The following is a 144,179-nucleotide window of genomic DNA, read 5'->3' as shown; positions in this document are numbered from 1 at the left end:
GAAATGCATTATAAGTTAATGCAATAACAAGTCCACTTGAGACGACTATAAGACTACGGGATAAAATTGAAGTAGATCCGCGATTAAATGTTTAGAAATATAGGGACTTCATTCACTGGCGGTTTAAAGGGAATGGCTGGGTGCTAGGGCGGGGAGAGGCGGTTTCCAAGTTAACTCGTTATGTCAATTTGATGGAAGGTTTATGTATAAATTCCACGTACCTTAATCCACCGGTGAATACTTATTACATATCTTATTGCCTTTATTTATTTAAACACATTCCATATATACAACAGAGATTGGTAAAACACACCCATGTACAACATTAGTATTGTCTTTCCACTGATATTAGCCACATTGTCTTGTACGGGGTCATCCGAACCCCATACCATCTTTAAGTCTGTACTATACGGTTGATGAGGAGAACGCTTTTTGGGTGCAAGTAACACCAATTCGGAATCGATTACTCGTTGTTGCCTTTTTTCTTAACACATAACGATAATCAAAGTATTGTTATACAATCTCAGACCATTGGCTACTTTCCATCTTTATGGGTAATGAAGCTCAATGGCATTTGGAAGGAGAGATAAGCAAATACAAGACGCTTTTATTTTAATAATGTTTTTCTTTATTTGTTCCCAGTTTTTAGTACAATGGTGCTATGAATTGTTTCCATCCGTCTGCTCTAATCATAGAAGTTCTTGGGGTTTATTTTTACGTTAATTATTATTTTTTGTATTGATAAGTTTCCTCAAGTTAGTGCATACTTTGATAAGATTTACCTTTTGCGTTTTATCTTTATTAATGATTGTTGGGAGAAGAGTGAGGTTTGTGCACATAAACTTGTTTAAACCCCCAGTAAATTTACATGTTACTGACCGTTCCAAGGCGGTACCTAACAATTCTTGATAAACATACCAATTATTTTATATATATATAAATATATATATATATATATATATATATATATATATATATATATATAAATATATATATATATATATATATATATATATATAGTATGTATGCACTGTGATGTTTGTAGAGTTTTGTGCTGTTCTATGTTTCTTGTTCGTGATTTTGTGTTCTATGTCTTTGGCGTTTGTCCAGTGCCACTAAATCGGGTTTATGTTTAATTTGTTTGCTACTGAGCTTGTTTCTGTAGCTTTTATCATAGATATTGTGATTTCAAAAACAGGCTGAACATGCTGGGTCCACTTTCTTTAGTTTACATTTTCTCCGTATTGTTTGTACGCGTTCAACCAGTTTTATTTTTCTTAAAAGAAACATTTACTTTTTTTCTAACGTTGTTTAATGTTTAGTACACAAGTGGAACTTTCTCTCTATGTATTTTGTTGGAGTCCGTGAAGAACCAGCTTTTACATCGCATGCGAATTGATCAATTGGCTTTAGAATATATAGGACATTTATAACGTGGCATCTGACCTTTAAAGATGCGTTCCATCTAACGCCAACATTTTAAACCGCCTCTGATACTTAACTATTCTAAAGACGTTTGTGAGATAACATACAAGATAACTATTGCCAGAACGGATTTATATAATACACTACTTCCATGTGATCCATTGGCTGTATTATGGTTTAGCTCAGACGTGAGTCCTATCACGACTTGAAGTGTATCTTAGTGCCATTTATTATTTCATTTTTCTTTTAAAACGTTCAATAATTACAAACAATGGTTAAAGTATTCAACAAGAAAATGGCTCAGACACAACTTCTGTACACCATTAGTATCGTCTGTATATTGATATTAGCCTCATTGTCCTGGGGATGGTCTTCCAAACCCCATAAAACCTCTCAGCTTATACTTTGCGGTTGTTGAGAAGAGATCGGTCGTCCTACGTTGGTCCCTAAAATTGCGATCAATCTGATGCAAAATGTTGGAACCGCCTATAATATTTTACTATTCTAAACATATTTGATATTAAGAGCTGCGCACGATAACCATGGCCAGAACGGATGAATATAATACAAGTAGACCATTGATGCAAAACATCAAAGGGTGCCGTTAAATAGCTTGTAGAACAGCATGCTATTAATAATATGTATATTGTATGGTAAGGGACATAGATAGACGAAAACATCATTATTTAGCCAATGTATGATTTAATACCACGTAAAAGCTCAATTGCCTACATTTTCTATTTTCTTTTCACTGCAAAATTTTGCTTAATGAAATAAAGCACTGAAGGTTGAATTACGCCTAAGAAATTTCGACAAATTAGGAATTGACCGGGTTTTTAAGTATCTATCATGTGTTTCCGGTACGGATAGAAAAATCCGACCCGAGGGCACGCGCGTATGCCGGTAACGAGGCTTGCCGAGTTACCGGTCACGCAGCGTGCCCAAGGGTCGGATTTTTCGATCCGGACCGGAAACACATGATTGATATTTTTTCTTGCATACCTAAAATAATAAATTTGTGGGAAAATTGACGTAGTAAACGAACTTTTGTACAATTACACCAAAAAGCGCGTGCGACGTTGTTTACCGACGTCATAGAGCGCAGTAATTTTGAATAACTAAAAATAGCGTTTTTTAACGGTTATTTATGTTCAATTTTAATTAAAAGTATTGCAAACATATATATTTGATTGCGCTTTATTGAAATGGCATAAAATATTCTCCATAAACCATACAATAAATGAATTGTTGTTGCGCGTGACTCATCTTACATGGGGTATGTAAGATGGGGTTTTCCAGCACTGGTCACATGACCGGAAACACACGTCCGGTATGCAAGAATATAAGTCTCTATCATGCGTTTCCTGTAAGGATAGAAAAATCCGTCCCGAGGGCAAGTGCGTAAGCCGGTAACTAGGCTTGCCGAGTTACCGTTCACGCAGCGTGCCCGAGGGTCGGATTTTTCGATCCGGAACGGAAAAACATGATTGATATTTTTTCTTGCATACCTAAAATTATGAATTTGTGGAAAAATTACGTAGAAAAAACGAACTTTTGTACAATTACACCAAAAAGCGCGTGCGACGTTGTTTACCGACGTCATAGAGCGCAGTAATTTTAAATAACTAAAAATAGCGTTTTTTACGATGAATTATTTTTTATTTTAATTTAAAGTCTTGCAAACATATATATTTGATTGCGCTTTATTGAAATCGCATACTATATCTTTCATAAACCATACTGAAATAAATGAAATAAGAAGTGGCGCGTTGTTGCGCGTGACTCATCTTACATGGGGTATGTAAGATGGGTTTACATGACCGGAAACACACGTCCGGTAGGCAAGAATGTATGATCCAGGAAGCACGTTTTAAACATGTGCGTCTGATGTTGGTAATTTTTACATTCATATTATCCTTGACAGATATTTTTGATGCGGTTGTTTATTCTTTTGTTCTGTCAATGATGGATGTATCTGCTACCGCTATAATAATGAACTAGCTTATACCGTATGTTCTTAAGAGGCTTTCATTTCAATTATTTGTATTGGATTAGGTTAAATTGTACTATTGATAACTAACATGCAGTTAGTGTAAAATAAGAAGCGCTAGAGTTTTCACTAATGTGCTCTTATTTTTACTCAGGAAAGCATATATACCTTTTATGATTTCCCTTATCCATCTATATATTTATTTTCTATTTAATATGTCCTTTTCATCTCTTTACACAAATCTTGAAAAACGGATTTTCGTCGCTTTGAGGAGTTTCTATTGTAACACTGAACAACGAAACCGAAATATATAATAATTAATAGTTTGCAATATAAAAACATATGATAGGTCCCTACTGTTTGGATGCAAACAAGTTGAAACCACAGGTATTTGACTCCATATTCGGAAAGAAATTTTCTGTTTTATCCCCACGTGTTAAGTCAAACTTACAACATTTATCATGTATTTGATTAATGGCAACGATTTTTATGTATTGTCCACAAATAGCATCTCAAACTCATTTTGACCAGAAACAGAGCCAAATTTTTGTGTTCAACAACTGCTGCATTATTCCTGAAGACGAATTGAAAACAAGCCATACAATTATGGCTTTTAGGAAAATACAGCACAAAAACTATTCAGGATAATATGTGAGTTAAAGTAAACTAATACTACAATTATCCATTGTCCTCATATTGGTAACATTCATCCATGTACACACGTCATCATATAAACGTCATTTATACTTATAGGTTCTTGACAACAGCATGAATTGGTGACATACGAGAGATGATCAATTAATACGTAGACTGTCTCTATATCATTACTAGTATAAGACTTGCATTAATAAAAGTACATAGACAAACACGTCGTTCTATCCTCAACTGCGTCTGTAAATATCAGAAATGTCTGACTCCTACACCAAATCACGGCTACTTGAAGACGCACACTATCGCGCTGTCGGTTCGCGTCGCGATCAGTTCGAGATCATCAACGACGTCGCCTATCCTGAAGTTGTTCAAGATACGTCTGGTGTGATCTTACTTCTTCTCAAAGACCATTGTAAGCAGCGTTCGTGTCTCTTTGGCCATTTGTTGAAGATAATATCCCGATAGTAAGCTGCTGGTTACTGGTGTATCAATGCGTTTGCAGCCGAATGTAGCTCCCGTAAACTTTCAAATCGGCGACCTTTGAGGTGAGACTTCAACTCCAGGAAAATAGCAAAGTCAAACGGGGCCATGTCAGGTGTGTACGGCGGATGTGGAAGAACCTCTATACCTTGGACGCTAATATCAATCTGAGTGGTGGCCGCAGTATGAGGTGGGGCATTATCCTGATGGAGGATGAAATGATCAACAGGGATGTCTCTCCTCATCTTTCTAAGCGCCCGGATGAGATCACGGCCGAGCACCTGTTCACAATGTTAAAAAAGTTTTAAGAGTCATAATGCCACATTATAGTTAGGAGTGTGCTAATTACTTTGCGTTTATATTCATGACAGGTGTTTGACAACTAAAAGATAAATATAAGTATCTGTATTATGATTCAACAATTTGCGCGAATGGATTTACACCAATGTTGATATATTGAACAGGTTTTACAATATGTAATATGCAAATTAAAAATAACTGAACTTCATCTGATGGAAAATTGTTGTTATTTACTTTAAATTAATATTACCTTCGAATAATACTCCGCGTTTTCCGTTCTCCCAACAGACACCGCGTGACACAGGATCATTCCCCGACAATCCGCAAACATCATGTACATCTGTTAACCGGCGGTACGTGAAACTCGGGCTTTCTCAGGTGGCGGTGACCCACCTCTCTTCAATACAGCCGACTGTGCCTTGGTCTCTGGATCTCTGAGTCTCTCAGATATAGCCAGGTCTCATTAGTCGTGACTCCTTCATGCACCTGTCTCTCTCGATGTCGGTCAGGATGCGTGGCACCAAGCGCGCGTGAACCTACAAATGCATACACATCGGCAATCAAAATAACAAAATGTGATTTTGAACAATTGATAACATTTTAGTGTTCATCACAATAATTTGCAACAATTTGAATATTCCCCAATCGATCCAATATTAAAGTGTTATTATGCTATTGTAAATTGAAAATCATTGTACAAGAGAAATAAATACTGCTAAATACTTTCCGCATGTTTAATTCGGTGGTTAGAATGCTGTGTGCGGTTCCATAGCTGACATTGGCAGCCTCTGACAACTCCCGTACATTCATTCTGCAGTCCGCCATCAGTTTCTCTCCATGTGACGTCACGGCTGACGGTCCGATTGTTGACTTCCGTCCACGACCTGCATCTTCTTCAAGGGACTGTCGGCCATCGGAAAAGCGTCGATGCCACTTGAAAACCAGCGCACGGCAAACGCAGATTTCTCCACGTGTCATCTTTAGTAACTTGTACGTTTCGGATGGTTTTTTCCCTATTTCTTTGCAAAATTTAATGTTTGCGCGAATTTCCAAACGTTCTTGTGAAGTCAATTTGAAACTCATAGCACGCGTGATTGTCATAGAGCAGATGTTGTTTATTTAAATATGTAACGGCCGAATGACGTCATATTTTCAGATGACGTCACGGAAACCTCGTCAAACAGAAACGCGGATTTCTGCAGCTGATATTTATTTCATGATGTTTTTAATTCAGCATACGTACGACAAAACTTCACCTGGGCCAGTAGCGCGTTACTATGGATGCATTATATCATTTTTTTCGCACTAGGATATTCATGCTATTCTAATTAAGGCAGTCAAAGAAAAATGTTTCCTCTTTTAAATGGTACAAATTCTAATATGTTGCAAGTAGTATGAAAAAAATTATGGGACCAGTCTACGTAATTATTGATCATCCCTCGTATAACTAAATATATGCATTGATATTTAAGAATATTTTAGAAGGTAACCAAGCATGTTTTGTTTGCATAGCAAAGATAACAATATTACAATTATTTTATCTGTTCCACATTGATTAGGATTAAAGAAAAGGTCCTTAGATTATAATACAATTTATGCCGAATTAACTCTTTTTATTAACACTGAAAAACATATGCCTTTTCATAAAGACACATAACATATTTTTAAACTGACATCAATTTATGTTAAAGTTAATGCAATTGTTACGCAACTTTGAAGACTTTCACGAAATTCTCCAATTTAGGTCTACCTGATGGACTGCAGGTGACAAACATCATCTTCTTCTGTGAACAGTAAGCCACACTGTATGGGTTCTTTATCTCCTCTTTTATCCCCAACAGTTGGGTTTTCTCGCCTGTGAGCGTGTCCAGTAACACGATGTTGTCACTGATACTCCCACACACGAGCAGCTGGTTGTCCCCCACGGGTGCCAGACCACGTGGGTATTTCAGTAACGGATCTTGGTACGACTGGAGCACCTCTAGTGACATGCTCAGCTTGGTTATGGTGTGGGTGTCCAAGTCTGAGACATAAAGGACCGAAGGAGTCTGGCTCTCTCTGGTCACTGTCAGATTCAACGAATGCTGAAACAAAGGTTTTCCACTGCTGTCATTGTCCACACTCTTCTTCACCTTTCCCGTCATGTCCATCATCACAACCTTACCTGGTTGGTGGAAGGACACTATCAAGTTGTCATCACAGAAATCTATTCCACGACATGCTCCATCTACTTTAACAACATCCTGTAGTGTGACAATTCTCTGAGTAGATACGAACTGTATCTTTTCCACCAAAGGTAGAGTGACGGCTGCCCTGTTCCCGGGCAGGAGACACAGGCCCCACGGGCCACTGGGAAGTTTCACCTGGGACACCATCTTGTTGGTAGTGGTGTCCACAAGCTTTATTGAGTTATTTTTGAAGTCAGCCAGTAGGAGCCTGTCTCTGGACAGAAAGGCCACACCGGTCAGGAAGCAGTTACTAGTGTCTGCTGCCGTCTTCACTGGAATGCCAGACAGCTTGCTAAACTGGTACTGTCTTAGGTCTGCACGGCCTTGGTTTAAGGCTGAAATATCGAAATAAAACTTTTCATGAACAACAACTTGAAAAAAGGTTTATTTATGTCTACTTCGCAGGTATTTAACATTAAGCAAACTTAGATATGTTCATAGTGAACAGATGTATCTAAAGATGTGTTCATGACCTTGATGGAACGTTCATGTATGAAACAATATAAAAATGGGCATGTACACAAAGAGATACTTGAAGCTTTAAAATAAATTATCTGGGATTGTTTGCAAATCTAAACAATTAGTAAATTGTATGGACATAATTCATATAATTAACTACACTTGCCGCGTTTTGTGCATTTCATATTTTTGAAACTTATAACTCAGTTTTGGTGATAAAAATTATGTTATCTCAAATGATATTAGAACAATCATACTTAAAAGTGTGTTTGGATTAATCCTTTATTTTGAATAACAATATGTATTTAAACACCTTTAAATTTGAATGAAATCAAAGGATTATTACAGTAAATACTTAGCAAAATATTGGTGTCATAGTTTGTGAAACACCCAATAAAATGTAAAACACCCAGTTTGTTTCCGGTTACCCGCCCTTCTTATTTTCGCCCGTTATTTTTAATGATTATCAGCTGCTTTGTCATAACACTCAAGTAGTGATCACACTGACAATAAACTACTTTATGCCTCCCTTGTTTCGATACTAATCACAAATAAGTCCGAAAGTTATTGTTATAAAGAAACATCCAGCATAGGGGGCAGTATCAGCCAGGGAGTGTACGGTGTAACAATATGAGACAGTGACAATCAGTGAAGTACACGGTGTAACCATAGGGGGCAGTACCAGTCAGAAAAGTAACCGGTGTGACCATAGGGGGTTGTATCACCCAGAGAGTATAAAATGTTACCACTGGGGCAGAATCAGTCTGAGAAGAATACGGTGTAACAATTGGCGGCAGTATCAGTCAGAGAAAAAATCGGGGTAACCATGGGGGTTGGTATCAGTCAGGGAAGTATACGGTATTAACCACAGGAGATAGTGTCAGTCAGAGAAGTATACGGTGTAACCACAGGATATAGTGTCAGTCAGGGAACTAAACGGTGTAACCACAGGAGATAGTATCAGTCAGAGAAGAATACGGTGTAACCACAGGATATAGTATCAATCAGAGTAGTATACGGTGTAACCACATGAGATAGTATCAGTCAGAGAAGTATAAAGTGTAACTACAGGGGATAGTATCAGTCAGAGAAGTATAAGGTGTAACCACATGAGATAGTATCAGTCAGAGAAGTATAAGGTGTAACCACTGTGGATAGTTTCTATCAGATAAGAAAATGGTGTAGCCACAGGATTTAGTATCAGTCAGAGAAGTATTCGGTGTAATCACAGGAGAAATTATCAATCAGAAAACAATAAGTATCAGTCGGAGAAGTATACGGTGTAATCACAGGAGAAATTATCAATCAGAAAACTATAAGTATCAGTCAGAGAAGTATACGGTGTAATCACAGGAGAAATTATCAATCAGAAAACTATAAGTATCAGTCAGAGAAGTATACGGTGTAATTACAGGAGAAATTATCAATCAGAAAACTATAAGTATCAGTCAGAGAAGTATACGGTGTAATCACAGGAGAAATTATCAATCGGAAAACTATAAGTATCAGTCAGAGAAGTATACGGTGTAACCACTTGGGAAAGATTTTATAATAGAAGAATATGGTGTGACCACAGGGAATAGTATCTGTCAGAGAAGTAAAAGGTGTATGAGGCAGTATCAACCAAAGAAGAATACTGTGTAACCAGAGGGGACAATGCAAGTCCAAACAGTAAACAGTGTTACAATAGTGTAACCATTGAGGGCGGTATCAACATCAGAAGTAAACGATGTAAACAAAGTGGGCAGTATCAATAAGAAGAGAAGTGTACAGTGATTGAAGTTGTAAGGCATACATATATAATTAATTTATTAGGGTCAATTGTATACACAGTGGGGTTTAGAGGTAACGTAAATTATCGTCTTGGAAACGCGTCAGATCTTAAACTTAAGTCTGTAAATCGTGTATTTGGTGAGTTTTATTAAAAACAATAACATTTTTTTCGAGTACTCGAGCAGAGATTTGGTACTCGGTTACTCTGATGATTGATCTAGTACTCGAGTACTCGGGTACTCGTTGCAATCACTAATATATATATATAACAAATATAATAAATATGTGACTGGAACTGCCGCCTATGCAAGCTATAATATAATACAGATATCTTTTAATAAAAGATATAAATATATGAAATAATCTTTTACCGATACTGCTACCTATGATGACAACGCTGTACCATTAATAAATGTTAATGCCGTCTTAAAATAGTCTGAAAAAGTGAAATAAAGTGAATTGATGCAATGTCTGAAAACAACGTATTTTGAGGTCATACCAAGACATACGCTGTGTACTTTACACTGCAGATAATTAATTCAATACTAAACCGAACACATAGAACACTCACAGGCACAACACACATGAACACACACACACACGTTCAAGCACACGCTTCCGATTCTGGATTAACTTGTGTTTTAAAGGAAATTATACGAATCCCAATTGACATGGAGAATGGAGGGCAATAAAGTCACATGGCGTAAAACAAAAGATTTAAATAAAACATGAAACCTAATTGTAATATAACTGCTTTGGTTGCTTACCTGACACCTGAGGTTTTGTCTGCTGGTCTGCCAAATTTAACGCCAACTGGTCTGCCAAATCTGACGCCACTTGGTCTGCCAAATCTGATGCCACATGGTCTGCCAAATCTGACGCCACCTGATCCACTCTGCCAATTGCTGTGCATGAAGCCAGCAGCTGTTTTGTGGTGGGGTCCCTTGTGAACTTGAAGTATGACACACTTTTTTTACCTCTGATGTCTTTAAGGGCTGACTGAAAACCGACTAACTCCTTAATTGCCCTTGTTCCAGATATGAACAACTGGTTACTGTTGACCTCCTTGGCTTGTAGCTCGACCTTGAGCTTCTCAGTGGCAGCTTGTATGTCTTGGCAATTTGATTTTAGTTCACTCAACAGGCTTTGTAATTTTTGTTTCTTCTGCTCAATTTCTTCCAGTAACTCTTGTTCCCTCTTATCCAGGTATTGGTTGATTTCATTCCTGAACTTTCGAAGCGCATTGATATTTGTAAAGCTCTCTTCATCAATATATTTCATGCTCGCTTGTATGTTGTCTGAAAGGTTGCCGATGTCATTGACCACCTGGACAAGTCCTGCCTTCAGACCGTTGTATTTTGAGCCCTCCTTGTACCGCGTTGCCACTTGAGAAATCCTTTCAATAGTGCATGAGCTGTGTTCTTTCTCAGCCAAGCAGTCTCCACACAGAAGTGTCTCGTGATTGGGACAAAAGTATTTTATGAACTCTTCGGCATGGCGTTGACATGTTTCCGTAAAATCCTTATTCTCACTCTCTGGTTGGAGTGAAGAAGGCATGGTACTCTTGTCCTGAAGAGGGTGGCTTTTGGTTAACGTCATGTTCTTGTGTACTCTGGCACAGTTGGAACACAGGAACTCCTTGCAGACGGTACAGAAGGCATCAGGAGGGATGTCCTTGCCATCGTTCGCACATGTCTGGCAGAATGTGTGGTCAGACACCGATCCAGTTCCCTCGGGTGCCTTTTTCCCTGAGACTGCATCCATCTTGAGTCTAAAATCATAATGTGATTGTCAAATATACACTCGGTTTACGAAGTTCTAAACGATTTACAGGAGCGGACCCAGGAGTTGATAATCGAGGGGGAAAACAAAGGAACGTAATATTTTGACATGCGCGACTCCCTCAGAACCGAAAATTATTTAAATTAAATTGTTGACAGGGGAGGTGGGGGTAGTCCCCACAGAAAGTTTTTAAATTTGAAAGCCGCAATGATGCATTTTTTGCCTATTTAATTACCTCCTTCTGCTATATTGAAATAAAAGAGAAAACAAATTAAGTGAGCATGCGCCCGGTGCTACCCTACCCATAATGTGCTGGTGAATTTTGCCGTCAACCTGGCACCACCCCCCACAATTATTTTCTACAAATAACCATAGTTGAAATCTAGTGAAGAAACTGTGCGAACATCACACAAGAATGCACCATTTCAAATTGAAGGTAGCTAAAAGTTTGGTTTGAGACCTCCTGGAAACACTAAAAAGAGCTGTCGTAAGACAGCGCGCTCAACAACGCCGCTTTAACTTAGAAGTGAATACAATAACGATGTAATATGTAAACAAGAATCGCGATGTGACAAAACCAGGTTTTTAATGATTGGCAGAAGAGGTTCAGTTTCAACTGCTTTCTTCTATTTCTTTGTAACAGTGACCTTGATTCTAAGGGCCCAAACACAATCTCATAAAAATCCTCCATACACTCTTCCTACATATCATGTTTGGTCACATAACTGAAACTGTAATCTATTTTTAGTAACAGTGACCTTGACTCTAGGGTCCCAAAAGGCAAACCATGAAAGCTCTGCATAAACCTGTCCTATATACCAAGTTTGGTCACACGTTGTCAACCCTTACTTGAGTTATTCAGTACTTACCATGTTTCTTTTTTAACAACAGTGACCTTGACCTAGACCAGAGATCTCGGGGCTCAAAACACAATCTCAGAAAAGGTCTCTATAAACTCTTCCTATACACCATGTTTGGTCACAATATGTAGACCCTTACTTAAGTAATTCAATACCAACCCTTTTTCTATTAAAAGTTACATTGACCTTAATCGTAGGGGCCTCAAAAGCATTCTCATAAAAGGTATCTTCGTATATACCAAGTTTCGTCTTTTTATGTCAACCCTATCTAAAATTGTTCGATACATAAGATGCCTTTGATGCTACCCTCCCACCAGCCCGCCCGAACAATGACGCAAGACATTCAAATACCTCGTTTTCACTTAATGTAACTGTGGTTAAGAATATAAACATGTGTTCTTAGAAGGAAATTACAATAAAATTAAAAAAAAAAAAAAAAAAAATTCAAGGGCCATAATTTGTATTTAGAGTTAAAATGGAGTTATGTTTCTTGTTGTAAGATGGTCGTCAATAATTTTGAATTTTATTAAGTGCATTGAATGAAAGGTGTAGAAGTTTTTTTATTAAAATCCCAACTTGCCCTAAACTTTAACTTGACCTAAAACTTTAACCGAAGTCAAGCAGGGGCTATTACTTGTATTAAGGATAATATGGTATAATGTAACCTCATTGTTTGATGGTCCTGAACAATTGTGTGAAGTATTAAGTCAATTGAATTAAGGTATAGATGTTATAAATAGATATCCCAACCTGCTTTAACCTAAGTTCCATAGTCAATCAGGGGCCATAATTTGAATAAAAGATAATATGGAGTTATCTAACCTCATTATGTGATGGCTCTGAGCCTCTGTGTGAAGTATTAAGTTAATTCAATAAGCATCTTAGTTGATATTTTCAACTTAGTGAGAAATTCGTAACTTTTGACAAAGATTATTTTAAATACCCGCTACTTTTCATCAGATTTATTCATATGCATATATTGTTGAGACCATTTTCTTGCTTATTTTCATATTTTTGTTGTACAAACATTGTTCGTTTTCTTAAAATTCAAATTAGAAAAAGTGGCAAATTTTCACTTAGTTGAAAAATATTATTAAGATGCTTATTGAATACGGCCCATGGAGTTATCTTACCTCCTTATGTAATGGCACTGAACAACTGTGTGTAGTATTAAGTCAATTGAATGAATGGTATTGGACTTATAAGTGAAAATCCCAACTTGGACTAAAACTTAAACCTGCCCTAAAACTTAGTCCATACAAAGGCCAGGATTCCTTGTAAGATTTTTTGGTACGGCAAACTGTTGGCAACATGGAAACATAAAAATGTCGGAATAAATGAAAGTCTTTCTAAGTCCAGTGACATTGATACCGGGCCTATACCGGGATTGATACCGGGATTTCTGAAGGGAGTATTATATATTACCCGGTACCGACTGTGACGTTAAACCTGGTACCAACATAATCCGGAATCATAAATTGTGCTAATAAACATAAACTAATGGTGATATGAAGCCCCTTTATGACACGTGTCACACGTGTTGCCAATTAATGAATGTGTGAGCGCCAGTGTCGGGATGTTCATTCCATTTTTTAATTGCATCAAACAATAAAATGTTTATAGCAATATTTATTTTGCATATATACCACTTTATAATAGAAAGTTCTGATTTCTTTTTAAATCTGAAGAAAATGTTTTAATAAAATATTATGCTACACCGAATTGTTTTAAACATTATAGCAGTTAGCACTTAAATAATGCTATTAATATTATAAAGAATGTTATATGATTAAAGTGTCTTTTTTATTCAGTACAAAATATGTTGCTTTGAGTTTTTCTTAGTTCTATGTATTTTGGAAATACTAAACGAGAAAGCGTTCTGTTACAATTATGCACAGTCACACGATTTACACAATATTTCATTTCTTGATGTATTCGTATATTTCTATAGGGAGAAATTTGTGCATCGAAAACAAGGCATGTTGTGAAGTAGTTTTCGGAACAGCATTTTTGAATGAGACCACAAATGACATAGGGTTTAAGGCAGCAATAAGAAACACCAATTAGCCCTTTGATTAGTCTTTTATGACACGTTCTTTCATGGGTCAGTATAACTGATTACTTCAGAGCCCGTAAACGTCAGATCATAATTGTGTATTTATTAATATTAAAACACTTACGAGTGTTAAAATATTTACTCGTATTTGTTTATAACTCTGATTAATTCATTTAGTTATGTATATTGTTTATACAATAATTTGAGAAGTCGGACAATGAGATTATCTACTCTGAAAGTGTCAACTTTAAAAGGCCATGTACCAATTAACAGATACACAGGAAAATGACCCAATGCTGTGAGACAAGTGCAATAAACAAGGGATGCACAGCGGGGAGTTATCATGCCGCATATACCTGAAGTTAAAATATTATAAGATGTATACATTCTCAACCGTTTCACTGTACTTGTAATTTCCTCATGTTTGGAATGAACAGAACCTTTCTCAGATAGGCATGTTTGTAGATGTTATATTTGAAATCAGACCAGAACAGACTATTTATTTTGATCTAAGCATTACAAGCTCATTGCCATAATAACACATACACCAGCAAAGACATGTTTTAAGGCATGTAGACAACAGAATTGTATACGATTTTGCATACATATAAGACCTATTACACTTTAACTTTTAAAGATCAACACACACTGGGTGTTCATTAAAATGAATTACTTCTTTCCAAATCTATTCCCCAAACAGGGTTTTTTTACCTTCTTTGCTAGAGGCCGAAATTAGGCTACTTCACAATTGGGAAAAATGGCATATTTTCCCAATTTCCAGATATTTTTTTCACAATTCCAAGGTATTTTTCCCGAAAAGGAAGATCATACTTCAAAAATTTACAATACTAATTTATTCTGTTTGAGCAAATTCTTTTTATCTTTTTAGTTAACATAAGAAGAATGATGTATAATTTAAACGTTATTTGAGAACCAATTAGTCCGTATATTGTTATCAATTCTTTAACTCGATTTAGAATCAACTCTATGAAGATTAAAACTAATCTCTCTCCCTCTCTTGTCATTGCGTCATGTTAAAAAAGTGAAGTCAAAGACATGATTTCTCCCCAATCAGATCTACATGTGTATCAATTGGAAGTCCATACATTTTAGACGTTTCAAACATGACCCTGTGGAGTGTTTTTACACATTTCATATTAAAAAGGTATTACATTTTATGAAAACAAAAGCGGTCACAGACAGCTTATCCCCCGTCTCATGGGGACATTTTTTTGTAACGAAAGCCAATCAATGGTAAGGGTAGTTCCTCAGGAACATAAGAAATGCGTGAAATTAAGAAAGCGCAATAACTCTTTCAAAAATGGTCAAATTGCAAAAGCCTGACAAAATGCGCTGCTTCACTATATAGTCATAAACGTAAGAGGAGTTGCGAAGAAACCAATTTTAAATGTAAAATAAAGAAAGGGCAATAACTTTTTCAAAAATGGTCGAATTGCGAAAAACTGACAATATGCGCTGTGGGACTATATAGTCATCAATCTGTGAAACTTTGGTAGAAATTGCATGGAAATTGTAAGAGAAGTTGTGAAGAAACCAATTTTAATTGTAAAAAAGGGCAATAACTCTTTCAAAAACGGCCGAATCGCAAAAAAACGACACTATGCGCTGCGTCACTATATAGTTATCAATCTGTGAAAGTTTGGTAGAAATCACATGAAAAATGTAAGAGGATTTGCGAAGAAACCAGTTTTAAATGTAAAATAAGCAAAGGGCAATAACTCTTTCAAAAATGGTCAAATCACAAAAGCCAGACAATATGCACTGCTTCACTGTATGATCATCAATCTGTGAAAGTTTGGTAGAAATCGCATGAAAAACGTTAGAGGAGTTGCGCAGAAACCAATCTTAAATGTAAAATAAGCAAAGGGCAAGAACTCTTTCAAAAATGGTCGAATCGGGAAAATGGTCAAACCAGGAAAGTCCGACAATATGCACTGCTTCACTTTATGATCATCAATCTGTGAAAGTTTGGTAGGAATTGCATAAAAAACGTAAGAGGAGTTGCGAAGAAACCAATTTTAAATGTAAAATAAGCAAAGGGCAATTACTCTTTCAAAAATGGTCAAATTGCAAAAGCCTTACAATATGCGCTGCTGCACTTTATGGTTATCAATCTGTGAAAGTTTGGTAAAAATCGCATGAAAAACGTAGGAGGAGTTGCGAAGAAACCAATTTAAAATGTAAAATAAGCAAAGGGCAATAACTCTTTCAAAAATGGTCGAATCGGGAAAACCCTTCCTATGTGCTGCTTCACTTTATGATCATCAATCTGTGAAAGTTTGGTAGAAATGAATGTGGGACGGACGGCCGCACACACGCACGCACGAACGCACACACGCACGAACGCACACACGCACGCACACACGCACGGAATCGCGCCTACCATTACTATATCCCCTCGCCTTTTCAAGGCGGGGGATAAAAATCAGCTTGAAGAAGACTCACATGTATGATATGAGCCTTTTTTTAACACGAGTTCCAAGTTTCATATGGATACCTTGACCCGTGTTTAAAAGGTGTCTTCAATCCTCATATGTTGAATTTCCCATTTTGAGACGTTTACGCATTTAAATATCCCAATTTGCAGAATTTCACGCGTTTAAAATTCACAAAATGAAAAGGCTAGGCCTCTTCACAATATTTGGTGAAAAAACCCTGCCAAATATCACACTAGAATTAAAAGACAATTACTATTGAAATAAAATATATTGTATTTAAGATTTACAGCTTGATAAAAGTGTGTAATTTTAAGGTGACTGTCAACCTACTAATACATGTTAATTATACTATTTTTCGTTCTTGAAATCAAACTCTCTTTTCTGTTGTTTTTTTTTTTTTTTTTTTTTTTAAGATATTCAAAGTCATAGTTGATTATTGTGGACATTGATACCGGGCCTATCGATAAACGGGATTTCTTTAGAGAATATTATATTTACCAGTATCGACTGTGACGAAACACCCGATATCGACATAATCAGGTATCATAAACTGAGATACCGGATTTTCCCAATATCGATACCGGGTACCGAGTTTAATCACCACCCGAAATAATACTATTTTATACTTACTCTTGTTGACTGTTGAATAAAGTCCTTTCCGATAGTTACTCGAATATCTTAAGAACACAACTCATTACTTTCAGATGTGGTTGTATGATTTAAATAGTTGCAGTTTGGATAGTCAACGAATTTCAGGCGTCTTCAAAAACGAAAGTAGTAACTTCCTTGATAAGAAATAAGGGAGGTTATCATGGTTGATGCTAAAACCCGGTATCCGGTACCCAGCTTATGTTGATACCGGTCTGCGTGATCAATAAGATTAGATGATAAATCCCGGTATATCATGGTCCTCTATCTATTGCCGATTGAAGTAATGATTATTCGATAACAAAATCTGGTTTTAAAGGCATATATGTTAAAGTTTTAGCACCTCTGTTAATCCTTATGAATCCTATGGTACATTTAAGTGTATATTCCCCTTATGCTTGTTCTATAGAAAATTATATTATTTAGAAGACATATTTAGCCTACCAAATAAGACCGACCCCTGCGCAACTTTTTGCAGACGGAACTTAATACATTAGGAAGGATGTTCTTCCAATCGCAAGGCATGCAGAAAGTGATGCCAGAAGCTGATCCTTAAGCCTGGGGTGCCTTCTTTCCGGGTATCTGCATCCATCCCGAATATCCCGCGACAATTACAGTTACAAATCTACATTTGCATACGCTTTACCATCTTAAGTAGGACAAGATATGGATCTCACTCATGACTTTTATCCGTCCGACCCGCTTTCGTCTCCCGTTCAAAACTTTGTCATTCGCTTAAGACAAGTATGCGATTTTAATTTAACTTTCAATTAGTGACCCCCGTAAGACAACACTTGAGTTCTTTTACTTCAAGGTGAAGGTCAATATCAATCGCATTGCTGGGTCAAGGCCTCTGCGCGAGTTTTGTTCTTTGATCTTTATCAATTTCTGAATTAAGAGCTTATCAGTAGATCTCAGTATAGCATATCGGCGGAATTGAAATCCCTCTTATGTTGAAAATTTGAGGTTGATCATGTGTCAAATAAAATTTAATAGCTTTCTTATTATCTTCAAACTGATAATTAAATTATGAATTTGATATCAAATATTTATCTTAGTCAAGTATATGTGCTATCATACTGTGTAAAGGCCGCGTGAGTATTTATCACTTCTGTGGTAGCTCTTGTTTATTTATTTCATAATATAGACTTAATTTTATTTGAATGTCAATAAGATAATTCAATCAGAACCACTAGCGGATCCGGATTGCCAGTTGAATCAGTTTACCCGCCCTCTACCCAGTCGAATACGGGTCGACGCAAACTTAACAAGAAACAGTATGCTCAAACTTAAGTACAAGTCCCATGTTTGAAGACTATTTCTGGCTCCTTTAGGGATGTTTGGACTCGTAATGGGCCTTCGCGAATGTCAAATCCTGGTCCGCCCCTTAGGAAACTTACATTGTACCTTAGCTTACCCTTCTATCGAATGGTCACACGAATGTCTTAAGTGAACAAAATTAATACTTTAACTGTGAGTATATCTTAATTAAAATGTTTGCTATCAATAATTGGAGACAACATATTTCAGAAGTTCTAAAAACGGAAATAATGACTTCCAGGTCAAGAAATAAGAAAATTAATCAGTTTAAACTCAATTTATTCAGCGTTTTTATTTCCAAAGTATGTTTGTAGAATCATATTCTTAGAAAAGATCGACGTGTGAAACTGGTTTGCACCTCCAGTTAACTCATGTTCCAGTAAACTCGTATTTACTGATTGTTCCAGTGCGATATTCACCGATCATTTATTGATGCATTAGTCGTACATACCTTATTCCCCTTTTATTGTTTATATTCGAAATTTTGACCACGGGGCATGGCCCTGTATAAATCATTGTATTGTTTCATTTCTGTTATGTTCATGTTATTGTGTTTTTAACTCGCGTATGAAAAAGAATTTTAATATTAAGGGTTTATGTAACATGGGTTTACATGGGGATTACAACAGAAGTTATATGTATCATTGTTCTCATTTGGTTGTGTGCTCGTTACCGCCCGAGTTGCACGGGTACTCCCTGATCGCGCTCATGGTTGATTGGTGTAGCACGTGCCCTCGAGCAACCATGTTGTGATGCGTTCATTATTTTATAAAAAGTTTTAAGGAATGATATGCTTAATGGAAAACACTGAAATAGTTTAGAAAGACACAGTCAGCTAATGTATTGTTTTGCAATAAAATATGTTTAAACATGTTAGAGTCCTAAACATTTAACGTTTTTTGTGCGTGTTTTGCTGATCCAGATGTACATAAATTGCTGAAAGGTTGACAAATTGCTTCTACATGTATCTTAGATTTTACATATTTGATTCAGAGCAAGTTGTTATGATCATCTGTAACACTGTTACATATATGCAACTTTTTTATTGGCCATATTTATGATGATTTTCTGAAAAGTGTGGCTAGTGAAGTAAAATATTGCATGTACAGTTTATAATATGTATGTTGTTTAAGACTTCTTTTTCCTACTTTCGAAAAAGCCGTGTTCCCTTTTCTATATGTTAAAACCTAATAATTCTGTATTGTTTTGTCTTTTACGACTTGTTGGGAAGAAACCAGCAAACGATGTAGAGTATTGAACTGGAATATGGTAAACAACTTATGTAAGTCATTTTCTACTTGTTAAATCCTATTTTTCCTGCTTTTTTGTACATGCTGATTTTGTGTATATTTAGTGTTTAATTACTCCTTTGTTTCTGATTGTTTTACTGTTAAATTTTTCCCTTTGTCGATGAATGTGATAATGTCGAAGTACACCTTTGTCTCTGAGTGTGATACTATTAAATGTTTCCCTTTGTACCTAAATTTGTTCAGTTTAAAGATACCCCTATGACCGTGAGTGTAATAACGTAAAAATGTCCCTCTGTCTCTGAATGTGATAATGTTAATGTGTCCTCTGAGGTTCATCATGTTGAACTGTAAATTATGTCTCTGACTGTGATAACTGTAATTTGTCCCTTTGTGCGATACGGGTGTTGTTGTTTTTTTTTCTTTTTGTGATAATGTTAAGTTGTCCCCTATGTCTCTAATTGTGACCATGTTGAATTTTCCGTTTTGTCTCCGAGTGTAATGTGGAAATGTACCCTATATTTCTGAGTGAGATCGTGTTGAATAGTTCCTTCTGTATCTGATTGTAATCATGTTGAATTGTTCTATTTGTTGCTAAGTGTATAAATATATACTTCTTCCTTTTGTCTCTGAATGTGATCATGTAATTTAGCTGCCATTATTCATGAATGTGATGATTGTTTAATATATTGAAGATAGAGCTGTTGTATCATTTTGAAGTTGAATAGTTTCCTTTGTTTCTGAAAGTGGCTGTTGTTGAATTGATTTCATTGTTTCTGTGTGTTATACTATATAATTCTCTCCCTTGTGCCTGGGTGTGAGCATCGTTATTTATTTTTCAATTTTCTCTTGGTATGACTGTCATGTTGATATGTTCTATTTGTTTGATTGTTAATGTTGATGTATTACATGTGTCTGATCGTTAATGTTGATATTACATGTGTCTGATTGTTAATGTTGATGTGTTCCATTTGTCTTGATCTCATGTGATATTTGTTCTGGCATTAGTTTGTTATGATATAGTCCACTGTTTGTTAAAAGGTATATGATTTATTAGGAGTTGTTCAAGATTATCAGAATTTCATTAGTTAAGTCTTTGGCACCGAAACGTTTCAAATATGCCAAAAACATGTGGAGCATGTCTTAAGACATAGGTTTATTAAAAAGTAGAGCAGAGTACCGTTAATATAGATAAGCACCATGTTTAATAAAATAAATTTACAGGAGTTTTGTCCCCAAAACTATATTTTAAATAAATAATATAAATGTATTTGCACTAATGAGATGAATTGTGTTTGTAAGTGTGTGATTATTGTAAAATCTTCAAAAAGTTGATCAACCATTGTTGTGCTATTTTTGGAATAAAATGTTGTGAAATTTGATCATATCATTTGTGTATTGGAATTTAGCTCAGCTTAATGGGGTAACTTCCTAAACAAAATTTTGCCGTCAAAAATGAAATATGTTCTATATGTACTGATAATTGATCAGAGGTAGGCTTGCTTTGATCATTTATGTGAAAAAAATACCTTTCCGATGAAGTTTAGCGGAATACCCCGCTATAATAAAAGGCACCATAATTTCTTTAATTTTATCCTGAATGGCGTCATAAAGTATTAAAATTTCATTGAAAAAATACTTAATTAATAAAAGATAAGACTTGAGAAAAGCATAATTATCACAATTTTATTTTAGAATTTGCACACAGAAGTACGATAAATTTGAAACGTCAGAATAACATTTTTTTTTCACATTTTATTTTTGTTCAACGTTGTTCAAGTGTTCAGTGTTTCAGACGACGTCGCTCTCTATAACTATATTTTAGTATGATATAGCTAAATGATTAAACTTTCTACGTGTAAAACCAATAGGGATTTCCGGGCTAAATTTTGCGTCATTAAAACTCAATACAAAAACAAAGCGTCACTTTAAATGTAAATGACTTTGCGTTCCGTTGAACTTTGTCGTTATTTTTTATGAACTAAATGGAATACTTAATCACTTTCAACGTGTGTATTATAATAATAATAATAATAATAATAATAATAATAATAATAATAATAATAATAATAATAATAACAATAATAATAATAATAATAATAATAATAATAATAATAGATAAAACAAACGTTTGTGTTCCAATGATTATTGTAAAGAAATAAAACAGTAATATTACGATCGTAAATCGTATAACGATTTGCTGAAAATATATTCTGTACATGTGAAGCAGTTGAACAAGCTAAAGTAAATATTCGACTCAAAAAATTAAATAGGGAAGCTTCGATTGGTGTTGCCGATTTTCCTATAATTTGACACTGTTTTGCAAAGAAATGATAGTTTCCAGTGTGAATATTGGAAACCTCATTGCCTGTGAAACTGTGTAAATTGGTTGTATGAAGCCTTTTCCCGTCTTGACCTGAGGGTCATGTATTTCTACTCAATTTTGTGAGACACGGCAATAGTCAACCATATGTTTTCTTGTGATTAAATTTCGTGTATTTGATTTTTTTATAGCAGCCAGTTACTTGTTCATTTGGGGCTGGTTTAAAGTGAAAAGTGAAAAGCTAGTTTAGTGTCTATATGAAACATATAGTAAAAATAACTGTGGTCTCAGGCCTTCTAACAGTCCATCTCACTCAGAACGATGGTACGCTACTTGGAGCCACTTCCCGTGCAGCCCAGTACCGGCCTATACCTTTGCTTTGGCTTTTTTCAATACTTTTGTAGTTATATACATATCATATGTCCGCAGGTAGTTCTCTCATTCTCTATTCCTTTTACGTTTTTAAGAGCTTCTGCGGTAGAGCGTTGACTGTCTGTAGCAGGACTCCAAGGACGGCAACATCAGCGTACCTGCACTGTGAGCATTAAGTATATATATGTTCAATATATTTTAGACGATTGCAGATAATTTGCAGCTTGTACATCCAGGAAAGATTACGATGCATAGCTTTATACTTTTCCGCAAAACCATGAATGTGCGAATCGCTTACACTAGAGAGCAGACATGTATTTATTATTACTCTTGTGTTAAATGATACATTTTGAGCAATGGGAACGTGGTGTTTATTTTCTTCACGAACTCGGGAGACGATGACAGGCCAGAAAACACGTCCGTAGACTCAATCAGTGTTTGGTAATAAAACATTTGCTCTCTATGTATCGCTTTTCCGGTTAGCGAGGTGATGGAGGTCAGAATACGGCCACTTATCGGATTTTGCATTAGTTAACGGAGTTACATTCTTAGTCAGTAGTAAAATATAAAGTAAAATCTAAATTATTGACAATGGCTCTATTGCTAACGTTCGCTCCGCCCATTCCTTATCATTATGATTTAACTTAAGGCCATCTAACTATAATATAGAAGAATGCTTAGTGATAAGTCTTGTTTTAAACCTGAAATGTAAAACGTTTCCTTATCCACAGTTACTTATATTTCAGACAAAAACTTACACCATTTTCTCGGAATAGTCCGTTAACTACTTTCTGTTATATAACGTTTTAGAGCAAAATAAGTTTAAGTCGAGGGATTGAACGTGATAGTGCGTGCATATCGGCGCGGGATAAAGCGAGTTAGCGTGCATGCGTGCACGTGTTTGTGGGGATGGCCCGGCAGTGTTTTCGACCAACATCGAAATTTTGCATTGACTGCAAAAACAATGTTTTTACAAAGCCATATTCATCAATCTATAAAACGGCAGAAAAATATTGGAAAGATTCCGTTATGTGATGAAACTACAATCAATAAATACTTCAAAATGAATATGTTTTATTTTCAGTTAGCACCGGAACATTAAAGTATTAAATCGGTTGCGAAGGCCGAGTGGTAAGCGTATCGAACTCTTGATCAGAGGGTCCCGTGTTTCGTCCCCGCTCGGAACATCATTATCATTCAGGAATGATAACTGGTTCTTAATCACATGTATATAAAATATCTTTAAGCTACTATGAAACGTTTTCATCTTTAGGTGATCATCGCAAGGTGAAATAAAACATAATTTTACCATTACGTATGTACGAGTACATCACGTGTTCATTCAACCGATACATATATCAATCATTTATGCAACTTTGGACACCGTTTGATTTAAAAAAAATCATCTTTCCGTTGCATTTGCTTAACGTTACTACAACATTTCGGTTTTGTTCCAAGAATACATGCCGTTCTCTTGGCATTCAATTCCTCAAAATATCACAATTTAACGCCAACATTACGACTACGTACACGCAAAACAACGTTGACGTCAGCAAAGTTAAAATACATTGTTGAACGCATTGTTTTAAATTGGTTGCTAAATTAAATATTACTTAGCCCGAATCCCAATCTATTTTATTACATTACTCGAATGGCTGAAAATCAGGCTCGAAAATAGCGTACAAACATATAGAAAGTTCCAGGCATTTAACGAAGCTATTTTTACCTCAATGCCAGTCGGTGAGCGTAAAGAAACGTGCACAATTAGCCAAAGACACACAGCTTATCTTCCGGAAACTAAATAATTTACACACTTTTTTAAGAATTGGTAATTTTATAGTTCTATAACGGTATTCTTTAAAGCATTTTTCATAATTTGATGATGAAAAATGGTATTAGATTGGCGCCAAATGTATCACTTGGTGTGAAAAGAAATTGTATTGAGTAGGATAGCGTCTTTTTGCACTAATATTCAAGGAAAAAATGAGGAAAAAATGAGAGAAAAAATATATTTTATTTTGAACGTCAATTGGACATAGGTGATGCCTTTAATGCCGGACAATTGCCCGTTATGATACGCAGGACACACAACAAAAGGACTTGTTCATGGTTTGTAGAATGCACTGTTTCGTTGTTTTTTTCAGACGAATTAAAGTTTGTCAAACCATCAAGAGTCTTAAAACTATGACAGTTGTTATCAACAAATGTTGATATAAGCTTAACAAATTGTCTTTGAATTCCACGATTTCAACACCCATTACAATCAGCTAAAGGCTGTTGCGAGATTGGTTGATTGATATTGTCACGCAAAGCTTTCGAGTGGCGGAATTGCCGATTTTCTAAAACTATTTGGGCTGTGCCACGGGAGGTTTTCACATTAATAATGCTGCCAAATTAGACCAGATTGCTTTCCTTCAGTATAATGAAATCGGTCCTTTACATCATTTCAAGCCAACAGGGAGTTCGAGCCAAGCGAGTTCGAGCCAACGGGATTCGACTGTACTTTAATTGTTTTTATTGCTGCAATTTAGGTAACATTTTTTAATTAGGTAAATTAATAATACGATAAGTCAGTTCATATGCATTACTTGGGAAATATGTTTTGGTCCTAAAACATGAGCGAGTCCCTTTAAAACCTTTTATGACATTATTTACATCTAGTACACCAATGTTTGTACAATTTATTCGAAATATATAGGAGGAAACAAGTTGCATATTGGTCAATGTCTGTTTAATTATTCAACTAATATAGGAGGAAACTATTTTAATTATGGTCAATGTCTGTTCAAACAATTCAATCCATCTTTTTGGAAACAATCTCACTAAGGTCAATGTCTATAGAATTATTCATTCAATATATATGTATAAAGATACGTACATGTATGTTTAATTTCAATATAAACACATTATAAACATCAAATTTACTAAATACAAACTGCATGAAAAAATGACACACCGTGTCTATAACTCTATATTCTTGATCATTCAATTACACAATAACAATGTTTGACTTAACATTCACACATTTGACATAAACTTCGTTTATGTGTGGTAAGAAGCCATCTTGTAAGTATAATTCATACACAATCAGCTACTACCATTTCAACTTATAATACACATTCTCATACTCGTATATTCACATCTACTAACAAATTACTACTTGTCACTTATGAAAACCGTTCAACATAATTTAAAAGTCAATTTTCCGCCAAATACTCTCACAGTAATTGAATCGCGCGATATGTGAAATTAAGCATTGTATAAGCGTATTATCAGTATCATCCTTTACATTAGAATTATTCTTAAACATAACAATGACTTCACACCTGATACAGATTTCACTCATATTAATTGACAGACTTGATCTATACTAAGTTGAATACTTTCACGAAATTCTCCGAATCAGGTCTGCCATTCAGACCGCAGGTGACAAACAACATCTTCTTCAGTGAACAGTAAGCCACACTGTGTGGCCTCTCTATCCCCACCTCCTTCCCCAGCAGTTGGGTTATCTCGCCGGTGAGCGTGTCTAGTAACAGGATGTTGTGACTGTCCCTCCCACACACGAGCAGCTGATTGTCCCCCATAGCTGTTAGACCACACGGTGATCTCAGTATCGGGTCTTAATAGGACTGGAGCATCTCCAGTGATATGCTCAGCTTGGTTATGGTGTTGGTGTTCCTGTCTGAGACATATATGGCGGGAGTACTCTGGTTCTCTCTTGTCACTGTCAGATACGACGGAAACTGAAACAAAGGTTTTCCAATGCTCTCTTTGTTCACACTCTTCTTCACCTTTCCCGTCATGTCCATCATCACAACCTTGCCTGGGAGGATGAAGGACACTATCAAGTTGTCATCACAGAAATCTATTCCACAACATTGTCCATCTACTTTAACAACATCCTGTAGTGTGGCATTTCCCTTAGTAGATACGAACTGTATCTTCTTCTCCCGAGGCAGAGTGACGGCTGCCTTTTCCCCGGGCAGGAGACACAGGCCCCACGGCTTATCCGGAAGTTTCACCTGGGACACTATCTTGTTGGTAGTGGTGTCCACAAGCTTTACTGAGCAATTGCTAAAGTCAGCCAGTAGAAGCCTGTCTCCGGACAGAAAGGCCACACCGGTCAGGAAGCAGTAACTGGCGTCTGCTGCCGTCTTCACTGGAATGCCAGGCAGCTTGCTAAACTGGTACTGTCTTAAGTCTGCACGGCCTTGGTTTAAGGCTGAAATATCGAAATAAAACTTTCCATGAACAACAACTTGAAAAAAAATGTTTATTTATGTCTACTTCGCAGGTATTTAACATTTAGCAAACTTAGATATGTTCATAGTGAACAGATGTATCAAAAGATGTGTTAATGACCTGGATGGAACGTGCATGTATGAAACAATATATACAAATGGGCATGTACACAAAGAGATACTTGAAGCTTTAAAATAAATTTTCTTGGATTGTTTGCAAATCTGAACAATTAGTAAATTGTATGGACATAATTCATATAATTAACTACACTTGCCGCGTTTTGTGTATTTCATATTTTTGAAACTTATAACTCAGTTTTGGTGATAAAAAATGATGTTATCTCAAATGATATTAGAACAATCATACTTAAAAGTGTGTTTGGATTAATCCTTTATTTTGAAGAACAATATGTATTTAAACACCTTTAAATTTGAATGAAATCAAAGGATTATTACAGTAAATACTTAGCAAAATATTGGTGTCATAGTTTGTGAAACACCCAATAAAATGTAAAACACCCAGTTTGTTTCCGGTTACCCGCCCTTATTTTCGCCCGTTTTTTCTTAATGATTATCAGCTGCTTTGTCATAACACTCAAATAGTGATCACACTGACAATAAACTACTTTATGCCTCTCTTGTTTCGATACTAATCACAAACAAGTCCTAAAGTTATTTTTATGAAGAAACATCCAGCAAAGGGGGCAGTATCAGCCAGGGAGTGTACGGTGTAACAATATGAGACAGTGACAATCAGTGAAGTACACGGTGTAACCATAGGGGGCAGTATCAGTCAGAGAAGTATACGGTGTAACCATAGGGGCAGTATCAGTCAGAGAAGTATACGGTGTAACCATAGGGGAAGTGTCAGTCAAAGGAAGTATATGGTGTGACCATAGGGGGTAGTATCTATCAGATAAGTATAAAGTGTTACCACAGGGACAGTATCAGTCCGCGAAGAGTACGGTGTAACCATATGGGGCAGTACCAGTCAGAAAAGTATACGGTGTGACCATAGGGGGTTGTATCACCCAGAGAGTATAAAATGTTACCACTGGGGCAGAATCAGTCTGAGAAGAATACGGTGTAACCATCGGCGGCAGTATCAGTCAGAGAAAAATTCGGGGTAACCATGCGGGAAGGTATCAGTCAGGGAAGTATACGGTATTAACCACAGGAGATAGTGTCAGTCAGAGAAGTATACGGTGTAACCACAGGATATAGTGTCAGTCAGGAAAGTAAACGGTGTAACCACAGGAGATAGTATCAGTCAGAGAAGTATACGGTGTAACCACAGGATATAGTATCAGTCAGAGTAGTAAACGGTGTAACCACATGAGATAGTATCAGTCAGAGAAGTATACGGTGTAACCACAGGGGATAGTATCAGTCAGAGAAGTATAAGGTGTAACCACATGAGATAGTATAAGTCAGAAAAGTATAAGGCGTAACCACTGTGGATAGTTTTTATCAGATAAGAAAATGGTGTAGCCACAGGATTTAGTATCAGTCAGAGAAGTATATGGTGTAATCACAGGATAAATTATCAATCAGAAAACTATAAGTATCAGTCAGAGAAGTATACGGTATAATCACAGGAGAAATTATCAATCAGAAAACTATAAGTATCAGTCAGAGAAGTATACGGTGTAACCACTTGGGAAAGATTTTATCATAGAAGAATATGGTGTGACCACAGGGAATAGTATCTGTCAGAGAAGTATAAGGTGTTACATTACTCAGAAAAATATTTGGTGAAACCATAGCCTAGCATAGGGGTCAGAATCAGTCAGAGAAGTAGTATATAAAATCTCTGACTGAAACTGCCTCTTATGAATACATTTACAGTTTAACCATAGGGGGAAGTACCCATCAGTCAAAAAAGTATACTGTGTAAGCAGAAACCGTAGGGGGCATTGTCAGATAAGGAAGTTTACGGTGTAAGAATTGTGGGCAGTATTAGCTACATAAATTAACATTGAAGTGATAGGGCGCAGTATCAGTCAGAGACGAGTACTGTTTAAGCATAGGAGGCAGTATCAACCAGAGAAAAACACAGTGTAACCGGAGGGGACAATGCAAGTCCAGATAGTAAACGGTGTTACAATAGTGTAACCATAGAGGGCGGTATCAACATCAGAAGTAAACGATGTTAACAAAGTGGGCAGTATCAGTAAGAAGAGAAGTGTACAGTGATTGAAGTTTTAAGGCATTAATATATAATTAATTTATTAGGGTCAATTGTATACACAGTGGGGTTTAGAGGTACCGTAAATTATCGTCTTGGAAACGCGTCAGATCTTATACTTACGTCTGTAAATCGCTTATTTGGTGAGTTTTATAAAAACAATATTTTATTTCGAGTACTCGAGTAGTGATTTGGTACTCGGGTACTCTGATGATTGATCTAGTACTCGAGTACTCGGGTACTCGTTGCCATCCCTAATATATATAACAAATATAATAAATCTGTGACTGAAACTGCCGCCTATGCAAGCTATAATATAATACAGATATCTTTTAATAAAAGATATAAATATATGAAATAATCTCTGACCGATACTGCTACCTATGATGACAACGCTGTACCATTAATAAATGTTAATGCCGTCTTAAAATAGTCTGAACAGTGAAATAAAGTGAATTGATGCAATGTTTGAAAACAACGCATTTTGAGGTCAAACCTAGAACACTCACCGGCACAACACACATTCACACGCAAGTTCACACGCACGCACACATGAACACACACACACACACGCACGCACGCACGCACGCACGCACGCACGCACGCACGCACGCACGCACGCACACACACACACGTTCAAGCACACGCATCCGATTGTGCATTAACTTCTGTTTTAAAAGGAAATTATACAAATCTCAAATGACGTGGAGAATGGAGGGCAATAAAGTCACATGGCGTAAAATAAAAGATTTAAATAAAACATGAAACCTTATTGTGATATAACTGCTTTGTGTTGCTTACCTGGCTCCTGAAGTTTTGTCTGCTGGTCTGCCAAATCTGATGCCACCTGGTCTGCCAAATCTGACGCCACCTTATCTGCCAAATCTGACGCCACCTGGTCTGCCAAATCTGACGCCACCTGGTCAACTCTGCCAATTGCTGTGCATGAAGCCAGCAGCTGTTCTGTGGTGGGGTCCCTTGTGAACTTGAAGTATGACACACTTTTTTTACCTCTGATGTCTTTAAGGGCTGACTGAAAACCGACTAACTCCTTAATTGCACTTGTTCCAGATATGAACAACTGGTTACTGTTGACTTCCTTGGCTTGTAGCTCAGCCTTGAGCTTCTCAGTGGCAGCTTGTATGTCTTGGCAATTTGATTTTAGTTCACTCAACAGGCTTTGTGAGTTTTTTTTCTTCTGCTCAATTTCTTCCAGTAACTTTTGTTCCCTCTTATCCAGGTACTGGTTGATTTCATTCCTGAACTTTCGAAGCGCATTGATATTTGTAAAGCTCTCTTCATCAATATAGTTCATGCTCGCTTGTATGTTGTCTGAAAGGTTGCCGATATCATTGACCACCTGGACAAGTGCTGCCTTCAGACCGTTGTATTTTGGGCCCTCCTTGTACCGCTTTGCCACTTGAGAAATCCTTTCAATAGTGCATGAGCTGTGTTCTTTCTCAGCCAAGCAGTCTCCACACAGAAGTGTCTCGTGATTGGGACAAAAGTATTTTATGAACTCTTCGGCATGGCGTTGACATGTTTCCGTAAAATGCTTATTCTCACTCTCTGGTTGGAGTGAAGAAGGCATGGTACTCTTGTCCTGAAGAGGGTGGCTTTTGGTAAGCTTCATGTTCCTGTGTACTCGGGCACAGTTGGAACACAGGAACTCCTTGCAGACGGTACAGAAGGCATCAGGAGGGATGTCCTTGCCATCGTTCGCACATGTCTGGCAGAATGTGTGGTCAGACACCGATCCTGTTCCCTCGGGTGCCTTTTTCCCTGAGACTGCATCCATCTTAAGTCTAAAATCATAATTTGATTGTCAAATATATACTTGGTTTACCAAATTCTAAACAATTTACAAGAGCTATTAAATCCAGAAGTTGACTTTCGAGTGGCGCTACAAAGGGGCGTAGCATTTTGGCATGCGCACCCCCTTTAGAACCGAATTAATTTTAATCAAATAGTTGACAGGGGAGGTGGGGGTACTCTCCCAAGAAAGGTTTATAAATTTCTAGGCCGAAAAAGTGCATTTCAGGCATATCATTTTATATTATTCTCCTATATATTGAAATAAAAGACATGGCCAAATTTACCGGGAATGCGCCCTGTGCAACCTCACCTAGGATTTGCTTGTGATTTTTGCTGTCAACCACCACCCGCATTTAAATTTTACAACTGACCATGATTAAAATACAATGGAGAAAATGTGCAAACATCACACAAGAATGCAACATTTCACACGGGTCGGTGTAAAACCGAAAGCCGAAAACAACGGAAAACCCGGAGACTCCTTAATTGTTTTTTTTATTATATACAATAGAGTATTCGAGGTGGTTTGTACGCCGGGATTTAAAACATCATTGTGTTCGAGGGTTGTATGCCGTAGTTGTTGGTGGCTGGAGAGGGGTGGAGAAGTCGGAGGAGGGGGTGGGGTGGCTTAAACCGGAAAACCCTTTAATCTTCATAGTGCATACAGTAGAGTTTGCGAGGTGGTTTGTACGCCGCGGTTTAATACTGCATTGTGTGTTCATGGATTGTAAGTTCTGGTTGTATGTGGTTGGAGAGGCGTGGGAGGTCAGGGAAGGGTGGGGGTTAGGGCTAAAACCTACCTTTAACTTTCATCAGTATATGCTTAGGGCATGCGAGGTGGCTTGTACGCCGGGGTTTAATACTTCATTGTCTTTGTGGTTTGTATGTCGTGGTAGTAGGTGGTTTGAGAGGTAGGGAGAAAGGAGAAGGAATGGAGGGCTATAAAGATGTCTAAAATACTACTTTCAGATAATTTATTTCAAAGTTTAGAGGTGTGGTAGACTAGGGCTCATACTATATTCTCTGTGAGGTGAGAAAGCTGTGAGTGTTGTGTATGTGTAGGAGGGGGTGGGGCGGAAGGGGCGGGGAAGTCGGAGGTGATGGATTTCGGCGAGAAAAAAGCCTCTAATGCTATTTTTTGTGCTTATAAATATCGTTTTCTTGTGCGCGAGGGGATGGTAGTGGGTTGTGTCTGGGGCTACTGTACTATACACTTTATGCGAGGGTGGGGCTGTTTTAGGGGGAAGCCGTTTGTAAAGAAGGAGCAATTAAAAGAGTTCAAAATGCTACAGATAATTACCGAGAAGAAAACTTTTATTACTGCGTGAATGGGGGTGCGCTCTGTCTCAAGCTTCATTGTATTGGAGGGCGTATAGGGTGTGTAGCGAATGGAAAGAAATATTGATGAGGAGAGGCCATAAGAATGCATATCATACTTCAGTTAACTACAGCAAAACACTCGCTTTCCCCATCATAGTGCGTGAGCTGTTGCTGAAGGCTGATGTTTACACTATAATTTCTAGCCCACGCCCCCCTCCTCCGACTTCTCCACCCCCCCCCCATCACCCAAAACCATGACATACAACCCACGAAAACACAATGCAGTATTAAACCCCGGTGAACAAACCACCTAACATGCTCTATTTTATGTAATTATGCAAATTAAAGCGGTTTCCGTGTTTAAGCCCCCCCCCCCACACACACCACCTCTTCCGACTTCCCAACCATCTCCAGCCACCAACAACTACGGCATACAACCTTCGAACACAATGAAGTATAAAAGTAAGGGGGGGGGGTCCGGGTTTTAGCCACCATCTCCCCCTCCTCCGACTCCCCCACCCCTCTCCAACTATCCACAACCCCGAAATATAACCCACGAAAACACAAAGCAGTATTAAACCCCGGCTTACAAACCACCTAGCATACTCTACTGCATGTACTTTGAAGTTTAAAGGGGTTTCCGGGTTTTAGCCACCCCACCCCCTTCTTCGACTTCCCCAACCCTCGCCAACCACCAACAACTACAGCATACAACCCACAAACACTATAAAGTTTTAAACCCCGCCGTATAAGCCACATTGTATACTCTTTTGTATATACTTATGAAAATTTATAATTCCGGCAATTCAACCAACCGATTTCAAATTGAAACATTTCGTTTGAAACCTCCATTTATAATTTTCTTATTCGTTCTAATTTGTGCCCCCCAGTTACTAGTCCGTACAAAGGCCAGGATTCTTTATTTTGTTATGGCAAACTAGTGGCAACATGGGAACATAAAAATGTCGCAATAACATAAAAGTCTTTCTGAACGCCACCTATTGTGACTACCTCAAGGCAAACATTTGGTTAAGAACGATGTTACATGGATATTGTGGCTGCCTCAAGTGTGCACTCACTATCTTTAAATCCTGGCACCGCCCCCTATAAAAATACTATTTTAAACTAACCTTTGTAAATTGTTAACGCTTGAAAGCAAGTCCTTTCCGATAGTCGCTCGAATATCTAAAGTACACAAATCACTAAATTCATAAGTGGTTGTCGTCTATGATTTTAATATTTAGTGTTTGGAGAGAGAGAGAGAGAGAGAGAGAGAGTCAACGAATTTTAGGCGTCTTCAAAAACGAAAGTAGTAATCTCTTGATAAGAAATGTTATCATAGGTGCTGCTAGAACCCGGTATCCGGTACCCGGATTGAGTTGATACCGGGCTGCGTGATAGATGAGATTAAATAATCAATTGAAACATGATCCGGTATTTATTGCCTATTGAAGGTATGACCACCCGTTAACCAGTAAGTGTTTATTTCCCTTACGCTTATTCTCTAGAGAAGTATAATCATAAGAGAAAATATTAAGCAAACTGAATAAGACCAACCCAGCGAAAACCGATATAAACAATCAGTTAGGTGTGCTGTTGTAGTTTTTTAAGTCACGTTCGAACTAAATAAAAGCAACATGCCGATGATATTTGCTGTAAGCGTTTTGCTGAATGTGAGGCCAGAAGCTGATCTGGAAGCCTGGGGTGCCTTCTTTCCGGGGACTGCATCCATCCCGAATATGCATTTTCAATTGTTAGATCTACATTAGCTTACACTTAACCAGGTAAAGTAGGACAATATATTAATCGCACTCGTCGCAACTTTTATCCGTCCGGCCCGCTTTCATGTCCATTTCATAACTGTGTCATTAACTTAATATTCACGTGATTTAGAAGAAATTTGTCATTGGTAATCTTTATCAATTGTTTAAGTTAGAGCTTATCAGTTAATCTAATTCTAGCATATTTGCAGAATTAAAATTCCTCCTATGTTGAATATTTAGGATTGATCGCGTTGAAAATAAGAATTGATACCTATGCTTCATATTATATTTAAGGATATATCACTATTGTTACATTCAATATTTGCCTGATTCAAGTATATGTAATACCATCCTGTGTGTAGGCGTCGTGCGGTATTCATCACTTCTGTGATTGGTCTTTCGTACTTAATTTATTTTCTTGCATACCGGATGTGTGTTTCCGGTCATGTGACCGGTGCGGGAAGAACTCATCTAACACCCCCATGTAAGATGAGTCACGCGCAACAACGCGCCACTTCTTATTTCTTTTATTGTATGGTTTATGAAAAGTATATTATGCAACTTCAATGAAGCGTAATCAAAAATATAGGTATACAATACTTAAAATTAAAATTGAAAATAAATAATCGTAAAAGCGCGATTTTAAAGGAACTATTTGAGGTCGATAGCACTTGATTTAAAATTACTGCGCTTTGTGACGTCAGTACACAATGTCGCACGCGCTTTTTTGAAATGAAATGTACAAAAGTGCGTTTTCTACGTCAATTTTTCAACAAATTCATTATTTTAGGTATGCAAGAACAAATATTAATCGTGTCTCCGGTCCGGATCGAAAAATCCGACCCTCGGGCACGCTGCGTAACTCGGTACGCCTCATTACCGGCTTATGCGCGTGTCCTCGTGTCGGATTGTTCAATCCGTACCGGAAACACATGATATATACTTATAATCTTGACCTAATTGTTTCAATATCAATAACGATCATTCTATCATAACCGCCAGCGGATCAGAATTGCCCGTTGATTAGTTCCAGATCAAGAAATAAGGAAATGAATCAGTTTTCACTCAATTCGTTCAGCGTTTATTTCCAAAGTATGTTTGAAGAATAATATACTTTGAAAAGATCTACCAATGCAACTGCCCCAGTTAACTTGTGTTCCAGTTAACTTGTGTTTTACTGACCGTTCAAAGGCGAAATTTGTTCCATCATTTATTTATGCATGTGTCGTCTCTTTGTTTTTTTAACGACTGTGCCGTTTCGGCCATTACCTTATTCCCCTTTTCTAGCACACCGGATAGGCATTTCCGGTGACGTCAGCCGTGCTGAAAAATCCCATCTGGCATCCCCCCATGCCAGATGAGACACGCGCTGTGACGTAATACTTTCTATTTCTATTATTAAACACTAACTGTAACCATAGTTATGCGATTTCAATAATTAAGTCCCATTAACATTAACTTTACAAAATATTCCTTAAAAACAAAACAAAATAACCCTTAAAAGACGTGATAGCGAAGGAACTTATTGACGTATTCAGTGAATACAAATTACTGCGCGTCATGACGTCAGTAAACATCATCGCACACGCTTTTTGGTGAAATGTACAAAAACGCGCATTCTTATGTATTTCCTTCACAAAAAAATGTTATTTAAGGTATACTAGAAAAAATATCTATCATGTGTGTCCGTTCCGGATAGAAAAATCCGACCCTCAGCAAGCCTCGTTACCTGGCAACGCAGGTGCCCTCGTGTCGGATTTTTCTATCCGGAACTGGAACACATGACAGATATAATCAATATTGTCTATACTTTAATACTTGACCACTGGCTTGTCCCAGTAGTTTTCAGAGTTTGGTAAGATTTAAAAGTACCTAAGTACTATTATCGTCAGACACTGCATTTTTGCAAACTTTTTATTTAGATCACAAACTATTCTATCAAAATATGTATATTAAGTAAAAAAAGTAAAAAAAAAACACTCCCTGTCTCTGGTCCATATTCAAGTTTGAATAAGGAATAAATTAAGGATCGAACTAGTTCTTTATTCCTTATTCAACTTATAGCGTGTTACAAAGAAGTCGAAGCGCTAAATCCTATTAGAATAGACAATGCATGTAGGCAAACTTTTGGTTGAGAACAATGTTGCATGGATATTTTGTTAAAAGATTGAAGAAATGGGAGACCTTAAAATTGAGATATTTTTTAAAGAATTTTGTTCTTTATTCGGACTTTGGTGCCATATTAAAGCACTTTTAGCAATATTCCTCACTTGAATAGATAAGTAAACGTTTTGTGTAAACTACTTATGCATTTTTTCCATAAAGGTGATCAAACGAGTTAGTTGGTTCTTGGACCATTTCACGATTTCTGTTCCTTATTTTGTCTTTTGTGCATTTCTAAAGCGCTTTAAGTACTTAAACCCTCTCGAATAGACAATGCGTTTCTGCAAACTCTTTATAAAGAGCCTTTTTATATTTTTTAAAAAAAATGTATAAGTAAAGATGTTGAGAATTCATTTTTTCCGTTCGTATTTCGAGTTCAGTTTAAAACATTATTTATTTTACAACGATTGTGAAGAATGTTATGCTAACTTATACTTAGTAACTCTCGTTTGCACGATGTTGTGAGAGAGTGTGGTCTCACATGCGCCAAGGCCGGGAGTTTGAGTTTGAATAAGGAATAAGTTCCTTACTCCTTATTCGCAGTATTATACTTCACTTTTAGCCTTTTAGCTAGAGACTTAGTTCTCTGTATTTGGCTACCGAAAACCCAGGGAAAAGTCTTGAGGTTGTCGAAGGTCTTTTTGCCCAGCCTTAGTGCGGCACTGTTAATGGCGCGGACTACAATACCAAGACGATACAATATGTACACATCCGGGGACTCAATAGAGACGGCCGAGAGTCGCCAGAACATGTCTTGCCAGATTGACATGTCCATCCATAGTGTGGCGCGGTGAAAGTCATTGGTTAAAACACCAAAATAATACAGTATGAATTCGGAAACTTAAAAGAGACACTTGGAAGTCGGAATTCAACTCACACAAGGGTGAGTTGAAGGAAATATAGAAATGTATAAAAACGTTAAAACGATCTGTAAAACGACTAGGATTTTCCACTGAAAGGTTTCATCTTAATGAAAAGGGTTTTATTTAGTTTTTATTATTCATATGATACGAGACACAAACAAATTCCCAATGTGTGTATGATATTTTAAATGTTGACATAATGAATGTGGATACATAGCTATGACCCAGTTAATTCGAATATGTAGAAGATTTTTATTGATTTAAGTGTAAGATCGTATGTTATTGCATAAGTGATATAAAATGACGATCTTATACTAAAATCAACAATTTGTTGTTTCTTACAGCTTTTTCCGGAGTTTTATTAATATTATTATTAATTTTCTAAATACCACTTTTTGAAAAGAGTGTTTTTTTCACGCAAAAGTATTGCTAATGACGTAGCTGTCAAAACAAAATTCAAACGGTTATTTTTTTTTTCAAAGTATATATTTATTTTAATTTATGCTGCCTTTTTTGAATAAACACAATTTCAAAGGAGTTCTTCAAGTTAATATTTTAACTCCTTAAATTGCAGTGAGATTGTTGTTATATCAGATGATTAAATGTAAAAATATGTTATTGTTAATTGAAATTTATTATTGTTTCATTGCAAAAAATGTTATTTTATGCTACAAATGATGTTACGCCTTTATGATGATTTTCAGATATATGTGGCTAGTGAAGGAAAATATTGCATGTACAGTTTATAATATGTCTGTTGATTAAGACTTCTTTTCCCTACTTTTCGAAAAAGCCGTGTTCCCTTTTCTATATGTGAAAGCCTAATATTGTTGTATTGTTTTGTCTTTAACGACTTGTTGGAAAGAAACCAGCAAACAATTCATATTATGAACTGAAAGATGGTAAACAACATATATAAGTCATTCTCTACTTGTTAAATGCTATTTTTCCTGTTGTTTTTTTTAAATGTTGATTTTGTAGACCTCTTTATCTCTATTCATGATCTCTGGTTACTGATTGCCTATTTAGATTAAGAGCTGCATATCTATAGTCAATTTAATCCTTGCCAACAATTTCATTTGGCCTGATGGCTATGAACATTTCAACTAAAATGTCGTTCAAGGCTTAGTTAATCACAGGTTTTATGGAACAGGAAGACGCCATTACAAAAGATTGTTAAGAAAGATTTTATTTTGTAAAATGATCTAAAACTGATGTTCAGAAGTGTTTGTTTGTTTAACTTTATGTTGCCAGCACTCCTACGTTTCCCTACTATTTTGCCATAAAAGCTGATATATATTTTCCTACTTTTCCATGGGATAATAAAGGAGAGCTAATAAGTGTATCTTATGTTATGGGATATGTTCCATAGAACCAGAATGTTATAATATACTAAATTTGATTTAAGGTAAAGTACCACATTGACCTGAAATGATTTTTTTTCTTGATGTGATAACAATGTGTTATTTCTGATTATAAGGAAAAAATGTTCCTTGTCTCTTATTGTTACAATGTTGAGATGTTCCCTTTCACGATGAAATACACAAGTAGGCGTGTCTCTTTTATCTTTGAATGCTAACATGTTGAGATGCTCCCTTCAACGATGAGCTAAAACATGTTAAGGTTTCTCTTTTGTCACTAAATCTCACTTTGTTTTGATGTCCCCTTAGTTGGAAATATCAGATTTGAGGTGTTTTCTCTCTCTTGATTAGAAAGTAATTTTCACTACTTAATGTTTAATGTTTTTCTTTTCAATGTTATTATATTGAAATTTGCCCTTTGTCTCTAAGTTTGTTAATGTTGAAAGGATCCCTCTCTCTGAGAGTGATGAGTTAAATTGACTCTGAGTACGGTATTAAAAATTGACCTTTTGTTTGTCTCTGATTGTGATCATTTTAAAATGTCCTGTTTGTCTCTGCATGTCCCCCTTTGTCTCTAAACATGTTCAGTGTTTAATTGCTCCTTTGTCTCTGATTGTGTTACTGTAAATATTTTCCTTTGTCGATGAATGTGATAATGTTGAAGTACACCTTTGTCTCTGAATGTGATAATATTAAATGTTTCCCTTTGTACCTAAATATGTTCAGTTTTAAGATACCCTTATGACTCTGAGTGTACTAACGTAACAAATGTCCCTCTGTCTCTGAATGTGATAATTTTAATGTGTCCTCTTTGTCTCTGAGGTTCATCGTGTTGAAAAAAAAACTTTTTCTCTAATTATAATAATTGCAATTTGTTCCTTTATTGGATACCAATGTATTTTTCTTAGTGTGATAATGTTAAATTGTCCTCTATGTCTCTAATTGTGACCATGTTGAATTTTCCGCTTTGTCTCCGAGTGTGATGATGTGGAAATGTACCCTACATTTCTTAGTGAGATCGTGTCGAATAGCTGGTTCTGTTTCTGATCGTGATCATGTTGAATTGGTCTCTTTGTTGCTGAGTGTATGTCTGTATACTTCTTCCTCTTGTCTCTGAATGTGATCATGTAATTTAGCTGCCTTTTTTTGTTTCTGAATGTGACGATTGTTGAATTGTTCCCATTGAAAATAGAGTTCTCCCTCTTGTCTCCTCATGTGATAATGTTAAAATTGAATAGCTTTCTTTGTTTCTTAAAGTGGCTCTTGTTGAATTGTTTAATAATATATAATTCTCTCCCTTGTGCCTAAGTGTGATCATGGTGATTTATTTTCCAATTGGTATGACTGTCATGTTGATGTGTTTTATTTGTTTGATTGTTAGTGGTAATATGTTCCATTTGTCTTGATCTCATGTGATATTTGTTTTGGCATTAGTTTGTTATGATATAGTCTATTGTGTGTTAAAATATATATGATTTATTAGGAGCTGTTCAAGACTATCAGAATTTCATTAGTTGTGTCATTGGCACAGAAACGTATCAATTATGCCAAAACATGTTGAGCATGTCTTAAGACATACGTTTATAATAAAGTATAGCAGAGTACGGTTGATATTGGTAAGCACCATGTTTAATAGAATAAATGTACTGAAGTATCCTCCCAAACTATAATTTAAATGAAAAATGTAAATGTGATTTATCTAATGAGATGAATTGTGTTTGTTAGTGTATGATTATTGTCAAATCTTCAAAAAGTTGATCAACCATTGTTGTGCTATTTTTGGAATAAAATGTTGTGAATTTCGACCATTATTTGATTTGTGTGTTCGAGTTTAGCTAAGCTTAATGGGGCACGTTGCTCAACAAAATTTTGCCGTCAAAAATCAAATATTTTATTAATGTATTAGCAATTGATCAGCATAAAGTGGTAGGCTTGCTTTAATCATTTATGTGAAAAAAATACCTTTCCGATAAAGGTTAGCGAAATACCCCGCTATAATAAAAGGCACCATAATTTCTTCAACTTTATACTGAATTGCGTCATAAAGTATTAAAATTTCATTGAAAAAATACATGTTAATTAATAAAAGATAAGACTTGAGAAAAGCATAACACAATTTTATTTTAGAATTTGCACACAGAAGTAAGATAAATTTGAAACGTCAGAATAACAATTTTTTTTCACATTTTATTTTTGTTCAACGTTGTTCAAGTGTTCAGTGTTTCAGACGACGTCGCTCTCTATGACTATATTTTAGTATGATATAGCCAAATGATTAAACTTTCTATGTGTAAAAACAATAGGGATTTCCGGGCTAAATTTTGCGTCATTAAAACTCAATACTTAAACAAAGCGTAACTTTTAATGTAAATGACTTTACATTCCGTTGAACTTCTTTGGGTTTTTTTATGAACTAAATGGAATACTTAATCACTTTCAACGTGTGTATTATAATAATAATTAATAATAATAATAATAATAATAATAATAATAATAATAATAATAGCTAAAACACACGTTTGTGTTCCAATGATTATTGTAAAGAAATAAAACAGTAATATTACGATCGTAAATCGTATAACGATTTGCTGAAAATATATTCTGTACATGTGAAGCAGATGAACAAGCTAAAGTAAATATTCGACTCAGAAAATTAAATAGGGAAGCTTCGATTGGTTTTGCCGATTTTACCTATAATTTGACACTGTTTTGCAAAGAAATGATAGTTTCCAGTGTGAATATTGGAAACCTCATTGCCTGTGAAACTGTGTAGCCTTTTCCCGTCTTGACCTGAGGGTCATGTATTTCTACTCAATTTTGTGAGACACGGCAATAGTCAACCATATGTTTTGTTGTGATTAAATTTTGTGTATTTGATTTTTTTATAGGAGCCAGTTACTTGTTCATTTGGGGCTGGTTTAAAGTGAAAAGCTAGGTTAGTGGCTATATGAAACATATAGTAAAAATAACTGTGGTCTCAGGCCTTCTAACAGTCCATCTCACTCAGAACGGTGGCTACTTGGAGCCACTTCCCGTGCAGCCCAGTACCGGCCTATACCTTTGCTTTGGCTTTTGTCAATACCTTTGTAGTTATATACATATCATATGTCCGCAGGTAGTTCTCTCATTCTCTATTCCTTTTACGTTTTTAAGAGCTTCTGCGGTAGAGCGTCGACTGTTTGTAGCAGGACCTGCACTGTGAGCATTAAGTATATGTTCAATATATTTTGGACGATTGCAGATAATTTGCAGCTTGTACATCCAGGAAAGATTACGATGCATAGCTTTATACTTTCCGCAAAACCATGAATGTGCGAATCGCTTACACTACATTGCAGAAATTTATTTATTATTACTCTTGTGTCAAAAGATACATTTTGTGCAATGGGAACGGGGTGGTTTATTTTCTTCAAGCACTCGGGAGACGATGACAAGCCAGTAAACACGTCCGTAGACTCAATCAGTGTTTAGTAATAAAACATTTGCTCTCTATGTATCGCGTTTCCGGTAAGAGAGGTGATGGATGTCAGAATATGGCCACCTGCGAGTATGAAGCTGTTTCTGGTTTTATTTAGCAAGTGCACGGTTTCGACAAATACTCAGATTGCACGTTGAATTTGCGTAAGCTAATCGAGTTACATTCTTAGTCAGTAGGAAAAGATAAAGTTTAATCTAGATTATTGACAATGGCTCTATTGCTAACGCTCACTCCGCCCATTCCTTATCATTATGATTTAACTGAAGGCCATCTTACTATAACGTAGAAGAATGCTTAGTGATAAGATCGTCATGTTATAAACCTGAAATGTAAAACCATATTCACAGTTTCTTACATTTCAGACAAAAACTTGCACCATTTTCTCGGAATAGTTTGTTAACTACTTCCTCTTATAAAACGTTTTAGAGCAAAATAAGTTTAAGTCGAGGGACTGAACGTGATAGTGCTTGCATAGTTAGCGAGTTAACTACTATGAAACGTTATCATCTTTAGATGATCATCGCAAGGTGAAATCAAACAACATTACGACTACGTACACGCAAAACAATGTTGACGTCAGCAAAGTTAAAATACATTGTTGAACGCATTGTTTTAAATTGGTTGCTAAATTAAATATTACTTAGCCCGAATCCCAATCTATTTTATTACATTACTCGAATGGCTGAAAATCAGGCTCGAAAATAGCGTACAAACATATAGAAAGTGCCAGGCATTTAACGAAGCTATTTTTACCCCAATGCCAGTCGGTGAGCGTAAAGAAACGTGCACAATTAGCCAAAGACACACAGCTTATCTTCCGGAAACTAAATAATTTACACAATTTTTTAAGAATTGGTAATTTTATAGTTCTATAACGGTATTTTTAAAGCAATTTTCATAATTTGATGATGAAAAATGGTATTATATTGGCGCCAAATGTATCACTTGGTGTGAAAAGAAATTGTATTGTGTAGGATAGCGTCTTTTTGCACTAACTGAGGACAAATATTCAAGGAAAAAATGAGGACAAATTATCTCTCACTTCATTATGGCAAATTTACAAAGAATTTGAAATATATTTTATTTTGAACGCATTAAGTGAGCACGCGCCCGGTGCTACCTTACCCAGGATGTGCTGGTGATCCCTAAATATTTAACCTGCCCTAAAACTTAGTCCATACAAAGGCCAGGATTTCTTGTTAGCTTTTTTCGTACGGCAAACTGTTGGCAACATGGAAACATAAAAATGTCGGAATGAAATGAAAGTCTTTCTGAGTCCTGTGACATTGATACCGGCCCTATCGATACCGGGATTTCTAAAGAGAGTATTATATTACCTGATACCGACTGTGACGTAAAACCCGGTACCAACATAATCCGGAATCATAAACTGTGCCATTTTCAAGTTACTTTAACCTAAATAAATGAGATATGAAGCCCCTTTATGACACGTTTCACACGTGTTGCCAATTAATGGATGTGTGAGCGCCAGTGTCGGGGTGTTCATTACATTCTTTAATTGCATCAAACAATAAAATGTTTTTTTTAGATTTATTTATTTTACATAATTATATACCACTTTATAATAGAAAGTTCTGATTTCTTTTTGAATCTGAAGAAAATGTTTTAAAAAAATATTATGCTACACCGAGTTGTTTTTAACATTATAACAGTAAGCACTTAGCTAATGCTAAATAATATGCTAATATTATGAAGAATGTTATATGATTTAAGTGTCTTTTTTATTCATTACTAAATATGTTGTTTTGAGTTTTTCTTAGTTCTATGTATTTTGGAAATACTTAAAGAGATACATGTTCTGTTACAATTATGCACAATCACATGATTTACACAATATTTCATTTCTTGATGTATTTGAATATTTCTGTTAAGGGAGTAATTTGTGGATCGAAGACAAGGTATGTTGTGAAGTAAGTTTTCAGAACATATTTTTTGAATGAGTCAACAAATGACATAAGGTTTAAGGCAGCAAAAAGATACACCAATAAGCCCCTTGATTAGTCTTTTATGAGATGGTCTTTCATGGGTCAGTATAACTGATTACTTCAGAGCCCGTAAACGTCAGATGATCATAATTGTGTATTTATTAAAACACTTATTTGTTTATAACTCTGATTAAGGTGAAACGCGACTATGAATTTTTTTCGAGTTACTGTCTGAAAATTGGTATACGAATAGAAGAGCATATTCCCAATTAGGGACTGATTTTATATTTTCAATATTCGGAACAGTTTTGACACTATGACTCCTCAAAATATACCACTAACGTCAATCTCGAGACGTCTCTCATATTTTTTCGTTCCAGCTACAATAACCAATAGTTTCACCAATTCTTCGTTTACCGCTAAAAAAAAATAAACCTCAGGTGCGTCTTGTTAAAACGTTCACGCACATATATTTTTCGTTCTCTTGTTTTACGTTATTTATTTAAAATTCGTCTTTAACGTCATTTCTCGCGGGAAAAACGGCGTCGTGTTTCGTTGAAAAAAGTGCTCTTTTCTTTAATTCTTGAAAAAACTGCTCGTTTAATTTTTGATTTTTTTAAACACATGTATTCAATGTTTTATTACAAATCGCCTGATATCAAAAAAGGGTACCTTACCGAGTTCGTTTTTGCGCAGTATCAAATAATCTAACCCCTATACCTGTTCTTTTTCATTACGTATTGTTATAAAACGTTTAGCATGACGTAAATCGAACTATTATTTACGCTAATAAGATCTTAGTTTTGAATAAACCACTGATCAATAACATATAACAGTTATTGTTAATTTTAGTTAAATTGATAATTCAACATTGTTTTCTTCTGTTGAATTCCGTATAGTTAACATTATTAAATAATTGAAGCACTGATTATAAATGAACTATGGTTAAAGTGACATGCTTATCCAAAATCCATGCATAAACATGTATAACAAGATCAATTTTGTCTAATAAAACTTATTACTCAATTATGCATTTATGGAAAATATTAATTACTGGTTACAAGATTTTAACCGCGTGTTTAATAACAGAATGCACAAAAACATTAAATTATTGGTGAATGCTAAGATATTTACTGTGGTCTACTCTCATAATGTAAAAATACCATGTTTTATGCTCATTTCTTTCAAACCAACTCGATTTTCTCATAAGAACCTTTGTTTTCGACAAAATTTCTGCATCCAAGCGTCAGATCACATATTACGACCTTACTATCATGGAAGTCAAATAGACTTATTTTATTTGCATATAGAATGTAAGCTTTTTATTTATACTTATATATAGCTATATCCTACCTATATAAATATTTTGACAACAATATGCTATAATTTTAAACTGTAATATTATTGTATATAATATTATTTATGTTCTATGTCTATCAATGTTAGGATATATTATGAATATGTCCAGCCATGGGGAAAATTAAGATATTGAGTTGAGTTGAGATGGGAGAGTAAGTGTGCATCTTTAAATAGTTACTATAAGCTCATTTTGTTAAGGGTTGTTATAGCTTACATACAAACACACGCACAAAACGTACAATAAAGTCACGTACGCACGCGTAAAAACGCACCCCACACACCATCCCACACTCAAGAACGCGTGCACACGCATGCATATATGCGCACGCGCTCGCGCTCTCGCACACACACACACACACACACACACACACACACACACACACACACACACAATCTTACGCACGCCCATACACACGCACACACACGCACGCGCACACGCACACACACGCTCTCACACACATGTACGCTCTCACACGCAGGCATGTATGTTTATACGCACGCCCGCACGCACGCACGCACGCGTGTACAATACACACGGCAGGGACATTGAGTGCGGGATAAGGTACCTATGTTGGCTTCTGTATCATAGGCATTGAATGCATCGCCGAAAGTTGTCTCATGAATTTTCTTGAGCGCACGAGAAGCTTTGATTGCGTGGTAAAGTCAGGAAAACAAAATAACTCGTTATGGATTAAAACAAACAATGCATTGATTAACAAAATTAAACCTTTTACTGCACTAAAAACATTAACTTTAAAATCATCATTTGAGCCCTTTGGAACATATATTTTATCATAGTGTGTGTGTGTGTGTGTGTGTGTGTGTGTGCGTGTGCGTGTGCGTGTTCGTGTGTATGGGCGTGCGTGCATGTACGAGTATTTGGGCGTATACGTGCGTTCATGTGAGTGCATTTGTGTGAACTACAACAACCCTTAATAAGATGAGATAATAGAAATAATTCAATGTAATCATTTACAATCAGTGCAAACACAAGTATTAAACACAAATACGATTTACCACAACTAATACTATTGTTTTAATATGCCTTTAAGAATAAAAACATATCGAAAACAATGGTTCTTATGAAGTATACCGAGTTTAATTTGAAAGAAATATGAGACCGTAGTAAATCCTTTAGCATTCACCAAAAAAATGAATCATTTTTGTGCTTTCTACTATTAAATAAACAGTTACAATCTTTAATCAGTGAATAATATTTGTATGAGTTTATTATCTAATAAGAAGTAAGGGTTTATCAGTCAAAATAAATGATTGTTATACATGTGGAATATTGATTTGAATAAGAGTTTCACTTTAAAATTTTAGTGTGTTTTAAATTAACGCCGATTGAACCCGTTATGTATTGACCACATGAGTCATTTTCTTTCTGTTCAAAGAATGACCGATCATTTTTTAACGTCAAGGACTGACCATCCCCCACCCCTCCCCAAACCGTTGCGTAACAAATGACCCTCGTTGAAATGTTCAAGAGTTATATTCACTACCAAACTCAATAATAAGTCAATAATATGGTTACCAATATTAGTGGAATTTATTAATTGTATATGATTTTATTCAACGATAACCGATTGACTACATCAAACTTAGATTCAAAACACTAAACTCTATAGTCGCGTATTTTATAGATCTGTATACTATTACATTTTTCTCCGATAGTGACATACAGAAGAAAATTTGGATAATTTTAAGGGGGGGGGGGGGCTGCACCCCCTCTACTGCCGGGATCCGTTTGTGCTTATTACAATGCAGATTTCTGTCGATTAACATTTTTTAGTTTGTTAGTTATATTTTGTGTATGAATTGTGTGTCACATACTGGATTTACTATGCTTTTGCTTAGTTTAGAGCCTTATAACTGCAGATCTCTACTGATACTTATTAAAGAAATTAGTAACTAATAAAGTAGTAGAACCGTTTATTGTTGTGTTATTACTGTAGATGTATTATATAAAAAACAAAACACTAATCAGCATAGTAACAGCTCACAGCATAGTGACTGGAACGATTATTGATGTGTATTATCAAAATATTATAATTCGGCAAATGAGATTGCTTAATAATTAAGAAAGCCTCTCATTAAAATAGCCGCCAGATTTAAGTCATTGATTTATAAAGCTGGTTATTCAGCGCCCGTCTTGTGTGGAATTAGATATTTTGTACAATAACAATAACATATATCCATAACATAAAATTGATAAGACACTCTAAGATTTCTAATCTTTCCATTTAATAAACAAAAGCAATTCGATTAATGTCATGATAAACGTTTAAATACACTTCGTATTGAAAAAGAAACAGGTATAGGGGTTAGATTATTTGATACTGCGCAAAAACGAAGTCGGTGAGGTACCCTTTTCTTGATATCAAGCGATTTGTAATAAAACATTGAATACATGTATTTAAAAAAATCAAAAATTAAACGAGCAGTTTTTTCAAGAATTAAAGAAAGGCGCACTTTTTTCAGCGAAACACGACGCCGTTTTTCCCGCGAAAAATGACGTTATGGACGAATTTAGAAACAATGACGTTCAACAAGAGAAAGAAAAATATATGAGCGTGAACGTTTTCACAACACGTACTTGAAGTTGAAATTTCATAGCTGTAAACGAAGAATTGATGAAAATATCGGTTATTGTAGCTGGAACGAAAAAATATGACAGACGTCTAAAAATTGATGTCAGTGGCATATTTTGAAAACTCGTATATTCAAAACTGTTCCAAATATTGAAAAAGTAAAAACAGTCCCTGACTGGGCATGTGCTCTTCTATTCGTATACCAATTTTCAGACAGTTACTCGAAAAAAAATCATAGTCGCGTTCCACCTTAATTCATTTAGTTATGTTTATTGTTTATACAATAATTTGATGTATATAAGTCGGACAATGAGATTATCTACTCTGAAAGTGTCAACTTTAAAAGGCCATGTACCAATTAACAGATACACAGGAAAATGACCCAATGCTGTGAGACAAGTGGAATAAACAAGGGATGCACAGCGGGGAGTTATCATGCCGCATATACCTGAAGTTAAAATATTATAAGATGTATACATTCTCAACCGTTTCACTGTACTTGTAATTTCCTCATGTTTGGAATGAACAGAACCTTTCTCAGATAGGCATGTTTGTAGCTGTTATATTTGAAATCAGACCAGAACAGACTATTTATTTTGATCTAAGCACTACAAGCTCATTGCCATAATACCACATACACCAGCAAAAACATGTTTTTAAGGCATGTAGACAACTAAATTGCAAATTATTAAACGATTTTGCATACATATAAGACCTATTACACTTTAACTTTTAAAGATCAGCACACACTGGGTGTTCATTAAAACGAATTATTTCTTTCCAAATATATTCCCCAAATAACACACTAGAATTAAAAGACAATTACTATTGAAATAAAATATATTGTATATAAGATTTACAGCTTGATAAAAGTGTGTAATTTTAAGGTGACTGTAAACCTACTAAAACATGTAATTATAATATTTTTCATTCTTGAAATCTAACTCTCTTTTTTGTTGTTTTTTAAGATATTCAAAGTCATAGCTGGTTATTGTGGACATTGATACCGGGCCTATCGATACCGGGATTTCTTTAGAGAATATTATATTTACCAGTATCGACTGTGACGAAACACGCGATATCGACATAATCAGCTATCATAAACTGAGATACCTGATTTTCCCAATATCGATACCGGGTACCGTATTAATCAACACCCGAAATAATAATTATGCCCCCCTTCGAAGAAGAGGGGTATATTACAGGCATGTCGGTATGTCGGTCGGTCGGTCGGTCGGTCGGTCGGTCCGTCGGTGGACCAAAGCTTGTCCGAGTGATAACTCAACAAATCCTGGACGTAAGGTCATCAAACTTCACATGAAGGTTGGGCCTGACCAGTAGATGACCCCTATTGATTTTGGGGGTCATCGGGTCAAAGGTCAAGGTCACAGTGACCTTTAATGGTAAAATAATTTTAAAGCTTGTCCGAGTGATAACTCAACAATGCCTGCACCCATGGCCCTCAAACTTGACATGGAGGTTGGGCCTGACCAGTAGATGACCCCTATTATTTTGGGGGATCATCAGGCCAAAGATCAAGGTCACAGTGACCTTGAATGGTAAAAGGTCGTCCGAGTGATAACTTGACAATGCCTGCACCCATGGCCCTCAAACTTGACTTGGAGGTTGGGACTGACCAGTAGCTGACCGCTATTGTTTTGGGGGCTCATCGGGTCAAAGGTCAAGTTCACAGTGACCTTTAATGGTAAAAGGTTGTCCGAGTGATAACTCAACAATGCCGGCACCCATGGCCCTCATAATTGAATTAGAGGTTGGGCCTGACCAGTAGATGACCCCTATTGTTTTTGGGGGTCATCGGGCCAAAAGTCAAGGTCACAGTGACCTTGAATGGTAAAAGGTTGTCTGAGTGATAATTTGACAATGCCTGAACCCATGGCCCTCATAACTGAATTGGAGGTTGGGCCTGACCAGTAGAAGACCCCTATTGTTTTTGGGGGTCGTCGGGCCAAAGGTCAAGGTCACATTCACCTTGAATGGTTAAAGGTTTTCCGTGTGATAACTTGACAATGCCTGCACCCATGGCCCTTAAACTTGACTTGGAATTGGGCCTGACCAGTACATGACCCCTTTTGTTTTTGGGGGTCATCTGGCCAAAGGTCAAGGTCACAGTCACCTTGAATGGTAAAAGGTTGTCAGAGTGATAACTCGACAATGCCTGCACCCATGGCCCTCAAACTTGACTTGGAGAATTGGCCTGACCAGGAGATGACCCCTATGGTTTTTGGGGGTCATCTGGCCAAAGGTCAAGGTCACAGTGACCTGGAATGGTAAAAGGTTGTCCGAGTGATAACTCGACAATGCCTGCACCCATGGCCCTCAAGCTTGACTTGGAGGTTGGGCCTGGCCAGAAGATGGTCCCTATTGACTTTAGGGGTCATTGGGCTAAAGGTCAAGGTCACAGTGACCTTGAATGTTAAAAGGTTATCCGAGTGATAACTCGACAATGCCTGCACCCATGGCCCTCAAACTTGACTTGGAGGTTGGGCCTGGCCAGAAGATGGTCCCTATTGATTTTAGGGGTCATTGGCTAAAGGTCAAGGTCACAGTGACCTTGAATGATAAAAGGTTGTCCGAGTGATAACTCGACAATGCCTGCACCCATGGCCCTCAAACTGGACATGGAGGTTGGGCCTGACCAGTAGATGACCCCTATTGATTTTAGGGGTCAATGGTCAAGGTCACAGTGACCTTGAAAGCGACCTCGACAATTCCTGGACCTATGGTCATCAAACTTGACATGAAGGTTGGGCCTGCCCAGTAGATGACCCCTATCGACTTTGGGGGTCATCAGGCCAAGGTCAATGTCACAGTAACCTTTAACGCAAAAAAGTTAACAAATCTTCTCCCACTGATATTTCAACAATGCCTGAACCTATGATCATTAAACTTGACATGGATGTTAAGCCTGACCAGTAGATCACCCTTATTGATTCATAGCTCCAAAGGTCAAGGTCACAGTGATCTTGAATGGTAAAAGGTTGTCCGAGTGATAACTCAACAATGCCTGAACCCATGGCCTTCAAACTTGACTTGGAGTTGCAACTGACTTGTAGATGACCCCTTATGATTTAAGGGGTCATTGGGTCAAAGGTCAAGGTCACAGTGACCTTGAACGAAAAAAACTTGTCTGTGTGATAACTTGACAATGCCTGCGCCCATGGCCCTTGAACTTGACATTAAGGTTTCTGGTGACCAGCTGATGACTCTGGATTTTGAGTTCATAGTGTCAAAGGTCATGGTCATAACACACTCTATCCTCACACTTTAATGGTCATAATCTTAAAACTGACTTAACGGCAACAAATCAGCTGTCATTTCAGTCCATGCATATTTCATTCAATTGTCCATCTAATCCTGACAACATGGCGCTCAGGGGGGGCATAATGTTTGACAAACATCTCTTGTTTATACTTACTTTTGTTGACTGTTGAATAAAGTCCTTTCCGATAGTTACTCGAATATCTTAAGTACACAACTCATTACTTTCACATGTGGTTGTATGATTTAAATAGTTGCAGTTTGGATAGTCAACGTATTTCAGGCGTCTTCAAAAACGAAAGTACTAACTTCCTTGATAAGAAATAAGGGAGGTTATCATGGTTGGTGCTAAAACCCGGTACCCGGGTTATGTTGATGCCGGGCAGCGTGATCAGTAAGATCAGATGATAAATCCCGGTATACCATGGTCCGCTATTTAATGCCGATTTTAGTAATGATTATTCGATAACAAAATCTGGTTTAAAAGGCATATATGTTAAAGTTTTAGCATCTCCGTTAATCCTTATGAATTCTATGATACATTTAATTGTCTATTTCCCTTATGCTTGTTCTATAGAAAATTATATTAGTTAGAAGGCATATTTAGCCTACCAAATAAGACCGACCCCTGCGCAATTCTTTGCAAACGGGACTTAATACATTAGGAAGAATGTTCTTCCAATCGTCTGTCAAGGCATGCAGAACGTGATGCCAGAAGCTGATCCTTAAGCCTGGGGTGCCTTCTTTCCGGGGATCTGCATCCATCCCGAATATCCCGCGACAATTACAATTGTAAAATCTACATTTGCATATGCCTTACCATCTTAAGTAGGACAAGATATGACTCTCACTCATGACCTTTATCCGTCCGACCCGCTTTCGTCTCCCGTCCAAAACTTTGTCATTCGCTTAATACTACTATGCGATTTGAACTAAACTTTCAATTAGTGACCACCGTAAGACGACACTTCAGTTATTTTACTTCAAGGTGAAGGTCAATGTCAATCGCATTGCTGGGTCAAGGTCTCTGTGCGAGTTTTGTTTTTAGATCTTTATCAATTAGCTTATCAGTAGATCTAAGTATAGCATATCGGCGAAATTAAAATCCCTCTTATGTTGAAAATTTGAGGTTGATCATGTGTCAAATAAAAATTAACAGTTTTCTTATTATCTTTAAACTTATAATTACATTATGAAATTAATATCAAATTTGTCTTAGTCAAGTATATGTACTATCATACTGTGTAAAGGCGGCGTGAGTATTTATCACTTATGTGGAAGCTCTTGTTTATTTATTTTATTATATGGACTTAATTTAATTTGAATGTCAATAAGATCATTCAATCAGAACCACTAGCGGATCCGGATTACCCGTTGAATCAGATCACGCGAACCCGCCCCCTACCCAGTTGAAGACGGGTCGACGCAAACTTAAAAGGAAACAGTATGCTCAACTTATATACAAATCCCATGTTTGGAGCCTATTTCTGGCTACTTTGGGGCTGTTTTTTTCCTTCTTTCAGGCTCTTAGTGCGCCTTCGCTAACTTTAAATCCCGGTTCGCTTCTAAGTAAACTATTCACTTTTACGGAACCTTATTTACTTCCTTTCCAATGGTCACTCGAATATCTTTAGTGAACAAAACTTTACTTTAACAGTGGATATATTCTGATCTAAATATGTGTTATAATGAATTGGAGAAAACATTTTTCAGAATTTCTAAAATAAGGTGAAAATAATCACTTCCGGGTCAAGAAATAAGGAATTTAATCGGTTTGAAGTCATTTCATTCATCATCTATTTCCAAAGTAGAATTATATACTAAGACAAGATCGACGTGTGCAACTTGTTGACACCTCCAGTTCCAGTCAACTCGTGTTTTTACTGATGGTTCCAATTCGATAATCTTCCATCATTTAATGATGCATGTGCCGCCTCTTTGTGATATTTTTACGACTGTGTCGTTTCGGCCCTTACCTTGTTCCCCTTTTATTGTTTATATTCGAATTTTGACCACGTGCATGTCCCTGAATTTTCCATTGTATCATTAGCATGAAACAGTATTGTGTGTAGTGTTACCTCATATTAAGTGTCAAATTCTGTGATTATTATTATAACATCTTCCACACAAAACCATTATAGCTTAAAGTGGACACTCGAATGGCTACATTTTGTGTTTTATTCGTTAAATCTTTTTGTTATAAGACCTTGAATGTTTGAAACAGCAATGCGGATGATTTTAATATTGTTTACATGGGGATTGATACCAAAGTCTGACTTATTATTGTTTTATTGATCTCATTTGAATGTGTGCTCGTTTTCTTCAATGAGTGGTACTCCCTGATCGCGCTGTCGGTCGATTGGTTTAGCACGCGACCTCGTCAAACAATGTTGTAATACGTTCGTCACTGTTCATTAAGTTATAGATTGTTTTAAAGATTGATATACTTAAGTGAAAACACGGAAATAGTTTTGAAAGACATAGTGAGCTATTGTTTTGTTTTGCAATGAAATATGTAACATACACATTAAGAGTCCAACTTATGTTAAGTGTTTTGTGTGTTTTTAGCCCATCCAGTTTTAAAAAAATATATGCGAGCACATACATCAAAACTGTTTCTTCTTGTATCCTAGATTTTACATATTTGTTTCAGAGTAAATTATTATGATCATCTGTTATACTGTTATATAATTATATGCAACTTTTTTTGGTTCGGGTCAAGCCATATTTGAATGATGCAGTGCAAATTATTATGACCCTATGTGCAACTTGTTTATTGGTTTAAGTCAGGCCAAATTGATTCAATGTTAAGCATCATAGGACGGGAAGGTCATCAACTTTAAGAATGAGTTGAGCAACATTTATCAAAATCCAAATTAAGCAAACAATTATGCTGGAGGTTGAAAACATGAACTAGCATAAAAAAATCTTGGTAAACAATACGATTCACTGGGAGTCTCAGGTCTTTGAAATTTTTGAAATCTCAATCAGTCCGGGCTGAATAAAAATTCAGTACAACGGTATCAAATTTCAATTTACTGACCAACATTTTAAGCCGTTATCTGTTGCTGAAATCGGTCCGTCAAAGTCAAATCGGTCCAGGCCAGCAAATTGTCGGTTTTTAGAAACCCTGCTTGGATGTTTACTTGTTTAACTGTATAAACCTGCAAATGTATATGATGACTTTCATTGGTGAAATCTGCAATCAGGTCAAAATATACAGTTTACACTGGGAGATGTTAACTTGGTTAAATGTATGAACCTGCAGATGTATATCATAAATGATGACTTTCATTGGTGTCGTCTGCTACCAGGGTCATCTGTTGTAAAGATATGAGATCTTATATATTTATTTGACCACTTTGTTTTTCCTGCATGTTGGAAGGTTTTGAAAATGGAGCTTGACCCTAAGCATTGAATCTGTTTGGCATGGTCATATTTGATGTCTTGTATCTTTATTATATACAACAGATATGCAGGCTCCGCCCAGTTTCAAAAATCTTATAGTACCTTCTAACAGGATTAGGCTTTAATAGCATACTTTGTTTTTGTATGATCTAAATATATTCTCATTTTTTTTTCAAAACATAGAAGTTATCTTTATGATAGTCACAATGTTTTTGATATTTTGTTAATTCATGTTTAAGTTTAGTCTTTTGGTTTAATGAAATAAGATACTTGAGCTGACCAGGTTAAAGATTTTTCGAGTAATTAGGGCCAGTTCTTTTTTGGTAATCTGTCATAATTCCTTTTGACAAACATAATACACGTAATATTGTTTTGCATTTATTTGTTACTGCGGCGATATTTTTATAACTCAAATCATTTTTATAACTCAAATCATTTTCCTAACTTAAGTCATTTTCCTAACTCAAGTCATTTTCCTAACTTAAGTAATTTTAATCAAGTCATTTTCCTTACTAAAATCATTTTCCTAACTTAAGTAATTTTAGTCAAGTCATTTTCCTTACTTAAGTCATTTTGCTAACTTAAGTCAGTTTCCTAACTTAAGTCATTTTCCTAACTCAAGTAATTTTCCTAACTTAAGTAATTTTAATCAAGTCATTTTCCTTACTAAAATCATTTTCCTAACTTAAGTAATTTTAGTCAAGTCATTTTCCTTACTTAAGTCATTTTGCTAACTTAAATCATTTTCCTAACTTTATTCATTTTCGTAACTTAAGTAATTTTAATCAAGTCATTTTCCTTACTTAAGTCATTTTTTTTAACTTAAGTAATTCTAATCAAGTCATTTTCCTTACTTAATTAATTTTGCTAACTTAAATCATTTTCCTAACTTAAGTAATTATAATCAAGTCATTTTGCTAACCTAAATCATTTTCCTAACTTAAGTTATTTTCCTAACTTATGTATCTCTTTTACATAGTTGATACGTTAATATTGATAACAAGCTTGATATTTAACCAATTTATCAAAATACGTACTTTTATGTTAAAACCCATCTTCCTTTCTTTTGATTTGACTATGAAAAATTAAGGAAACCGACTTAAGTGAAGACATATCTTAAGAAGTTTTATGAATTCTGACGCTGTATTTTTGTGTTAAAATGACTTGATTGTGAATCCATACAGGATGGAAATAAGGGGATTATCTGCCCACTTTGACTTTGTACATTTAGGTAATTACTTAATTTTGAAAAATGGACTGATTGCTTAGAACTGGATTCAAAAACAAAATTTAAAAGAAATTTACCGTGTATTAACGTTCATGTTTATTTAAACTTCAATTACTCTAGAATCTACGCCTATTTCAAGTGTTTTGATAAACACGCCATTTCCTGAGCAACATGAAAAGTCATTGCATTATCATGTTTTTACACCGAACAATATTTATATGAAAAAACTACAGAAACAAGCTAGCTATCAGTAGCCAAAAGTTAAAACATAAGACTCATATAAGTCGTCAGTAAAGAGTACAATCAACTCAACTCAAAACTCGTTTTATTACTAATTCAGGTTACATGATATGTATCATAATACATCTTTTGCATTATATCTCCTTTGATAATTTCAGGACTTTTTCTGCCCATTTTTGGAAAAAGACCCTAGACATTTTGGGAAATTTTGTATCGTGAAAATGCCGAAACTGGGAATTTTTACAGTTAAAACAAAAAGCTGTCTAGTCTCCTGCGAATTAGGAAAAGATTTAATATTAGTTTATTTCCCTTTAAAAGACCCAAAATGGCTGAAATATCAATCCCTTGGGTGTAAATATTTATTGCAATAAATCATGACAGATAATATTTCATACTGATCGATGAATGTGATGAAAATCAATGATTTCCGAGTTCAATTATCAAAAACACTTTACATCACATGATTTATTAGGATGTTGGAAATGAACCAGTACAGGTAAAAAGACTTTTTATTTTGATTTGGAATTTTTTCGAAGATTGGGAAAAATATCTTGTATTTGCTTTGGGAATGCTTAAACGCATAGCTTTGAGTTTAAACTGTAAAGACTGCACCTAGATTTTACCCGACTTTTTTCGAAATTTAGAATATAACGGCATTATTGATTTAGTGCATTTTCTAGAATATAAAAGAAATTATATATATATTGTTTATTTCCGAAATGCTTTTGATTAAATACCTTGTTTTGTGCCTCAATATATGTTAAAAATGATAGGTTTCGTTAATGGTAGTAGGGTTTTATCTAAATATAATTTCAATTGCATAACCATTTCCATACAGTGTGGAACTCTTTTGCGGCTATGTGCCGCTTTTGTTATGACTACATGAAATTTCGAGCAGGCTGAAAACGTCACAGAACACATGAAGAGTCATCTCAGAATGTCAGTTCGAGGCCAAGTAGTTCTCAAACCCATGAAGGCAGTGTACATGAATTATGGTTGATCTTGTTTATTTTTTTCGGCAGTGTTTTTTATCAATGAATCTTGAATGATCTTTTTACTTTTAAATTCAATGAAGTAGTTAGGTACCAATTAAAATGAATATTTCATTCCGCGCCATTATCAAAAGTCGAATTATTTCCTTAGGAAAAGTGAATTGTGAATCCGCCCGAAAAAGAGTTTCCACATTACACATTGTCAAAGCATCCACCGTTCAAGCGTTATTTGTGAAATGATGTTCGAATTTTAAAATATACGACCAATTGAACACTAATTGTTGCTAAAATGACATGTATATGACCGATATTTAAATTTCCAAAATATTCAGATCTTGTTGCAACCGACTAAATCTTCGTAAATAGAATCAAGGTCCCAGCCTTAACTGTGACGTCAGCTTTATCATGTACCATTTTCTGAATAAAACGGCAGCCATGTTGGATTTACGGAGAAAGAAAACAAACATGCATTTTAAATGATAACCAGCCTAGTCTAATGATAACTTATTTGTAATTAAAGTAAACGATTTAATTTTAGAATTAAACAGCAGTCAATCAAGCTTGATAAACGAAAAATGTGTATAGCATGTTTATCAAAGTTCAGCCAAAAATTGGAAAAACAGGAATTCATAGAAGTTCAAGAATCAAGTGAAGTTTATAGCAATAACAGATACTAGAATCATTTTGACATTTTCATATGGAATATTTTTACACTAACCGTGAGTAACATGAAATGGGAATAAATGAAATATAACATGCAATACAATTTCGTGGCATGTCATTGCAAACGGAAGTCAAACGGAGTAAAAAAGAAATAAACTTAGAATATGCACATACTTATGCATACGGTTTCTTACTCAATAAAGCCAAATGTATGATTATATGCAAAACCGCATGACGATCAAAATGTTCAAGTGATGCTTGTATAACTAAACATGATTTAGTATCTTCAATGTAAGTACATACAACATATAGATCACCTAAATGGCCGTACACGAGTCTTTTGACGATTTTGTTTTACTATGGCAGACTCGTGACGTCCACCATCCCAGCAAAAGGTAGCGAACGGTCTTTGCGCAGAGAATCCTCGCGGCTACAATTTTGATATTATTTGCGTTATAAATTCAAATTACTACGATAATATTATAGCCTACTATTAAACTCATATTTATTTATGTCATTATGCCAAAATACATGTTCAGATATCATAAAACACTAACATGTGTCGATTGTTTATGAAGTATCCCGATATCTGTAAATCTGGGACAAATCTGACTGGTTGTGTACATGTTTAACGATATTCGTGACCAAGAATATATTTATGTGAAAATAACGACTGTTATGACAAATTAAATCCAGTTTAGATTATTGTCGGGTATATATTGAACAACTTTGTCGTTATTATTAACATCGATGCATAATATTACTATAAATTATTTCGCCCAATGTTAAATGGTAGAGAGTTGTAACGTTACAGGGATACATAAGAAATGTCAAAATAAAAAAGTATCCCTAATCGCTCATTATTGTAGCTAATACTATATACAGTACATGTTTTCATAGTTTGTTTGCGCTGTTTTGTGCTGCATCAACAGAAATGATAATGAAAACAGAATATTTATTGTAAACATGTAGAAACCGTAGATCATATGAAATATTTAATTGTAACTTAATTCACTTAATGGAGGTGTTATCTGCACTGAGACCAAATTTTGTTTTGTTTTTACCAAATCAGCAGAATTTGACATTTACGCCTGATTGGATTGCATTAATAAATAGTTGATTGATAGTCAAGCTTAAGCCGAGGCAAGCTTAAAGATAGACCACATTGTAGTCAAAACGTTCTGAATTCGTATATAAGTTGGCTGAAATTATATCTCAAAGTAATCAGAAGCACAAAATAATGGTCAAAACATTGCGCTTCTTTAATTGTTTGGAAATCCATATATTTCAGTTCCAATATGACACGCCTTTACTGTTTAATAACTGAGCTTTACTTATTTTACAATAATTGGGAAAAACGTTATATAATCTTGTCAGTAAATATTACTTTCTTTACAACACTGGTTCGGCAAAACGAACCAGAGACTTTAAGTTTTGGTATTCCAAGTCATGTGGCGAATAAGTTAGTACATGTCTGTGCTCACCATTATGGAAAAAAATCTGCTAGTGAAAAAAGGTGATGTCTGTTATCCAAATAACATCAACATCAGTTTTAAAAGGGAATTTACCATATATGTCAAATTAAATGAGCAGGTCTTGTGTCTTTTTCAGACTTCTGCATGCTGCAAAAGACCCATTTTAGTACCTTTTTAAATTTCCTCTCATTTCAAGTCAAAAATATGAAATAACGTTCAGTATCCACTGTAACATAGCTGTACACTCACCCTCCTGTGTTAGTCGATAAAATGGTAAACTGTATAAATACATTGGCTTCAATATATTAATACACAACTTTCCGCAATTTTAATGGCACTCATCAAATGTATTCAACAGAGTATATTTTTTCAATAAATGCATGGCGTGAGCAGGTTCTTCTAAAAAAGCGGCTGTATAAATGCTTTTCATCTATTTTTTTAGTTTAGGGTTATGGTCATCATTGTTCATGTCACATAATTGGCAAATAGACCCTAAAAAAAAGACCCCCAGCACGCTTTATTAGTGCATGCACATTAAATAGGACATTAACGGTAAGAAAATATTATGATTTACAATGTAACAGTTGACACATCTAGCATAAAATTCTGATGAATAAGTGTGGTAATAAAAGTACAACCTAATATAGGGGTGAACTACAAAATGTCTTTGTCTGGCTAGATCAAATTTGGCACATTACCATATTAATTTAGTAGTGGCCGGTTTGAATCATTGCAAAAACAAACCTGGAATATTAAGTGTAGGAATGAGCTATAAAGTTCATTCACTCTCAAAATGTGCTGACCAAATTCACCATATGTGACATGATTGTGTCAACAATACATTTTGCACTTCTTTCTTCAACAATCAAGCCCCTAACAACCACTCTTTGCAAAGGTTTATATCTTTAAATTGAAGTTGACACTTATAATCAGCTTGAAATTGATTCTTACAACACCTAACCAAGCAATTTGTGGGCATCATATATATCATCTTGTACACACGTTCAAACCCCAATAACACAACTATGTTCACAGTTGTACGTCTATTTTGGACAAAAACTCACTTGTCCGGCTCGATGAACACCAACAAATGCAGCCTCATGTAGTGATCCTTCACTAAAATCAGAGCCTTCAGCAGGAGACATTTCAGGCGGGAGTAATGGTGGGGGTGGGTGCGGGAGGCGGTGTTTCCTCCCGCGTGTCAATGATTTTTTACATTTTCAATACCAAATTGCACAATAAGAATAAAATAATGGCTCTGTGGTCAAAAGTGGCCCTGCCCAAGCTGTCCCTGGTTTCCTCGATACTCATATATAGAACAACTTTGAAAATCTTCTCTAAAACAAGTATTTTGATAGTTTGTATGTAGCCTCATGTAATAGCTGTTAACTTAAATAGTTCAAATTATGTTCCTTTGTCCAAAGCATGCCTTGCCCTGGGGGTTCCAAGATTTATATATAATGTATGAAGTAAAAGACTTCGATTTTTTTCTCTGAAACCACAAGGCGCAGACCCTTGAAATAAGGTATGAAGCATAATGTAATGGAGCTTTAGTCAGTTTGTTCAAATAATGTCCTTGCTGTCCAATCTGGCCCTGAACCTGTGGTTTAAGGTTTTCCATATACTTTTATAGTCTTTTTTTAAAAAAACAAACTTTTCTTAAACTTCATTCCCCAGCCCGGTCCAGCCTTATGTAGTGGGTCTTCCAAAATTGTTGAAATAACGCCCCTGGAGTCAAAGCTGACCAGGTCCCTGTGCTGGTTTTCATAAAATATCTTATGACCAGTTATATACTTAACTTTGAAATGACTTATGTGTGGAAATGACTGAAGAAGTTTTAAACCACTAAGAGATCCAAATTATATCTTGTCTAAAATAACCAGGCCAACACCGCAATATTGGTATATAGCTTCATGTTTTGCTTAGTTACACTAACTACAACCGTATCAACCAATGTCTTTCTTAGCCACAGGTGACTTCCTAAGCAGTTTTTTACTTCCTTCTCATCCACTCACTTAAAAAGCATCCAATGATTTCTTTAGAAACCAAATACTTTCTTAGCAACCACTTTCTTCTTTGCAACTAGTGACCTCTCTAGTAACCAATTGCATCCTTAGCAACCAATCACTTTCTTATCAATCATTTACTTACTAAGCAATGAATAAGCTTTTTAGCAACCAATTACTTCCTCAGCAACCCCTTTCTTACTAAGCAACCAATGGCCTCTTAGCAAGTTCAAACTTCTTAAGCAACCACTTACTTCTTAACCATATGATGACTTCCCTGGCAATCATTTACTAACTTAAAAAGTAATGACTTTCTGAACAACCACTTACTTCCATTGCAGCTTCATTCACCAAACATTACTGCAGGCACAACTGATAATCTTCGCAACTATCAATATTTACAGCAACATATGTTTTCTATAGCAACCAGTGAATTCCTTAGCAACCAGAAAATGATCGAGCATCCACTTACATCCTTATTATACAATTATTATACCATATCATTGATGAACTTATCGGCAACCACTTATTTCCTAGGCAAGCAAGAACAATTCATACTTTATGTAAGTCTAAGACTTAAGTTTATGGAACTTTTAATAGCACACTTTACAGTTGTTTTAACGTTGAAATCTCAGTGTCTACAACACTTTCTAGATCAATCATTATTCGCCCACATTTCAACGTTGAAGAATGGCTTTCAACGCTGTTGTGTCCGCTGGATCATTTATAAAATATGAATATCGACCCGGTTTGCTCAATGTCTTACTCAGTCAAAATTTACATTTTATTGCAACTTTTAAATTTCGATGTTGCTATTTTCAAGGTTTTTAGTTTCAAGACAATATTATTGTCGCCTTTAGTCAACAAACCATTGATATAACCAAGGCATTGCCGCATTCAGCACTTTCAGTGCTTTGATTTTAGTGTACGGACTCGCGCGAAAAGGAGGTAACCTTGACAGAGCGGTTATGCCGCAGTTCCTTCCCTTCGCAAAGAGGCTACAGAAAGAGACTGTCATCAAACAAAATTTAATTCAGCGCGGAAATAAGAGTAATATTGAAAAAAAACACGATAAATGGATGAAATACATAGAAAATATGTTGAATTCAGTGTAAGATCGTATTTTATTTTACTCATGGTCACAGAAAAATCATATTTCAACTCGTGGCTATGCCACTCGTGAAAATATAGCCACGAGTGAAAATATTATTTTTCTGTGACCACAAGTAAAATAAAATACGATCTTACACTAAATTCAATAAATATCCTCTCTGTATTTCAGAAATGTTAAAATATCAAGAAAGTTATGTATGAGAACCGGTTGCCGAGTAATTTAGCTATTTATTTTTTTTAAATTGACTTGGCGGAACCAGCGTGGGCTTACTTCCGACTAAGACCAGATGTTTTTGATTTATACTTTTATTGTAGTTTTTGCTTAATTTCGGTATCAAAAAGTAAACTTTTTATTATATACGTCTTTTCAGTTTATTATCTTGGAAATATATTTGGTCCAATAATATGAGTGAGTCCGTTTAAATCGATTATTACATTACAACACAGTCGTATGGCATCTAGTACCCAATTGTTTGTATAATTTAATCAATCAATATATGAGAAGAGAATTTGCACATTGGTTGATGTCTATGTAATTTATTGAATCAAATTTGGGAAAACAATTTACACCTAGGTCAATGTATATACAAATATTCAATCAATATATGAGGATACGTACGTTAACACATAATATACCTCACATTTAGAAAATACAAATTGCTTAAAGAAATGACAAACAGTTCGGATCATACAATATTCTTTCACTATCATTACACAATAACTCATAAAACAGTTAAGCTTAATACGTTTTAACGTTATAAACAGTTCAGTTGATTAAAGATTTACCCATTTACGCATACTTCGTTCTTGTGTGGTATGGTGATAAAGAAGTCCAACTTCAACACAAACTATTTATTTAATGTCTTGTGTGGTAAGAAGACAACAAATGGGTATATTTCATCCACAAATTATCACACAACTTCAAAGTTTTCCGTCAAACCTTTCGACATGGATTAAGTTGAGAAATATAAGTGAAACTATGTGCATTCAATCATATAGAAATTATAAGCATATTGTCAGTATGGTACGATACATTGCATTGCAATTGTTCTTACACACTACAATTCATTTACACAGGATATATAGATTTCACTCATATTAATTGGAAGACTTGATAATAAACTGTACTAAGATGAATACTTTCACATAATTTTTTAATTCCAGTTTTTTAATGCACTACAGGTGACAAACAACATGTTCCTCAGTGAACAGTAAGCCACACTGTATGGACGCTCAATCCCCTTCCCCTTCCCCTTCCCCCTCCCTAGCAGTTGGGTTATCTCGCCGGTGAGCGTGTCCAGTAACAGGATGTTGTTACTGGTCCTCCCACATATGAGCAGCTGGTTGTCTCCTACAGCTGCCAGACCCTGTGGTGATGTCAGTGTCGGGTCCTGGTAGGACTGGAGCACCTCTAGTGAGATGCTCAGTTTGGTTATGGTGTTGGTGCCCGAGTCTGATACATATATGGCCGGAGTTGGACTCTCTCTGGTCACTGTCAGATACAAGGGAAACTGAAACAAAGGTTTTCCACTGCTGTTTTTGTCCACACTCTTCTTCACCTTTCCCTTCATGTCAATCAACATAACCTTAGCTGGGGAGGTGAAGGACACTATCAAGTTGTCATCACAAAAATCTATTCCATGACACTGTCCACCTACTTTAACAATATCCTGTAGTGTGGTATTTCCCTGAGCAAATACGAGCTGTATCTTCCCCTCCATGGGCAGTGTGACGGCTGCCCTGTCCCCGGGCAGGAGACACATGCCCCACGGCTCACTTGACAGTTTCACCTGCGACACCACCTTGTTGTTATTGGTGTCCACCAGCTTCAATGAGTAATTATAGCGATCTACCAGTAGGAGCCTCTCCCCGGCCAGGAGGGCCACACTGGCCAGGAAGCAGTCACTGCCATCACCTGATACCTTCATTGAAATGTCAGGCTGTCTGCTGAACTTGGCCCGGCTTAGGTCTGCACTGCCTTTGAAGTGGGCTGAAAGTAAACATCATCATAAAAAACAATATTAAAAAAGCGTTTTGTTTCATCATGACATTCAAAAATAATAATAATAATAATAATAATAATAATAATAATAATAATAATAATAATAATAATAATAAGAATAAGAATAATAAGAAGAATAAGAATACTTTACCGCAACGATATACAAAATGACATAGTAGTTTTCATTCTATTTTTATAAAAAAAATATGAAGGTATGCGATAATCATTTAAAGCACACTTGTCAGCCATATAGATAAGGGTACAAATCAATCATTTTACTGAAAAAGATCGACAATATTTCATTATTTTGGGTGAGAGTTAGCCCTCCAATATTCATGTAAACGAAACCTTCGTACAAAAGCGCAATGGTCGATACACATTAAATTTGGGATTGTGCAGTGTAAAATCGTTTTTGGAATGAGGTCTGTAGACCATTAAATTGTATATAAAGGAATTTATTTTCATGTATTTGTTTTTACTTTTGAAACTACTCATGGATCCAACCTTTAGAAACGGTTTATATAATTATTTGAATCATCATTGCTGTTGCAGTGTTGGTATAAAATGATTAGGGTAAATATAAAGTAATACAAAGCAAACGTCCTTGCATCCGAAAATAATAGGGCTATAAGTGCTGCGTTTGGTCTAGGCGGTTGTAATAAAAAAGTGAGCGAATTTTTGAAGATTTGAAATAAATGAGGCGCAAGGCGATTGAAATTAATATCTGCAAGAATCATCGAGAATCGAAAACGACATTCCGAATCAAACGCAATATTAACAACCCGTGTATTATATATATATATATATGACTTGCTAAATCACTTAAAAGACACATGTTGTCATGATAAATGTCATTTAATTACGCACTACTTTGTGTTATGACGTCATTTTAACTTTGTCACAATGTACAATGATACGATTATGATATGACGCCAGCTGAGTAGAATGCGCCCGTTTGGCACTGAATTGGAATACGGTCTATCGTATTGTAAGGTATGTATATGGCGCCTGGAATTATGATGGTATTGTGTAAGTATTAGTACCGTAGTGTAATACTCACACAATATAGTATATAATTCAAAATATGTGCCTTATGTTTATTTGGATCGAACATTCCAAGTTGAGAACAACTATGTCATAATTTAGGACATAATAACATTGATTGAACGTGGTCGATTCACAAATATGTGTACGGTTTACAGTCAGTTCGTACCCTAGTCATTTCAATCTCCAAAACAAATAGATAATGATAACAAAAATAGACAAGGGTAAATGATTGTGCTATTATGATAATGTATGCGATGAATTGATTTTACGTTGTTCACTATGTCTGGCAAACTGAAATGATTGTTCCATTAATTAACCTATCAGCGAAATGATCTTATGATACGATACGGTAAGTTTATTGCATAAAATATTATACAATGTTCATAGCATATAACATACAATATAATGAATGGAGAGAGTACAGACATGCAATATTCTGGAGCAATTTAACATGAATGATATAACATCCTATAGTTGTAAGAGTCTGGTTATAAAAATAGAAATGTAGCTAAATTTGTTAGTATAATTACATTAAATAGCAGCAATTCAGGTATAAAAGGAAATACGTGCCTAGTTATGTAAAACCTCCCTTAGCTGGTTAGCAAAGTATATATATTTTGCTAATCTATATATGTTATGCATGTGTTACAACTTAACATGGATTCAAATCTATTTAACGTTGGCCAGTGAAAACAATAAGGCTTAACAATTTGTTTCTTAATTCCCTATATCTTGGGCACACAAGTATAAAGTGAAATTCAGATTCTACCAGATTCATATCACATGATATACATATTTTTTTTTATTTACGGGTGTGTTAGTATATCTTCCCGTCTCGATTCCTAGTCTATGGGCAGAAGTTCTAAATCGTGCAAGAGCATATCGAAACTTGTTTTCATTGATTGTTTCTAAATATTTTTCTCTGATGAAAGCATGTTTAAATAAGGCGTATGTTCTTAATCTAGGTGAATTATTGATATCTGCGTACCAGCTTTGGCAATATGGGTCTATAATTCTCTTTTTGATTACCTCAAATGTGTAAATATCGATACCTTAAGGTCGCCAAATATCAGAAAAACCATGTTCACTCAAAATATTTTTAACTTGAGTGGCCAAGTTTTTTATTTTTATATGTTTTATTATTTGAATCGTCTGTTCGTAATACGTTATACGTATGTTGGATTAAACTATTATCTCTTGAAACAATATCTTTTTTCCAATTTGATTAAATTTATTTTCCTATATACTATCATTGGTACCCATCCAAGTTCTCCGTATAATGCAATTAAGTTTGTTTTAGTTTGTATACTCCAAGTATAAAGCGAAGAAAGTTCACATGGATCATTTCTATGTCTGTGGCTGGATTCATACCCCAGATTTCCGAGCAGAAATTAAGAACTGAGCCCACTAACACAATAAACAGTTTAATTTTCTGATGAACGGGAAGTTCAGTATTATTAAATATTTGATATAATTTAAACAGTGAAAAACATGCATGTTGAGCAATCAGTTTTTGAGACTTATTGAAGTTGCCATTTTTAAACAAATTAATTTCTAAGTATTTAAAGGAATTTACATCTTCTATTGGGTTACCATAAATCTGTAAGTATATATGTGTTGCCCTTCCATTTTCAAAGATCATTGCTTTAGTTTTTGATACCTGTCGCAGAAATGTTCAACGTCATTTAACATTAACCTTAGAGTTTCAGCTGATTTTGCAAAAAGTACCATATCATCGACATAAAATAATAGGAATATTTTAATATCACCTAGAGATATCACCCCCGGCAGATTAGAATTTACATTACGTATAAGGTCATTTATAAAGAACATCGCTAAAAGAGGAGAACTAGGATCCCCCTGTTTAACCCAGAGAGAAGTTTCAAAAAGGGAGATAATGACGATTGATATCTAACACACGACTTAACACAGTTACACATCGCTTTAAAAGCATCGACAAAGCGGCCACTTATATTTTCATTTGCCATAGATATGTGTGGTGAATGCGGTCAAACAAATGTTGATAATCCATAAACACACAGTATAGTTTTTCTTTTTCGCTAAGAACTTTTGAGATAATCGATTGTAAAATAACAAGGCAGTCTAAAGGACGGCTTTATCCCCCGCTGTTGTTTTTTAGTATATTTTGTTTTTCTCGCAACCTGACTGGTACCTTGAATCCGACCAAAATTGTACACAACCACTGGTCAAGAGTGGGAATATAGGAAATACAAGTTGTTTGATCGGTAACCTAAATATTCATGGATATTTGAACATATTATAAAAGGATATTTGTTAAAGTTTTTCATACTGTGTGCAGTGTAGGTAAAATCAATGTCAAGGTTATTTTGGCTAAAAATAGGAAGGAAAATGAGTCCTTGATTTATAACATCGATGAAATAGCAAGCCTTAAGTATTTTCGATAAAGTGAAACATATATATTGTGGTGACGTCATAACATTGTTTTACTGCTTTTGAAGAGAAAACACATGTAATAAATATATTATCACATTTGTGTCCATTGTTTTTTTTTAAATATTAAACTTGTTGCACATAATAATACTGCTTGGTAGAGTGCGCTAAGTATCAATCTGTGCAACTTGTTTAACACTTTCAATTAACATTTATATCTTATCCTCTATTTAGCATTGTCATAATATGGACCCGAAACTTCATGATGGATTACTGGCACAAATTGTAATTGGTTCGAGTTCTTGGATCAAATTCAGTTATTGTTGCTAAAAGTACATGAAATGTATAAGGTCAATAAGTCCAGTAAGAATTGACATGTCTACAATGCTAAAAAACCCGGACACAAGCATGTGTACTATGACCTTTAAATGTCAGATGTGACCGTGACCATTGAGGTATGGACCCGGGTCAAGGTCACTGCACATCGTCTCAATGAGGACAACATTTGTACCAAGTAATATGGTAATCCATCAATGCATAAGTAAGTTATAGCACGGACACGAGCATGTGTACTCTGACCTTTAAATGCCTCGTGTGACCTTGACATTTGAGGTATGGACCCGGGTCAAGGTCACTGCACATCGTCTCAATGAGGACAACATTTGTATCGAGTAATATGGTAATTCTTCAATGCATAAGTAAGTTAAAGCGCGGACACGAGCATGTGTACTGTCTGACATTAAAATGTCTCGTGTGACCTTGACCTTTGAGGTATTGACCCGGGTCAAGGTCACTACACATTGTCTCAATGAGGACAACATTTGTACCAAGTTATATGGTAATCCATCAATGCATAAGTAAGTTATAGCGCGGACACGAGCATGTGTACTCTGACCTTTAAATGCCTCGTGTGACCTTGACATTTGAGGTATGGACCCGGGTCAAGGTCACTGCACATCGTCTCAATGAGGACAACATTTGTACCAAGTAATATGGTAATCCATCAATGTATAAGTAAGTTATAATGCGGTCACGAGGATGTGTACTGTCTGACCTTTAAATGTCTCGTGTGACCTTGACCTTTGAGGTATGAACCAAGTTGAAGGACACTGCATATCGTCTCAATTAGGACAACATTTGTACCAAGTAATATAATATGGTAATCCATCAATGCATAAGTAAGATATAGCGCGGACACGAGCCTGAGTAGTCTGACCTTTAAATGTCTCGTGTGACCTGAACCTTTGAGGTATGGACCCGGGTCAAGGTCACTGCTTATCGTCTCAATGAGGACAACATTTGTTCCAAGTAATATGGTAATCCATCAATGCATAAGTAAGTTATAGCGCGGACACGAGCATGTGTACTCTGACCTTTAAATGTATCGTGTGACCTTGACCTTTGAGTTATGGACCAAGGTCAAGGTCACTGCACATCGTCTCAATGAGGACAACATTTGTACCAAGTAATATGGTAATCCATCAATACATAAGTAAGTTATAGCCCGGACACGAAATGTTACAGCCAGATGGACGGACGGACAGACGGACGGACGGACGAACAGACAGACAGACTGACAGACGGACGAAGTGCATTCCTATAATCCCTACCCCACTCCGTGGCTGGGGATTAAAAATAAAGTCAGATATAGATTTCCCTTTCTGAAAACCAAATTGATTTTTTGTGAGCTTTTTATTCACAACGGACTAATTTGTTAATATATTAAGGAGTATTTGTGAGTAAATTTTGGCTATGATGTTTATAAGAGTGATTCCTCTTTAATTATTAGCGTCGTTTATATCACCCTTCTTAAAATTGGTGCGATTATGCCTTTTCCCCAAGACTTAGGATACTCATGGTTAAGAAATATGCGAATATATACTGTTTTTAGGAAAGGTAATATAATATTGTACTTATTAGACATACTTTAAGTGCCGTTAATTCCTTTTACTCAAGACGTGTGGAATCTTTCAATGATTGTAATACCTTTCTGGAGTCAAGTCAAGTCAAGTCAAGTTTTGACTGGAATTGCAATCAAGTGCTACAATTAACATGGTTTGTTTCAAACTGACAAAATTCCATAAACACCATATTCTTTGATTATAACATGTTTTTCATTAATCAGTATCAGTTCTAGTACCGAATCGTCCATCAACATGGTCACTAACCGTAAAAATGGTAGAAAGAAATAAGTGTAGATCGAGGAATTATATAAAGGAATTTCATGATTAATGTAAGTATGAATTAATAGATCTCTAGCGTTATTTTGGCTTGGAGTTACTTTCATTCTTATACGACGATTTTTTTTACTAATTTTGGATCGAACTCAAACATCAGTCATATAAGATTCATATATATGTTACTTTAATAAGTCTATATTCTCTTAAGTATTGTATATCATAACTTAAAAAATAAATAAATATTTTACGAAATGACCGAAATGGTCGAGTACGAAAATAATATCTAAAGGTTACGAAATGACCAAACATCGGATGGTACGAAATAACTAGGAACGAAATACCAAGGCATCAAATATTATGTAACAGCTGTTATCAAAGAATGATTGATAGTGAATATTATTGAAATTGCTATGCGCAAAATATTCAGAATTAAGAACCAAATATATAAATATATAGTATAGCACATGGCCAACAAAGCAAAAACTTGTCAATTTATTATCCGAAAGTTCGAGAAAACTCTAATTAACTTGTCAAAGTTTATCTACAATGCAAACTAGTTGTTTCCCTTTTTTATCCTTTAATAATATTGTTGTGCTCTTTTGCTAAAACAATTTGTTGCCTTAATTCATGTCTTTGCATATGTTGTAATTGCTATGAACATGTATATATGTTTAATGCAATATATTTAACGTAACGTGCCTAGTTAGCTTCAGCGACGTCTACAGACTTTTGAAAACTGCATCATCAACTGCATTACTTAAGAAAATGTCAAATTATTCAGGGGTTGTACACAAACCTTTTTGTGATACACCTTGCATGTGTTTTAGTTGTTGTGGCATCGTCGCGGGTGGCCGTGGTTGCTGCTTCTTCTGTTGTTGTCGTTCTTGATGCCCTAACGCCGAAGTTGATTCGCCTGAAATTATGATAGAAATAAATTAAGTATATATACCTAAACAATAAAGTATATATCATTCAAAATATATGCCTTAAGTTCATTTGGATCTCAATTTTATTTGCGGAATATTATTTGTCGAAGTATTTTATTCTTTAACTTTCGTTTAGCACTTGGTGTACTTTACAAAATAATTGTTAACGTAGCGTTAACGTGTCTGGTTAGCTTGAGAGACGTCGGCAGGCTTTTGAACAGACTAATTAACTGCATTACTTAGGAAATGTCAAATTAGTCAGTGGTTGTACGCAAACCTTTTTGTGATACAGCTTTCATGTGTTTTTTATGTTGTTGCATCGTCTCCTGTTGCCATTGTTCCTGCGTCGTCTGCTGTTGTCGTTGTTGATGCACTAACCCCGAAGTTGATTCGCCCTCTTCCAACCCTCCTATTGCTTTTTCAGAAGCTATTAACTGCTCAGTTGCGGGGTCCCTGTGAAACTTGTATCTGGGAACTTCATTTCTCCTGCTCACATCTTCCAGGGCTGCCTGGAGACCTGCTAGCTCTTTTATAGCTCGTTTTCCTACTATTAATAGCTGGTTGCTGTTGTCGTCCTGTGCTTGTATCTCCGACTTTAGTTTCTCAATGGATGATTTCATGTTTGTGCATTTTGATTTCAGTTCATCAAGCAGTGTCTTGGATGTCCGTTTCTTCTGATCAATTTCTGCCAAGAGTTCGTTTTCCCTCTTATCCAGGTACTGGTTAATTTCAGTTCTGAACTTGCGAAGCTCATTAATATTTGTAAGGCTTTCTTCTTCTACTGATTTCATGATCGCCTGTATGTTGTGTGAAAGTTTGCCGATATCACTGGACATCTGGACAAGTCCTGTTTTAAGGTTGCTGTATTCTGCACACTGCTTGTATTGTTTTGCCACTTGCGAAATTTTCTCTACCTTACATGAGCGATGCTCTTTATTCTCAATCAAACAGTCCCCACACAAAAGTGCATCATGACGCGGACAGTAATATTTGATACACTCTTTAGCATGACGCTGACATGTTTCTGTAAACGTTTCATCTTCACTCTCTCCGCTGAAAGAGGAAGGCATACTGCTCTGGTTCTGGAGGGCGTGACTTTTGGTTATTTTCTGGTTCCGGTGTACTCGTGCACAGATGGAACACAGGAACTCCTTACAGACAGGACAGAAGGCCTCGGAGAGGATTTTCCTGCCGTCCTCCGCGCATGGCTGGCAGTAGGTTAGGTCAGGCGTCGACCCAGATGCCATTTGTGCCTTTCGTCCGGGAACTGAATCCATCCTTCTGAGAGCCTTAAATATTTAAGGAAAATAGCGTAGCTACAATATTAACCATTAAGATATTATGACGGAAAAGAAATTGTATTTTTCCTAGATCTCCCCCCCCCTAACCCCTTGGAACTCTCTCCCTCCCCCTCTCCCTCTTTACATACCCTTTTCTTTCTCGCATCCCCTCTCTCAAAAGAACCACCTCCCTCCTCTATTTTCTCATTCCATTCTTTTCGTTTCTCTCTCTGTGTACTAACCTTCGCCTCTTTCTCTCTCTCTCTCTCTCTCTCTCTCTCTCTCTCTCTCTCTCTCTCTCTCTCTCTCTCTCTCTCTCTCTCTCTCTCTCTCGCATTGTCAGTCTTTGTCCCTTTCTCCATCCCCTCTCACCCTCTTTCTCTCTCTCTTTCTCTCTCTCTCTCTCTCTCTCTCTCTCTCTCTCTCTCTCTCTCTCTCTCTCTCTCTCTCTCTCTCTCTCTCTCTCTCTCTCTCTCTCTCTCTCTCTCTCTCTCTCTCCTCTCCCTCTCCCCCTCTATGTCCATTCCTTCCCCTCTTTTTACTCCCCCTATATATATATATATATATACAAATATATATAAACCCATCCCCCCTCTCTCTCTCTCTCTCTGTCTCTCTCTCTCTCCCCCCCTCTTTCTCTCCCATCTCATCTCACCTAATTTTCTCTCCCTCTGTTTGTTTCTCTCTCTCTCTCTCTCTCCCCCCCCCAATTTATCCCGTCCCTCTCTATATATATCTCTCTTTGTCCTTCTCCCCATTCCTTTTCATTTATCACTCACTCTCTCTCTCTCTCTCTCTCTCTCTCTTTCTCTCTCTCTCTCTCTCTCTCTCTCTCTCTCTTTCTCTCTCTCTCTCTCTCTCTCTCTCTCTCTCTCTCTCTCTCTCTCTCTCTCTCTCTCTCTCTCTCTCTCTCTCTCTCTATCGCTCTCGTTCATGTTTTGCTGACATTTTCTATTCATTTCCATCCTTTTATTATACACTATTGATATAGGAGAGCACCACGAAGCAGCGCTATAAATGCACACCAAGAAACCATCCAACACTATAGAAAAAAAGAAGAAGAAATGGTTAACTTTGAGGAGAACACGTAATAAAATAAATCAATACGACTTTCCTTTAAAAGGGTCACAATATAGGTTGATACAAATATGTCTATATTTTAATTGTTACGCTTTATAATGTTTAACCTATTTGACTTTGATGATCAAACCAAAAAAAATGACTAAGATGTATGTACCGATAAAACAATATAATCCTTTTTAAAAGGGAATGTATAGCTACGTGGCCACAAATGGTCGATCCGTATTCATTTGAGTTTTGAAGATCAAAGGTCGAGGTCAAATGTCCTCTTCTACTAATACACAAATATTGGTTGGACTGTTGGGTGGTCGTACGGTACTGTAGACCATATAAAATCCGCATCATTGACTTTTTGACAAAGTATGTATATGTTTCTTGTTGAACAAGGTTTCAAAAAATTAACTTGAAAGTAAATTTAACAGGGAAATCGAGTAAACAATTTTGGATAATTCGGATGAATACAATTGAGTTAAGTATTTCAAGAAATAGGTGTACAAAGAGATATATATCAACTTACAACAATGTGGAGAAATCTGTTTACTGTATTGTCCAATGCACGTTTTTCGACAGATTTAGTGGCCATCAAATAATCTGTGTCCAAAAAACAGAACAGAGGTCATGAATTGATAAACCTTTTGAAAACGAAACTAACAACTTCCTGTTTATAACTTCCTGATTGTGAATGGAAGGGAACTAAACCTTCAAGCTAAGTAATGTTTGTTTATTCGCTTTACTTCCCCTTGATAAATAGTAAAAGTACTCTCATCAAGGTCATACACACAGGTGGCAGTTTGCATTTCACCCGATAAATAAAAGTACTTTATCATAACACAGGTGACAGTTTCGCACCTTCATGAGATGACAGAGGTCATAAACCTAGTTGTATGTTTCGCGTGACCCCCACCCCCTCCCCATTGCTCAAGTCATACGGTGACTTAACTTTCCGTCATTTAACCCAACGGCCGATGTCATACAAACAGGTGGCAGTTTTGAACATTCATCCTATGGCTGAAGTCATACACACTGGTAATAGTTCCGCACATTAGCCCAACAGCGGAGTTTATACACACATGTGGCAGTTTCGAACATTTACTCGATCGCCGAGGTCATACACACAGGTGGCAGTTTTCGCAATTTTACCCGATGGCGAAGTCATACACACACATGACAGGTTCGTTTTTTTACACAATTACTGACGTCAGACACAGAGCTGGTAGTTTCCTACATTCACGCGTTGGCCGACCACTCAGGTGGCAGTTTCACATTCACCAGGAGGTCGAGGTCATACACACAATTGGCAGTTTCGCACTTTCAACCGACGGTCGAAGTTTTACACACAGGTGACAGTTTTGCTATTTTACCCTACGGCCGATGACAAACAGAGAGTTGGCAGTTCTGCATTTGCACCAAACAACCAAGGTCATACACATATGGATATTGAGTGCGTGTGCAGGTACGTGTTTGTGTGGTTATTGAGTACGTGTGCGGGTACGTGCTTGTGTGGTTATTGAGTGCGTGTGCGGGTACGTGTATGTGTGGTTATTGATTGCGTGTGCGGGTACGTGTTTGTGTGGTTATTGAATGCGTGTGCGGGTACGTGTTTGTGTGGATATTGAGTGCGTGTGCGGGTACGTGTTTGTGTGGATAATGAGTGCGTGTGCGGGTATGTGTTTGTGTGGTTATTGAGTGCGTGTGCGGGTACGTGTTTGTGTGGATATTGAGTGCGTGTGCGGGTACGTGTTTGTGTGGTTATTGAGTGCGTGTGCGGGTACGTGTTTGTGTGGATATTAAGTGCGTGTGCGGGTACGTGTTTGTATGGATATTGAGTGCGTGTGCAGGTACGTGTTTGTGTGGATATTGAGTGCGTGTGCAGGTACGTGTTTGTGTGGATATTGAGTGCGTGTGCAGGTACGTGTTTGTGTGGTTATTGAGTGCGTGTGCAAGTACGTGTTTGTGTGGTTATTGAGTGCGTGTGCGCGTACGTATTTGTGTGGATATTGAGTGCGTGTGCGGGTACGTGTTTGTGTGGATATTGAGTGCGTGTGCGGGTACGTGTTGGTGTGGATATTGAGGCGTGCGCGGGTACGTGTTTGTGTGGTTATTGAGTGCGTGTGCGGGTACGTGTTAGTGTGGTTATTGAGTACGTGTGAAAGCACGTGTTTGTGTGGTTATTGAGTGCGTGTGCAGGTACGTGTTTGTGTGTGTATTGAATGCGTGTGCGGGTCGGGTACGTGTTTGTGTGGTTATTGATTGCGTGTGCAAGTACGTTTTTGTGTGGTTATTGAGTGCGTGTGCGGGTACGTGTTTGTGTTGTTATTGAGTGCGTGTGCATGTACGTGTCTGTGTGGTAATTGAGTGCGTGTGCAAGTACGTGTTTGTGTGGTTATTGAGTGCATGTGCAGGTACGTGTCTGTGTGGTTATTAAGTGCGTGTGCATGTACGTGTCTGTGTGGTAATTGAGTGCGTGTGCAAGTACGTGTTTGTGTGGTTATTGAGTGCATGTGCAGGTACGTATCTGTGTGGTTATTAAGTGCGTGTGCATGTACGTGTCTGTGTGGTAATTGAGTGCGTGTGCAAGTACGTGTTTGTGTGGTTATTGAGTGCATGTGCAGGTACGTATCTGTGTGGTTATTGCGTGCGTGTGCAAGTACGTGTTTGTGTGGTTATTGAGTGCGTGTGCGGGTACGTGTTTGTGTGGTTGTTGAGTTCGTGTGCGGGTTGGTGTTTGTGTGGATATTGAGTGCGTGTGCGGGTACGTGTTTGTGTGGTTATTGAGTGCGTGTGCAGGTACGTGTCTGTGTGGTTATTGAGTGCGTGTGCGGGTACGTGTCTGTATGGTTATTGAGTGCGTGTGCATGTACGTATCTGTGTGGTAATTGAGTGCGTGAGCAAGTACGTGTTAGTGTGATTATTGAGTGCGTGTGCAGGTATGTGTCTGTTTGGTTATTGAGTGCGTGTGCAAGGACTTGTCTGTGTGGTTATTGAGTGCGTGTGCGGGTACGTGTTTGTGTGGTTATTGAGTGCGTGTGCGGGTATGTGTGAGTGGTGGTGGAAGAGTGTGTGTGCACGTACGTGTGTGTGCAGATATAGAGTGCGTGTGAGGGTACGTGTGTGTGTGGAGATGGAGTGCCTGTTCGCCTTCGTGTGTGGGCTAAAGGAAGTGTGCATGCGGGTACGTGTGTGGGAGAGAGGAAAGGCAAGTGCGAGTACATGTCGAGGGGCATTAAATAAAGAAGCAGATAGAACCTCTTCGCTTCCACCCCTCGATGTGTGCGGAGATGGAGTGCGTGTACGGATACGTGTGTCTGCAAATGTGTTGGGCCTGCGGGTATGTGTGTGGGGATGGAGTGCGTGTGCAGGTACCAGTGTGTGTGTGTGTGTGTGTGTGTGTGTGTGTGTGTGTGTGCGTGTGTGTGTGTGTGTGTGTGTGTGTGTGTGTGTGTGTGAAAATTAAATGCGTGTGCAGGAACGTGTGGGTGTGGAGATGGAGAGCGTATTCGCGTACGTGTGTATGTATGGAGATTGAGTGACGGTGTGGGTACGTGCGTGTGTATGGAGTTAGAGTGCGTGTCCGGGTACCTGTTTGTATGGAGATGGAGTGCGTATGCGCGTATTTGTGTATTGAGATAGAGTGCGTATGCGCGTATGTGTGTGTGTAGATGGAGTGCGTGTGAGCGTACGTAAGTGTATTGAAATGGAATGCGTGTGCGCGTAAGTGTGTATGGAGATGGCGTGCGTGTGAGTGTACGTAAGTGTATTAAAATGGAATGCGTGTGCGCGTATGTGTTTGTGGAGATGGAATTCGTGTGAGCGTACGTAAGTGTAGTGAAATGGAGTGCGTGTGCGCGTATGTGTGTGTGGAGATGGAGTGCGTGTGCGCGTACGTAAGTATATTGAGATGGTGTGTGTGCGCGCGTATGTGTGTATGGAGAGTGCGTGTGAGCGTACGTAAGTGTAGTGAAATTGAGTGCGTGTGCGCGTATGTGTGTGTGGAGTTGGAGTGCGTGTGCGGTTACGTGTGTTTGTGGTGATAGAGTGCGTGTGCGCTTACGTGTGTGTGTGTGGAGATGGAGTGCGTGTGCGCTTACGTGTGTGTGTGGAGATGGAGTGCGTATGCGCGTACGTTTGTGTGTGGAGATGGAGAGCATGTGCGCTTACGTGTGTGTGTGGAGATGGAGTGCGTGTGCGGTTACGTGTGTGTGTGGAGATTGAGTGCGTGTGCGCTTACGTGTGTGTGTGTAGATGGAATGCGTGTGCGCGAACGTGTGTGCGTGGAGATTGAGTGCGTATGCTTATACGTGTGTGTATGGAGATGGAGTGCGTGTGCTGTTACGTGTGTGTGTGGAGATGGATAGTGTGTGCGATAACGTATGTGTGTCGTGATGGAGTGCGTGTGCGGTTACGTGTTTGGGGGAAAGGTTAGCGCGTGTGAGTACGTGTGTGTAGGGAGAGGGAGTGAGTGTGCACGTTTATTTTGTACGTGTTTGTGTACATTTTCATGCGAGTGTAGATATACGGATTTGTTCGTATATTTGACGGCATGTTTACCTTTAATATTTCATTTTTAATTTAATTACAATTTGTTGTTCTGGACTGGAACAAGAGTGTCCCCTCCGGTATTCATGAATGTTTTGACGAATACAAATATCATTTCTACCATTTTAAGTCATTCTTAGCGCTAAATAATATCAAAATAAAAGTATGTCAAACTTAAACCAGTCGACAGTGTTATTTGTATCTTTCGAATTACAGTCACAATAAAATCCCGGAATTTCTCAACAAAAGATTTGTTAAGTTTAAACGATTTTATAGGAATTCTATTGGGAAGAAATCTGTGAAATTGATATTAATCACTCCAAAATCAGTTAAGTACGCCATTTCGATAAAACATATGTTTGTTTCCCTGGTGGTGCTCGAATTTACATTTTCTTGGGTAAAAGGCAGATACCTTTACCACTAGTGCACTTTCATCCTTTTAGACCGCTCTTTATATAACCAAATATATGCGTGTACTTAAATAATTCATTGCCGTGTGTGGTTTATAATGCTGGTAGATTTGTATATTTGATACATGTCACATTACGATTGGTGACACAATTTTTCCGATATCTTAAATTTTTATTATTAGCACAAGATACAAGATACAGGACACAATAATCTATATTTAAATTCGGATATATAATAACAAGAACATGATATATTTTACATGTCACCTAATCCAATATTAAACGTGACTTAAGTCAAAAAAGAAATGTGTGTTTATCACATCATATCTGAACAGAGAGATAGGGTCGGCTTTAAGTGGTTATGTTCTGGTTTAAGTTAATATTTTCATATCATTTTTTGAGGACTTTACTTCATATATTTGGGATTGCTCTGAATCGGGTCGGTTAGCTTCCCCATTTCGATTTGTAGTTTTACAATTTATCAAAAACGGAAGTTATTTTAAGGAAAGTTAGTACATTAAAAAATCCTAAATAACAAATTTCAATTATTTCCGATACTCTGTGGTAATACAAATGAGAAGTGCGAAGAAGATAGAATTGTGAGGGTCTTATTCACCTTCTGTGATTGGCTATAGTAGCGATCATGAACAGAAGATAACGCGTTTTGAACTATTTAATCACATTCTGTGATGTCATAAGTTGATCATGTATAGAAGATAACGCGTTTTGAACTATTTAATCACATTCTGTGATGTCATAAGTTGATCATGTATAGAAGATAACGCATTTTGAACTTTTTAATCACATTCTGTGATGTCATAAGTTGATCATGTATAGAAGATAACGCATTTTGAACTATTTAATCACATTCTGTGATGTCATAAGTTGATCATGTATAGAAGATAACGCATTTTGAACTTTTTAATCACATTCTGTGATGTCATAAGTTGATCATGTATAGAAGATAACGCATTTTGAACTATTTAATCACATTCTGTGATGTCATTAGTTGATCATGTATAGAAGATAACGCATTTTGAACTTTTTAATCACATTCTGTGATGTCATTAGTTGATCATGTATAGAAGATAACGCGTTTTGAACTATTTAATCACATTCTGTGATGTCATAAGTTGATCATGTATAGAAGATAACGCATTTTGAACTATTTAATCACATTCTGTGATGTCATAAGTTGATCATGTATACAAGATAACGCGTTTTGAACTATTTAATCACATTCTGTGATGTCATAAGTTGATCATGTATAGAAGATAACGCATTTTGAACTATTTAATCACATTCTGTGATGTCATAAGTTGATCATGTATACAAGATAACGCATTTTGAACTTTTTAATCACATTCTGTGATGTCATAAGTTGATCATGAACAGAAGATAACGCATTTTGAACTTTTCAATCACATTCTGTGATGTCATTAGTTGATCATGTATAGAAGATAACGCATTTTGAACTTTTTAATCACATTCTGTGATGTCATAAGTTGATCATGTATACAAGATAACGCATTTTGAACTTTTTAATCACATTCTGTGATGTCATAAGTTGATCATGAACAGAAGATAACGCATTTTGAACTTTTTAATCACATTCTGTGATGTCATAAGTTGATCATGTATAGAAGATAACGCATTTTGAACTTTTTAATCACATTCTGTGATGTCATAAGTTGATCATGTATAGAAGATAACGCATTTTGAACTTTTTAATCACATTCTGTGATGTCATAAGTTGATCATGTATAGAAGATAACGCATTTTGAACTTTTCAATCACATTCTGTGATGTCATAAGTTGATCATGTATAGAAGATAACGCATTTTGAACTTTTTAATCACATTCTGTGATGTCATAAGTTGATCATGTATACAAGATAACGCATTTTGAACTTTTTAATCACATTCTGTGATGTCATAAGTTGATCATGTATAGAAGATAACGCATTTTGAACTATTTAATCACCTTCTGTGATGACATAAGTTGATCATGTATAGAAGATAACACATTTTGAACTCAAACATAGATTAATGCCCCGTTTTCTTATGGTAATGTATTTTTTTCGGAATATCGGCAATATTGGAAAATAGTGAAGCTTGGAGTACGTGTTAGAGTTCGAACTGATTTGCTCAAGTCAAGTCAAGTCAAGGTTATTGTCGAACTGACCTTTATTTTAAATACGGCTTATTATTGAATTTGAACATGTACAATGCCAGAGGTGACTTCTTCTTTCTTTCTTCTTTATATATATATATATATATATATATATATATATATATATATTTATATATATATATATATATATATATATATATATATATATAGTATTTATGCACTGTGCTGTTTGTAGAATGTTTCTTGTTTGTGATTTTGTGTTCTATGTCTTTGGCGTTTGCCCATTGCCACTAAACCGGGTTTATGTTTAAACTTTTTGCTACTGAGCATGTTTTTGTAGCTTTTTGCATAAATACTGGTGTGCAATGTTTTGAAAAAGTCATACCTTCGCTATACGGGTTCTTTAATTAAGCTCAGGGCAGCTGTATATGGACATCTCGACAAATAGAATGTCGGCGCGCGATGAAGCGCGTATATGTGCGTCAACGTGTTTGTTCCTGAGTCTCGGGGGATGGCGTGGCAGTGTTTTCGAGCTACAACGAAATCTTGCATTCACCGCAGAAACAATGCTTTCACAGGAATGTCATATCAATCAATTGATAAAGCGGCAGATGCATATTGAAAAAGATTCAGATACGTGATGAAACATAAATCAATAAAAACATCAAAATGAATATTATTAATTTGCAGTTGACACCGTAAAATTTTAATATTAAATCGGTTGCGAAGGCCGAGTAATTAGCGAATCAAATCAGATCAGATGGTCACGTGTTTGATCCCCGCTCGGAGAATCATTTGACGCGGCCTGGACGGATACATGTTTGCAATTTTCAATGGGGAAGTGTATACGGATAAATTTTAGTTATGAAAAAAAAGAAGATTTGTTTATGATAACAACTCTTATTCAACTTTACTTAAAATTTGTCGTCAATAAAACTTCCAAAACGTCATATAAAACAAATAAGCCTTATGTTTAAAACAGGAAATTAAAAAAAAAATATTCTCTGTGTTTTTGTATTGACTGGTCGCCGGTCATACGAGTTCATTATTTTAGAAATTTACTTTCTGTGAAAACGATTTAAATACACGCTGTGTTAATAAATAAGCATGTGAGAATTTACGGGCATATTGTAAATAATAGTTTAAAGAATGCATTTGATAACAAATATAAGTGCCTTAACACGACATTAGTTGACTATTTTAAATTCAAGTGATATAAAATGGAAGTACAAAGCTTAATTCACACGATTTTACTAACAAATATAAGTCGCAATAACGAAATTAACACAATTTAAATTTAACTGATATAAAATGAAAGTTCAAAGCGTAATTCACACGATTTAAAACAAACATAAATGAATAAAAGTAGGCCAAAAAGGATCAGGCCGAAATGTTATCCCGGCCGAATAGACCCGACACCAATAATTTTATCGGTGATAATGCAAGGTACCAGTCTAAATAATTTACGCATGCCAGAGACGACCGAGTAACTACGATCTAGAAAGTTGATTAAACCATCATAGTTCGGCTATGTCCGTGTTTATTCGGAATGTTAACAATTGAATATATTGTCACATGACTATTAATAGTCTATAAAACCCATTCAGCCGCGTCTTTGATGCCTAACATCAGCATTCGTCTTGTTATCACTCGAGAATGTTGAATAGTTCTTAATCACATGTATAAAACATATGTTAAAACTGTTATGTAAAATTTTCATCTTTAGATGATCATCGCGAGGTAAAATAATTTATAATTTTACCATTACGTATGTACATGCATTATCTCTAACGTTACTGCCACCGATGATTTAATAAATCATTTATTCAAATCTATAAAAGACACCTTTTGATATTGAAAATCATCTGTCCGTTTCATTTGCTTAACGTTACTACAACATTTCGCTTTTGTTACCGGAACACATGCCGTTCTCTTGGTATTCATTTCGACAAATTATCACGATTAAACGCCGGCATTACGACCACGTACATCAAAACAACGTTAACGTCTTCAACGTTGAAATACATTGTTGAACGCATTGTTTTAAATTGGTTGTTATATGTTTTATTATATAATTCGAAAGGCTGAATATAAGGCCAGAATTAAGGCCGGAAAAAACATATTTTTTTAAACTTGAATTGTATTTTTTTGCTGCAATTTAGGTATCAAAAGGTACACTTATAATACGATAAGTCAGTTCAGATGCATTACTTGGGAAATATGTTCTGGTTCAAAAACATGAGCCGGTCCCTTTAAAACCTTTTTTGACATTATTTGCATCTAGTACACCAAGGTTTGTACAATTTATTCAATAAAGATATGGGGAAACAAGTTGCACATTGGTCAATGTCTGAATAATCTATCATTCACTATATAAGTAAATCACTTTAACTTTGGTCAATGTCTTTACAATTCATTAAAACAATATTTGTGGAAACAATTCACACTAAGGGCAAGGTACATGTATAAGGATACGTTAGTAAATTTCAATTAAACACAAAATAAACATCATATCTACTAAAAACAAACCGCGTGAAAAAATATCAACCGTGTATTTTACTCTGTATTCTCAAACATTTAATAAACCTGATAACAATGTTTGATTTAACATTCACATATTTTACGCAGACTAAGTTTTCGTCAAGTAAGAAGCCAGCTTGTTCGTATATTTCATACACAACCAGCTACTAACATTACAATTAATAATACACATTCCCATACTCAAATTTATATGTTAATTACAAATTACTACACGACTTGTCAATTATGTAAACTGTAAGAATTCAAAATAATTTAAAAGTCAAGTTTCCGTCAAATACTCTCACAGTAATTGAATTGCGCGATATGTGAAATAAAGCGTTGTATAAGCATATTATCAGTATGATACATTGCATTAGAATTATTCTTAAACATAACAATAACTTCACACCTGATACAGATTTCACTCATACTAATTGGCAGACTTGATCTATACTAAGTTGAAAACATTCACGAAATTCTCCAATTCAGGTCTGCAATAGTGCATGCAGGTGACAAACAACATCTTCCTCAGTGGACAGTAAGCCACACTTTGCGGACTCTCTATCCCCTCTTCCTTCCCCAACAGTTGGGTTATCTTGCCGGTGAGCGTGTCTAGTAGCAGTATATTGTTACTGCCCCACCCACACACGAGCAGCTGGTTGTCCCCAACGGCTGTTAGACCACGTGGTGATCCCAGTATCGGGTCATGGTATGTATGGAGCACCTCTAGTGAGATGCTCAGCTTGGTTATGGTCCTGGTGAGCCAGTCTGAGACATATATGACTGGAGGAGTCTGGCTCTCTCTGGTCACTGTCAGATACTCGGGTTCCTGAAACAAAGGTTTTCCTCTGCTGCCTTTGCCCACACTCTTCTTCACCTTTCCCTTCATGTCCATCAACACAACCTTGCCTGGGTGGGAGCAGGACACTATCAAGTTGTCATCACAAAAATCTATTCCACGACATCTTCCATCTATTTTAACGACATCCTGTAGTGTGACATTTTCCTGAGTAGATACGAATTGTATCTTCTTCATCAAAGGCAGAGTGACGGCTGCCCTGTCCCCAGGCAGAAGACACAGGTCCCACGGATCACTTGGCAGTTTCACCTGGGACACCATCTTGTTGGTAGTGGTCTCCACAAGCTGTACTGAGTTATTGTTGCAGTCAGCCAGTAGGAGCCTGCCTGTGGACAGGAGGGTCACTCTGGTCAGCCCGCATTTACTGGTGTCGGCTGCCGTCTTCACTGGAATGTCTGGAAGCTTGCTAAACTGGGATTGGCTTAGGTCTGCTCTGCACTGGTTTAAGGCTGAAATATCGAAATAAAACTGTTCATGAACAACAATTTGAAATAGTGTTTATTTATGTCCGCTTCGCTGGTATTTAACATTTAGCAAACGAAGATATGTTCATAGTAAACGCATGTATCTAAAGATGTGTTTATGACCTTGATGGAACGTGCATGTATGAAACAATATAAAAATGGGCATGTACACAAAGAGATATTTGAAGCTTTAAAATACATCTTCTTGGATTGTTTGCAAATCTATGATTAAATTGTATAAATATATATTTGAAACTTAGTTTTGGTGATAAAAATGTGGTTCACTCAAATGTTATAAAATTATACTTAAAAGAATATAAAGATTAAGCCTCTATTTGGAACATGGATATGTATTTAATCACACTTTCTGAATGAAATCAAAAGACAATTACAGGAAATATCAGTATCAGTCAGAAATATATTTTGTAACCATAGGGGGCAAAATAAGTCCGAGACGTATACAGTGTAACCATAGGGGGCAGTATCCGTAAGAGGTATGCGGTGCAACCCTTGGGGCAGTATCAGTCAAAGAAGTATACGTTGTAGTAAAAGGGGACAGTTTCAATCAGAGAAGTACGTTGTAACCGTAGGTGGCAGAATCAGTCAGAGAAGAATACGTTGTAACTATATGGGGAAATATCAGTCAGAGAAGTTAACATTGTAACCATTAGGGGGGTAATCAGTTAAAGAAGTATATGTTGTTTGCATAGAGGGCAGTATCCGAAAGAGGAGTATACGGTGTAACCATAGGTAGCAGTATCAGCCAGAGTAGTATACGGTGTAACCATAGGTAGCAGTATCAGCCAGAGAATTATACGGGTTAACCACAGGTAAACGCTGATATGTTCTTAATAATATATATACAATACTTAACAACCTCTGACTGAAACTGCCGCCTATTCTAGATATGATATATTCTAGCACACTGGATAGGCATTTCCGGTTTAAATAGATGAGTTTCATTAACATTAACTTCACAACTAATTGACGTATGCAGTGAATACAAATTACTGCGCCTAATTACGTCAGTTAACATGATCGCACGCGCTTTTTGGTGATAGGTACAAAAATGCGCTTTTTATGTATTTTCTTAACCAAAAAATAAAGCATGTATGCTAGAAAAAATATCTATCATGTGCGTCCGTTCCTGATAGAAAAATACGACCCTCGGGCACGCTGCGTAGCCGGTAACTCGGCAAGCCCCGTTACCTGGCAACGCAGGTGCCCTCGGGTCGTATTTTTCTATCCGCAACGGGAACACATGACATATATTATTAATACAGGGGCTTCTTATCATAATTTATATAAATATATAAAACAATCTCTGACTGAAATTGCCGCCTATGCTAGATATGATATAATACAGGACCTTCTTACCATAACTTATATAAATATATTAAACAATCTCTGACTGATACTGTCGCCTATGACAGCAACAATATAACAGAGATACCTTCTATTAAATAGTAGATTTATAACTTAAACAATCTTTAACTAGTACTGCTATGATAAAATGGTGTAACACAGAGACTGTCTAATAATTATATCAAGCAATCTCTGACTTACACTGTCGCCTATGACAGCAACAATATAACAGAGAGACCTTCTAATAATATAAACATCTCAAACAATCTCTGACTGATTTTGTCTTCAATGATAGCAGCTATGTAACAAAGAAACCAAATATATCAAACAATTTCTGACTTAAAATATCGCCATTGATGAAACACAGAGATCTTCTGATAATGTAAATAAACAGGGCTTTTCTGCCCATTTTCGGAAAAAGACTCTAGACATTTTGCGGAATAAAAAGGGTTGTTACGAAAAATGCCTGAACTTGGAACTTTCAAAGTTAAAAGAACAAGCTTTTCAGATTGGAACTTTTAAAGTTAAAAGAACAAGCTTTTCAGACTCTTGCGAATGAGGTTATTATTAAATATTAGTTTCTTCTCGCTGTCAAAAGACCTGAAACGGTTGAAATATCAATCCAGCGGGTGTAAATGTATATTGCAATAAATCATGACAGATAATATTCCATACTGATCCCTGAATGTGATGAAAATCAACGATTCAGAATTAAATTATCCACAAAACTTATCATCACATAATTATCAGGATGTTGAATGAACAAGTTCAGGTAAAAGACTTTCATAATTCATTCATTTTTATTGCTTTTTTAGTTTAATTTGGATTTTTTTCTAAAGATTGAGAAAACTATTGTTAATTTTGCTTTGAGAATGGGTCCAATAGTCGGACCCGTTGGTACTATAGAAAAAAGCCTGATATATACCAAACAATCACAGACAAATATTGCCGCCTATGATGGCAACGATGTTTGTACCATCTTAAAATGTGCGATAATGTAAAATATTTCATTTGATGTTTCAAACGAACAAATTTTGTATTTACACCAAGACCTGCGCTAGTAACGAATCACCGTAGATAATTAATTAAATATTGAACAAAATCTAACAACCGATGACCCTGAAGAGATGTTTGGAATGATCAATTAAACTTCTTAATTTTGTTTATTTGTTCTTGTAGATGACCAGTCTATGCATTGTAAGAATAGTAAGGCTGATTTGAAAATGATGTCATTTTGTTCTCATTTCCTATATTCACATAACGTTTAAATCAATACATACACACAGATTCAGTTCTAAGTAAAATATAGTAATAATTTCGAGATGTTACTTTTAGAGGACATACACTGTAACACAAGAAATGCACACACATACAGTAGTAAAAGCTACAGAAATAAGCTCAGTAGCAAAACGTTTAAACATAAACCCGGTTTACTGGCACTGTGTTAACGCCAAAGACATAGAACATAAAATCACAAACAAGAAGTGATATTCATGTTTCGTCAGACGGCCGTATTGTAAAACTGAGTGAAACCAATCACCCTATCAAACTTCGGTATTAAAATGAAGGCGGTGCTCTTTAAGCGGCATATACTGCCCTTTGTTTTACTTATAATGGTGTAGTAAAATAAAAGTTATCTTAATTGTAGTCTTTATTTTAAGCAAAATGTTGCCTTCCGACGTAGCATATATGACGTTATTTATCATGTGGTATGCACACACTGAATACGATATTCCGGATAAAAAAAGCAATATAAGTTAGCCTTTTATTAATTATATTCCTGGCTAAATGTCATGTTTCCATTATAAATGCAATTTTAATTACGCATTTTTTTGTTTAATGACGGCATTTCAACATTCTCACATTTCTTTCATTCGGAGCTCCTCGGTTTTCCCCCCGAAAACAACCTCGGATGTTTGCTGGCATATCAGTAGAAGTAGTTCGTGTTTTTTTAAATAAATCATCAATTAAGTTTAGTGATTCAGAGTTTTATCAATTACCTAAGTTTAAATTAATTGCCAGTGAAGTGTATTATTGCAAACAAAGTAAAGATTACCAAGAGTCTTAAGTCATTAACTACTAAATTAAATTACTACGCGATCTACTTGCAGCAAACATTCCAATTTTGAGTATGTGAACAGTCGATATACATTCGAGGTTGTTTTCGATAAAAATGGCCGAGGAGTTCCGGATACATTTTTTGTGATGTGACAGCCATGTTGCACTGACAGAAGTTGAATATCGTATAAATACCGAATTGTAATGCCAACATAATATGGTTTATAGCATTAAAAAATATATGCCTTAAGTTTATTTAGATCGTAGTTGTTTTGCGCAATATTATTTGTCGTAGTTCTTAATTATTTTGATTTTGTTTAGTACTTTACAACATATCTTTTAACTCAGCGTCAACGTGCCTGGTTATCTTGAGCGACATTAAAAGGCTTTTGGAAACAGACTGTACTACATAGGACAATGTCAAATTTGTATGTGGTTGTCCACAAACCTTTTGGTGATACGCCTTGCATGTGTTTTTGTTGTTGCTGCATAGTCTCGAGTTGCCGTGGTTGCTGCTCCTTCTGTTGTTGTTGTCTTTGCTGCCCTGCAGCAGCAGTTGATTCACCTGGAATTATGATTGGTACAGATAATGAATATACACTTATTATTTTACCTTAACAATAAAGTATATATCATTCAAAATAGATGCCTTAAGTTTATTTGTATCTCAATTTCATTTGCGAAATGTTATTTGTCCAAAGTATCTCATTCTGTCATTTTTGTAAAGCACTTGATGAACTTTACAACATGGTTTTTAACGTAACGTTAACGTGCCTGGTTGACTGAAGCGAGGTCAACAGGCTTTTGAAAGCAGACTAATCAACTGCATTACTTAGGAAATGTCAAATTAGTCATTGGTTGTACCCAAACCTTTTTGTGATACAGTTTTTATCTGTTTTTGGTGTTGTTGCATCGTCTCCTGTTGCCGTTGTTCATGCTTCGTTTGCAGTTGTCGGTGTTGCTGCCCTAACGCCGACGTTAATTCGTCCTCTCCCAACCGTCCTATTGCTTTTTCGGAAGCTATTAACTTCTCAGTTTCGGGGTCCCTGTGAAACTTGTATCGGGGAACTTCATTCCTCCTGCTCACATCTTCAAGGGCTGCCTGGAGACCTGCCAGCTCTTTAATAGCTCGTTTTCCTACTATTAATAGCTGGTTGCTATTGTCGTCCTGTGCTTGTAGCTCCGACTTTAGTTTCTCAATGGATGATTTCATGTTTCTGCATTTTGATTTCAGTTCATCTAGCAGTGTTTTGGATGTTCGTTTCTTCTGATCAATTTCTGCCAAGAGTTTATTTTCCCTTTTATCCAGGTACTGGTTAATTTCAGTCCTAAATTTACGAAGCTCATTGATATTGGTAAGGCTTTCTTCGTCAACTGATTTCATGATCACCTGTATGTCGTGTGACAGTTTGCCAATGTCAGAGGCCGTCTGGACAAGTCCTGTTTTCAGGCTGTTGTATTCTGCACCCACCTTGTACCGTTTTGCAACTTGAGAAATCCTTTCAATATTGCATGAGCGATGAGCTTTTTCAGCCAAGCAGTCCCCACACAGAAGTGTCTCATGATTAAGACAGAAATATTTTATGAACTCTTGAGCATGACGCTGACATGTTTCTGTAAACTTTTCATCTTCACTCTCTTCGCGGAATGAGGAAGGCATATTGTCCTTGTCCTGGAGGGCGTGAGTTTTGGTTATTTTCTGGTTCCGGTGTACTCGGGCGCAGGTGGAACACAGGAACTCCTTACAGACGGGACAGAAGGCCTCAGGGAGGATTTTCTTGCCGTCCTCCGCGCATGGCTGGCAGTAGGTGAGGTCAGGAGCCGATCCAGATGCCATTTGTGCCTTTCGTCCGGGAACTGCATCCATCCTTCCGAGTGCCTTAAATGGTTATAAATATAAGAACCAAAATTTGTTAATACGGAAAAAAATATTGATTCCATAACTTTCACCTCTCTCTCTCTCTCTCTCTCTCTCTCTCTCTCTCTCTCTCTCTCTTTCATCCCCTCTCCGTCCCTCTCCCCTCTTTTTTTCTCTCTCCCCTTTTCTCTCCCTCTCTCTTTCCCACCCCCTCTCTCTCTTTCTCCCATCTCTTTCTCTCTCGCTCCCCATCTCATTTCATCCTATCTCTCTTCATCTGTTTCTCTCTCTGAACCGCTAATCCCCTCTTCATCCCGTGTCTCTCTTTCTATTTATCTCTGTTTACCTCTCCCTATTACCCCTCCCTCTCTCCCTTTCTCTCTCTCTCTCTCTCTCTCTCTCTCTCTCTCTCTTTCCCTCTTCTAACCCCCGCTCTCCCCCTCTCTGAACCGCCCCCCCCTCTTTTCCCCCTTCTGTCTCTCTATTTCTATTTCTGTCCCTATTCCCATCCCCTCTCCGTCCCTCTCAGTCCCTCACCCCCTATTTCTTCTCTCTCTCTATTTATATCTATGTGCCCCTCTCCCTATTCTCTCTCTCCAAACCCCCTCTCTCTCACCCTTTCTTCCTTTTTCAAATATAAAATATGTTTCAATTTTTTATGCTCTATTATGTTCAGCTTATTTGACTACCATGATTTAACCAAAAAAAAGACTCAGAGTTGTGTACCAATAAAACAGTTTAAGCCTTTATAAAGGGATTTTTAGTGTATAGCTACGTGGCCACAATTTCCCAAAAGGTCTAATATATAGCTAATATGTTTCATAGCTGCATGGTCGATCTGTATTGATTTAGGTTTGGTAGGTCTTAGGTCGAGGTCAAATGTCCTTTTGTAAGAATATACAAATATTGGTTGGACTGTTGGGTGGTCGTACGATACGGTAGGCCATATATATAGTTCTCCTCATTCACTTTATTACAAAGTATCTATATGTTTTTGTTAAACAAGGTTTTAGAAATAAACTTGAAAGTGAATTTAACAGGGAAATCCAGTCACCGTTTTGTATAATTCTGATAAGTACGATTAAGTTAAATTCAGTATTTCAAGAAATAGCTGAACAAATTGTAGAGTATATATCTATTTACTTAATATAGACAAATCTGTTTACTGTTTTGTCCAATATCCGTTTATCGACAGATTTTGTTCGATGTGGACAGGCTGCGAAATCAATTTTGTCTGAAAAACAGAACACAGGCCATGAATAGACCAGCCTTTTGAAACCGAAACTAATAACTTCCTGTTTATAATTTCCTGATTGTGTTGAAGGGGAACCAATCGTTAAAGGTAAGTTTTGTTGTTCTTTTGCTTTACAAAATAGTTTGTCACCGAGGTAATACACACATATGTCAGTTTCGTATTGTCACGCAATGACCTATGTCATTCACATAGAACACAGTTTACAAATATCACCCGATAGGCGAGTTGATGCAAAATATGTGGCAGATCCGCACTTGAAATAAATGGCCGGAGTCATCCACAGACCTGGTAGTTTCGCACTTTTTTCAGATGCCATAAGTCATACAAACGGGTGGCAGTTTCGCACTTTCATAATACATATATAGCCGAGGTCACATTTACCCGACAGCAGATGACATACACCCAGGTCGCAGTTTAGCACTTTCATATGATGACCGATGTGTTACACACAGATGACAATTTCGCACTTTCATCAGATAGCCGAGGTCATACACACAAGTGGCAGTTTTGCACTTTCATCAGATAGCCGAGGTCATACACACAAGTGGCAGTTTCGCACTTTCATCAGATAGCCGAGGTCATACACACAGGTGGCAGTTTCGCACTTTCATCAGATAGCCGCGGACTAACACAGGTGGCAGTTTCGCACTTTTATCAAAATGCCGAGGGCATACACACAGGTGGTAGTTTCGCACTTTCATCAGATAGCCGAGAACTTACACACAGGCGGCAATTGCGCACTTTCATCAAAGAGTCGAGGACATACACACAGGTGGCAGTTTCACACTTTCTTCAGATAGCCGAGGACATACACACAGGTGGCAGTTTCGCACTTTCATCAGATAGCCGAGGACATACACACAGGTGGCAGTTTAGCACTTTCATCAGATAGCCGAGGACATACACACAAGTGGCAGTTTCTCAATTACATCGTAAAGGCAAGGACATACACACAAGTGGCAGTTTCTCACTTACATAGCATAGGCGAGGACATACAGACAAGTGGTAGTTTCGCACTTTCATCGTATAGGCGAGGACAACACAAGTGGTAGTTTAGCTTTATTCTATTAGATAGCCGTGGACATACACGCAGGTGCCAGTTTCGCACTTCATCAGATAGCCGAGGGCATACACACAAGTGGCAGTTTCACAATTTCATGAGATGGTCGAGGTGATACGCACAGGTGGCATTTTCGCACTTTTATCAGATAGCCGTTTTGATACACACAAGTGCCAGTTTCGCACTTTTTTTCTGATAGCCGAGGATATACACACAGGTGGTAGTTTCGCACTTTCATCAGATAGCCGGGGACATTCACACAGATGGCAGTTTCGCACTTTCATCAGATGACCAAGTAAATACACACATATGAAAGTTTCGCGCTTTTATTGGATGGCCAAGGTGATACACACAGGTGACAGTTTCGCACTTCCATCCGATGTTCGAGGTCATACACACAGGTGGCAGTTTCGCACTTTCCTCAGATGGCTGAGCTCGTACACACAAGTAGCAGTTTCGCACTTTCATCAGATGGTCGAGGTCATACACACAGGTGTCAGTTTGGCACTTTCATTAGATAGCCGAGGTCATACACACAGGTAGCAGTTTCGCACACTCATCAGATGGCCGAGGACATTCACACAGGTGGTAGTTTCGTTTTTTCATCAGATAGCCGAGGACATACATTCAAGTGGCTGTTTCGCACTTTCATCAGAAGGTCGGCGACTAACACAAGTGGCAGTTTCGCACTTTCATCAGATGGCCGAGGACATTCACACAGGTGGCAGTTTTGTATTTTCATCAAATAGCCGAGGACATACACACAAGTGGCTGTTTCGCACTTTCATCAAAAGGTCGAGCTCATATACACAGGTGGCAGTTTCGCACTTTCATCATATGTTCGAAGTTATGCACACAAGTGGCAGTTTCGCACTTTTACCATATGTTCGAAGTCATACACACAAGTGACAGTTTTGCGCTTTCACGCGATGACCGAGGTTATACATAGAGGTGGTATTTCTTCACTTTCACCCGATGCCGAAGTCATACAGCCTGGCCGCATTTTCGAAATTTCCTTCGTTGCATATACATACATACCTTCACGCGATGGCCGAGGTCATACACACCAGAGGCAGTTTCACACTTTTATTAGATGAGCGAGGTTTCATCGACATGACCATTGTTATGATCTATCCCCCCCCCCTTTTTTTGGCGAACACAGTAACGTAAAATGTAAAACAAACATCTGTTTTACACATACGAAACAAGCAAATTCAACAAAATCTTATTTCTGCACATCCGGGCCGAATAAAGGTTGACACACAAATAAATGTTGCTGGCAAGGTCACTTTTTGTATGGTCTTCATAATATTGCCCAGCCTTTATCTGAACACAACCTTACCGTAATGAGTAAAAGAAGTGTATCTAAATGTACGTTCTAGACCAAAGAACTAAAAAATGCAGCCCAAAATTTAACTTTAGATTATAACCTACATTTTAAAAAATGGCCAATTAAATAAGCCTGCAAGAAATAACATAATTATTTCAAAGTGACAATCTTATTCAAAATCAATGGATACACATTTATGGAAACTACTAATTACCGAAAACAAGGTTGTAGCATTGCATTTAATAGTATAAAGCGCAAAAGTATTAAATGATTGGTAAATGCTCAAATATTAACTGTGACCTACTATAGTTTTACTAGGGTAAAATTACCTGTTTTATGCACATTTCTTTCAAATTAAACTCGGTATCCTTCATAAGAACCATTGTTTTCGACATTTATTTATCCTTAAATGGATATTAAAATAATATTATTAATTGTGGTAAATCTAATTTGGGAGTAAGAGTGCATCTTTAAAGGTTTTGATACGGACGTATTCGTAAAAGCAAGCGTACAGGAGTATTTTAATTTTGATCTGACTAGACCATTGATTTAACCGTGAGCATACATATGTGTATGGAGATGGAGAGCGGGAGCGCGTACGTGTGTGGGAGAACAGGGTTAGCATGTGTTCATATGCGTAATGGGGAGATGGAGTGCGTGTGCCCCTATATGTGTTTATGGAGACGGAGTGCGGGTGCGCGTACGTGTGTGAGGGGACAGTGATAGCTGGTGGACGTACGTATGTGGGGGGACAGGGAAAGCGGGTGCGCGTACGTGTGTGTGTGTGGGGGGGGCAGGAGTTGGGTGTGCGGGGAGGAAGAGTGCGTGTGAACGTACAAGTGTGCAAAGAGGGAGTTTGTATGCGCGAACGTGTGTGTGTTGGAAAAAGGAGTGCGTATGCGTGTGTGTGTGTGTGTGTGTGTGTGTGTGTGTGTGCGTGCGTGCGTGCGTGCGTGTGTGTGAAGGGAATGCGTAAGCGCGAACGTGTGTTGGAGGAGAGGAAATGCGTATGCGCGTACGTGTGTGTGGGGAGGGAGTTTGCGTACGTGTGTGCTTACGTTTGTGTGCGGAGATAGAGTGCATATGCACGTACGCGTTTTGGGATAGAGGGAGTGCGTGTGCGCTTATTTGTGTGGAGAGGAGGATGTGTGTGTTCGCGTATGCGTGTTCGGGGTAGAGGGAGTGCGTGTGCGCTTATGTGTGTGGAGAGGAGGGTGTGTGTGTTCGCGTATGCGTGTTCGGGGTAGAGGGAGTGTGTGTGCGCTTATGTGTGAGGAGATGAGGGTGTGTGTGTTCGCGTATGCGTGTTCGGGGTAGAGGGAGTGTGTGTGCGCGTACACGTGTTCGGGGTAGAGAGAGTGTGCGTGCGTGTACGCGTACGTTTGTGTGATGGAGAGGGAGTGCGTGCGCGTGTACGCGTGTTTGGGGTAAAGTGAGTGTGTGTTCGCGTACGCGTGTTCGGGGTAGAGGGAGTGTGTGTGCGCGTACGTGTGTTCGGGGAGATTGAGTGCGTGTAGGCGTATTCATTTGGGGGATAGGGAGTACGTGTGCACGTACGCGTGTTGGGTAGAGGTAGAGTTTTTGCGCGTACGCGTGTTTGGGAGAGGGAGTTGGTGTACGCGTCCGTGTGTTCGGGGACAGGGATTGCGTGTACTCGTACGAGTGTCCTCCTCCTCCTCTTCATGGAGCACAGGGAGCGCCTCCTCCTCTTACTACTCCTCAAGGATGACCGGGATCGCTCTCTGCGGCGCTCTCGGCGCTCCATGAGGCGGAGGAGGAGGCGCTCCCTGTGCTCAATGAGGAGAAGGGAGAGGAGGAGGAGTATACGCTCCATTGATTCTGCGTACATGTTTGATAAGATAATCGTATTTTTTTTAAGGAAAGAACACATTTTTTAACGTTTAAGTTCTTTTAACCCCAACCCGCTCCCATGATCGAACCCATGAGCATGGTAAGCGAATGAAAGAAACTTTATATCACAGACACAGCTAGTACATATGAATAGTGAGTTTTTTCAGTTTATAAAGGATGAACGCTCTGAACCGTAACCGATACACTGTTAAATATGTAAAATAGTTAAGAAATATGGGTTATACCTGTCTATTAATTTCAACATAGTTAAACCTATAAAACATGTTCTTTCATATTTAAATATTTATAAACTGCTTATTTCTAATTCATATATTATTAAAATCTGGTTTTAAAAACGTTGTAGTGTCTGTTTATATTGTGAGGTAGCTTTATAAAATGCAATATGTCTCGTCACAGCCGGTTTAATCCAGGTGTATCATGATTTAAGATAGAGGCTTAAAACAAAAGCTATACTTGTAGAATCTAAGAATATAGATAATCCAGTTATCGATGTGTGGCATTTAGGATATGCTATATGATGGAGTTAATTGTTCATATATAAGCCGAAATTGAGCTAAAACATCGTCTAAACAGATAAAGTCGTTCAAGTCCGAACATATTTTACAAGAGTTATTACATTCCCGTGTGACAGACCGTAGAGTGTCTACCTCATCTGACCGCGTCAAGTGTTAAGTTACATTGGTTTAAGTGGTGAAATACTCAAAAGAAAACGCTAATTATTAAGGTTTATGACTATAATAAGCAGATTAACTGCTATTCGAGTTACAACATTTAAAACTTTAAATCGATTGTTTAAAAAGGGCCGTCTGCTAATTTTACAGCAACTGCTCTCCCTCTATGTACCAGTCAATGGTAACCACGCCCCCCCCCCGCCCCAGGTCCGGGGAATAGCGGGGACTTTGACTTTCGGTCCAGCCAAGCCCGGTCAAAATCTCCGCCCTGCGGGAACGAACTGCTGGTAAAACCCCCGCCAAATGCCCCCGCACCCAAGAGACCCTAGGTAAGGCCAATTTCCCGCTATATTTGGCGTGAAGACAAAACCACCGCATTCATCCGGCCCTGCGGGGCAATCTGGTAAAAACACGGCCCATTTCCCCGGCTATTCCCGGTATACTCCCGGACCGTGGCGGGGGGGGGGGGGGCGTTGTTACAATAGACTGGTGCACTATAATGGCGGACTATCGGAAAAAAATCGTCTGCTACAGTCTAACTCACTAAGATGGTCGCACCTTATGAATCGTGTGCTAATAAAAAATAATAAAATAACTGCTTAATATTACAGCGAACTCTAACTTTATCCCGCTATAATAAGGGACTATATGAAAATTCAGAACTTGTCGTCTGCTAACCGGTTGGATCTGCCGGATCAATAATGTTACACCCGAGCGCCTTCAAAAAATGACTAATTTTACTACCTCATTCAAGATGGCGGACTTAAACTAAATATAAAGTGGTATATCAGTGTATAGCGACTGGATGAGCACATTAGACACCGCCGGATCAATTATGTTTCGCCCGAGCGGCTTCAAAAAGTCCCTCATGTTACTACCTCATTCAAGATGGCGGATCTACATTAAATATATAGTGGGGTCACCGAGTGCATTTCGACTGGATGAGCACATTAGACAACGCCGGATCAATTATGTTACGCCCGAGCGGCTTAAACAAATCCCTCACTTTACTACCTCATTTAAGATGGCGGATTTACATTAAATATATAGTGGGGTCACCGAGTGCATTTCGACTGGATGAGCACATTAGACAACAAGCATAGACCATTGTTTATTATTTTGAACGCTTGTGCAAATACATTCAATTAAATTAAACAGTCGATATAAATCACTCGCGAATCCGTTAAGTACGCCAGTGTTTCCATATCGATATAACATGAGATTATTTCCCTGTTGGGGCTTGAAACCACAACATCTTGGGTGAAAGGTGGATACCTATACCACTAGTGCACTCTCTTTGACCGGTCTTTATATCATGATATATGCGTGTACTTAAATGGATATGAGTGAAACTGCACCGCTATAAGCAATAACTTATTGCCGTATATGATTTTAATCTGGTATATTTGTTTATTTATCTCACGTCGGTGATAATCGACATGTGACATGGCAATTGGTGACACATTGTTTCCGATATCTGAATTATTATCACAAGATGCAAGTTACATGATACACTATCTTTATTTAAAGCCGGGTATATGATAACAAGAACCATTAACTGAATGAGCTATTTTTTCGAGTTTACATGTCACCTAAACCATTGTTAAACGTGACTTAAGCCAAATAATAAATGTGTGTTTACCACATGATTTCTAGTCCGACAACCCTGTAAATCTTCATTATTATATACAATGGTGGCTTGTACGCCGGAGTTAAATATTGCATTGTGTTTTAGTGGGTTGTATGTCGTTGTCGTGGATGGTTGTAGAGGGTTGGGGAAGTCGGAGGAGGGAGGTGGCTAAAACCCTGACACCTCTTTAATTTACGAACGTCTAACTTGTTTAATACTGCACTGAGTTTTCTTTGGTTGTAGGTCGTTGTTGTAGGTGGTTAGAGAGGGGAGGGGAAGTCGGAGGGGAGGGGGTTCTATGAAGAAATCTCAAATACAAATTTCAGATACTTCATTTCAAAGTGTAGATGTGTTGTAGACTAGGGCTAATATTATACCCTTTGTGAGGTGAGAATGCTGTGTGTGTCTGTGGGGGGGATCTCGGAAGAAGCGGATATGTCGGGGGTGATGAATTTTGGCGAGACGTTTTATAATGCTAACTGTTTTTCTTTGCCTATCGTTTAAAATATTGTGCGCGAAGGGATGGTGGTGGCTGGGGCTACTATACTATACTTTGTATGCGAGGAGTTTGGGTTGATATGGGCAAGACTTTTGTAAAGAAGGAGCAATTCAAAGGATTCAAAAGTTACAGATAATTACCGGGAATCAGTTCCATTACTGCGCGAAGGGGGGATGCGCTCTGGCGTATACTTCATTCTATATGAGGGCATATGTCGTGCGTGGGTTGGGGGGGTGAGTGGAAAGAACGGTTGAGGGGGAGAGGCTATAAAATGCATCAAATGCTACAGTTAACTACTGTAAAACACTTTTGTTTTCCCCAATAGTTCATGAGGGTGTTGATAAAGCTGATGTTTACAATATACTGTCTACGAGAAGAGAATGTAGTGTATTAGAGGTGGGACAGGTTTTTGAAGCCAGAGGAGGAGGGTTGTGGCTATTATAGTATTAAATGGTTAAAATGATACAGCGAGTTATCGTATTTTTTCATTTTTATCATTTTACTGGCCAGTTAAGTATATTACATTGTGTTTATTCTTTGTCTAAAGCATTTCACACTAATTGTATTATTGTTGTAAAACGTGATCAAAATAAATGAACTATTTTATTGTGTATAGTGGATTAGTTGTGTTTTAATGATGTGTTTTGGTATTATGCGGAAGCTGATGTATGGTTATTTCATGTAATTGTCCGCGGAACAATGCGCCTTTACGGTTTGAAAAAATGTCCCTTTAATTGGTCGTTATTTATCTTTGGATATCTATTTATGAAGGTAAAGACCTGACTGTGTGATGTAAGAAACGGAAGTTATACAATGTCCTTAATTTGTATGCAGGTGAAAAAATGACGAACAGTCACATTTAACAATGTGTCACAATAGATGATAATACGTATTGTATGTAGATTTATGGAAAACAATATAATTTAAAGTATTATGAAAGTGTTTTCAGGAAAATCAGCTGAAGCGATTTGAGCCTTTTTTTAGTCACCCACCATTCTAGCCCACACCCCGTAGCCCAAAAACTCACCCTCACACATGACATACCCTCAAAAGCCACAGAACGAGCCCAAGCCTCACCCACACTTTCGCGCAATAATGTATATGATATGGAAGATTATTTGCTATGCTATTGAATCCTCTAAACTACCACCTTCTTCCCAGGCGTCTTCACCACAACAATCCGCATAACTCGCATATAAAGTATAGTATAGATTAGTAGCCCCATCCACAACTATCCCCGCCCCTCCCCTTACACAAAGCATACTCACCTCACACATTGTAAAGAATGAGCCCCATCCTCCAATACCTTTACATTTGTAAATGAAGCATCTAAAAGTAGTATTTGATACTTCTTCATCGCCCCCCCCCCTCCATCCTCTGACTTCCCCACCCCTCTCCAACAACCCACAACAACGACATACAACCCACGAAAACACAATGCAGTATTAAACCCCGGCGTACAAACCACCTCAAATACTTTATTTTATGTACTTTAATACAGGTTTTCCGGGATTTCCGGGATTTTCTTGTTTTCGGTAATTCCACCGACTAGTGTGTTCGTTTTCGAGGGAGCAGGGCCGCGCATTCTAATTTGTGCCCCAAGATATTAGTCCATACAAAGGCCAGGATTCCTTGTAATCTTTTTTGTTACGGCAAACTGGTGGCAACATGGAAATATAAACATGTCGGAATAAAATGAAAGTCTTTCTGAACGCCAATCATTGTACGTGACTCAGAAAAAATATATATCTAAAACTTACTTTTGGTGACTGTGGAAAGAAAGTCCTTTCCGATACTTACTCGAATATTTTAAGTACACAACTCATTACATTCACATGTGGTTGTATGATTTAAAAAGTTGCAGTTTGGATAGTCAACGAATTTCTGGCGTCTTCAAAAGCGAAAGTTGTAACTTCCTTGATAAGAAATTAGGGAGGTTATCATGGTTAGTGCTAAGACCCGGTATCCGGTACCCGAGTTATGTTGATACCGGGCTACGTGATCAATAAGATCAGATGACATATCCCGGTATATCATGGTCCGCTATTTATTGCCGATTGATGGTACAACAGACAGAATGTGGTTTTAAAGTTATATGGTAAAGATTTAGCACCGCCGTTAATCTTCATGAATCTTATGATGCATTTAAGTGTATATTTCCCTTATGCTTGTTCTATAAAAATGTATATTATTGGGTCAGTCCATATTTAATGTTAAGCATCATTGGATGGAATGGTTTTCAAATTTAATAATGAGACATGCAACATTTATCGAAATCTAAATATAGCAAACAAATATGATATGCTGGAGGTTAATGACTTACATAATAATGAGCTGGGTAAAAACTATGTCACACTGGGAGTCTCAGGAATTCCAAACGTTTAAGATTCGATCGGTCCGGGCTAAATGAAAAACAATCAACCGGATTCAATTTTCAATTTCCGAACAAATTTTCGGTCCGGCAAAGTCTGAAAGTTGGCAATGTGTCATTTGGTGTAAAGATATGAGGTCTGATTTTTCTTTGCCATTTTGTTTTTCTTGCATGTTGGTATGTTTTGAAAATTTAGCTCGACGTTAAACATTGAATCAGTTTAGCATGGCTATATGTGCTGTCTTTTATCTTTATTCTATAAAAAAATATGTAGGCCCAATGCAGTTTCTCGAAAAATCTTAATTACGACCACAATAGTTTTGATATTTGTTTTTATTTAATTCAAGTTTAAGTTAAATTATTTTGTTTAATGAAATAAAATTCTTAAGCTTACCAGGCTTAAGAGTTTTCGAGAAATCGGGGCCAGTTATATACATATTAGACAGGAGCAGGTCTGTTATGTTATAAAAAGTATCATTTTGATATTCATGATTTGAAGAAATGTATATAAAAGAAGTATTCCATTATAACTCAAACTTATAAGGGCTTATTCACATTTTAAAAGGGTCATACATCGAAATAAATAATTCGTGTGAAATGTGAGCCAGACGCTTGCAACATGATAGAACATTATCACGAGCTCAAGAAATAGCTTTTTTGTTAACAGATATAAAAAATGCAATATAAAATGCTCTTTCTTGGCAAGAAGTGTTAGTAACGCTTTTGAAAATTGAACTCATGTCATTTTCCTAACTAAAGTCAATTTACTAACTCAAGTCATTTTCCTAACTCAAGTCATTTTCCTTACTCCAAGTAGTTTCCTTAACATATGTCATATTTCTAACTCATGTAATTGTTTCTAACTTAGTTCATTTTCCTAACTTAAGTCAGTTTTCTATCTTATATCATTTTCCTAACTTAAGACATTTTCCTAACTCAAGTCATTTTCCTAACTAAAGTCAATTTTCTAACTCAAGTCATTTTCCTAACTAAAGTCATTTTCCTTACTCATGTTATTTTCCTAACTTTACTCATTTTCCTTTGTCAAGTCATTTTCCTAACTTTAGTCATTTTCCTTGCTCATGTCATTTTCCTTACTTATGTCATTTTCCTTCTTCAAGTCATTTTTTCAACTCTAGTCATTTTCCTTACTTAAGTCATTTTCCTTACTCAATCATTTTCCTTACTCAAGTCATTTACCTAACTATAGTCATTTTCCTTACTTTAGTCATTTTCCTTACTTAAGTCGTTTTCTTTACTCAAGTCATTTTCCTAACTTGAGTCACTTTCCTAACTTATAAATTTATCTTATATGATATAAAATTACTATTTATAATATATAAAATACTTTATTTTCAACCAATTAATCAAAGATACATACGTTCATGTTAAAAACATCATAATGTCAGTTTATAGCATAACACATCATCATTATTTAAAGGAAAACAATACATTCTAAATTTACAGAACTGTAAACTGTTATGTATAAATTTTCAATTATTTTATCTTCTTAGGTATGATTTTATCATCTTTTGTCTTTATTGTATAAATATCCGCATGCATTACTCATCAATTATGGTAGTACGACCCTAATAGGCACGATTTCAAAATATGATCCCTTTTTAATTTTCTTAAATCTAAATCATTCCCTGGATTCAAAAACGAAATTTACCGTGAATAAAAGTACATGTTTATTAAAGCTTCAATTACTCTAGAATTACTCTAGAATCTACGCCTATTTCAAGTGTTTTGATAAACATGACTTTACATGAGCAACAAGAAAAGTCCTTGCATAATCATGTTTTTACACTGGATCATATGTATATGAAAAACTACAGAAACAAGCTCAGTAGCCAAAAGTTAAAACATAAGACGCATACATGTCGTCAGTAAAGAGTACAATCAACTCAACTCAAAACTCGTTTTATTACTTATTCAGGTTACAAGTTATGTATCATTATAATACATTCTTTACATTATGTCTCCTTTGATAATTTCCATGTTTAAACACACAGCTTTTAGTTTAAACTGTCGAAACTGCACCTAGATTTTACCCGACATTTCCTGAAATTTTCATGTCGGAAATGAGGAATTAATGATTTAGTGCATTTTCTAGAATATAAAACAAATCAACAATTGAATACATTTGAAATCATTTCCTTAGGAAATATAATATGTTCATGTAAAATATGTTTCTGAATGAGAAGTTTAGATTTAAAAAAAAACTCGCATAAACATCAGTCTGCAAAAGTAAGCTCTCAGCACATGCTACTAGATGTTTATATGGATTTTGACAGTGACAGTAGCATGGTAAGATTTTTCAACACAAGGTGCTGTATGTTCACTTTTGAATATGGAAAAAGAAATGTACAGGTATATAATTAAATGATAATGAATGTTATCATGATCAAGCAACTGCGATTAATAAGACATGTTTTGTTGGTATTTTAAAGATAACAATATTACAGTTAGTTTAAAGGGACTAGACACCAGACGTTACATTTTAAAATGAAAAAAAAATGTCAAACAGTTTTTGCGCATTTTTACATTTGGAAATTTACAAGGGTTGTCTAACACGTAAATCCCAGTACAGTCAAACCTGGTTTAACGGTCACCTGCTTTAAAAGGCCACCTGTCTTATCGGGCCTCTCCAAATTCCCCCGCACGCTCAACTCAACTCAATATCTTTTATTATATCACAATTTCCATTTAAGTAAAACCATGTGAAAATGCAATGTATAAATATGTTAACACATGTAAAAAGAGGTGACTTAATGGCGGCTTCAAAACAGGTCTGGAGTTTATCATTATACAAAACAAATATAATTATTGAGGGGAATGTGGTTAGTTAAAATAGTATTATTTTTTATAACAAAACAAATTCACTTCTTTGAATTAGGATACAATATAATCGATACAGTAATGAGATAACAAATGAAAAACTATTAAAACATGATCAGATTCTTTTAAAGTGATTAACTAAGACTTGAACAAAAAATGCTGTTTTCCTTAAGGTATCCGGGTTCTTTCAATTTAAAAATTTACCAAAATTCAAGGCATTAGGTCTTGAGTAAAAACGACTATGTTTGTATTTTTTTCTAGTAGGATTAAAAAATGGACATGTAAGTAAATAGTGTAGTTCGTCACCGATATCGTTTAGATTACAAAACGTACACTTTCTATTGACATGTGGTACAGCATTCTGTCTCCATCTACTGACTTCGATAGGGAATTTATGATTGCTAGTGCGGAAATGCAATAATGTAAAACGTAGAAATTTTGGTAAGATATTAAGGTACTCCTCAAATTTAATATCGGACATAAATAGAGAATACATATTACCCTGAAATTGGTCTATAAGGTTAGATTTCACAAGTTTGCTGTTATGTTTTGCAAGTACTCTTGTTTGATTAAGCCTAACGTATGAATAACCCGTTGAATCAAGTATTGAGTTGATGTAGCTGGCCCAGACTGAATTATTACTATGTAAAATATCTTTATATATCAAGAAACTTATTTTCGAGTCATGGGATAAAACGAGTTTACTCCAGTAACTTACCATTCTGGTTTTAACAATGATGTTAAGGGGGTATCTACCAAGTTCCGAGTAGAGCATGTGACGTGGAGTAATCTTTCTAGTATATGTAATCCGCAAAAAAATACAGTGAAGTTGCTCCAACAGATCGGTTTTCAAAACCCCAGACTTCACATACGTACTTTAGAATCCGGACAATGGTAGAATCAAAAAGCTTCAGTTGTATGTCCAAAGGCAAGTCTAGGTTATTAATTTTAAGAAATAGAGCATACATTGCTTTGTTAGCCTGGCTTTTTAAATACTTACGGCAATATAAAAAGCTACCGGTGGACGAGAAATAAACACCTAGGTATTTGTATTCATTAACTATATCTAGTGCTTGGTTAGCAATGCTTAAGTTAAATTTCTTCTGATTTCTGGCACCAAGAGCAATTATTATAGTCTTTGAGGGGTAAATATATATTTTCCATTGCAATCAGTAGTCTTGGAAACAGTTAAGACTTTGAAAATCACGTTCATTGTCTGCAAAGAGTACAGTGTCATCAGCATACAAGATAATAAGTAACTGAAGGAACACAATTGTCTCATTTGCATCTACTTTTATAGAAACACTAGAACATGTTCTTTTAAGGAATTCGTCTAAATCGTCAAGGTAAATAGAAAATAAATCGGAGAAAGGTTTTCTCTCTGACGAACTCCACAAAAGCTTGGGCACAAAGGAGACAGATGCCCATTGATGGAAACGCATGATTTTATATCATTGGACATTTTCTATGACTGTGAGATTTTTACCCTGTAAGCCAGTTTGTATTAGCTTATGCCACAAACCAGCTCTCCAGACAGTGTCAAATGCGGCCAAAAAATCAATAAATGAGCAAAACAGTTTCTTTTTGTGGGCCCTTAGTTATAAGAAAATGCAATGTTAGAAGGTTGAATAATTTGCGCGAAATCCGACTTGGTTCTCGTTTAATTAGTTATTATCATAGAGGAATGTCTTGATGCGTTCATTAAGTATAGGCGTGAATAGTTTGGCTAAACAACTAAGAATGGAAATCGGTCTATAATTTTAGGGGTCGGTAGGAGAACCCTTGTTTTTAAAAATTGGCTTTATTGTCCCGATTAGCCATACAGCATCATTTAGAAAAGTATAAAGTGTAACCATAGGGGGCAAAATCATTCAGAGAAGTATACAGTGTAACCATATGGGTCGGTATCCGTAAGAATGTTATACAGTTTAACTATAGGGTACACTATTATTTACAAATTTAAAGTCAACCGTGTAACAAAAGAATATAGTATCAGTTAGAGAAGTATACAGTGTAACCAAAGGGGACAGTATCTGTCAGAGCATACAGTGTAATTATAGGGGGAAGAAACAGTCAGAGAACTACACAGTGTATGGTGTAACGATAGGGGGCAGTTTTAGTCAGAGAAGTATACGGTGTAACGATAGGGGGAGGTTTTAGTCAGAGAAGCCTACAGTGTAACCATAGAGGGCAGTTTCAGTCAGAGAAGAAAACAGTAAAAGCATTGGGGGCAGTTTCTGCAAGAGTTTTTACCATGTTACTACTAGTGACAGTATAAGTCAGAGGAGTTTAGCGTGTAACAATAGTAGGCAGTATCAGACAGAGAAGTATTCGGTTTGACCATAGGGGGCAGTATCAATCAGAGATGTTTTCAATGAAAGAATTGGGGGCAATTTTAGTCAGAGATTTGTGCGGTGTAACCACACATGACAGTCAGAGAAATTCACAGTGTATTAATAGGGGACAAAATCAGTCATATACATAAATGGTGCAACCAAAAGGAGCAGTATTTGTCAGAGAAGAATACGGCATAACAATAGGAATGACAGTGTCAGTCAGTGAAGTATACTGTGTAACCATCAGGGCAATATCAGTCAGTGAAGTATACTACGTAACTATAAGGGGCATTATTAGTTAGAGAAGAATACGGCGTAACCAAAAGGGAAGGTATCCGTCAGATAAGTGTACGGTGTACCCGGTAACCATAGGGGGCATAGTCAGCCCGAGAAGTATACGGTGTAACAATTGGTGACAGTTTCAGGGAGAAAAGTATAATGAAGAAACCATTTTGGGCAGTATTAGCTAGCTAATATATAAAATAGTGTAACCAGTGGGCGCATTGTCAATTCAAAGAGAATACGATTTAACCAAAGGGGCAGTATTAGTCAGAGAAGTATAGGCTGTAACAATAGGGGGCAGTATCAGTAATAGATGTATATTATTTTACCATAGGGGGCATAAACAGCTAGAGTATAACGGTGTAGCCATAGGGGCAGTTTCAGTCAGAGAAGTATAGGTTGTAACCATAAGGGGCAGTATCAAACAGAAAAGTATATCATTTAATCATAGGGGGCAGAATCAGCTTGAGAAGTATAATGGTGTAACAATAAAGGCGGTATCAGAAACAGAAGCATAGGTCGTTACTATAAGGGGCAGTATAAATCATTTTACCATAGAATCAGCTAGATTAATATAACGCTGTAACCATAGGGGACATAATCAGCAGAAGTAGAATAACTGTGTAAACATAGGGGCAGAATCAGAAAGAGCAGTATAACAGTGTAACCATAGGGGGGCAGAATTAGCACAACTGTATAACTGTGTAACCATGGGGGGGGGCAGATTCAGCTAGAATAGTCTAACATTGTAACCATAGGGAGCAGAATTAACTAGAGTAGTATAACAGTGTAATCATAGACGACAGAATCAGCAAGAGTAGTAAAACAGTGTAACCATAGGGGGCAGCTGCCAATCAGATTTATTTGTGTATCCATAGAGGGCAGAATCAGCTAAAGTAGTATATCGGTATATCCATAGGGGCCAGAATCAGCAAGAGTAGTATAACGGTGTTACCATAAAGGGCAGAATCAACTGAAGTAGTATATCGGTATATCCATAGGGTGCAGAATCAACTGAAGTAGTATATCGGTATATCCATAGGGTGCAGAATCAGCCAGAGAAGTATAACGGTGTAACCATAGGGGACAGAATCAATAAGAGTAGTATACCGGTGTTACCATAGGGGGCAGCATCAGCAAGAGTAGTATATCGTTGTAACCATAGGGAATATAATAGGAAAGACTAGTATAAAGGTGTAACCATAGGGGACATAATCAGCAATAGTAGTATAATGGTGTAACCATAGGGAGCAGAATCAGTAATAGTAGTATATCGGTATTACCATAGGGAGCAGCATCAGTAAGAGTAGTTTATCGGTGTAACCATAGGGGACATAATCAGCAAGAGTAGTATAACAGTGTATCTATAGGGGGCAGAATTAGCAAGAGTAGTATAACAATGTAACCATACGGGATATAATCAGCAAGAGTAGCATTAACGTTTAACCACAGGGGACATAATCAGCAAGAGTAGTCTAACGGTGTAACCATAGGGGGCAGAATCAGCTAGAGTAGTATAAACGTTCAACGACAGGGGACATAATCAGCAAGAGTAGTATAACTGTGTAACCATAGGGGTCAGAATCAGCTAAAGTAGTATATTGGTGTAACCATAGGGGTCAGAATCAGCTTCAGTAGTATATTTGTGTAACCATTTGGGGTTGAATCAGCTAGATAAGTATTACTGTGTAACAATAAGGTGCAGAATAAAAAAAAAGTAGTATGATGGTGTAATCTAAAGGGGGCAGAATCAGGAAGAGTAGTATAACAGTATTGCCAAAGGGTGCATAATCAGCAAGAGTAGTATAACGGTGTAACCATAGGGGGCAGAATCAGCAAAAGTAGTATAACGGAGTAGCCATAGGATGCAAAATCAGAAAGATTGGTATAACGGTGAAACCAAATGTGACAGAATCAGCAAGAGTAATATAGTGGTGTAACCATAGGGGGCAGAATCAGCTAGAGTAGAATAACGGTGTAGCAATAGGAGGCAAAATTAGCAAGAGTAGTATGACTGTCAAACCATAGGGGACAGAATCAGCAAGTGTAGTATAACGGTGTAACCATAGGGGGGCGGAATCAATCAGCACGAGTAGTATAACTGTCTAACCATAGGGGGCATAATCAGCTTGAGTAGTATAACAGTGTAACAATAGGGGGCAGAATCAGTCAGAAGTAGAATAACGGTATAACCATAGGGGCAGAATTAGCCAGAGTAGTATATCGGTGTAAAAACCATAGGGGGTATAATCAGTCAGGTGAGTATAACGGTGTTAACATAGGCAGCAGAATCAGATAGAATAGTATAACGGTGTAATCATAGTAGGCAGAATCTGCAAAAGTAGTATATCGGTGCAAATAAAAGGGGCAGTTTTAGCCAGAAAAGAATTGCGTACCCGGAAACCATAGGGGGCAGTGTCAGCCAGAGAACAAGGGTTTTTTGCCCATTTTGGGGAAAAGATTTTAGTCTAAGACATTTTGGGGAAATTTGCATTGCGAGATATGTCCAAATTGGGAAATTTTACTGTTAAAAGAACAAGCTTCCTTGCCTCCTGCGAATGTGGAAATTATTAAATATTAGTTTCTTTTCCCTTTTAAATGAACTGAAAGGGCTGAAATATCAAACCTTGTGGTGAACATATCTATTGCAATAAATTATGGCAGATAATAATTCACATGATCTCTGAATGTGACGAATTTGTATTATTTCTAAATTCATGCCAGCCGACCCTATTTTTTGCAAAAACCAAATAAAAATAAAAGTTGAAAGGGCTGAAATATCAAACCTTGTGGTGAACATAACAATTGCAATAAATCATGGCAGATAATTATTCACATGACATCTGAATGTGACGAAATTCAATGATTTCTGAATTCTAATAATAATTCCCAAAACTTTACATCACACGATTCTTTTAGGATTTTTAATGAACCAATAAAGGTAAAAAGACGTTCATAAGATATAAAATATAAATAAAATGATTTTTATATTTTTGGCAGATTGGGAAAAATATTTTGCTTTGGATAAGGGTCGGGTAGTCGGACCTGTGTATACCTATTGTGGGCAGAATTAAATATAAAAATAAACGGTGTAACCATAGGCAATAATATCAGTCAGAGAAGAATACTGTTTAACCATAGGGAGCAGTATTAGTCAGAGAAGAGTATCGTTTAGCCATAAGGGTCAGTATGAGTCAGAGAAGAGTAATGTGTAGCCATAGGGGGCAGTTCCAGTCAGAGAAGTGTACATATGTTGTTATCATAAAAATTGCATCCAATGATACAGATTATGTAAAAAATATGTTAAGATAACAATATGATACAACAAAAATAACAAAAAAGCGCTGATATTTTTATAATAATAAACCTTATATAATTAAGAATGTCTGACCGAAACTGTCGCCTATGCTAGCAATAAAATAATGCAGAGATCTTCTTATCATATATATCATACTAAATATATGGAACAATCTCTTAACAGTATCAGTCAGAGAAGTATACGGTGTTACAATTGTGGGCATCATCAGTCAGAGAAGTATACGGTGTAACCATAGGGGGCAGTATCAGTCAGAGGAGTATCCGGTGTTACCATAGGGGACAGTATCAGTCAGGTGAGTATACAGTGTAACCACAATGGAGAGTATCAAATTAGAAAAAGGCTATTTTTCACCTTGAAAATTGTTACTAAGATGCTTATTGAGTATTGCACCTGACTCTATCTCAAACCCAAAGTGATATAGTTGAACATTTAAAACTCATTCAAGTAGCAAAGTGCCTTAGATCAAGGTGTATTGACGTGGAGAGTTGATCATTTGTTTGTGATTGTCGACTTGCTAGATGTTAGAACCAAAAGACATATGGCAAAAAAAATAATAAAAATAAAAAAATAATAAAAAAACCCCAAAGGTTTTGAAAAGGCATTAAGTCGTTCGTAAGAGCTATTAAATAAACAAGAGCGATCACCGACATCTATATCCCCCGCCTCATGGGGGCATTTTTTGTAACAAAAGCCAATCAATGGTAAGGGTAGTTTCTCAGGAACATAAGAAATGCGTAAAATTAAGAAAGGGCAAACATAGGAGTTGCGAAGAGAAAATGTAAAGTGATAAATTAACAAAAGGCAATAACTCTTTAAAAATAAATAAATAATAAAAGCTGGACATTATGCACCGCAACACTTGAAAGTTTGGTAGAAATCGCATGAAAAACATAAGAGGAGTTTCGAAGAAACAAATTTTAAATGTAAAATAAAGGAAGGGCAATAACTCTTTTAAAAATAGTCAAATCGCGAAAGCCTGACAATATGCGCTGCGTCATTGCGAAGAAATCAATTTTAAATGTAGAATAAGCAAAAGGCAATAACTCTTTCTTTCAAAAATGTTGTAATCAGGAAAGCCCGACAATATGCGCTGCTTCACTTTATGATCATCAATCTGTGAAAGTTTGGTAGAAATCGCATGAAAAACGTAAGAGGAGTTGCGAAGAAACCAATTTTGAATGTAAAATAAACAAAGGGCTATAACTCTTTTAAAAATGGTCAAATCGCAAAAGCCCAAAAATATGCGCTGCGTCACTATATAGTCATCAATCTGTGAAAGTTTGGTAGAAATCGCATAAAAGACGTAAGAGGATTTGTAAAGAAACCAATTTTAAATATAAAATAAAGAAAGGGCAATATCTCTTTCAAAAAAGGCCGAATCGCGAAAGCCCGACAATACTCGCTGCCTCACTATACAGTCATAAATTTGTGAAAGTTTGGTAGAAATCGCATGAAGAACGTAAGAGGAGTTGCGAAAAAACCAATTCTAAATGTAAAAAGGGCAGAAACTCTTTCAAAAATGGCCGAATCGTGAAAGCCAGACAATATGCGCTGCGTCACTATATAGTCACCAATCTGTGAAAGTTTGGTAGAAATCGCAATTAAATCGTAAGAGGATTTGCGAAGAAACCAATTTTAATTGTAAAATTAAGAAAGGGCAATGACTCTTTCAAAAATAGTCGAATCGCGAAAGCCCGACATATGCGCTGCGTCACTATATAGTCATCAATCTGTGAAAGTTTGGTAGAAATCGCATAAAAAAACGTAGGAGGATGGGCGGGGATAATAAAGAATGGCAATAACTCTAACACTCACTCACTCATTGGCTGGACCGAAAGTCAAAGGCCCCGCTATAGCCCTGACTTGGAGTTGGTGGTTACAACTGAATGGTGCATGAATTAATTGATATATTATTAATATTAATATAATTTGAGTGAGTGAGTGAGTCACAGCCAATCCCAGGTAAAATCCCTGCGGAGACAAACTTCTAGTAAAATCCCCGCCAAATGCCCCCACACCCCGGGGATATTCTAGGTAAGTCCTATTCCCCGATGTTTGCTGCGCGATAACAAAACTTCCCATTCACTGTGCACTGCGGGGCCGGCTTGAAGGTGAAAACATGGCCCTTCTATCCCGCTATTCCTGGTATACTGGATGAGTACCTAAATCGGAACAGTGCCTAAATATGGAACACGCGTTATATAAGCGTTTCTTTCCGATACCGATCGGTTTATTTACGATATTAATCAATAAGGATGCTTACCTTAGATACGGTAAAGGGAGAGTCAACGAATTTCAGGCGTCTTCAAAAACGAAAGTAGTAACTTTTTTGATAAAGGAGGTTATTGTGGGTGGTGCTCAAACCCGGTATCCGGTAACCGGATTATATTTATACCGAGCTGAATAAATCAGATCAGAAAATCAATCCCGGTATCACATGGTCCGGTATTTATTGCCTATTGTAGTAATGGTTATCGGATGACGATCGCTGGTTTTATTGGTACATTTTAAGGTTTTAGCACCACCTGTGAACCATTATGAATCCTCTGATACATTTAAATGTTTATTTCCCTTATTCTTGTTCTATAAAGACCACTGCACAACCCAATATAAACAATCAATAAGGTGTTTTGTTGTGTTTGTTGTTGTTGTTGTTATTTTAAGTCACATTCGAATTAAATGATATCAATATGATGATTTGCGGTAAGTGTTTTGCTGTGCCATATTCCTGCAAAGTTTATGCGATAAAACCTAAGTTCTTTGCTAATAAATACACATTTTGTCTAGCTATTATTAGATTTCCTGTGATACATTTTATACTTCAATTCCTCATGACAGAATTTGTCAAGGTACATTTATTTTAATGCGCCTCCTTTACCAGATGATACAAATGAAAGAAAAAAAGAAAATTCTTAAAAACGTACGACTAAGAGTCAACCAATGCTTCCATGTTTACTTAATTTTCGATATAAGTGAATAAAGAAATAAATACACCGAAAATGCACCATTTCGGACTAGAAAATGTTAAAATAATCATGTGGCAGAAAGCACAACCACTTGCCAATAATTTAAATTATATAACTTTGGGTTTTAAGACAAGGGTGCGATTCAAACAGTAATACCACTAAGTTACGCCCCATCTAACGTCAAATCCTCGAGCCGCCCCTGATCTCTCATTTTGAGTGTATTTTTCCAATTCGAAACTTACAGTGTTTGTTTACCACGGTACATGAAGCTGTACATGGGAACAATTTGAATAATGTCCATCGCCGAATAGTTGGTGGATCAAAAATGGATAACATTGATATCAGTAAATGATCTATCAGTTGCAATGATACATTTATTATTTAACAGGTTGAATTTTTTTTTTCACAAATCATGACTGCAATAGGAATTAGATAAAACACAAAGCAGTCCAGTAAGCAAGTAAGCAGGGTGGCACTGATATCATTATTTTAAACGCTGTTTTAATGTTGTATTCTGGACCGTAAGGCTTTTATTCACAATTTAAATCGAGTTGAGCGTTTTATAAACAATGACACTGAACGCTTTAGATATAAAATTTATATTATTTATATTTTATTCTACACTACTTATATTTAATTCAATCACATATTTTCAAAAGATCAATAAAACAATTCAATCACTTATTTATAGAATGTCAATGTAATAATTTAATCACTTATTTATAGAATGTCAATGTTATAATTTAATCACTTATTTATAGAATGTCAAAGTAATAATCCAATTACTTATTTATAGAATGTCGATGTAATATATCACTCACTTATTTATAGAATATCAATGTAATAATTCAATCACTTATTTATAGAATCAATTGGTTATAGAAAAACATTGTAATAATTTAATCATTTATATATAGATTATCAATGTAATAATTCAATCACTTACTTATAGAATGTCTATGTAATAATTCAATCACTTATTTATATAATCACTTAGTTATAGACCAACAACCTAATAATTTAATCAATTATTTATAGAATATCAATGAAATATTTCAATTACTTATTCATAGAATGTCAATGTGATAATCCAACCACTTATTTATAGAATCACAATGTGATAATTCAATCACTTATTTATAGAATATCAATAAAATAATTCAAATACTTATTAAAAGATTATCAATGCAATAATTCAATCACTTATTTATAGAATACCATTGTAATAGTTCAATCACTTATTTATAAAATGTCAATGTAATAATATAACCACTAATTTATAGAATATCAATGTAATAATTCAATCAATTATTTATAGAAGATAGATGTCATAATTCAATAACTTATTTATAGAATGTCAATGTAAAAATTCAGTCACTTATTTATAGAATTACAAGGTAATAATTCAGTCACTATTTTATAATGTACAATTGAATGATTATATTTTGGCTATATACAAACATATGATAGATTGTTTTCTGTTTAAGATATAAACACTATATGGCCACAAGCATTTGACTCCATGTTCGGATATTAACTCTATTCTTATGTTTTATTTTTCAAACGTCGGTAAACCATTGATTTTTAACATTTACCGTGTATTTGATTAAAGACAACAAACAATGTATCTTGATGTATGGACCCAAATATCAACTTAATATCGTTTTGACCAGAAACTGAGTCAAACACCTATGCTCAACAATATATGGTTTCCGAAGTCGAATTGCAAATAAACCACACAATTATGGCATTCAAGAAAACACATCATAAAAAAAACCTGATCCAGGATTAAAAATTTAAATTGTAAAATACAGTAAACCAATACTACAATTATCTATTTATCATGTCCCCATATTGGTAGCATTCATCCATGTACATACGTCTTTATTTAAACATCATTTATTGATTTATCATATAAGTATAGCCGTGGAAACAGCATGATAATATTATATAATTTAATGTGCATTCATATCGAACAACATTATAGAAGCCCTGAGCTGATCAAACAACCGCGATTGTCATGCAACAAATATAATATAATAACACTTGTTTTAGCTGTTTGACATTGATTCAGATTACGCAACTTTAAAGACTTTCACGAAATTTTGCAGTTCAGGTATTGAGTTGAAACCGCAGGTGACAAACATCATCTTCCTCAGTGGACAGTAAGCCACATTGTCTGGACCCCTTATAAACTCTTCCTTCCCTAGCAGTTGGGTTATCTTGCCGGTGAGCGTGTCCAGTAACATAATGTTTTTACTGCCCCTCCCACACACGAGCAGCTGGTTTCCCCCCCCCCCCCAGGCTGCATGACCATGTGGGTAAATCAGTAACGGATCTTGGTACGACTGGAGCACCTCCAGTGAGATGCTTAGCTTGGTTATGGTGTGGGTGGCCCTGTCTGTGACATATATGACCGGAGTAGTCTGGCTCTCCCTGGTCACAGTGAGATACTCAGGTACCAAAAACAAAGGTTTTCCAACGCTGTCGTTGTCCAAACTCTTCTTCACCTTTCCCTTCATGTCCATCAACACAACCTTACCTTGGTCGGTAAAGGACACTATTAAGTTGTCATCAAAGAAATCAATTCCACGACATGCTCCGTCTACTTGAATATCTTCCTGTAGTGTGAAATTTCCCTGAGTAGATACGAACTGTATCTTCTTCATCAAAGGTAGAGTGACGGCTGCCATATCCCCGGGCAGGAGACACAGGTCCAATGGCTCACCTGGCAGCTTCACCTTGGACACCAGCTTGTTATTCTTGGTGTCAACCAGCTTCAATGAGTAATTAGCGTTATCTATCAGTATGAGCCTGTCCCCGGTCAGGAGGGTTACACTGGATAGGCAGCAGTCCCTTCTATCACCTGACATCTTCAATGAAATGTCAGGCTGTCTGCTGAACTTGGCCTTGCTTAGGTCTGCTCTGCTGCTGAAGTGGACTGAAAATAAACATCATCATAAAAAAACACAAATCAAAAAATGTTTTGTTTCATAAATCCTATTGTCGATAGTCCATATATTTCACCGCAATGATATACAAAATGACGTATAATAAGTCGTTGCCTATCAATTTTAATATAAGATTAAAAAGTATATGAAAAAGTCGGAGACATAGAATATATAAGGTCACTATTGAATTATTTTACTGAAAAAAATCTATAACATTTTATTATTTTGGGGAAGAGTTGCCCTCTTCTTAACAGTGCATCTAACAATTTATTTAAACGAAACCTTCTTACAGTAGCGCAATGGTCTATAAACATTAAATTTGGGATTGTACAGTGCAATATCGGTTTTGGAATGAGTTCTGTAGACTATTAACTTGTTTACATATGAACTTTTTTTTACTTTTGAGAAAAGGTTTCAATATATTAATATGAATCATCATTGCTTGGTGTAAAATGATTAGGGTAAATATAAAGTAATACAGAGCAAATGTATTTATCAGAAACTAATAGGTTTATAAGTGCTGCCCTTTGGTCTAGAAGGCTGTATTCGAATGGAGATGAATTTTGCATATTGTGAGTTCATGAGGGGCAAGGCCACTGAAATTAGTATCTGCGAGAATCCACGAGAGTTGAACACGACATTCCCGATCAAAACGCAATATAAGTTACCCTAATCATGTATATTACTGGCTTAGTCACTTAAAAGACAAATGTCACGTCAGCAGAGTAGAATACAGCCGTGTTGCACTGGCAGAAGTGAAATACGGACAACCGTATTTTACGATATGTTTAGCGCCTGGCATTAAGACTGGTACAAAATAAGTACAAATACTGTATTGTAATACCCAGACAATATGGTATATAGCACTCAACGAGAAACGCCTTAATGTTTGTACATGAGCTATTTCAATCTGTAACAAAAGGAACTATTTAATGTTTTCATTTATAATCAGTGCTATACTGATTAAAGCATGTTTACTATTCAGATTTCAACAGAAGAAATCAATGTTGAATTAAAAACTTCACAAAAATAAACAATAACTGTAACATAATATTTATCAGTGGTTTTAACAATCTTAACTCTAATTTATATATACAGTATTTCGATTAACGTCATACTTAACGTTTTAATACAAAACTTGAATAAGAAAAAGGTATAGGGGTTAGATTATTGATATTGCGCAAAAATGAGGTCGGTAAGGTACACCTTTCTTGAAATCAGGCGATTTGTAATAAAAAATGTATTTAAAAGAATAAAAAAATAAACGAACATTTTTTTTCCAAAAATTAAAGAAAGGCACACTTCTTTCAGCGAAACCCGACGGCGTTTTTCCCGCGAAAATTGACGTTTTAGACGAATTTCAAATTAAACACGCAAAACAAGACATAGAAATATACATGTCCGTGAACGTTTTCATAAGACGCACTTGAGGTGAAAATTTCATAGAGATGAACGAAGACTTTATGATATATCGGTTATTGTAGCTGGAAAGCAAACGTATGACAGACGTCTCAAAATTGACGTCAGTGGTATATTATTAAGACTCGTAGTTTCAATACAGTTCCGAATATTGAAAAAGTAAAAACAGTCCCTACTTGGACATATGCTATTCTATTTGTATACCAATTTTCAGACATTAACGCGAAAATTCTCTCAGAGCCGCCTTCCACGTTAAGTTTATTTGGATCTTTATTTGATTTCGGAATATGATTTGTTGTAGTATTTCATTATTTTACTTATGTTACGTACTTTACAACATAGTTTTTTAATGAAACATCGTGCCTGGTTAGCTTGAGTTACGTCAACAAGCTTTTGAAAACAGATTGATCAGCTGCAATACTTAAGGAAATGTCAGTATTGTCTGCGGTTGTATACAAACCTCTCTGTGGTACACCTTGCATGTATTTGTGTTGTTGCTGCATAGTCTCGAGTTGCGGTGGTTCCTGCTCATTCTGTTGTTGTCGTTCTTGCTGCCCTACCGCCGAAGTTGATCCGCCTGAAAAAATGACGGTTGTAAATTAAGTAAAATATATATACCGTATTGTTATACCTTAACAAGTATATATAATTCAAAATGATATGGCTTAAGTTTATTTGAATCTTAAGTTATATAAAAATATCATTCGTCGAAGAAGTTCATTCTGTTATTTTTGTCAAGTACTCTGATGAACTTTACAACATAGTTTTTAACCTAACATTAACGTGCCTGGTTAACATGAGCGACGTCAAAAGGTTTTTTTGAAATCAAACTTACAAACTGCATTGCTTAGGTAATGTCAAATTACTTAGAGGCTGTACGCAAACCTTTTTGTGATAAGGCTTTAATGTGTTTTTGATGTTGTTGTATTGTCCCCTGTTGCCGTTGGTCCTGCTTCCTTTGCAGTTGTCGTTGATGCGGCCCTAACGCCGAAGTTGATTCGCCCTCTTCCAACCTTCCTATTGCTTTATCAGAAGCTATTAACTGTTCAGTTGCGGGGTCCCTGTAAAGCGTGTATCGGGGAACTTCAATTTTCTTGCTCACCTCTTCCAGGGCTGCTTGGAGACCAGCCAGCTCTTTTATAGATCGATTTCCTACTATTAATAGCTTGTTGCTATTGTCGTCCTGTGCTTGTAGCTCCGACTTTAGTTTCTCAATGGATGAATTCATGTTTGTGCATTTTGATTTCAGTTCATTTAGCAGTGTCGTGGATGTTCGTTTCTTCTGAACAATTTCTGTCAAGAGTTCGTTTTCCCTTTTATTCAGGTACTGGTTAATTTCAGTCCTAAATTTGCGAAGCTTATTGATATTGGTAAGGCTTTCTTCGTCAACTGATTTCATGATCGCCTGTATGTCGTGTGACAGTTTGCCAATGTCAGTGCCCGTCTGGACAAGTCCTGTTTTCAGGCTGTTGTATTCTGCACTCTCTTTGTATCGTTTTGCAACCTGAGAAATCCTTTCAATATTACATGAGCGATGAGCTTTTTCAGCCAAGCAGTCTGTACACAGAAGTGCCTCATGATTAAGACAGTAATATTTTATGAACTCTTGAGCATGACGCTGACATGTTTCTGTAAACTTTTTATTTTCACTCTCTCCGCGGAAAGAGGAAGGCATACTGTTTTTGTCCTGGAGGGCATGACTTTTGGTTATTTTCTGGTTCCGGTGTACTCGGGCACAAGTAGAACACAGGAACTCCTTGCAGATGGGACAGAAGGCATCGGGGAGGATTTTTTGCCGTCCTCCGCGCATGGCTGGCAGTAGGTGAGGTCAGGCGCCGATCCAGCTGCCATTTGTGCCTTTCGTCCGGGAACTGCATTCATCCTTCTGAGTGCCTTAAATAGGTAAGGAATATAGCGTAGCTATAATATGAGCCATGCAGCTATTATGACGAAATTTATTGTATTTATTCCATTACAAGTTTATAGACCTTTCTCCCTCTGTCTATCTCTCTTTCTCTCTCTCTCTTTGTATGTACACACCCCTCTTGGAGGCAAACACGTTATAACGTTTAAAAATATACGACTTAAACTTTAAAGGGTCATACTGTATGATGATATAAATGTAAAAATATTTTTCATTTTATATACTTTTTAATATTTAATTTATTTGACTCTAATGATCAAACCAACAAAAGTCCTACACTGAAATCAACAAAGTTTATGTTTCTTTTATGCTTAATTTTGAAGTTTTATCAGAATTTTAATATTATTATTGACCCTTTTTGAAAAATGTGTTTACTACGCCGCTACCCTTGTGACGCCCTTCACGCAAATTAAAGCTGATGACGTAGCTGTCAATTTTCTATTTCCGGTTCTTCGACAAAAAGTTCTTTATATTTCCGTTTTATAGTTTATTATTAACTTGTTTTCTAGTGCAATCATTTAATGAACATCTAGAACATTTATCAATGAACTTGTATTAATGCATCATGGTGTCTTTTAAATAATAACAGTTAATGTACGAAAGCGAATTTGAATTATATTATATATTAAACAGGACATAAATATATACCAAATTGCTACGCCGCCATCTATTTATGGCGGATAATCATAACAAGTTTCTTAGTTTTAAAGTTCGTTACATTATACATGGGTATTCAATTATATGACACTGTCAGAAAAAAGACGGGTTTGCTTAAAGACGTGTCGTTTTCCAGGTAAATAGTGAAGAACACACTAGGTTGTTTTGACTCAATCTAAAATTGAGTTTATAGCTACGTGACCACAAATGTAATAAGCGCCAATATATCACTGATAATTTTTAAACATTTATTCTGACTTCATATTGTGGATCTGTATTGATTTGATTCTGTAGGTCAAAGGTTGAAATCAAATGTTCTCTTTTAATATTGGTTATACTGTTTGGTGGCCGTATGGTAGACCATTAGTCATTTCAAAATGCCGTCAAGTTTTAGTTCCGGCCGATGCCATACACAATGGTGGCAGTATCGTTAAGTCGTTCGAAGGCCGATGTCATACACACAGTTGGCAGTATCGTTTAGTCGTTCGATGGCCGATGTCATACACACAGGTGGCAGTATCGTACAGTCGTTCAAAGGCCGATGTCATACACACAGGAAGCAGTATCGTTCAGTCGTTCAAAGGCCGATGTCATAAACACGGGTTGCAGTATCGTACAGTCGTTCAAAGGCCGATGTCATACACACAGCTGGCAGTTTGGAATATTCACATGGTGGCCGAGGTCATACACACAGGTGACAGTTTGGCACGTCTACTCGATGGCCGTGGTCGAATACACACCTTTAATTCTCGAAGATTCATCCGATGCACGAGGTCGAACACAAAGGTGACTGTTTTGCAAGATTTTATGATGGCTTAGGTCGTACACACAGGTGGCTGTTTCGTACGTATACACGATGGCCGAGGTCGTACACACAGGCGGCAGTTTCGCAAGTTTACACGAAAGCCGATGTCGCACACACAGGTGGCAGTTTCGCACGTTTAAACGATGATCGAGGTCGTACACACTGGTGACAGTGGTGACAGTTTCGCTCGTTTACACGATGGCCGAGGTCGTACGCACAGGTGGCAGACAACCGGTGTCAGTTTCGCACGTTTACATGATGGCCGAGATCGTAAACACGGGTGGCAGTTTCGTATGTTTACACGATGACCAAGGTCGTACACATTGATGACAGTTTTGCACGTAAACACGATGACAGAGGGCGTACACATTGGTGACAGTTTCGCACGTTTACCCGATGACCGAGGATGTACACATTGATGACAGTTTTGCACGTTTACACGATGACCGAGGTTGAACACATTGGTGACAGTTTTGCACGATTACACGATGACCTAGGTTGTATACTTTGGTGACAGTTTCGCACGTGTACTCGATGACCGAGGTCGTACACATTGGTGACAGTTTCGCACGTTTACCCGATGACCGAGGTCGAACACATTGGTGACAGTTTTGCACGATTACACGATGACCGAGGTTGTATACATTGGTGACAGTTTTGCACGTTCACACGATGACCGAGGTCGTATACATTGGTGACAGTTTCGCACGTTTACACGATGACCGAGGTCGAACACATTGGTGACAGTTTTGCACGTTTACACGATGACGGAGGTCGTACACGCTGGTGACAGTTTCGCACGTTTACACGATGACCGAGGTCGTACACATTGGTGACAGTTTCGCACGCTTACACGATTACCGACGTTGTACACATTGATGACAGTTTCGCACGTTTACACGATGACCGAAGTCGTACACATTGGTTACAGTTTCGCACGTTTACCTGATGACCGAGGTCTCACACACAGGTGGCAATTTCGCACGTTTACACGATTACCGAGGTGGCGCACACGTGGCAGTTTCGCTCGTTTACCCGATGGCCGAGGTTGTACGCACAGGTGGCAGTTTCGCACGTTTACAAGATGACCGAGGTCGAAAGCACAGGTGGCAGTTTCGCACGTTTACAAGATGACCGAGGTCGAACGCACAGGTGGCAGGTTCGCACGTTTACAAGATGACCGATGTCGTACACACTGTTGAAAGTTTCACACGTTTACACGATGACCGAGGTCGTACAAACTCATTTCATTTTCGAAGATTTATCCGATTCCCGAGGTCGTACACAGGTGGTAGTTTCGCACGTTTACATGATGGCTGAGGTCGTACACACCTGTGTTTTTTTCGCACGTTTACACAATGGCCAAGGTCATACACACTGGCGGCAGTTTGCATTTATTTTTACACGATAGCCGAGGTAATTTACACCCCTTTCATTTTCTAAGATTTATCCGATGCCTGATGTCCTACACACAGGTGGCAGTTTCGCACTTTCACTTGATGGCCGAGGGCATACACACTGGTGGCAGTTTCAAATATTCACCCGTTGGCCAAGGACACAGTTTCTCAATTTTACCCTGTCATACACTTAGTTGGAACTTTCATCAAACGGCCAGATAGTTGTGTTGTGTTTTCATGCAATGAAGGAGGTCATTCACACAGGAACCAGTTTCCAAGTTCCACCCGATGGCCGAAGTCATGATTTTTGATTTTTTGCACTTTCAATCAATGGCTGAATTCATACAAAGAGGGGGTAGTTTTGCATATTCACGCAATGGCCGACTACACATATGGCGCTTTTATACTCTCACCCGACGGCCGAAGTAATTCACAGACGTGGCAGTTTCGCCCTTATTGATCTGATGTCAAAGCTCATACACGTAGGTTGCAGTTTTGCACTTTCGTCAGATGGCCGAGTTTTGAAACCCATGTTGCAGTTTCTTAATTTCAAATGATGACCGAGTTCTAACAAATGGGTGGCAGTTTTTTTTCCAGCATGTTTTACCATGTAATGAATTCTATTCAGCTCCGCAAGTTGGAAAATACCAGGGGATGCCATATTATCCTCGATAGTTTTTAAACTGGTGGTGAAAATGTCATTAAAACTCCTCAAGCAAGATGGAGAAATGTAAATTACACTTTAAGATCCATGACTCATTATGACCAATATTGGCTAAGAGCAGATAATGCAAAATTAGTAATTGGAGCAAAGTATATAAATTGACTGGTTCTGGAAATTGTAGCTTTGGTTGATACCAAGCGATTATTGCGGGTGTATACAAGGAAATTAAGATTCATTATGCTTAATATGCATGTACACTTCACAGATGATGGATATGAAATAACGCAATATATGCATATTTTTATATTCACTAGGTTGTCGATATGTAGAAGTTTGAAGATAGTAATCGGTCTATTGTCTCGCTTAAAAACAGTTAATCAATAATTCGACCAATATATTGGCATATGTTTTGGTTTCCCTGGTATGGCAAGCGCTTGATACTCAGAATCAGTTATGAAAAAGGCTTAGAGGTGTTTTTACACACAAAAATTCACAGATTGCAGTTTAGTGTACTAACTGCAATGAATCTTGTTGTCCAGAATGTTTGAAAACTATATCTTTAACTTTATTCTATCACGCCAGCTGACGCACGCACGCACGCACGCACGCACACACACACACACACAAACACACGTACACACGCACGCACGCGCGCGCACACACACGCACGCACACACGCACAAACACACACACACACACTCACACACATTCTCATATCGTGATATAATATCAATTTATTGTGGACGTTTGGATAAAATAATTAACTTTTGCCTGATGCTACATATGCACATTAAGGTAAAAATGCATAGAGTGTGGAGGGGTTAATTTAACAATATGGTTATTTCATTTCATATAAACGCAGCACTTCATTTGCCCCTATAGGTATTTCATGTCATATTAACGAAGCAATTCATCTACCCCTGTGGGTATTTCATATCATATAAACGCACCACTTCATCTATCCATGTGGGTATTTCAAGTCATATAAACGCAGCACCTAATTTGTCTCTGTGGGTATGTTATGTCGTATAAACGCAGCACTTCATTTGTCCCCGAGGGTATTTCATTTCATATAAACACGGCACTTCTTGGTCCCCGAGGGTATTTCAAGTCATATAAACGCAGCACTTCGTCTACCCCTGTGGGTATTTCATGTCATATAAACGCAGCACTCCATTTGCTCCCGTGGGTATTAAATATCATATGAACGCAACACTTCATTTACCCCTGCGGGTATTTCATGTCATATAAATAAAGGAAGGAAATTCTTATAGATGCAATTTTATTTATTCTGTCAAAATTTCTGAAATATTTTTTTGCAGAAAATTATACAAAGTACTTAAATGTTTAACAGTACCACGATTGTCAGATTTAACAATTTCGTTTTCAAACTTAGCTATTTGGTATTTCTTTAAGGCTAATATGCTTTCAAAAGTGCTAAACTTTTTCATACATTTTATTTAAAGCTATCGCACTCCTATTTCAGCTGATGCTTATCAATTGTAATAAATTGAATAAGAGTGGTACTAAATTATACGGCAGTTATATAAGCTCCATCATTATGTCTCATGGTCTTTTCAACTCAAGCTGTTTATGCATGTTATCAACCCTGTTCAATGTCTCAAATATCATATATAAACGCGCCCAAAAATAACTCAGGCGTAAATTTACCTATATACCATATAAATACATTTTTAAATGGATATATGCTTTTGTGTTTTATGATGTTCTAAATATAAACATTCAAAAGAACGCATTTCATAACCAAGGTTAAAATCATGTGGAAATTAAAATGCAAATACGACCTTTAGCAACATCATTCTAACTTATTTCTTCATTTTAATTGAAAATAAAACATGGCATATAAAATTATAAATGCATATTTTTAATGAATATATGCTTAATGTTTTAATTATTAACATACGAAAGAAAGCTTTTCAAAATCAAGGTTAAAATCATGTGAACATTAATTTAAAATATGACCTATAGCGACTGCGTTATAACCTCTTTCCTTATATTAATCGCTAAACAATTTCAGTATATACTAAGTAATTCATAAACAACAGGCCATGATTATTTCTAGAACTGGTTGATTTTGCAATAAAACTTCGATGTTCCAATTTATACACGGACAAAACAGTATGCAAAAATTGTAATGCCATTAGGATATTTTCAGTGATGTTTAATTAATTTTGTTGATGAGGTGATAAAAAATATAATTTCTGAAGCAAGTAATGATTATATTTGTTACTATGATACCAAAATATTACCAAAATAACACTAAATAAAAGAAAGGCTTTTAATAAGAAATTATCAAGCTAATCACAATTTGAAATGATGCCCATTAGGGTCTTTCTACCTGATGGTTTATTTACAATTTTACGTGTTTCCTTAATATGAAATATGCAATGACTTTGCAAATACATATTTCAACTAAAGTCTTTCTTTTCTCTCACATGAATTTGAATGCATGTGATTTAATTACTGCCATTGTAACAAAACCTTCCACCCGTATTGATTTATTCTGTTATATCTCCATTCAAAATCACATTCGTGAGTATTGAAATTGTACGATCTGTCAATTTTGTGAGTTGTTGAATAAACACTGTATAAGGTTTCGTTCTAAAACATTGTATGTATTTTGAAAGACCTGTGGTTCAAATTTCATGCGATATTGAAAATCTTAATTGCACATGTTAAACCTTAAATCCATATATTTATCAATGTATATATTAAGAATATCCATACAAGTAAATCAACGCATTAGACACAGATTGTAAAAGGATTTGAACAGCGTTTATGTTTAAACGTTCGTCTACTGTTTTTTTGTCTGTAGTATTTCATATACAAAAAATATGCTAAATGAGCGCGAGTTTTGGCGCCACGTTTGACGTGCACCCCTCCTTCATAATAATATAAATGAAATGCCGCTCAGGGGCATGTCCGATATTGACTTAAAAGATTCATATTAGCAATTATATGAAATGGGGGGGGGGGGGCGTCGGGAACCACCTTTCGTCTTATATAGCTAATTCTTTAAAGAGATACATTTTTTTCGTTAAGCGCAAAACTTTCGATGAATTATTTAATTACTTTTATCAGGTTTTAGTCCTGATGTGTCAGACATGAAATCGCCTTATGGGCAAAATATTTAAATGTTATGCGCAACAATTTCGAACATTCATTCGGATGTCCATTTTGGTATTAAATTTCCCATTTAAATCGAATTATACAACTTGAACAAATCCAAACACAATGTTAACTAGAATCTAAATGTACAGTATACTTACAAATGAGATGAGGCAATCTGATAACTGTCCAACGCCAAATTTTATTCGGTGTAACCTTTTGTTTCTGCTCAGCAATTCGTCTGTCATTTAACAGAAAGTAAACATGAATCATGGACAAATATTTTTGAAACTTTAGTAACTATCTGTTTCAGGGTAGAGATTACCTTTCAAGCCAAGTAGTCTTTTTGTTTAGCTTTACCACCCCTTTATAATTGTTTAAACGGCTTAAAGTCAGGTAGTGCAAATAATTATTTTACAATTAAGCAACTTACCACTCTTTGTTTGCAAATCAATTTAGTAAAACGTTATTATCAATCAGTTTAACAAAACGAACTCACATGTGCAATATAAACTAATATGGAACCATCGAACTGTTTTTTACTTAGCCATAAAATATTATTACGTAAATTAATATGTAATATGGGACTCACCAACAAGCCAATATTTGTTCATTATAAGGTTCGTGAAACTCAGTAATCCGAATAATTGGCCCTTTAACAATATTTTAACATGCTTTCACAAACATGTTTTATTATTTAAGCACAGTGCAGCTGTATATTGGAAACTCGACAAATAGAAGTTGGTTAGTAGAGTAATGCGCCATGCACTGAACGGAAAAACCTCTGTTTGAGTCTGATTACCGAGGGAAGCAAGATTGACATAAGGTCATTCACGGATCAAGGACGGGACAAACATTCATTAGAATTTCCTCCTACGATGTAATTATACTAATATCACTTAATTATATATTATTCTGCGAGTAGCATTGGAAATCCTATGTAAACATTCATAGCTGTGAGACCAATGTAGATATTTACTAGCCACATGATGACCCCGGGCAAGCAAATGCATGTAGACCTAAATTAACGCTTCTCTTTTGTTAGGTATAGTCGGTTTGAACTTCATTCATTCAGTAGAATAATTCATTAGAGCGTATATAATATGTTATTTTTACAAATGACAATTATAGTAAAAAAGTTCTGACGTAATATTTAAGAAATTATAAGTGATCCTCATTGATGCATCATTCTGTACAGTTTCAGGTTTACCATGTTTTTTCCATAACAGATACGCATGGGGTCTTTTCATGGCTCTATTTTCCGATTGTGCGACTTGAACAATTCTTACATCAACTCTAAATTAAATATTGTATAAGCAAAATTATTCACATAAACAACATAACATTGATGTCATTTGTTTTGAGCGCACCTGCTTAGCAAACCGTGACAACTCGGCCATCTTCGGCAAGCTTCGAGATAGACATATATTTTGGATACTAGGCGAGGTGTTTCGATTGATGCTTAGCCTGCTAACGTCATGTGTATTATAAACCCATACCTTGTGGTATAATTCAGGTTACACGACAACTACATTGATAACAAAGTATTTTGCTTTTATATTAAAAGTCGTGTTTTGATAAATGATGTGAGCAGAAGACAAAATAAACACACAGAGGCGTGTATGCATCAACACTATAAAACATATGCACGCTGATTGGACATTTATGGGCATTCATCGCCGCAACCATCTAGGTGATGGTAATTGTGCTTAGCGTTGTAGGTATTTCAAAAGAATACAATATATCCGAATTCCATTAGTTAGATGTTTTATTTCAGTACTGAGAGTTATTTTAATTGTTTATTACAGGGCGTGTAATGACTGTATGATGGACCTCAGTTGCGGTTACTGTTTTGCGGATAATGAGGGCGCACCAATCAGTAACTCATCCTGCCTACCAATTGGAACGGACAACCCCTGGGTTTCCGGGATGGGACAGTGTAGCGAACACTCCAGGGGTAGATGACATGGGCTTATAACTACTTACCATCCCCATTTTCCTGGATGCCCATGGTCGGCCTCGTTCTGTACCTCGTCATCTTTGCCCCAGGTCTGCAGATGTTGAGTTTGTCTTTATATACCTAAACACATTTGAGTCATGCTTTGTGTGCCTACATTGTCATTCTTAATCCAGGTCTGCACTTGTCACCTTTCATCTAAGTATGTGTTTACTTTCAGTGTCTCTATTGCTCTATGTCTGTATATGTTGGATGTTTTTGGTAAATTGCAATCTGTTGTATAGGTTTGTGTTTACCTAATCACCATATCCAGATCGGCAGTTGTTGCATGTCGGTATAAACCTTGTTACTGGTGCACAAGGTCTACAGATGATGTGTGTCTGAATATTTCTTGCCACATGTACACAAATTATACAGATAATGTGTGTGTCTGTATTTATCTTGTTAACTATAACACCAGGTTTGCAGATGCTGTGTGTGTTTATCTGTACATACCTTGTAACCTGAATACCTGGTCCGCAGATGATGTGTGTGTCTGAATATACCTTGTCACCTGAATACCTGGTCGGCAGAAGTTGCATGTCGGTATAAACCTTCTCACCTGGTCACTAGGTCTGCAGATGTTGTGTGTGTTTGTCTGTACATTACTTTTCACCTGAATACCTAGTCTGCAGATGATGTGTGTGTCTAAGTATACATTGTCACTATTCAACAGGTCTGCAGATGTTTTGTGACTGAAAATACCTTGTCGATGTTACACAAAGTCTGCAGATGATGTGTGTCTGAAAACACCTTGTCAACTATACACAAAGTCTGCAGATGATGTGTGTGTCTGAAAATATATTGTGAACTGTTTACCACATATGCAGATGATGTGTTTGTCCGTATCTACTTTGACACCTGTACACCAGGTCTGCAGATGATTATGATAACCGTATAAGTATGCTTTTTAACACTAACTTATAGAACAGTAATATTTTATACTTTACATGCAGGTAAGGGTCCAATGCCGTGGACTATCAACTCTGAGATTTACCCGCTCTGGTGTCGTAGTTCAGCTATCTCAGTGGCAACATTCACAAACTGGACCTTCAACCCACTCGTCTCCATCACATTCATAACTCTCACAGAAAACCTCACGCGGTACCAATGATATCACATTTATGACTCTAACAAAAACACTCATACAATTTAGTAATGATCAAATAACCCAAAAAACTTCCAATGCTTTGGTAAAAAAGATATCACTTTTATAGCTCTCACTGGAAACATCACCGATTTGGTAACAATAATATTTCCATTTAAAAAATATATCCTCCATATAAAGTGTTCCTAAATTTCGTTTGTAAGATAAAGATATACACGTAAATGTATTTGTTTGAGGCTCAGGTATGCTGTATGCGAGCCGGGCAGTGTTGAAGGGCTGAATTTTATACAATTTATCATTTCAGGCACTTATTTGATGCTTCAAACGATGTAACGCCTTTATGATGATTTTCAGAAAAGTGTGACTAGTGAGTGAAATATAGCATGTACAGTTTATAATATGTCTGTTGTTTAAGACTCTTTTTGTACCTTCTTTTCGAAAATGCCGTGTTCCTTTTTCTGTATGTTAAAACCTAATATTGCTGTATTGTTTTGTCTTTTACGACTTGTTGGGTAGAAACCAGCACACAATGTATAATAATGTAACTTGAAAATGGTAAACAACTTATGTAAGTCATTCTCTACTTTTTAAATACTATTTTTCCTGTTTGTTTGTTTTTTTGGAAAAATGCTGATTTTGTAGATATTTATATCTCTATTCGTGATCTCTGGTTACCGATTGCCTGTTTAGATTAAGAACTGCGTATCTATAGTCAATTTAATCCTTGTCAACCATTTCAATTGGGCTGATGATAATGAACATTTCAACTACTAAACTGTCGTTCAAGCCTTAATTAATCACAGGTTTGATGAAGCAGCAAAACGCCATTACAAAATATTTCTTAAGAAAGATTTTAATTTGTAAAATGTTCTTAAACTGACATACAGAAGTGTTTTTTGTCCAACTTATTGTTGCCAGCACTCCTACGTTTTCCCTACTATTTTGCCATAAAAGCTTATATATATTTTCTTACTTTTCCATAGAAATAATGGAAAGCTAATAAGTGTATCATGGGATATTTTCCATAGATCCGGATGTAATAATATACTTAATTTGATTTAAGGTAAAGTACCACATTGACCTGAAATGATGTTGATATTTTCTGCATGTGATAACAATGTGCTGTTTCTGATTAAAAGAAAAATGTTCCTTGTCTCTTATTGTGACATTGTTGAGATGTTCCCTTTCACAATGAAATACACATGAAGGGGTGTTTCTTATATCTCTGAATGCTAACATGTTGAGATGTTCCCTTCAGCGATAAGCTATAACATGTTAAGGTTTCTCTTTTGTCACTAAATGTCACTTTATTTTGATGTCCCTTTAGTTCGAAATATCAGATTTGAGGTCTGCTCTCTCTCTTGATTAGAAATATAATTTTCACAAGTTAAAGATAAATTATTTTCATTTGGATGTAATTATATTGAAATGTGCCCTTTGTCTCTAAGTTTGATTTTGTTGAAAGGCCACCTTTCTCTGAGAGTGATAATGTTAAATTGACTCTGAGTACGGTATGTAAAATTGGCCTTTTGTTTGTCTCTGATTTAATTACTTCTATGTTTCTGACTGTGTTACTGTTAAATATTTCCCTTTGTCGATGTATGTGACAATGTTGAAGTACACCTTTGTCTCTGATTGTGTTACTGTTAAATATTTCCCTTTGTCGATAAATGTGATAATGTTGAAGTAAACTTTTGTCTCTAAGTGTGATACTATTAAATGTTTCCCTTTGTACCTAAATATGTTCAGTTTTCAGATACCCCTATGACTCTGAGTGTACTAACGTAACAAATGTCCCTCTGTCTCTGAATTTGATAATGTTGATGTGTCCTCTTTGTCTCTGAGGTTCATCATGTTGAATAGTAAACTTTATTTCTTTTTGCAATTTGTCCCTCTGTGTGATACCGATATATTTTACTGAGTAATGCTAATGTAAAATTGTCCCCTATGTCTCTAATTGTAACCATGTTGCAATTTCCCTTTTGTCTCCGATTGTGATGATGTTGAAATGTACCCTATATTTATAAGTGAGATCGTGTCGAATAGCTGGTTATGTTTCTGATTGTGATCATGTTGAATTGTCCTCTTTATTGCTGAGTGTAAAACTATTTACTTCTCCATCTTGTCTTCGAATGTGATCGTGTAATTCAGTTGCCGTTGTTTCTGAAAGTGACAATTGTTGAATTGTTCACATCGAAGATAGAGCTCTCCCTCTTGTTTCCGCATGTGATCATTTTAAAGTTAAATAGCTTCCTTTGTTTCTGAAAGTGACTCTTATTGAATTGTTTCCATCTGTTCTCAGTTTTATAATATAATGCTCTCCCTTGTGTCTGAGAATGATCATGATTTCGTTTCAATTTTCTCTTGGTATGATTGAAAATGTTTATATGTTTCATTTGTCTGATTGTTAATGTCTTGATCTCATGTGATATTTGTTCTGGCATAAGTTTGTTATGATATAGTCTATTGTTTGTTAAAATATATATGATCTATTAGAAGTTTTTCAAGAATTTGAGTATTTGTGTCTTTGGGACAGAATGTTATCAATTATGCCAAAAACATGTGGAGCTTGTCTTAAGATATTGGCTAATAATCCAGTAAAGAAGAGTTCTGTTAATATAGATAAGCAGCATGTTTAATAAAATAGATGTAATACAGTTTTATCTCGCCAAACTATATTTTAAATAAAAAGTTAATGTGTATTATATAATAAGATGAAATGTGTTTAATAGCGTATAATTATTGTAAAACAATTCAAAAAGTTGATCAACCATTGTTGTGCTATTTTTGAAATAAAATGTTGTGAATTTTGACCATCATTTGATTCGTGTGTTCGAGTTTTGCTGAACGTAGATGGGTACGTTGCTTAACTTAATCGACGAAAAAATGAAATATTTTCTAAATGAACTGAAAATTGATCAGCATAGAGTGCAAAGCTTGCTTCAATCATTTATGTGAAAATATACCTTTCTGATGAAGGTTAGTGCAAAACCCGACTCTTTTATAAGGCACCATATTTTGTTTTAATTTCATCCAAAACCGCAACATAAAATATAAAAATTTCATCTACATTTTCAAATAACCCCATGTAAATTGCTAAAGAAATCCACTGAAATAGTCAAAATACAATTTTATTTTGATATTTGCACACAGAAGAAAGATACATTTGAAATATCAGAATACATCGCATTTTTCATATATACATATTGTTCGTTTTATTAACTTACCATTGCTGTATTCAACGCAAAAATAGGTTTTTTAGACGATGGCGGTCTCTAACTTTTGATATGTAAAAACAAACAGGATTTTCGGCCTAAATTTTTGTCATTATACCTCACAAATAAAACAACAAGTAATTTCAAAGTAAATGACTTCACGTGTCCTTGAACGTCGACGTTATTGTTGATGATGAATTGCCTGGCATATTTAATCACCTTAAACGTTTATACTACTACTACGACTACGTCTACTACTACTACTACTACTACTACTACTACTACTACTACTACTACTACTACTACTACTACTACTACTACTACTACTACTACTACTACTACTACTACTACTGCTACTACTACTACTACAATTACTACTACTACTACTACTGCTGCTGCTGCTGCTGCTGCTCCTACTACTACTATTACTACTACTATTACTACTACTACTACTACTACTACTACTACTACTACTACTACTACTACTACTACTACTACTACTACTACTACTACTACTACTACTACAACTACTACTACTACTACTACTACTACTACTACTACGTCTACTACTACGTCTACTACTACTACTACTACTACTACTACTACTACTAGTAATAATAATAATAATAATAATAATAATACTACTACTAATAATAATAATAATAATAATAGTAATGATGATAAAAATAATGAAAATATAATAATAATAAAAAATAATACTAATACAACTATAACTACTACTACTAATAATAATAATAAAAATAATAACAGATAAAACACGCGTTTGTGTCCAAATTGGAAAGATATTAAACAATAACAGAACGGTGGTACCCTACTTGGAGCAACATCCTGTGCAGTCCAGTACCGGCCTATACCTTTGCTTCGGCTTTTGATAATACCTTTGCAGTTATATACATATCATAAGTCTGCAAGTAGTTCTTTACATTCCGTATTACCTTTAAATGAGATTCTTGTAAGAACGTAATCTGAAGCTTCTGTGGTAGTGCGTCGCCTGTTTGTAGTAGGGCTCCGACGGCGGCAACATCAGCGTGCGCGCTGTGAACATTGAAGTAGATGTTCAATATATTTTGGACGATTGCAGATATTTGTAGGTAATACATCCAGGAAAAATTACTTAGTATAGCTTTCAACTATCCGCAAAACCATAAATGTGAGAATCGCTTGCACTTCAGCGCAGAAATTTATTTATTATTAGTTTTGTGTGAAAAGCTGCATTGCGTGCTAAAAGGAGGGGTCGGTAAAATTTATTCAACCACTTGGAAAACGATGACAGGCCAGTAAACACTTCCGTAGACTCAACCAGTGTATTGTTATTAAACATTTGCTCTCCATTTATCGCGATTCCGGTAAGCGAAGAAATGGATGGCTGAATCCAGCCACCTGCGGGTATGACGCTGTTTCCGGTTTTATTGAGCAAGTGCACGCTTTCAACAAAAACTCAGAGTGCACGTTGTATTTTGCGTAATCTAATGGAGTTACATTCTAAGACATTCTATATTATTGAGAATGGCTCTATCGCTAGCGCTCGGTCCGCCAAGTCCTTATGATTTTACCGAAGGCCAACTAACTATTACATAGAATAATGGTTTGTGATAGTTATGCTTAAAACCTGAAATGTAAAACGCTTCCAGATCATCAGTTTTTTATATTTCAGACAAAATCTTGCACCATTTTATCGGAATAGTCCGATAACTACTTCCTCTTATATAACGTTATAGAGCAAAATAAATTATTGCCGCGGTACTGAACATGATTGTGCGTGCATGTCGATGTGCGATAAAGCGGGTTCGGAGATGTGCGTGTATGCGTAAGGGTCCAGCAGTGTTTTTTAGCTACACCGAAATCTAGCATTGACCGAAGAGCAATGTTTTCACAAAACTGCCATGTTAATCAATTGATAAAGCGACAGATGCTTATTGCAAAAGATTCAGATATGGGATGAAAAAAAATCAATACAAACTTTAAAATGAATATGATTAATTTTCAGTTGACACCGGAACTTAAAAATATTAAATTGGTGGCGAAGGCCGAGTGGTAAGCGTACCGAACTCTTGATCAAAGGGTCCGGTGTTTGATCCCCGCTCGGAGCATCATTTTCATTCAGGAAGGTTATAGAGGATATTTGTTTATTTCAGTGTACGATCGAACTTTATTTCACGAGTGCTATAGAAAAACATATTTTCACGAGTGCCAAAGTTTCCATGAGTGAAAATAGAGTGTTTCTATGATCACGATCTAACACTTAAATAAACATATTTTCTGGTTCTTTTATGTCTTTTTTTCGGAGTTTTATATGTATTATAATATTTTAAGAGAGTGTTATTTACGCTCCTACTCAGACGCTCCTCACAAAATTATAGCTGATGAGGAGTTTTAAATTTTCTATGTCCGGTTTGTTGAGAAAAAGTACAATATATTTTTTAACATATATTTCCGTTTCATTTGCTTAACGATACTTCAAAATTTCAGTTTTGTTACTTGAATACATGCCGTTCTCTTGGCATTCAGTTCTTCAAAATATCACAATTTTTACGCCGGCCTTACGACCACGTACACGCAAAACAACGTTGACGTCAGCAACCTTAACAATACATCGTTGAACGCATTTCTATAAATTGGTTGCTAAAATAAATAAAACTCAGCCCGAAAACCCATCTATTTTATTACATTACACGAAATGCTGAATATCAGGCTAGAATAAAGTTTACAAATATATAGGAAGTTCCAGGCAATTAAACAAGCTAAACGTGCGTTATTATGTTAAGACACAGAGCTTATCTTCCGCAAACTGAATGATTTACACAAGTTTGTGAAAATTAGGTTTGTCACACTTATATACCTGTATTAAGGCATCTTTAAAGCAATTTACATACCTTTTTTGATAACAAACGGTAGTCTGGAGTGGCGCCAAATGTATTACTCGGTGTGAAAACATGGTATGGTATTAGTAAGCGTTTTCCATGCACTAACCGACGACGCCAGTATAACTTATTTAAGCAAAAATGCGGAAAAAACTGACACCTCATTCTGGCCAATTTACAAAAAAATATAATTATATTTTATGTTGAACGTCCGTTAGACATAGGTGATGCTTGCGGTGCCGGACAATGCCCGTTATGATACACAAGACACACAACAGCAGTTGTATATTAAAGGGACTCGTTCATGGTTTGTAGAATGCACTTTTCCGGATTTTTTTCATACGAATTAAAGTGTTTGCAATCATCAGAAGTGTTAAAACTATGACAGCTGCACCTCTTAAACAAATGTTGATATATGTGAAACAAATTGTCTTTGAATTCAACGATTTCCACATCTGTTACAAATCAGATAAAGGCTGTTGAGAGATTGGTTGATTGATATTTTCACGCGAAGTTATCAATTAATTTAAGAAACGTTCGAAAATCTTGAAAATTGTGAATGAGTTCGAGTGACCGAGTTATCGATTTTTAAAAAAATATTCGGGCTGTGCAACCGGGTTTTTTCACATTAATAATGCTGCCAAAGAAGATCCGATTTTCTTATTATACAGTCGAACCCCGTTGGCTCGACTCCCAGGGACCGTCGAAAATACCTCGAGCCTCAGAAAATTCGAGCCAAGCGGTAATTCTTTCCTCCAGTATATTGAAAACGGTCCTTTACATCAGTTCGAGCTAACAAGGAATTCGAACTAAGCGAGTTCGATCTAACAGGATTCGACTGTACTTTTATTGTATTTTTTGCTGCAATTTAGGTATCAAAAAGTAAAATAATAATCGATAAGTCAATTCAGATGCATTACTTGGGAAATATGTTTTGGTCCAAAAACAAAAGCGATTTCTTTAAAACCTTTGTTGACATTAGTTACATCTAGTACACCAATGTTTGTATAATTTATTCAATAAATATTTGAGGGAACAAGTTGCATATTGGTCAATGGCTGTTTAAATAATTAAATCCATCTTTTTAGAAACAATTCACACTTAGGTCAATGTCTATATAATTATTAATTCAATATACATGTATAAGGATACGTACATATATGTTTAATTTCAATATAAACACATTATAAACATCATATTTACTAAATACAAACTGCATGAAAAAATTACACATAGTGTGTATTACTCTATACTCTTAATCATTCAATTAGACAATAACAATGTTTGATTAAACATTCACACATTTTACATAAAATTCGTTTATGTGTGGTAAGAAGGCAACTTGTAAGTATAATTCATACACAATCTGCTACTACCATTTCAATAAATAATGCACATTCCCATACTCGTATATTCATGTCTAATAACAAATTTCTACACCACTTGTCCTTTATGAATAATGTAAGAATTCAACATAAATGAAACGTCAACTTTCCGTCAAATACTCTCACAGTATTGAATTGCGCGATATGTGAAATTAGGCATTGCATACACGTATTGTCAGTATGATACTATACATTAGAATTGTTCTTAAACATTACAAATACTTCACACCTGATATAGATTTCACTCATATTAATTGGCAGACTTGATCTATACTAAGTTGAATACTTTCACGAAATTCTTCAATTCAGGTCTGTCATACTGACTGCAGGTGACAAACATCATCTTCCCTAGTGAACAGTAAGCCACACTGTGTGGGCTCTCTATCCCCTCGTCCATCCCCAGCAGTTTGGTTATCTTGCCGGTGAGCGTGTCCAATAACAGGATGTTGTTACTGTCCTCCCCACACACGAGAACTGGTTGTCCCCCACGGCTGCCAGACCTCGTGGCGATTCCAGTATCGGGTCTTGATATGTCAGGAGCACCTCCAGTGAGATGCTCAGCTTGGTTATGGTGTTGGTGCTCCTGTCTGTGACATATATGACGTGAGTTCGGCTCTCCCTGGTCACTGTCAGATACAACGGATACACAAACAAAGGTTTTCCACTGCTGTCATTGTCCACACTCTTCTTCACCTTTCCCTTCATGTCCATCAGCACAACCTTACCTGGGTTGGAAGAGGACACTATCAAGTTGTCATCACAGAAATATATTCCAAAACATATTCCATCAACTTTAACAACATCCTGTAGCGTGACATTTCCCTGAGTAGAAACGAACTGTATCTTCTTCTTACTGGGCCGAATGACGGCTGCCCTGTCCCCAGGCAGGAGACACAGGGCCCACGGCTCACCTGGCAGCTTCACCTTGGACACCAGCTTGTTGTTTACGGTGACCATCAGCTTCAATGAGTAAGTATTGTGATCTACCAGTAGGAGCCTATCTCCGGTCAGGAGGGTCACACAGGTCAGCCAGCAGTCAAGGGTATCACCTGATGTCTTCACTGAAATGTCAGGCTGACTGATGAACTTTGCCCGGCTAAGGTCTGCACTGGGTTTGAAGTGGGCTGAAAAAAATAATAATAAAAATAATTAAAATCAACTAAGTAATCATAATTGATCTTTTTATAAAATTAATCCTATTGTCGATAGTCCATATATTTTACCGCAACGGTAATTCATTTTTGTATATTAGACGAGTTTTTATTCAATACATTGTATTCAAAGGGATCTTAAAGTACACTGGTCAGCCAGAGACATAACATTGATAAGAGTACCATTAATATATATATTTTTTTTAAATGATCGATAACATTTTTAAGCAGCACTCTCCCAGATAAACCGTTTTTACAACTTTTTAAAAAAAAATTGTCTTGGAAAGAGCAAATTCTTGCGAAAATAACTGCAAACCAATGGTAAAAGATTGCTGACAAAAGATCAGATCGCAGATTTTCATATTTCCGTTCGAAAATTAAGTATTATGGCTTATACCGTTACTAACGGTTTAAGAAAAATGCATAAAACATAATTTTTTGAACTAAGATATCAAAATCCGTGATCAAATCTTTTGTCAGCAGTCTTATATAACTGGTTTCCATGCATTTTCGCAAAAAAATGGCTCGTTTCAAGACAAAAAATAAAAAAAAGTTGTTAAAAAGTTCAATCTGTGAGAGTGCAGCTTTAAAGGCAATTGAAATCTATATCTACAAGAATCCACGAGAGTCGAATACCAGTGTGTGCATACCACGTCATAAATTTGCTTCGAATAAAGACTTTAAACAAAGATAACTTCACTATTTCTTCACCGTTTTAAATGAACTATAGCGCAGTCTACGCCGCTTACGGAGCCCCGCCTTCGATCTTTTACCAGAGTTTGAGAGTTGAGTTTCTTAAAACACTTCGAAAAAACCTTTTCACAATACGGCCGTCTGACGGAGCGCTATCAAAACATTATTTTGGAATTAGGTTTGTCGAAACTGAATAAAACTAATCACCCTATCTTAAAGCGGCATAGACTGCTTTTGTTCAATTTAAAATGGTGTAGTAAAAGAAGAGTTATCTTTGATTTAAGTATTTATATTAAGCCAAACGTTGCCTTCCGACGTAGCATAAATGACGTAATTGATCACGTGGTATACACACACTGAATACGATATTCCGGATCAAAACGCAATATTAGTTAGCCTTTTATTAAATATATTACTGGCTAAATGTCTTAAAAGACACATGTTTTCATAATAAATGCAATTTTAATTACGCAATATTTTGTTAAATGACGTCATTTCAACATTGTCACATTTTTTCATTCGGAGCTCCACGGCCATTTTTATCGAAAACAACCTCAAATGTATGCTTGTAAATCCGTAGAAGTAGTTCGTAAATTTTTGAATTAAATCATCAAATAAATTTAGTGTTTTAGAGTTTTATTTATTGATCTAAGTTTAAATTGATTGCCAGTGAAGTGTATTATTACAAACATAGTAAAGATTCCCATGAGTCTTAAGTCATTAACTGATAAATTAAATTACTACGCGATCTACTTGCAGCGAACATTTCAATCTTTGAGTATGTGAACAAGCCATTTACATCCGATGTTATTTTTCGATGAAATGGCAGAGGAGTTCCGAAAGCATTTTTTGTGATGTGACGTCAGCAGAGAAGAATACAGCCATGTTGCACTGACATAAATGGAATACGTATAAGAACCGTATTGTAATACCCAAATAATATGGTGTATAGCATTCTTAAATATATGTCATATGTTTATTTGGATCGTAATTTCATTTGCGCAATATTATTTGTCGTAGTACTTAATTATTTTGCTTTCGTTTAATACTTTACAACATAGCTTTTAACGCAGTGTCAACGTGACTGGTTAGCTTGAGCGACATCAAAAGGCTTTTGAAAACGGACTGTACTACATAGTGCAATGTCAAATTTGTATGTGGTTGTACACAAACCTTTTGGTGATACACCTTGCATGTGTTGTTGCTGCTGCTTCATCGTCTCGCGTTGCCGTGGTTGCTGCTCCTTCTGTTGTTGTAGTTCTTGCTGCCCTACCGCAGCAGTTGATTGGCCTGGAATTATGATTGGTATAGATAAAGAATATACATCGTGTTGTTTCACCTAAAAAATTAAGTATATATAATTGAAAATAGATGCTTTAAGTGTATTTGTATCTCATTTTTGTTTATCATTTGTCTAAGTATTTCATTCTGCTATTTTTGTTTAGCACTTGATGAACTTTACAACATGGTTTTTAACGTAACGTTAACGTGCCTGGTAAACTTAAGCGACGTCAACTGGCTTTTGAAAACAGACTAATCAACTGCATTAATTAAGAAATGTCAAATTAGTTTTTGGTTGTACCCATACCTTTTTGGGGAACAGCTTTTATCTGTTTTTGGTGTAGTTGCGTCGTCACCTGTTGCCGTTGTTCCTGCTCCGTTTGCTGTTGTCGTTGTAGCTGCCCTAACGCCGAAGTTGATTCGACCTCTTCTAACCGTCCTATTGCATTTTCAGAAGCTATTAACTGCTCGGTTGCGGGGTCCCTGTGAAACTTGTATCGGAGAACTTCACTCCTCCTACTAACCTCTTCCAGGGCAGCCTGGAAACCTGCCAGCTCTTTCATAGCTCGCTTTCCTACTATTAATAGCTGATTGCTGTTGTCGTTCTGTGTTTGTAGCTCCGTCCTTAGTTTCTCAATGGATGATTTAATGTTTGTGCATTTTGCTTTCAGTTCATTTAGCAGTGTCGTGGATGTTCGTTTCATCTGATCAATTTCTATCAAGAGTTCGTTTTCCTTTTTATCCAGATACTGGTTAATTTCAGTCCTGAATTTGCGAAACTCATTGATATTGGTTAGGCTTTCTTCGTCAACTGATTTCATGATCTCCTGTATGTCGTTTGACAATTTGCCAATGTCACTGGCTGTCTGGACAAGTCCTGTTTTCAGGCTGTTGTATTCTGCACCTTCTTTGTACCGCTTTGCCAATTGAGAATTTTTTTCAATTGTGCATGAGCTGTGTTCATTCTCAGCCAAGCAGTCTCCACACAGAAGTGCCTCGTGATTGGGACAATAGTATTTTATGAACTCTTCGGCATGGCGTTGACATGTTTCCGTAAAATGCTTATTCTCACTCTCTGGTTGGAATGAGGATGGCATGTTACTCTTATCCTGGAGAGGGTGGCTTTTAGTAAACTTCATGTTCCTGTGTACTCGGGCACAGTTGGAACACAGGAACTCCTAGCAGACGGTACAGAAGGCATCAGGTGGGATGTTCTTGCCATCGTTCGCACATGGCTGGCAGTAGAAGTGGTCAGTGACCGATCCTGTTCCTTCGGGTGCCTTTTTCCCTGAGACTGCATCCATCTTAAGTCTAAAATCATAATTTGATTGTCAAATATACACTCGGTTTACCAAGTTCTAAACGATTTACAGGAGGGGACCCAGGAGTTGATGTTCGAGGGGCAAAACAAAGGAACGTAACATTTTGACATGCGTGACTCCCTCAGAACCGAAATTTATTTGAATTAAATTGTTGACAGGGGAGATGGGGGTACTCCCTACAGAAAGTTTTATAAATTTCAAAGCCGCAATGGTGCATTTTTTGCATATTTTATTACCTTCTTCTCCTATATTGAAATAAAAAAGAAAACTTTGACAAATTAAGTGAGCAGCGCCCGGTGCTACCTTACCCAGGATGTGCTGGTGATCCCAACTTGCCCTAAAACTTTAACCTGCCCTAAAACGTAGTCCATACAAAGGCCAGGATTTCTTGTTAGCTTTTTTCGTACGGCAAACTGTTTGCAACATGGAAACATAAAAATGTCGGAATGAAATGACAGTCTTTCTGAGTTCTGTGACATAGATACCGGGCCTTATCGATACCGGGATATCTGAAGAGATTACTAAATTACCAGGTACCGAAAGTGACGTAAAACCCGGTACCAACATAATCCGGAATCATAAACTTTGCCATTTTTAAGTTACTATAACATAAATTAATGGTGATATGAAGCCCCTTTTGACACGTGTCACACGTGTTGCCAATTAGTGGATGTGTGAGCGCCAGTGTCGGAATGTTCATTACATTCTTTTATTGCATCAAACAATAAAATGTTTATAGCAATATTTTTTTACATATATACCACTTTATAGTAGAAAGTTTTGATTTCTTTTTAAATCTGAAGAAAATATTTTAATAAAATATTATGCTACACCGAATTGTTTTTAACATTATAGCAGTTAGCACTTAGCTAAAGCTAATATTATGAAGAATGTTATATGATTTATGTGTCTTTTTTATTTATTACAAAATATGTTGCTTTGAGTTTTTCTTAGTTCTATGTATTTTGGAAATACTAAAAGAGAAAAATGTTCTGTTACAATTATGTACAATCACATGATTTACACAATATTTCATTTCTTGATGTATTTGTATATTTCTGTTAAGGGAGTAATTTGTGCATCGAAAACAAAGCATGTTGTGAAGTAAGATTTCAGAACAGCATTTTTGAATGACAAATGACATAGGGTTTAAGGCAGCAATAAGATACATCAATAAGCCCATTGCTTAGTCTTTTATTACATGTTCTTTCATGGGTCAGTATAACTGACTGTGATATTACTTCACAGCCCGCAAACGTCAGATCATAATTGTTTATTTAATGAAACACTAATTTGTTTATAACTCTGATTAATTCATTTAGTTATGTATATTGTTTATACAATAATTTGATATATATAAGTCGGACAATGAGATTACTAGTATCTACTCTGAAAGTGTCAACTTTAAAGGCCCTGTACCAATAAACAGATACACAGGGAAATGACCACATGCTGTGAGACAAGTGCAATAAACAAGGGATGCACAGCGGGGAGTTATCATGCCGCTCATACATGAAGTTAAAATATTATAAGATATATACATTCTCAACCGTTTCACTGTACTTATAATTTCCTCATGTTTGGAATGAACAGAACCTTTCTCAGATAGGCATGTTTGTAGCTGTTATATTTAAAATCAGACCAGAACAGACTATTTATTTTGATCTAAGCATTACAAGTTCATTGCCATAATAACACATACACCAGCAAAGACATGTGTTTAAGGCATGTAGACAACAAAATTGCAAATTTATTGTATACGGTTTTGCATACATATAAGACCTATAACACTTTAACTTTTAAAGATCAACACACACTGGGTGTTCATTAAAATGAATTATTTCTTTCCAAATTTATTCCCCAATTGGCAAATATCACACAAGAATTAAAAGACAATTACTATTGAAATAAAAAACATTGTATTTAAGATTTACAGCTTGATAAAAGTGTGTAATTTTAAGGTGACTGTCAACCTACTAATACATGTTAATTATACTATTTTTCGTTCTTGAAATCAAACTCTCTTTTCTGTTGTTTTTTAAGATATTCAAAGCCATAGTTGATTATTGTGGACATTGTTACCGGGCCTATCGATACCGGGATTTCTTTAGAGAATATTATATTTACCAGTATCGACTGTGACGAAACACGCGATATCGACATATTCAGGTATCATACACTGAGATACCGGATTTTCCCAATATCGATTCCGGGTACCGGTTTAATTCACCACCCGAAAAAAATACTATTTTATACTTACGTGTGTTGACTGTTGAAGAAAGTCCTTTCCGATAGTTACTTGAATATCTTAAGAACACAACTCATTACTTTCAAATGTGGCTGTATTATTTAAATAGTTGCAGTTTGGATAGTCAACGAATTTCAGGTGTCTTCAAAAACGAAAGTAGTAACTTCCTTGATAACAAATAAGGGAGGTTATCATGGTTGGTGCTGAAACCCGGTATCCGGTACCCGGGTTATGTTGATACCGGGCTGCGTGATCAATAAGATCAGATGATAAATCCCGGAATATCATGGTCCGCTATTTATTGCCGATTGTTGCAATGATTATTCGCTAACAAAATCTGGTTTTAAAGGCATATGTTAAAGTTTTAGCACCTCTGTTAATCCTTATGAATCCTATGGTACATTTAAGTGTGTATTTCCCTTATGCTTGTTCTATAGAAAATTATTAAGACATATTTAGCCTACCAAATAATATCGACTCCTGCGCAACTCTTTGCAGACGGGACTGAATACATTAGGAAGGATGTTTTTCCAACCGTCTGCCAAGGCATGCAGAACGTGATGCCAGAAGCTGATCATGAAGCCTGGGATGCCTTCTTTCCGGGGATCTGCATCCATCCCGAATATCCCGCGGCAATTACAATTGTAAAATCTACATTTGCATACGCTTTACCATCTTAAGTAGGACAAGATATGAATCTCACTCATGACTTTTATCCGTCCGACCCGCTTTCGTCTCCCGTCCAAAACTTTGTCATTCGCTTAATACTAGTATGCGATTTGAATTAAACTTTCAATTAGTGGCCACCGTAAGACGACACTTCAGTTCTTTTACTTCAAGGTGAAGGTCAAAGTCAATCGCATTGCTGGGTCAAGGTCTCTGCGCGAGTTTTGTTCTTTGATCTTTATCAGTTTCTGAATTAAGAGCTTATCAGAGATCTAAGCATAGCAGATCGGCGGAATTAAAATCCCTCTCATGTTTGAGGTTGATCATGTGTCAAATAAAAATTAATAGTTTTCTTTTTATCTTCAAACTTATAATTACATTATGAATTTAATATCAAATATTTGTCTTACTCAAGTATATGTACTATCATACTGTGTAAAGGCGGCGTGAGCATTTATCACTTCTGTGGTATCTCTTGTTTATTTATTTTATAATATAGACTTAATATTATTTGAATGTCAATAAGATCATTCAATCAGAACCACTAGCGGATCCAGATTGCCCGTTGAATCAGTTTACGCAAACCCGCCTTCTACCCAGTCGACTACGGGTCGACGCAAACTTAAAAAGAAACAGTATGCTTAAACTTAAGTACAAGTCCCATGTTTGGAGACTATGTCTGGTTCCTTTAGGGCTGTAATGCAACACTTTCGATTTCGCTAATGCTCCGCGACCTCGCTCGCCCGGTCACGATTTTTATCTCGCTGTTGAATACTACTGTTATATAACCAATTTTCCGACGGTGTTTTCCCCTGTTAATTCTTAATTTTGACCAATCAAATGAAAGGGAATATTCAGATCTCGATTTTGACAGTTGAACAAATCGATTGCGTAAACAAATAAAGAAATGGTGTTTAATTAAAGGCGAAAATTGTGAGAAACAACAGGTAAGATATTAATTAACAAAAGTGTTACGAACAATCAAATACGAACACTACATTATATTTCCAGGAAAAATATGCGGTTATTTCACTTTTTACGCTGTATTTTATACGTCGGAAAATTCATTTTCCAACCCCATTCGGGATTGTTTTGATTACGTTTACCCCACCCAAATGAATTCACGTTCCGTAATATTAAAAGCATGTGGTTGTATTTTTCAGGTCTGGCGATCGGTGTTTGAAAGAAATATGTCAGTAGATCAAACTAGTAAAATTGAATTATTAGGTATGGAATTTTGAAAACATTTATTTTATTGTCGTGAAAATGTTAAATTAATGACGAGAAAAATTAGTTCTCCCAGTAATGCATCTGAAAAAATATTAAAATAAGTTTACTCTTTGGTACTGAAAATGCAGAATAAATAAAAATTAAGTATAAACAGCCAATATAGTTTTAGTCGAGAGCGGACCAGGCTGGTACAGTCAATTAACAGTTGAAATAATGAAATATATTGAAAACATAACATGATAATGTCAATCAACCAATCACACTAGAGACATTTATGAGTCTTTTTAGCTTGACTATTCGAAGAATAAGGATAAGTATACAACTCACCCTAGCGCCGGCGTCACACTTTGGTTTATGTTTTGAATGTAAGGACCTTTAAGTCATTATATCAGTAAATACATCATTTATTGCATTGAAATTTAGATATTGTTTCCCAACTATCTAACCTATTAAAGTAATGAAGTTAGATAACATTAACTTTTCAAATCTTACACTGAAAAGCGGCGGAATAGTTGTGCGCGCTCGCTGTCTCTGTGTCAAGCCATGAGCGATCCCCTTTAATAAGTGGGGAAAAATACACAGTACCACATTTGATGTTATTCTGTGAGTAATTTTCTGTTAAA

General features: G+C 36.5%; 7 protein-coding genes across 7 annotated transcripts; all 7 read right to left on the bottom strand.

The window, feature by feature from the left end:
• Nucleotides 1-3,856: 3,856 nt before the first annotated feature.
• Nucleotides 3,857-17,235, bottom strand: LOC128217815 (uncharacterized). The gene is made up of 4 exons (XM_052925213.1): nt 17,094-17,235; nt 10,074-11,077; nt 5,097-7,409; nt 3,857-4,827 (listed from the first exon to the last, which is right to left on the bottom strand). Exons 2-3 carry the CDS (start codon nt 11,068-11,070, stop codon nt 6,550-6,552), a joined length of 1,857 nt encoding a protein of 618 aa, XP_052781173.1. The 5' UTR covers nt 11,071-11,077; nt 17,094-17,235; the 3' UTR covers nt 3,857-4,827; nt 5,097-6,549.
• An 8,761-nt stretch (nt 17,236-25,996) lies between these two features.
• LOC128216385 (uncharacterized) lies at nt 25,997-50,983 on the bottom strand. Its single transcript, XM_052922945.1, has 3 exons — nt 50,904-50,983; nt 29,607-30,610; nt 25,997-26,598 (listed from the first exon to the last, which is right to left on the bottom strand). The coding sequence occupies exons 2-3, from the start codon at nt 30,601-30,603 to the stop codon at nt 25,997-25,999; spliced, it is 1,599 nt and encodes a 532-aa protein (XP_052778905.1). The 5' UTR covers nt 30,604-30,610; nt 50,904-50,983.
• Nucleotides 50,984-63,025: 12,042 nt separating this feature from the next.
• LOC128216384 (E3 ubiquitin/ISG15 ligase TRIM25-like) lies at nt 63,026-73,441 on the bottom strand. The gene is made up of 4 exons (XM_052922944.1): nt 73,316-73,441; nt 70,716-71,727; nt 70,309-70,425; nt 63,026-63,861 (listed from the first exon to the last, which is right to left on the bottom strand). Exons 1-4 carry the CDS (start codon nt 73,379-73,381, stop codon nt 63,026-63,028), a joined length of 2,031 nt encoding a protein of 676 aa, XP_052778904.1. The 5' UTR covers nt 73,382-73,441.
• A 9,404-nt stretch (nt 73,442-82,845) lies between these two features.
• LOC128216383 (uncharacterized) lies at nt 82,846-99,235 on the bottom strand. Its single transcript, XM_052922943.1, has 4 exons — nt 99,119-99,235; nt 88,014-89,022; nt 87,592-87,708; nt 82,846-83,705 (listed from the first exon to the last, which is right to left on the bottom strand). The coding sequence occupies exons 2-4, from the start codon at nt 89,008-89,010 to the stop codon at nt 82,846-82,848; spliced, it is 1,974 nt and encodes a 657-aa protein (XP_052778903.1). The 5' UTR covers nt 89,011-89,022; nt 99,119-99,235.
• On the bottom strand, nt 93,911-94,495 carry LOC128216382 (serine/arginine repetitive matrix protein 2-like). Its single transcript, XM_052922942.1, has one exon. The coding sequence runs from the start codon at nt 94,493-94,495 to the stop codon at nt 93,911-93,913; it is 585 nt and encodes a 194-aa protein (XP_052778902.1).
• A 14,273-nt stretch (nt 99,236-113,508) lies between the features above and the next one.
• Nucleotides 113,509-124,608, bottom strand: LOC128216381 (uncharacterized). Its single transcript, XM_052922941.1, has 4 exons — nt 124,541-124,608; nt 116,689-117,696; nt 116,264-116,380; nt 113,509-114,374 (listed from the first exon to the last, which is right to left on the bottom strand). Exons 2-4 carry the CDS (start codon nt 117,611-117,613, stop codon nt 113,509-113,511), a joined length of 1,908 nt encoding a protein of 635 aa, XP_052778901.1. The 5' UTR covers nt 117,614-117,696; nt 124,541-124,608.
• Nucleotides 124,609-134,600: 9,992 nt separating this feature from the next.
• On the bottom strand, nt 134,601-141,814 carry LOC128218336 (uncharacterized). Its single transcript, XM_052925983.1, has 4 exons — nt 141,673-141,814; nt 138,398-139,401; nt 137,983-138,099; nt 134,601-136,089 (listed from the first exon to the last, which is right to left on the bottom strand). Exons 2-4 carry the CDS (start codon nt 139,227-139,229, stop codon nt 135,377-135,379), a joined length of 1,662 nt encoding a protein of 553 aa, XP_052781943.1. The 5' UTR covers nt 139,230-139,401; nt 141,673-141,814; the 3' UTR covers nt 134,601-135,376.
• Nucleotides 141,815-144,179: the final 2,365 nt, after the last annotated feature.

Source organism: Mya arenaria, chromosome 14 (genome assembly GCF_026914265.1).
Source record: "Mya arenaria isolate MELC-2E11 chromosome 14, ASM2691426v1".
Taxonomy (NCBI): domain Eukaryota; kingdom Metazoa; phylum Mollusca; class Bivalvia; order Myida; family Myidae; genus Mya; species Mya arenaria.
Note: the sequence above shows the minus strand (reverse complement) of the source record. Positions and strands in the feature narration are given on the sequence as shown.

Coding starts and splice junctions, on each gene's coding strand:
- LOC128217815 (XM_052925213.1), bottom strand. CDS start 11,070: ATGGATGCAGTCTCAGGGAAAAAGGCACCCGAGGGAACTGGATCGGTG. Junction 7,410..10,073: donor GACAAAACCTCAGGTGTCAG/GTAAGCAACCAA, acceptor TCGATATTTCAG/CCTTAAACCAAGGCCGTGCA.
- LOC128216385 (XM_052922945.1), bottom strand. CDS start 30,603: ATGGATGCAGTCTCAGGGAAAAAGGCACCCGAGGGAACAGGATCGGTG. Junction 26,599..29,606: donor GACAAAACTTCAGGAGCCAG/GTAAGCAACACA, acceptor TCGATATTTCAG/CCTTAAACCAAGGCCGTGCA.
- LOC128216384 (XM_052922944.1), bottom strand. CDS start 73,381: ATGGCCACTAAATCTGTCGAAAAACGTGCATTGGACAATACAGTAAAC. Junction 70,426..70,715: donor GAAAGCTGTATCACAAAAAG/GTTTGCGTACAA, acceptor TCATAATTTCAG/GCGAATCAACTTCGGCGTTA. Junction 63,862..70,308: donor GCAAGGTGTATCACAAAAAG/GTTTGTGTACAA, acceptor GTTTACTTTCAG/CCCACTTCAAAGGCAGTGCA.
- LOC128216383 (XM_052922943.1), bottom strand. CDS start 89,010: ATGGATGCAGTTCCCGGACGAAAGGCACAAATGGCATCTGGATCGGCT. Junction 87,709..88,013: donor AAAAACTGTATCACAAAAAG/GTTTGGGTACAA, acceptor TCATAATTCCAG/GTGAATCAACTGCTGCTGCA. Junction 83,706..87,591: donor GCAAGGCGTATCACCAAAAG/GTTTGTGGACAA, acceptor TCGATATTTCAG/CCTTAAACCAGTGCAGAGCA.
- LOC128216382 (XM_052922942.1), bottom strand. CDS start 94,495: ATGTACGCAGAATCAATGGAGCGTATACTCCTCCTCCTCTCCCTTCTC.
- LOC128216381 (XM_052922941.1), bottom strand. CDS start 117,613: ATGCGCGGAGGACGGCAAAAAATCCTCCCCGATGCCTTCTGTCCCATC. Junction 116,381..116,688: donor TAAAGCCTTATCACAAAAAG/GTTTGCGTACAG, acceptor TCATTTTTTCAG/GCGGATCAACTTCGGCGGTA. Junction 114,375..116,263: donor GCAAGGTGTACCACAGAGAG/GTTTGTATACAA, acceptor GTTTATTTTCAG/TCCACTTCAGCAGCAGAGCA.
- LOC128218336 (XM_052925983.1), bottom strand. CDS start 139,229: ATGAAGTTTACTAAAAGCCACCCTCTCCAGGATAAGAGTAACATGCCA. Junction 138,100..138,397: donor AAAAGCTGTTCCCCAAAAAG/GTATGGGTACAA, acceptor TCATAATTCCAG/GCCAATCAACTGCTGCGGTA. Junction 136,090..137,982: donor GCAAGGTGTATCACCAAAAG/GTTTGTGTACAA, acceptor TATTTTTTTCAG/CCCACTTCAAACCCAGTGCA.